Source organism: Phyllostomus discolor, chromosome 13 (assembly GCF_004126475.2).
Source record: "Phyllostomus discolor isolate MPI-MPIP mPhyDis1 chromosome 13, mPhyDis1.pri.v3, whole genome shotgun sequence".
In the NCBI taxonomy this organism is placed as follows: domain Eukaryota; kingdom Metazoa; phylum Chordata; class Mammalia; order Chiroptera; family Phyllostomidae; genus Phyllostomus; species Phyllostomus discolor.
Window position 1 is genome coordinate 51,586,136 of NC_040915.2, and position 109,806 is coordinate 51,695,941.

A 109,806-nucleotide genomic window follows, 5' to 3' on the forward strand; every position below is an offset into this window, starting at 1 on the left:
TCCTAACTCAGCAAGGCTTGCAGGGCCCCTTAAGTTCTTACTCACTCCCTCCCGTCACACCTCCAGCTTTAAGGTGCTGTTTGGGATTCTGGATATAGCAGCCAAATATTTTCTCTGTGGTGATGTCTGTCTGGAAAACTCATCTCCCTCCCAACCAAACTTGTCCCTGACTCACTCATATTTATATGGAGAGAGATGCCCGTGGCTTTGATACCACCTCCTGCAGGAAGCCTTTCCTGGCTGCCTCTCTGAAGTCCAGCCAAATGCCCCTGTGCTCTGCTGCCATAGACCCTCTACTCGCTCTACCCTCGTGCTCATTTTGTGCCAGGCATTGTGCTAAGGTCCCTTGAATTACGGAAGCTGTATTGCATAGTGGTTAAATGTACAAACTCTGAGGCCACACTTTTGGATTTGAAGACCGGCTTGATCACTTAAAGGGCTGTGAAATAGGCAAATGGCATAGCCTCTCCTTGTGCCTCAGTTTCGTCATCTGTAAAATGGGGATAAGAATAGCATCTAGCTCATGGGAGGGTCGTAATGACCAAATGAATACATGAGAAGGGCCCAGTACATAGTAAGTGCTTCATAAATGTTAGCTAACATCTATTAGCCTGTTAAACCCTTGTGATAACTGCAATTCATAGGTGAGGTCTAAGAGATGACTTGACTTGCCCATGAGTCCATAGCTAAGTAGCAGACCTGGGACTTGAACTTGATGCCAAGGTCCAGGCTATACTGCCTCCCTTGTCAAACTCATCACACTGGTTGTAATAGCTGTTTACTTGTCAGTCTCTCCCTCCAGGCTGGGTGTTCCATGAGGGTCACTGCTACCTTGTCACCCCAGCCCAATGACACATTTGAGATTCTAACTGGATGAATTAACGATGCTGTGCAGCTCAGACAAGTTATCCAGAGGACTGAGACAGTGGTCATAACACCCCAGGTTCCCCTGCAGCTTGCATAGAAAAATGCCTCAGTGCCTTCTCCTAGGATGAGTCTCTTGGTGGACAAATAGTCCCTGGTCCGGGAACTAGAGGTGCTCCTAGCTGGGAGAAACCACGGTAGAAGCAGCAGGCTGGACGCGCCAGATAAGCTTTCCCTTAAGCAAGCCCTGTCCTTGGCTATGCAGCCTCCCCCAGTCTTGCTCCAGTACCTCCCCCCTCAGCAGCTGTCCCCGTGTTAAGGTGCCCACCCACCAGCAACCTGCTTCAAGGAAATCAGGCATCAGAGAGAGCCTTAGTGGGTTCAGTGTGAACATAAATATCATCAGCTGCCAGAGAAGATGATATCAAATCCAGGGCTAGCTGGCTGGCTGTGGCCTTGGGGCAGCTCCCTGCACGGAGAGGCCTGATGTCCCGGGAGTCACAGTGGTGGTGGGGGTAGAGGGTGGGGTGCAGCACGGGCCGGGAACTGCCAGCTCAGTGCCCTGAGGCCGCATTTGATGGTTCTGTCCATTCTCAAGGACCCTATGATTTGGAATATTTTTCTTTCTAAACCCACTGAAGTCAGAAATTAAACAGTCGTTCCTTTTCTTGCTAATCTGTGTTCAGAGCATCCAATCAGCATGAACTTGACAGGGTGACCTCTTGGAGTTGGCGTTGCTCTACCCAAAACAAAGTCTTGTGTGGCTGTGAGGTTAAAAGAATTGACTCAAGTCCCAGAATGCCTGGGTCCGTCGCTTGTCCAAAGCTTTGTGACCTTAGGCAACGTCCTGCACATCTGAGTCTCGGGTTCCTCCTATGAAAAGTGGGGAGAATCGTATCCATCTCACAAGAGATAACATGTTATGATTAATGCATTTTTAGTGAGTGCCTACCCTGTGCCAAGTGCTGGGGTGACACCAGGGAACAAAACACAGTCCATGAAGGAAGGCAGGCAATAAACCAATAAATATTTAATATGTCAGATGGTGCTAAGTGCTATGAAGATAAACAAGGCGCAGTGAGGATAAAGTGTCAGGATTGGGGGGAGTGATTTCACTTCAGGATAGTCTAGGAAGGCCTTTCTGGTAATATGACTTCTGAACAGATCCCTGGTTAAAATATGGAAGCAATTCATGGGGAAATCTGGGAGGAAACTCTTCCAGGTAGAGAAATGAACATGTGTCAATGTCCTGAGGCAGGGAAGTGCCTGGAATGTTCAAGGAAAGGCGAGAAGGCCAAGGTAGCTGGAGTGAAGTGGGCGAGGAGATGGGTAGAAGGGGTGATGTCAGAGAGGTGGCAGAGGGCAGGGTGTGCAGGGCCTGGTAGCCCACTGCCAGGGCTTTGGCACTTACTTTGAGGGAGATGGGATCCACTGGAAGATGTTGAGCAGAGGAGGAAGATGATCTGACAGGTTTTAAAGGATTCCTCTGGCTGCCATGTAGAGAATAGACTGTAGGGGGACCAAGTAGCAGGAGGACCAGTTAGGAAGTTGCTGCAATTATCTAGGTGAGAGATAACATCTTGGATTGAATTGGTAGCAGTAGGTGGTAAGAAGTGGTCAGATTCTGGGTGTCTGAAGGGAGAGCTGTCAGGATATGTAGACGGAATGTAACGTGTGATGGGTGTGTGTGTGTGTGTGTGTGTATGATCGAGAGAGAGAGAGAGAGTCAAAGATGACTCCATAATGTTTACCTTAAGGAATGGAGTGGGAATTTACTGAAATGGGGAAGACAATTTGGGCACAAAATAAATGTTCAATAAATATTAGTTATTCTCCGAATTGATGATTTTGGCTTCCTAGGTTGTCTACACTCAGTGACCCAAGGCTTTGCAAACGTTGAGCATACCTGGCAATAACACCAGGGGCATTATGCCTGAGCAGGTACTCTGTGCTGAGCATGATACACACAAGCTTATCCACGTCACCCTGAAGAGCATAAGAAATGAGCATTTATTGCATTTGTGACATATTCTAGGCATTGAGCATTTTTTCATTTCCTCCTGTCTCCACCACTAGCATGTAAGCTGCATGAGAGAGAACTTATAGCTCCTGTGTACTACTGCGCATGCCTGGAACACACTGGGAACATTGGTTAATATTTATCAAATGAAACTTCATTATTATAGATGGAGGGTGAATAACTTCCTAAGGTAGAATAGAGTTTTAATAAATATTTGTTGGATAATAAATATTTGTTGGATATAAAGGAGTGTTACATTTCCATTTTAGAGAAGAGGGAGCAGCGGGTGGCAGAGGAGAGATCTGACTCAGGATTTCCTGATGCCTGATGCTTGCACCCTTTCCATGGCTGCAGTGTAGGGCCTCACCTCATACACCTTCTGGCTGCGTTTGAATAACATGCAAAACCTTAGGCTACTCAGAGAAAGATCTAGTGCTCAGTCAGATTGGGAAGCTCTAGTAACATGATCCTAAATTTTTGTCTTCATAAAATGCATGACCTTAAAGTATTCATTTAATCTAACTTACCCAAGGTCACGCAGGCTAAGGGAAGATAACAAGATGTGAACACACCAGTGTCCCTGTTTGTCTCCCTAATCGGGGGTTCTTGACCTGGGGCACAAGGACTCTTTTGGAGATCTCCAGATGTACTTTACTGCCCTCTTCCCCTCAACGTTGTCTGCTCAATATATGTGCTTAGGAGCAGGTGCATTTTGGGGGGAAAGGGTTTACAACTTTCATCATATTCTTTTTTATAAAGATCTTAGAGAGAGAGGAAGGAAGGGAGAAAAAGAGGGAGAGAAACATCCATTGGTTGCTTCTTGCATGCCAGGGGACCTGGCCTGCAACCCAGGCAGGTGCCTGGACTAGGAATTGAACCAGTGACCTTTTGGTTCACAGGCCAGTGCTCAGTCCACTGAGCCACATCAGCCAGGTCCTTTCGTTATATTCTTAAAGTTTCCTATGATTAAAAAAATATTTACTTTGATCTGCACTGGCTGGCCTGGCTCAGTGGATTGAGCGTAGGTCTGTGAACCAAAGCATCTCGGGTTGTATTCTTAGTCAGGGCACATGCCTGGGTTGTGGACCAGATCCCCAGTAGGGGGCACATGAGAGTCAACCACACATTGATGTTTCTCTCCCTCTCTTTCTCCCTCCCTTCCTCTCTCTTTAAAAATAAATACATTAATTAAACAATTACTTTTATCATGTGTATCTATTTTTTAAACTTTTATTTTTAAAACTGTTTTTAGATGAGTAGGAGAAAAAGGAAGAAATGGGGTGGGCAGACGCCAATTTTCGTTTGCCATTGCTGTTTATTCATTCATTCACTCATTCATTCATTCAGCAAATTTTTGTTGAGTACCTGCTATGTTCCAAGCACCATTCCAGAGTCTGGGAATGCTCCAGTGGGGCAAACTCTTGCATCAGGGTTTATATGTATGCTATCAAGGGAGACAGACAAAATAAGGCTTTTAACAATTATGTCAGGCGCCATGAAAAAAACGAGGGGTCAGAGGACGAGGAGGACGAGGACTGGCATTTTAGATAAGTGTTTGTGCGGTCCACGGACTCCCACAAAGGGGGATGCCAGAGTGCCATCTGTAACCTTTCTTTTGCGCTTAGCTTCAACAAGGTGGGGGCGTAGGGAGGGAGTAGTGCACACAGAAGGTGCAGGGCGCATGCTCCCTTCAGCTCCGGGGGCTCTGAGTTTTTTGACAGGGACCCGGTCTGCGGGGAGGAGAGTGCGCAGGCTTCCCGGGTTAAAAGGCACCGCCCAATAGGAACTTCCTTTGAGGTTGGAGTCCCGCCTCCACAGCTCCTCCTTCTGCTTCCGCTTCCGGCGTTGAGGAGGTCTTGGCCAAAAATGGCGGCGGCGGCTGGGTCCCGGGTTTCTGAGCTGCTAGGTCGTTTCCGGCCACAGCTAGCACGGTCTATGTCAAGTGGTGCCCACGGTGAAGAGGGATCAGGTATTGGGGCTGCGGTCGGTGGGGCGGGCCTCAGTCCAACTGCAGCGAGATGGCGCGGGGCCGTGACCTTGGCTTGAGGCTTAGGGGGAAGGGAATGAGACCCGGGCGGGCCCCCACCGCAGGCTTGAGCCGTCTTGCCACTCCGCAGCTCGCATGTGGAAGGCCCTTACCTACTTCGTTGCGCTCCCCGGGGTGGGAGTGAGCATGCTGAACGTCTTTCTGAAGTCGCATCACGGAGAGCACGAAAGACCCGAGTTTGTCGCCTACCCCCATCTTCGCATCAGGTCCAAGGTATGTCCTTGCATTCTCTTGGAGTGTCCGTTCTCCGTTCATTCCAAATGCCCTTGTTCTTAATTCTCTAAAAGCGTGGTTTCCGGGCGCGTACAATTTCTCATTTAACAATACCAATTTTTATTTTCTCCGGTTCTACGGAACGGAACCTGAGACCGGGGCGGGGCGGGGCATGCCTGTCACTTCTCAGTTTTTTTTTTTAAAGTCTTACAGTAAGTGCCCTTGAGTTTTCCTTTTCCGATTCATAACACCTTCTGCCTTCCGATACTGTTCTAAAACAGCTGTCGGTTTAAAACTTGGAGGTTTGGAAAACTTTCTAAGAGTGGCAAAGTCAGAGGTGGTTCACCTTCCTAGGACCTAGACACCTGGTAGGTACTAGCTGCAGTGAAGAGACTGACACCTTCAATTCTCCTTCAGGCTATATATCTTCTCAACTGTTTTATCCTTTGGCTGTTGATGTAGTTATAACGTCATTGGTTTTCCATTGTTTGCTGTATTCTTAACAAGAGCCTCTTCTGGTTCTTTAATGACTATTACAGCATTTAGTGCAGGTAGTACTGGCCTCATAGAAACTTAGGCTTAGATTCTTAGATTCAGAAAGAATTGGACTCTTTGAGCCCCACTCCCACCCTAGTGCAGTAGCATTAGAAGCCATAAAGCAAGGTTTCTCAACCTCGGTACTATTTGACATTTGGAACTAGATAATTTTTGCAGGGACAGGCTATTCTATTCTATTCTGTCAGTTGTAGCATGTCTAGCAGCATCCTTGACCTCTACACACTAGATGCCAGTAGTACCTCACCCTGCCCCAGATGTGTCTAGATATTGCCCAGAGTCCCTGGAGGGGCAAAATCATCCTAGGTTGGAAACCACTGCCCAAGGGCAGTGCTTTTCAAAGGTAGATGTGAGTATCTTCTCCCCAGTACCAAACCTCTGCCGCTCTGATACAGGCGATTTGAGGATTACACTTTCACAAACATAGCACTGACATACCAGTTACCAGGGAGAGGCTTATGAAAACTAACTTGAGTTTGCTTTTCCTTTTATCTACCTTAAGGGCTCCCTTTTGGAAGTTATAAGAGCTCCCTTAAATTATGGTAAGGCGGAAGTATGCCAGTTAAACAGACTGATTTCCACTTGGTTTTAAGCAGTTCATGGCTGTGCCGGCTCTGAACTGTTTTTGGAATGGCCTAACTGACATCTTCACTCCACAGCCCTTTCCCTGGGGAGATGGTAACCATACTCTGTTCCATAACTCTCACGTGAATCCACTTCCCACCGGCTATGAAGATGAATAGAGAGAACCTGGACCACTGCCCAATGGGGACCACAGCGCTGGTTTGGACCATTACTCTGCACGCGGACCAGAAAAATGTATGGGACCTTAAGCTGACCTTCTTTCCTAATATCAAATGATGACTAAAGTATGCTAATCTTCCATCTCTTTGCTAATAGCAGGAGGTGGCTTAAATAAATAACTTAGTCATGAGCTCAGAGTTGCATTCGTTGGTGGTGTTTTTCCCCTAGAAATGAGCATTGTTATTTGTTTCTGCAACGAAGATCTGTGACTGCTGTTTAGTTTTCAAGTCCAATTCAGGCTTCTGAATAGCAGCACCTCTCCTTGGTCTCTTGTGCCTGCGGTAGGTAAAGCGAAGGGAGTAGAGCTAATCATCAGGATGGGGTCCTGACAGACACTGTGTGGCCAGTAGTTAGTGGTTTTTTTTTAAGGTTTTTATTTATAAACAAGAGGTGTGGGGTTTTTTTTTTTAGATTTTATTTATTTATAAATCAGAGGTTTATAAACAAGAGGGGAAGGGAGGGAGAAAAAGAGGGAGAGAAACATCAATGTGTGGTTGCCGCTCACACACCCCCTACCAGGGACCTGGCCTGCAACCCAGGTATTTGCCCTGACTGGGAATGGAACCAGCAACCCTTTGGTTTTCAGGCCAGTGTACAATCCACTAAGCTGCACCAGCCAGGGTGCGTGGCCAGTGGTTTCATCTGAAAGAGGTATCTGGGGTTCTGGAGAGGAAGTGCTTCCTCTGTACCTCGGCTTTCTCCTATCCCATTCCATCAGCATTTGCTGCAGAATACTCCCTGTAATCAGATCATTTTCTGCCTTAGGGGATTGGAAGGGTCGAAAACCTTTGGGGAAATAAAGGTATTATCTTTGAAGTAGTTGAGATAGTTGGAGGATGAAGTCAAAATAGCAGGAGGAACAATAAACCAAAATTATTCTCCCAGTAGCAGTTACAATAAAAGAACTTCATTGGCTTGGAGCTGATTTTATTCTCAAGGTTCAACCAGATGGTTATGTGGTAAGATTCAAGAAGCTACAAGGTTTTGGTGTTAGCGCATACAGAAAACGGGTACTGTGCAAAAGGGAGACACATTGAAACATAGGGTTGAAAACCATTTACAGTTAAGAAAAAAAGAATGCCTGTTGTGCCTGCCATTTCATGATCTAACCACAGCCTACACGTCCCCCTGGAGCTGCTGTGCTGTGGCCCGTCCGTCTGAGTTCAGGACAGATGTGCTCATCTTCATGCAGCTGGCTGTCTGGCCTCCCTCAGCTGGGTTCCAAACAGTCTTTTATAATCCTTGTAAAATGGACCTTAAACAGTCAAAATATAAATGCAGAATGTTTTGAAGTGACATTAGAGACTGGTTACATTAAACTTGGAGTAGGAATTTGTAAAGAATAACAAAATTGAGGCTTTCTTTAGATCAGGTTTCATACTATTGAACCAAATTAATGAAGATAAACAGTTATGCAACTATGACATCCTAAAGGACGTAAGTGCACCCCTGATGCTGACTTTTTGTGCCGTTACATAAACATTTCAAGATATCCGTGTAGGCTACTGTAGAAATAAACTTTGCAAGTCAGTGAGGTTCGTAATTGTTATGGCATACAGTCTAGCTTAGATAAAGTATAACTTTTTCTTCACCTTTACATTATAAAACAAAACTCCCCCCACTGTATCTGTAGGACATGGTGGGGTAACAGGGAAATAGCTGTTCCATAAAGTGTACCAAGTTCCATGGGGCCAGTAATGACAGAAACTAAATGTTACAGTTTATTTAATCTTCATGATTACAGACATTACAGGGCAGGGTGGGTAAACAAGGCAAATAAAGCAAACTCGTTTTCCTCCTGTTTGACCAGACACAGTATTTTGGCATTTTGATGATACACAGGTTGACTTAATTAATTCATTGACTTAGGTTGAAAAGCTGGCAACAGCAGATCTTTGCAACTTAGGATCTTCCTCCAGCAATCTTAATGGCTGAACTATACTGTGAGCTCTGAAATGGTGTTCCCTCTAACATTCTTGAAGGTTTCATGTCTTGATCTGAAACCTTGACACCTCTTGTTAAGGCAGGGAACTGTTAAAGGCCTCTTGGCTAATCCAGTCCACCAGCAATCTTAACAGTTAACTTACTATATAAAAATAAAACAGCTCCCAAGCATTGACTGAAAGTGCTGTGCTGAGACCCCTTTTCAGAGAATTAGCTCCTAACAGGAAAGAGGCCCTAACCGACTATTTCTGTGAGATGATGACCCCGCCCCCTACAGTGTACCTACTGTCCTTCGAAGCGTAAGTCAGGAGGTCAGGCAACCATGATCATCCCGACAAGTTTATCAGTATTTACATACAAGTATATTTAAAGCTGATCCCAGATGAAGTATTGCAACCATAACCACTCCCCCAGAAGTCATTCAGTTTTAGCGCAGCGAGTTCCTGCAAGGTGCCAGTGCAAGTGAGAAACCGGCCCAAAGTGAAAAGTGATGGTTCGTCATCTTTTACAAGTGAGAGGAAAACATCTAGAAGGAGGGAAACACCCCCCCACACACCAAACTCCTCATTAAATTGATGGCTGTCTTCACAGTCTTAACACAATCCAGAGTGCTCAATTTCCTGATTTGAGCAGTCCATTTTCAAGGTGACTGTCAAGGTCAAGAAGAGCTTTCAGGCTTTTCTCTACCATGGCCCATGAACTCCAGTCCTTCAATGGGGATCTCTTTCTCCTTTATTGCTTTCTGATGAGAGGAGAAAAACATTATAAAGGTCAATATGAAGCTTACTGGCTTTGAGCAAGCCTCACTTCCCGTATGCAGATAGGATAAAGGGCAACAACTGGAGGGAGGAAAGGTAGAAGGAAAAACAGACCAATGAAAGGATAATAACAAAAAATAAAACCATAACGACTGACAGGTCAGAGAGAGGCTACCACCCAGCCTCTCAAACAAAAGTGGAAAAGCGCACCACCGCAAAAATCAAGGCAACTTGATTCTAGCGAACTTGGCCTAGTCACTTCCTGTTTCTGGGCGTGAGCGTTCCATTTTCGAAATACGAACTGTGCCTCCTCTGCAAGTTTAAGATGAACACCAAGTGAACCAAAGAATGTTCCTGTGCTCCGTAAAAAGTAAAGCGCTACAAAACATTTAACTTTGTCATCGGGAGAGACACCAGGCAGCCTTGATGGTGACGGCAGGAGAGAGAACTCCTGCTCCCTGCCACTGGCCTCACTGACGGAACTTTTCTCCACCCTCCCGGTCCCAACCCCCGCAAGATACGAGGCGTGAGGCCGGTGACTCGGCGGAGAACGCGGGGTCCGGGGGTAGGGACGACGGCCGTGGCTCACCTGAACACACTGCTGGTAGCGCTTGAAGAGCTCGGTGCACGGGTCCCCGGAGGTGTCCCCCTTGAGGAACTTCTCGGCAAACCACCGGTTAAAGCACTGATCATACTCGCGCTTCATGTCAGTGCATCCCTCCCCTACGCTGTTCATGGCGGCGACAGCGGCGGCGCACTGATGTCATCATTCTTAGGCAAGTCGCTCGGCTTACGTGCAGCACGCTACGGAGGCCGAGTGGAGGAGAAATGTGGGCGCGGGCTGCGCGGCTGGTCCTTCGGGCCTGGGCGGGCGGGCGCCGAGGCTTCACTTCCAAGGCAGAGCCTCAGGTAAAGGCTGGAAGGTGGGGGTGTCTGCGCGCGTGGTGAAGCGGCTCTGGAGGCGCAGCGGGCCGCCCCCGTGACCCATGACCCACACCCTGTCTCACCCGCCCCCTTCCCCAGGAAAGTGGGCGAGTCACGGCAGAAGTGATCGAACACCTGGAGCGCCTAGCGCTTGTGGACTTCGGCAGCCAAGAGGCCGTGGCACGGCTGGAGACAGCCATCGCCTTTGCCGACCGGCTCCGCGAGGTGGACACGGACGGGGTGGAGCCCATGGAGTCAGTACTGGAGGACAGGTAAACTCGCGGCTGCGGCCCGCGAGCCTTGCCCGAGGCGCCTTCGCAGCCATTGAGGGTGGCGATTAGTGTCTCATTACACAGTGGGAGAAATAGCTTTAGGCGAGATGCAGGAACTTGCCCACGATCACCCCGCGGGTAAGTGGTTTCCCTCTTCCCTCTTCTCATTTATGTGTCCTGTCGCTCTCGTTTACATTTTTCAGGGCCTCCCAGTATAACTAGGAAAAAAACCCGGACTGCTTATCATCCTCCAAGCTTTACCTCACAGGCTCGCTGCCTTCCACTCGGACCTACTGCCTTTATCAGTACAGCCACATCGGCTTCATTGCCGTCTTTCCAACACGCCAAATTAGCCCTTCTCTAGGATGTTTGCACGAGTTATTCCTTTTTTCTTGGACAGTCTGTCTCTGGCAGGTCTTAGTTGATCTCCTCTGAAAGGCCTTCTCTGACCACCCCAAATTCCCTATTCCCCTGCCTTAGCCTGTTGGGTTTTCTTCGGATCTTTTTCTTGACTTATTTTTGATTTGTTGTCTCTTGTTATAAGAATGAGTTCATGTCTGATTTGCTTACTGTTGGATTCCCGTCTCAATTTTTTATTTTTCAAATTTTTAAATGTACATATTTTCTGATCTAGTGGTTCCCTATGGAAATATCTGTGAAAGTGCATCAAGATGTGTGCAAAGTGTCTAGAGCATGTGAATCTGTTCGTAGTAAAAAAACAAACAAAAACCCAGCAACCATCTAAGTGTCCTTAGTGGCTAAATACATCATCATATAATACAATGGACTATTTGGCAGTAGTTAAAAATAATGAAACAAATAACTATATATGCTGATATGGAAAGGTCATTAAAGTATACTTAATAAAAAAACCAAAGTTCAGAACATTGTGTACAGTATCATCAATGCTTTATGTTATCTATTTTACATATGCTGGTGTATGCATTAAATTTTCTTTTGTTCCTTGAAAAGGCATGCAAGAAACCGTTACCAGCAGTTTCAAAGAAAATGGGAATGCAGAAGGAAGTTTTAACGTTTCCTTTTATACCAAGGGCCCAAACACACATGGCTCAGTGCGGGGAGGAGTAACACAAGTGGTGAAGTGTAGAGTAAGGCAGTGAGGGGGGGGCGGGGTCTTTGACAGACTGGCTTGACTACTAAAAGGGCACAGCTTCTACCCACTCCAATTAATTGTTGCGTAGTCTTAACCTATTTTTTTTTAAGAAAATGTTCTTTTCTGAAAAGCAGACTTGTGTGCTGTTTGGCACTGCAGCTTTTTAGTTAGTATGGATATGTAGTCATAAAAATAGGGGTAATCTACAACTTTGTCCTAGACTTTCCCTGATGGAATTTTTTTTAAAAATGAACTAGTTCAGGTGGGAACAAGATTAGTGCCATTAATCAGCGCTAAAGCGGACAGCAGACCCACCTGTAACCGTAAGCTCTGCATAAACTGCTTGCTGGCTTCCTGTTCTGAACTCATCTTTGATTCCTTCAAAGCTTTTGTTTATTTTGTATTTTGATGCTCAGGTCTATAGGGTTTAACTGATTTGCCCAAAGTTACACAGCGGTTCAAAACAGAAATCTGATGTTTCTTCTACCCAAACCCTGTTCAGGTGAGTTTGGCTTAAAGATGAAAGATTCACCGCAGCAGGCAGGGCATCATTTAACCGAGGCCCTGCCCACTCTTCAAGGCAATGCTCTCACTTTCAATTCCTTTAACTCTGCATTCTTTTTTCTTCGAGGTCCTTGTCTTTGCCCACCCACCCCACTCCTCTTTACCCACCCACCCCACTCCTCTTTGCTGCCTTCTTTCTGCGGATTTCAACTGCAGCCTTCTCAGGGCCTGTAGCTCTCATGATTCCCAGTAATGCTGGAATTTTACACGTATTTCGTACATCTATTTGAGTGCTTCTGGATTCTCTGCCTTTCTACGCCCGTTCATCCACCTTCCGGGCAGTGTGTTTGCTATTGCTCATCATGTTCCCAGTACCTGGCACTGAGCAGACACTCAGTAAATGTCCGTTGACTGTTCTTTACTAACATCTTTGGAACAGTGGGGAATAGAAACACAAAAGACAGCATTTCCCAAGTCACCTAAGAGTAAAGAAATGCAACTATTACTCCTAGGAGAGTTTGTGATGATGAAAGGGATTTGGATCTGATAGCTGGAACAGTGACTTGGTATTCAGTGATCTGCAGTCTTGCCATAACTTTGGAAACCAGTTTGACTTATGATTCCATTTCAGAGATGTGACATTAGAAGGACTTTCAAGTTTTGAACATGTTGCCTATCATTTGGTTTTAACTAAAAGCATTACCATGTTTACATGCCAGGCACTAATGTTTATATGCATTAACTCAGTTATCACAACCCTGGAAGGCAAATACTAGTATCTCTTTTATAGATGAAGAAACCCAGGGTCACCGAGGGTCACAAAGGTGTCACAAAGATGTCCTAAAGTTTCACAGGGAGTCAGAGATTTCAAAGTTTGGCACTCAGAGCCTTACTGCTTTACACAAGACATCTAAAGTCCACCCTGGAAAACTTTATCCTCATCTCAAATCCAGAGACTGACTTGGATGACGTCTCTGACTGCAGCCAAATACTTCAATGCTTAGAATGTCCCCCAGAGCCTTCTTTGAATCAAAAACTCTTAGTCAAAATGATTAGCAACAAACTAGAAAAAAATCAGGAGAGAAAAGGCTTGTAGGTGATGGAAGTAAGGTGGTGCCCAGAGTAACGACTCCTGGCAGCCTGAATCCAGGGAAGGGCAGAAACTGCAACAGCAGAGCTGTCCTATCGTCAGCCCAAGGGCCAGCATAGCCACCTTTCCTTCCTCCATGCTGCTGTGCTGCTTTTACATTAAATTGTTTTATTATATTTGCATTTTCCACAGTTACTGGTTTAAATATGTATGACCTTTGGAGGGCAGGGGTTTCTAGTTCACAGTTGGAGCCTTTCTCAATCAGGATTTCTCATCTGAACCAGAACACAGAAAGAGCCAAGTGACTCTCTTCAATCCTCTCAAGGATAGTTCCTAAGTAATATTAGCCCAGATATACAGCTGATTGTAAAAATGGCTTTCCTGCAGTACCTGGACTAAATTCTCTTGTTGAACTTGGACTGAGAAAGATGAGGTGAGGTAGGCATTTAGTCAGTCAGTGATTCACAGACACCTAAAGAGTTTATCAGTTCCTGTTCAGTGTTTTATGCATGATTCCAAGGTCAAGAAAAGTTAAGCGACTTGCCAAGTGAAGGGTCTGCACGGTGTGCCACTCTCAGAGACCCTGGGTTCAGTAGCCTATGATGAAGAAAACAGGGCGGTGTGGGCTTATTCGAGATACAACTTCATCATAAATAGTAATTAGGTGGAAATGTGTGACATTTCAAGGGGCGAATTTTGTTTTTCTGGAAATGTCACACAGGAAACCTGGTAACCAAATGAGTAAATAAATCAGTTGTTATTAGATCAGTTCTTGGTAAGCAGTAGCTTTTAACCTATTGGCGGTAGAGGTCTTCATTAAAATCCCCCAGGGGCCAAGAAAAGTTAGCATCCTTCCAGCCTGTAGGGCCTAGGCAGGTTAAGCATGATTATGGCAAGTTAAGTACCAGTTACACTCTGAATGAGTGGTGGGGACTGAGGCGCATTGGGCTGTACTGCCTCTAAAAAGGGGCAGTGCTGTTCAGCATCCACCTCTTATTGACATTATCGTATCTTTTTTAAACATTTAATCTTCCCAGCAACTCTATGAAGCATTGTACAAATAAGGAAGCTGATGCATGGAGAGGAAAAGTAATTTACACATGGTCGTGGCAGGGTAGTCACTTGGTGAGAGTGTTGTCCTGACACACCAAGGTTCTGGGTTCGATTCCCCATCAGGGCACATACAAGATCAACTGATGAATGCATCAATAAGTGGAAAAACAAATCAGTGTTCCTGTTTCTCTCTCCCTCCTTCTCTAAAATCAATTAAAAAAATTTTAAGTAATTTGCACATATGCCACGTGAAGGTAGCTGTGGCAAAAAACACTCATCGCTGTTGTTTGAATTCAGCTGTGATTCAGGAGCCCACGCCCTTGTCCATTTTGTTTACTGCGCAACAGAAATATAAACTCCAGAAAGTCCAATGGTCACCTTCACAGATATTTATTTTTGTTCTCCAAGTTTTCTTAAATAAACACATAATCCTTGTATGGCTAACAAAAAAACACTAGTACAACCTTCACTTTTTTGGCAAGAAACTTCAGGTCTGGAAACATCAGTTAAGACAGTGCCAGATCCTGGAATGGACTCCAGCTGTCCACTCTTCATGCTATGAGTAAGTGTGTACTGTGTTTAGCCTTAGGCTAAGTGCCACCTGCCACCCCCACGCCCCCACAAAAAACACCCTAGTCCTTTCTTACAACTTAGCCCTCTAGGCAGCCTCTGCCCAGATGTGCATGTCACATCCTTGCCCCTTTGTCCCATTAGGTTTAGCCCTGGGTCTAGGCCTGGCTCAGAGCAGAAAGAGCTTGGCTGCTCCCCTCTCAGAGACTGAACAGACTGCTGCTTTTTCAGCCCAAATATCTGGAAGCAGGCTCAGACCTCCTGTCATGCACTCCTAAACCTTGCAACAGTAGTGAGGCCTCATAGGTATGTTCATCTCCTGTTTGGCCTCACTAGTTTGCCATCTGGATGTTTGAATGGAGCCATTAGGCCAGAATAGTGGGAGATTCCTGAACTGTGTGTGGTACTTCTTGCAAGGGAGGCAACTTTATCTCCACAGGTGGCTGCACTGAAAAAAGCCCTTGTCTTAGAGTACCAGAGCTCAGCACAGATCCCAGTTTTATCTCCGAGGAGCTAGTGCCCTTAAGTCACTTAGAGCCACTCCTGACAAGTTACCTGCCAGTAAGTCCATTTCCCATCCTCCCAAGCCAACGAATTTTTGCCCCTCCTTTAGCAATGACATCACTTATTCTGGGTCCTTCGCTTTACCCAGGCTGTCAGGTGTCCTACCTATTCCCTTGGCAAACTGTGCTTACCTGTTGGACTTAACACACTGTATTTAAATTGCCTTTAGTAACCTATCTCCACCAAAAGCAATTTACCCTTAGTAATTATCCAAAAATATTTAAACATTATCAATCCCAAGGAATAACAGCCACTTACCGCACAGGTTGTTGGGAGAATCTAGACTGCAGACTATAATTTGATCCAGTGTTGACCATAGGTCCTCCACCTTTGAGCAGTGACCGGCACTCAAGAATATGCTGTTCCCTTTTCCTCCCACTCCTGACCCTCTCCACCCATGCCTTAGCAGTCCTGTTCTCCGACAAGGTAACCTTAAGCTTTTGGTTTTGTAGATGTCTTTACTTGAGATCCGACAATGTGGTAGAAGGTAACTGTGCTGAAGAACTACTACAAAACTCCCGTCGAGTTGTGGAGGATTATTTTGTGGCCCCCCCAGGTACGTGTTTCCTAAAGTGGCTTAACAAAATTGTTCCACAGTAAACTAAGAACATAGGAAGAACTGTGAGGCCCAAATCTGCTATGTGAAAGCACTCTGCAAAGTATAAACTGGAATTAAATGAAGGCGGTCAAAAGGTACAAACTTCCAGTTATAAGTAAGTCTTAGAGATGTAATGTACATAATGACTATAGTTAACAATACCGTATTGTATATTTGAAAGTTGCTGAGAGATCTTAGAAGTTCTCACAAGAAAAAAATATGTTATGTGAGATGATAGGTATTAAATAATCTCATTCTGATAACTGGCAATATATACATGTATCAGATCATTATGTGGTACAGCTTACATTTATACAATGTTGTATGTAAACTACATTTTAGTAAATCTAAAAATAACAAACATGTTATTAACGATTTAAAAAAATGTAAAGTGCATATTGGTGCGGCATTAATGGGGTCATGCTCATCTCTAGGGACCAATAGGTAACAAGAATGAACCAACAGAACTAGAATGGGAAGGAGTGTGTTCAGTAGCAAATCTGGAGTTCAACCTGTTCCTAAAGGGGCAGCTGGCATTCACTGCTTCTCATTCAGTGCCAGGCAAGGATGTGAGCCCATTTCCCCAGAGAACGTGGACATCTGGCATTTTGTGTAGTACTTCCCAAATTTTAGGTACTGGCCACCAATTCAAAATTTAAAGAAATAAAAGACCATGCAAATAAAACATACCTGCAAGCCAGATGCATCCTGTGAGCCATCAGTTTGCAGCTTTAAATCTCACTGCAGCTATTTTAAATGGAAGCTTTAAAACAAGTGTAGGCCAAAAATGAAATCCAGAACCTTGGGTGGGTTAAATCATTTTTATCTCCTCTACAGATAAGTGGGTCCTCAGAGCTTCTGCACACCTCTAGATAGGTGGGGATGGGACTAGCCTAAGTACTCAGGTAGAGGTGGCTTTCCAAATGCCAACTTCAAGTTCAGGAGATCCACTCAGAGGAGGACCTTTCTGAGCAGCTTCCAGAAACAAACATCAGCCCTCCAGCTCAGAGGTAACCTCTTTGATCAAGGTCAACCAGTCAAAGGAAAGCTCTGGTTGAAGCAAGGATGGGAAGGAAAGCTAAAAAAATTTGTGATCTCTACTCTTAACTATGCCTCTGATTCACTAAGCCACCTCCATTAACTGTGGAAATAAGATCTCGAAATCCATCTCAGAGCCAGATGGTTGTCACTGTTTCAGCAGACATATCCATTGATCACATGCTATTTCTAAATGGAACCTTCTGTCAGGCTTTGCTGCTTAGAACAAAGTGAGTTCACAGTCACAGTCTTCCTTTCACTCTTGTATGCACACAGATGGTTAATTAACCTGTCTCTGCTCCTTACTGAAAAGTGCATTAATTAGGTTTCACTTGTAATTGTGATTCTTTCAGATACTCATGGCAAGAAAAATAGGATAGTAGCTACACTTATTTCCTTTGCTTATTTTCCATGACAAACCAAGTGATACGTTAGCTCAGTAGAGCCAGTTGGGCAGCAGGCTCAGCTATAACATTCTTTTGCATTATTGTTTCCAAACAGGTAATATCCCTTTGCCAAAGCTGGATGAACAAGAGTCCTTCTCACAGAGCTGAGTAACTGCTCCAGGAAGGGGTATGCTGTGAACACATGGAAGCATGATGGTATTTTGTTATTATGAACACTAAAATTCCCACTTCCTTCAGTAATCTGAAAAAAATTGATGTTTAAGTATTTTTGGTAACTAACTCTTCTGAAGACAGTATTGGGAAAGATTTAGCCAAAACAAGGCAATGAGTTCCTGACACTGAAGGAAGTAAAAGGTATTGTCAACCTCCAAGGAAATGTTTGGTTTGGAAGACATCACCCCCCTTCTGTCCTCCCATGAGACTGTCTACCCAACTGCACTTGAGCGAATTTTTCTGTTTCTATAACTGTTAGACACTGCATCTGATCACACTCGGTGACATCCTGAGCTGTCCTTTTTAGCTATTTTTTCCATCAACCAGAGCAGTATTTTATCTTTACTGAACATACCCGAATCTGTTCCTGGGTACCCACTTTGTTCCAAACCGAAGGCTAACTTTTTGCTAAGGTCTGAAGAGCGTTGAAAGGAGACTATAGCTTTCGAACTCCTGGACCTAGAACCATCCACCATATCACACAGTGATTACATGCAAAAGGGATTATTAGCCGCACTTAGCTTCTCTTTTTAAAAACATAAAAATGGCCCTGGAATAGCTAGCAATCTTTATTGTATATTAAAAATTTGCTGAGGGTAGATCTTAAATATTCTTACCACATATGGGATAGATTATGTTTAAGGCCTTGGTGGTGGTGGTTTCATGGGTGTATACTTAACTCCAAACCCATTAAATTGTATATATTAAATAGTTTTTTTACATGTCAGTCATATGTCAACAAAGTGTTTTTTGTTCTTTTTTAATATAGCCCTAAGCCTAGGACAAAGTAGTTCCCTACCCACCATGATCAATGGATTGCACAGAATCCAAGATGGTACGGGGTGGGGGGAGGTGGTTTTTCGGGTGTTGGTTGTTTTGCTTTTAAGCTCACGTGGCTCACAGAGAATGAAATGGCTGCAGTTCTGGGACTGGGTAAAAAGGTGAAGGGATTAAGTACTAACTGGTAGTTCAAAATAGGGGATGTAAAGTACAGCATAGGGAATCTAGTCAATAATGTTGTCATAACTATGTATGGTGTCAAGTGCATACTGGAAATATTGGAGGGAACACTTTGTAAAGTTTATGATTATTTAACCAGTATGCTTTACCTCCAAAACCAATACAAAATAATATTGAAAGTAAATTGTAATTGAAAAAGAAAACCCATGAGGCAAGGATAAATGAGACAGATTTAGAAAAGTGATAGAACCAGAACTCAGAATATCTTTTCTAACCAAACTGCCAAAGCTGACTTTGGCTAAGAATTTCCCAATGATCTTTATGCTGCTGCCCACTTACAAAAGTCTGTTTTATTCTTCCCACTTCCTGCCCTATCTGCAGTGCTCACCTTTTTTTTTTCCTCTTAAAGGCAGCTTAATTTACGAGCTTGGTCTTGAACTATAAGAGAACCCTGAACTTGCCCTTGGGATGGAAGTTCTCAAACCACCATAAAAGCAACTAACTTATCTACAAGTAAAGTTATCCACTCCTGCTCCTTACCAACTGGGTGTAAGCTGTCACTACAACTCAGTGATATATATTTTTGTATTCAGTGTGCCTGTTCGGTGAAATCTATGAACTTTAATCAAGGACAACCACACATGTCAATTACTAAACGTTTAAAATATATTTCTAAACAGAATGGGCCCACTCAGTCACAGTAACTGCTGATCTCAGAGCAGAGCAACCCACAAAGACATCACTGATTTTTTCCCCCATAATCAGGGGTGAAAAATATACATGTTGTTTCTGAAACAAAACCACAATTTCTGCAGTTGAAAATATTTCACTGCTAATATGGCCCTGGTAGAAATTATGTAGTTTTATTTCCTTAAAAAAAAAATTAAAAAAATTTCCTAAGACACTAAATCATCAATCTGGAATGTAAATTCTGAGCACAAAGCAGCTCAGTTTGCCTAAAAAATAAAGAAAAAGTTCCCATCACCTGTTTCAGTAGGGCCTGAAAGGAGAGAAGTAGTGTGGGGAACCCCTGCTTTGGTACGGAGAGTCACGGCCTCTTGACCCAGACCGAGACCGTGAATAGCCATAGCTGGTGCTTCTCTCTGGATAAACTCGGATGTAGGAAGTTTCACCCTGAAATTCGAACACAAAGAAAAGGGGAAAATAAGACCCAGAAGAATAAAGCTCACCAACACCTAGCACAGCTGTTTATCAGTAATGGTTAAGGGCTGAGCACTCACTGTTTGCCTGGCACGACGTTACCTCATCAAACCCTCACAATTCTAAGAGGTAGGTACTCTTTAATAGCCCATTTCAAGAACGCTCTCCGCTCTGAATGGTGTGGCTTGGTTGGGCACCATTCCACAAACGGAAAGGTCAACAGTTCGATTCTGTCAGGGCACGTGCCTAGGTTGTGGGTTCGGCTTCTAGTCAGGGCATGTGCACAAGGCAACTGATCGATGTTTTACCATATCTGAATTATTGCCACAAATCCCCAGAACCTAAGAATTGAAAAGGACCACAGAGATCATATATATACACACACACACACAAGGTGCAGCGAAAGTAGGTTTACAGCTGTTCCTGTGGAAAAGACAATAGTAAATATACAAGAACACATCTGTGGTTTATGTACTCCTAACTCTAAACCTACTTTTGCCCCACCCTGTATAGTTCAATATCCTGCTGCCTCAAATGCATCTTTCGATGGGCACCTATGGAAAGAGTTAACCTGTATTCAGCACCTCCCAGGTGTCAGAACCTGGGGGTAGATGCTCTAGTTATTTCCATGTTCTTCTTCTTCTTCTTTTTTTTTTGGCAAGTCTTAGAAGACAGTGCTATTATTGTGACTATCTTGCATATGGAGTAACCAGGGTTGAGAGCAGCTCAGCTAAGCAGCAGGAATCATGTGTAGGCTGGCATTTTTCCAGGCCCTTTGCCTTCAGCCAGCACTCTCAGGTCTAAAGATGCTAAAATGAAATAAGCCAGATGCTCTCCCCCTACATGAAGCTAGTAATTGGATTTACCCTGTGGCTCTGCTTTTCAGTGTATCTGACCAAGTGCTATTTTGTTTCTGCTCCAAATTCAAGTCTCAGGGGTGAGTCTAGGCAAAGGCCTTGTTAAGCCATACAGCCACCAAGCAGTAAAATTAGAGAATGTGTGAATCCTTAGAAAAAGAAATAGGCCTAGATATTCATGTCCCCAGACAACCCTAAACCCCAGAGCAAGTCAGGACAGGACAACCAGAAAAAAACAATGTCCAATATGTGGTCTAGTGTGTAGTATCTAATGGTATCAAAGGGAAAGTCAGAATCAGACAGACTTGAGATATCCAGAGCAGCAGATGCCTTCTTAATGGAAGGACATCCAAGAAGGACATCAAGAACTGAGCCCCAAGGATGCGGTGATCAACCACAGGAAAATAACAAGGTGGCTCAGGTTTCAAAAAGGATCCTGCACTACTTTGGGAAAGAAAAGTGAAGTGACGACTCAGCCCCAATAGCAGTACCTAGAAGCGCTGAGATGATGAGGTTGGCTTGCAGAGCCCGCACTAGACCCAGAGGAGGGACAGCCATAATATTTAGGTTCACTGAGAGACACTGCCCGTTACGAAAGGGATTCTATCACAACAGCTCACCACATTAGGACAGATTGCACCAGTGTTCTCTCCAGGTTAGAAATACTATGACTGCAGACTTCTCTCTGCTATGACCCTGCAGGGCTTAGTCATGATGAATTCCCTGGCTCTGTCCACATACGATCTTTAATGATACTGTCAGGTCATCAAATGGAAAATGCATGACCTGTTGGTATTTCTGCTAGGTCAGCTTTAGGTGCAGTGGACTGGGTACGAGCTCTTCAACAGAAGGTGGGGACCCACCTCATGAGAGCGGAATTTGGTGTCATCCAGTTTACGCAGGGCATATTCCATGTCTTCTTTTCTGAGATACTCAACCATCCCCATGCCATCCTTCTGTACATCTGCGTAACAGACGTCCCCAGCTTCTCGCATGTGATCCTTCAGGTCCTGCCAGCTTCCTGAGGGAGGAAGTCCTGGGCATGGAGAACATAAGAGAAGAGGCCACGTCCTTCAGCTGTGTTGACTGCCCTGTTTAGAGCAGCAATACCTAGGGTCCCTTCTCCATCAGTCACTATTAAATCCTGAGGGTCCCCAAATCACACATCTTGACAAGGAACATGAAAGGAGAGAAGAGCACTAAAGTATGTGTAGTAAACCACTTTAAGAAACTAGTCCCCGGCTAATCTTCCAGAACAAGCCTTTCAACACAGCAAGAACTCCATCTCATTACAGGTTTGCATCTCTTAGGAACTCATAGCCTCTCTTTGTCCTTCATAATTAATACCACACTCTCAAGACTTTGAGTTCTTTCTTCCATATGAAATTTATCAGTACCAATGATTTCTTGACTAACTAGGTTCCCAAGACATGGGAATTTGAAACCATCCAATGAAATAACCAAAGTGTAGCAGAAGGTAACAATGCAACAAAAAATCTACAATTTGCTTTTTTGTAGGTGTGATTAACTGACAAACTAGACAAAATACCTCTTAAAAGATCACCAATATTCTCCAATACAGTGGGGGGGGGGGAGGTAAGACTCAGATGCTAAAACTAGTCGGGAGTCATACACCCCTACCTGATGTCATGAAAGGGAAATGTGCTCCTGCTCTCAAAGGCTGTGTTACCGTTCACAGCTCAGGACTGCCGCCATTTCCTAATAGTTTTCTAAGCAGGATTTCAGAGCAGCATGGAGAGAGAAAAAAATATGACATCCTGAAGGAGTGAATAGAGTTCTGGGGTTAAATTAATTACGAAGGGACACAAGATAGGCAGATACTGATAGTATCACTCTTAAGCACCAATGGGAGTCGGCTTTGACTATAATATTCACATCTAAGAAGGTGCCGGGTTCCTCAAGACATTTCACTCCACCAGGGCCCTGAAACACCCCTGAATGTACAGAAGCACCCCAGGTCTTTACCAGTGTTAATATTTCAAAAGATGCATAGCATTTCAGCACTTATCATTTCATCACTTGTCAACGCTAGACATTTTGTTCTACACTCTGTGATACAATCCCTAAGCTGCCAGGTTGTTTTTCTGTTTTTACATATGTCCAAAAACACAAAAACTGGCCTTCTTCGGGATCCAAGTTGTTTAAGGCTGGCTCCTGGAATGTCTTTTCTATCAAGTCAAATACCATGGAACATTCCAAAAGAAAACATCTTTAGAACCATCTTCAGTTAGGGGTTTTTGCCATCATCTTCCCTTTCAACACTAGAAAACTCCTCGCAACTTCATCTGCAAGATACCAGCCTCACTGGCAAAGACAGGCAGGGCTTCGAACTGTCAGTGTGCACAGGCTATAAAAAAGAGAGCCCCATGTATGCTGTGCACTGAAGAACTACCATTTCCTGAACACCAGACTGTACTAAGTATATTCTACATTCATCACCTCATTTGGTTTTTCAAAAGAACATACCTGAAACAAGAACTCGGAAATCAGATCTTCTTGTAGGAGGCCCATTCCTCCCACCACGGGGCCACCCACCGCGACCCCCATAAGTTCTGGGGAACTCCACACGAAGCCGACACTGGCCATAATCATAACCGTTCCTTCCATAAATGGCATCTTCAGCATCTCTGCAAAGAAAAGTTTGGCATTAGTGCTGCTCAGGAGGCTGAATGACTTCCCAGGGCGGGGCATGAGTAACAAGTATCAAAGGGAACCTAGAGTAAAGGAAATAATACAATCTTTGATGTGATACTATTTTGGTCTGAAGACCTTACACAATATTGGAGTTAAGCTTTACAGCTGTCACATACAGGGTTTTCTAGGTATGAAATGATAATGAATGAGTTAACAGATTACTTACAGGAGGACTAATTCAGAAAAAGGCATAAATTAACCAATAACTGCTTTTGCAAGTAAAACAGTGTTTCTCTAACTTTGGTGGACAGTTTCTCAAAATGCACACCACACATTAGTCCTTTAATACTCTCTCTTCTACAAAGCCTAATACCACTGAGTCTATAGAAAGAAAAAACCATTTAAAAAGAAGGCTCAAAACACAAATGCAATTTAAGGTTTTGTGAGACTATAAAACTTCCTCAAGCATATGTTTTCACACATGGTTTGGAGAAGTTGTCAAAACCGCTATCTAGGTACAGTTTCTCAAAAAAAGAGAAAATGTCTTTTAGTCTTTTCTAAGGAGACATAAAAACACCAGCTGATTCTCCAGTACTGGATGGGAGAAAGAACGGCTTGGGGGGACAAGCAGAGCTGGAGATATACTAGTAAAAAAGGCATCATTCAGTTGTCATAGGCACATTCATTTACCAAGATTTAGTTACAGGATTAAAAGCAAGGAGGACCACATCCAGTGGAACCCTGACGATATTTATAGTGCAGTGGGAGAGAGGCAGAGCTGCTAAGGTTTAAAGCAGACTTTGAATAAAAATTGACTTGAGTTCAAATCATCCTTCTGCTCTTCACTAGTAGCTGTGTCTGGGTGAATCAGTCATTTTTTGTATCTCTAAATGTAACTAATGTCTTTCTCCCAAGGTTACTGTTAGGATTAAATAACGTGTGTGCAGTGCTTTGCTTGAAACTTGGAATCGAGTGTATCAAACAATAGCTTTTCTATTATTAAAGAAATGAGGGTCCTGGCTGATGTGCCTCAGTGGACTGAGCGCCTGCGAGCTTAAGGGTCACTGGTTTGATTCTCAGGGTAGAGCACATGCTCGGGGATGCCGCCCAGGTCCCCAGCATGGAGTGTGCAAGAAGCAACCACACACTGACGTTTCTCTCCTCCTCTTTCTCCCTCCTTTCCCCGCTCTCTAAAATTAAATAAATAAATTCTTAAAGAAATGAGGGAAGAGATGACAATATAAATTTGTATTCCAAAAGGGCAGAACAGGGGGTTCAAATCCCACCTTGATCCCTGATCCCTTTTACCAACTCTCCAAACCCTCCGTTTCCTCGTCTGTAAATTGTGATTAACAATACCCACCTCTTTAAAGGCTGAAAATGCTAAAGAATACACAGCATGGTATAAGACACACAGAGACTGCTCAAAAACCACACGGAGAACGTTACTAATAAAAAGAGGTGCAACCTTCTCCAGTTTAGGTGAGAAAATGCCTAGTTCTATTTTTTGAGGTGAATGGCAATCAGCGCCTCAGGGTGTGTCCTGCCTCGCCACCCTCACACGCTCTCCCGGCCCCGTACCACCCCGGCCCCGGACAGACGAGACGCCCCAGGTCCGTCTTAACGGTGAAGCCTGCAGAGAGCCAAGCGCTCCTGAGACAATGCTGGAAAACAGAGATCGGGCTGCAGTGGACCCCGAGTTGAGGAACCAGCACAGCCGGGTGGCTTCTATGAAGCTCCGACCGCAGTTTTGAAAGTTCCTAAGTCTTTTCCGGGGCCGAGCCGACCATGTTTGCAAAGTCACCGAGACCCCTTTGAACCGGTTCAGGGACGGAGAACTTCCAAACCCTCGTGTCCCTTAGCATTTAGGCGTGCATCAGAGGAGAGGAGTGGAATCAGAGACCCCCCCGCTCAGCCAGTTTAGGAGTTTTTCCAACCCCCCGAGCTTTTGCAAGGACAAGGTCCGGGCCTTGCAGGGCGGGGCGCGCGCCGACCGAGATCTGTTCCATCACAGAGACCCCTTTACGACCTCCAAAAGCACCTACAGCCCCGCAGCCTGTGTCCCCCTAGACGGCGCGTTCGAGCGCGGAGCGGGGGACGGGGGGGTGGCGACTGGCCACTCCTGCTCTTCGCCGAGTCTTCTCCCTCTGGTTCAGGGGCCAAGGTCCCCAAGCCTGGGCCGCTTCCCCTTCAGGGTGCCTCTCCAGCCGTAAAATAGAGAATGATCATTCGTTCATTCGTACCATCCCTGAGGCCGATTTAGGCGGGTCTGGGCCCTCGAAAGGCCCAGCTTTTGTGCTTTTAAGTAAACTAAACAGAAAACCCAATAATAATAATAGAGGAAGTGACGCCGGTGCAAGGGACGGCCCGGAGTCTACGGTGAGAGGAGGCCACAGCCTCCACCCGGGGGCGCCGTGAGGGGTCTGTGCTGAGGGGGGAGGGGAGCGCCGGAGGGGGAGGGGGAGTAGGACCAAGGAAGGCGGGGACCGGGGCCGGCGGGCGGGTGGATGGAGCGGGGCCTCACCGGGGGTCCTCGAAACGCACGAAGGCAAAGGGCACGAGGCCGTGCCGGTTCTTGAGCTCGATCTCGCGGATACGGCCGTACTTGTAGAACAGGTCCTCCAAGTCCTTCTCGCGCACGTCTGTAGGAAGGTTCCCCACGTAGATGCGCCCGTCGCCCTCGCCGCCGCGCTCGTCCGCCCAGCCCGACATCCGCACCGCCCGACGCCGCGGGCCCGCCGCAGCCCACGTCGCCGCCGCCGCCGCCGCCGCCTCCTCCTCCTCAGCCGGAGACGCTCCCCCGCAGCGTCCCCGCGGGCTCGGAGGCGCTCAGCCGCACAGCATTATGGGAACGCGGAGCGGAAGCGAAAGGGTCGGAGGACGCCGAAGGAATTCTCTTAAAGGGGACGCGGCTGCGAGGATTGCGCGTGCGCTTGGGCCGTCGCCCCCCGTAGGTGCTGGAGCGTCCCTGGGCCCCAAGAGAGAGGTTGTGGAGTCCAGCTACTTGGGTTTAGTTCCCGAAGGCAATTCACTCAACGGCTGAATGGACTTGGGCATGGGTCTCAGGCTCCCTAGGTGTCAGTTTTGTGCCTCTGTTGCGCCGCCTACCTCACAGACGTTTGTGAGCACTCACTGAAGTGACGAGGGAAGCGCGCAGATTGTGCTGCGCGAGCTGAGCTGTCGTTCGGCGTGCGGGGCTTCCGGGGGAGGGAGTCAGGCCGCAGGCTCACCCCGCTGCACCAGAAAAAGTCTTGGACCGCTGGGCTGGGCGGGGTCATAGCGGCGCTCAGTTCTCAGGTCAGTAGCCCTCTGGACCACCCTGTTCCCATTTTACAACTGGTTAGCACTGAGGGTTTGAGACGGACAAAGATGGATGTAAGAGGGCTGAGATGAGCTCTATAGCTTGGACTTGAAGTTTCATGGGAGATAGGGAGGGAATAAAAGAATCATACGTTTGGCAACTCTCGTTATAGAGTGCTTCCTATGATTTGTGCTTTTAGTCCCTACCAAGGTTGGGGGGATTCCATTGTTACAGGTGAGAAAACGGAGGTCTCCTAGTGGGGACAGGATTAGAACCCGGAGCCTGGCTCACAACCTCTGTGCTGAGTCCTCCAGGAGCTCCGGTAGCCTCCCACCTCGGCGCTTTTCGCATTTACATCCCATAGTGCAGGGATTGAATCTGGGGACTTTACAACAGTGAAGCCTTGTATCAGAAGAATCTTGATCTAAAAAGATTGGTCATACTAAAAATGAAACAAGACAGCAAATATGACTGTTAACTCTAGACGGTAGGTGTAATCACTGTGTTCACAGAACCATTCTTTATACCTTTCTGGATGTTTGAAAATTTTCGCAATAAAACGTAGGGGAAGGGTATATAAAACTTGCTAAAGACAAACTCCGGCCCTGGCTGGTGTGGCTCAATGGACTGAGCACCGGCCTGTGAACCCAGTCGGGTCACATTCCTGGGTTGCAGGCCAGGTCCCTAGTTGGGGGTGTGCAAGAGGCAACCTCACACTGATGTTTCTTTCCCTCCCTTTCTCCATCCCTTCCCCTCTCTCTAAAATTAAACAAATAAAATCCTAAAAACAAACAAATGAAGTCTGTTAGCCTGGCTAGGTGGCTAGTTCAGTTGGTTAAAGCAGCCTCCCAAAACACCAAGTTTGCAGGTTCAGTCCCCGGTCAGGGCACATACAAGAATCAACCAAAGAATGCATGAATAAGTGCAACGACAAACCCATGTCTATCTCCCTTCCTCTCTCTCTCTCTAAAATCAGTAAATTAAAATTTGTTTAAATGGTAAAAAAAAAAAAAAAAAAACCTGTTAATGCTAGCATTAGGGAATAAAACCAAACATGTATTCTGAAGGTAGTTGACTTTAGTTATACCACCTTTTAGTCTTTTTAAATCAAAACAAACAAAAAACTAGACACACAACTACTGAGTGTATCATCTTTTTGGAAGGTAAATCGAATGGCATACATCTGGCCCTGATAATATACACATTTCCCTTGATCCAGGAATTCCACTTGGATTTTATCATGAGGAACTAAGAAATCCTCATAATAAATTACCTGTGTTCATTGTGTCCTGGAGGGGGAGACTTCCCCTACCACTTGAGTTTCTTATGGCTGGACCAATAATGAAACTGATGTTAAGACCAGATTAACAGGAGAAAAACCAGTATTTAATATGTGCACAGGGGAGATCATAATAATGATGCTCCTGGGAATGATGAACCAGCCAGCTTTTGTATTTTCTAAACAGAGAAACAGTAAACTTGTGAAGAAATGACAGGACAAGGGCACTTAGATTTGGATGCTAATTCCTGAGGAAGCTAAACAAAGTTTGGGTTTGGGGAGTACATTGGTGAAGGAGTAACAAGGTTTGTGTATGCAGTTTTGGGCCCTGGATTCCATAACTCTAAAGATACGGTGTTTCCCCTAGTCCCCCTGCAGCAAGGAGGGCACCTTGACAGGGGAAATTTATTCCTGCACTCAAGGAGACAAGGGAGGGTCCATGTGCCCTTCCTGCACTGGCTGCTTGTCAAGTCACTTTATTTTAAAGTAATTAATGTGGGATATTTGGAGGCAGCCAGCCCTGGGCCCCTACCATTGCATTCTTTGAAATTAAAAAAAAAAAATTAAACTCCTAATCCTAAGGGAGTGGTTCAATGCAATAATAATGAATCTTACACAATTACTGAATGATGTTTTGAAAGATATTAAGGTCACGCTAATTTAGTTTTAATTGAAGTGAATTAAAAATGATGTTTTATACATGCACGCACACACGTATATATTCTGAAGGAATCTAGGAAACTGGTTAACACCAGTTGTCTCTAAAGAATGGGATTATGGGAAATTTCACTTTAGATGTCATACATTTCTGTGAAGTTGAAGGTTGTTATTTCAACTACGTTTCATTTTCATATTTTGAAAAACAAAATTTATGAATTATCCAGTTCTGTACAATTATGTGTTGTGTATATATTCATAGCTTGCAATAAGAAAACATGGAAGAGAATAACCTTCCAAATGTGTGGAGATATCTCCTGATGGAAGTGATGTCTATATTTTTATTGTTATTTATGCTTTTCTGCATTCATCAAACTGTCTGTAATTATCAGGTACTACTTTTTTAATTGAAATAAAACAATAAATTATTTTTAAAATAAAAGCGTCAGGACTACCTGTTGTATTCTGGATTGTATAAAGCTTCTACTTGTGAAGACAAGCAGGAAAGAGCCCTGGTCCAGTGTGATCGTGAGTCTAAGCCTTGCAGGTGCCTGTGTATCCTAAAGGCATCCTAACTCCACACGTCTCCTCATTTGGGGGGATATTCACAGCACCTTCTGAGTTCTACCACTCCTACGTTACTGTTGCCAGGAAGGACCAAACAGAAAATGCTATTGGAGACAATTGGGTATTCTTCCTAGGGAGAGAGATACATGGAATCAGCTGGGTGACGTAGTAGGACTCTAGGCAGAAGACTGCTTATGAATAGTCATGATTCAGCTTGTACTGTGCACAGTCTTGCCGTATGCAGTCACCAAAGGGGTTCGTACCTAATCTAGAACATGTTGTGCCCAGATATGGAGATGTGGCAAGTACAGCCTTCCTGATGAGCAGGAACACGGCTAAATGGCTAGGAGGCATTTGTGATCATCCATGGAACCACAAAGGTGGGTTTTGTTCCTATGAGCCCAGGTACTAACCTTTGCAGGTTAGAACACAAACGAAGCCAACATGACTGCTTCGTGCTCAAGGGGCCCATTCTCTGCTAAGACCGCAGACCCTAGGCAGGGGTACCCTTGTGAGCCTTTGCTCATCTGCTTGTTCAGCATCATCAAGTGCATGCTATCATTTAAGCCCCGTATGAGGCCGATGGTGTATGGATAGTCAAGTTGCTATTCAGTCCGTCAGAGCACAGTTGCGACAAGGGTCAGCCTCTGTGAGTCCAGCCAATTCAGCCTTAGAGATTATAAGAAAGGCCTCCAGGAGTCCGAGTTTAGGTTGAGCCCTGGAACACCAGCAGGAGTTAACCATAGGGAAGCAGGGAAGGGCTTTTCAGGCAAAAAGAAGAGCACCAGTATGTATGATCGCCCAGAGAGAAGAGAGCATGGCAGACGAGGGACAGCTTCCACGGCCCTACAGTTTGGCTAGGGCAAGTGTAAGTGGGGAGAAGGACCTGGGCTTCAAGACCTAGGAAACCATGTTATGGAGTTCAGACTCTACTGAGGGCAGTGAGTAGCCATGGAAGGGTTTTAAGGAATTACGTTGGCGTGAGAACTCTGTGGAAGTGATAGGGGAGTTGGGGAGGACACTGAGAGCTGATTTTACCGGAGGGCAGCTGCGGGACCCTAGACGAAAGGAGAAGTGAGTGAGCTGTGTGGCAGTATTGCTGCCATTATGAGGGAGCTTAGGGGAAAAAAGGAGAGATGATTAAGAGGTCAATGCAGGGAGTATTTCTGTTTAATTACAGCATAAAGCCCCTCCTGTGACTTCATAGATTACTTTGTTAAAACTACATTATCCATGAATAGCCCTGGCTGGTGTGGCTCAGTGGGTTCAGTGCCAGCCTTCCAACTGAAAGGTCGCCGGTTTGATTCCCAGTCAGGGCACACGCCTGAGTTGTGGGCCAGGTCCTCTGTTGGGAGCATGAGAGAGGCAGCCTATTGATGTTTCCCTCACACATCCATGTTTCTCTCCCTCTCTTTCTCTCTTGCTTCCCCTCTCTCTAAAAATAAATAAATAAAATCTTTCAAAAAACCCTACGTTATCCATTAATGATTTTAGAGTTGGATTCTATTTGTTCAGGGAAGATAAACAGTGTGTTCAGATTAGCCTAAAGGTGAGTGTAGGTAAGAACAGGAATAGCCCCAGATGGCCCGGGTGCTGGCAGGTTACATGGTAAAGTAACTTAGGAGTGGGTACTGGGGTACTCTAGCTAGGAGACCACTGCCATCGCCCGAGCAAGAGATGCCAGTGACCCAATGCAAGGTGATAAGAGGTCGAGATACTAACGAGAATGGATATCCCGAGAAGATGAAGTCACAGGACTTGGACAAAGATTGGACACGGGGGCAGAGGAAGGAGGGGAAGTCCAGGTTGATTTCCAGGTTCCTGGCATGGGGACCTGGGTGGGCAGTGGTAGCATTCTGAGACGAGGAGCAAAGCAGATGGACATGAGCTGCAGGGGATGGACGGTGATAGTTCGGGCACGTGTGGAGGACATGAGAAGGGAGAATGAGAAGTGGGATGGCTCCAGGCTCTACGTGCCCTCTCCACTGAAGACAGAGATCCAGGCGCGCGACCCAATGATGGTGGATGGGCATTGGAGTTAGTTAGATAAATGGGATGGGACTGTCTTTCCTGCAGAGATGAGCTTTCACTTAAAATAGAAGAGCGTTCAATGAAATTCATCATTCCTAATAGATGATAAGAATGGCATCAATGGGCTCATCCTCAGAATGAAAAGAGAAGCCTTTGACCTTGGCAACCTGTTAAGAGTTAATGCATTTCTCACAGCAAGCCATTTACTCCCTGGTAGGGAGTTGGGCGGTGCCCTATTAAAGAAGTAATAGAACAATTAACAGTGGCGATAAAACATTCTCCAAACCTGCCCATCTGGTTTTCTACCTTTCGCTATGACATCAGTCCCCTCTGGCATCCCAGCAAAAGGATTTCTTCTCTGCCAGTCTCCCTTCATGACCCTGGCCCTTGGGAGCAGTGGGCAGCAGAGGAAGTGATGGGAGTGGACCAGCAGTGGGAAAATGAGTCATCTCGGAGAAACTAGTCCAGGCTGGCAGGGAGAGCCGTGGGCTGGGTCGCCGTGGAATGTGTTCCTGGGCACAGCACCCCGGGAGCTTTCTCTCTGTCCTTTGCCACTATATTTGTGTGATGGGGAAAATAAAGCATCTGCTGGAGAGCTGCATAATAAAGCACTTGCCGTGCAGGGGAGGACAGGGAGCAGCAACAGCAGCAACAGCAGCAGCAGAGTTGGGGGTTTGGAGAGGCTTTGGAATGCGGGTGCGGAGAGCTTTCAGGAGGCAAATGCCATGTGTGGGAGGATGAAGAGAGAAGATGGAAGAGAGAATGCAAGAAGAGTTGCAATGCGTTGTGGATATTATCCCCCCTTGGTGCTTTCTTAAGAGACTGCAGAAAATCTTTAATATTGTTTTACAAATTATGTTTGGATATTGAACTGGTGGTTTGATGTTTGTTTGTTTCTTAATGGGGCCAGACAGGTAGTAACCCAAGGGCCTGGTTTTATGTGAGGTTCATACAAAGCAGCATCCTGAGTTGGTAGCAGCTCTATTGCTCGATTTTTGCCAGCTTGTTCTATTCGGTTGGAATGTAGCTTGTCGTATCAGGGCTGCCTTTTCTTGGATTCATGGGTTTCAGGGGTCAGTGAACCATTGCCTAAGCAACCAGCCCCCACCCCAAGCCTGCAAAGTAGTAGAAGTTGTGAAGTTGGATCCAAAGTATTGCCTGTGAGCGGGAAAGTATTCTGGGAGAAGGCGCATGCCGTGTTACCAACAGAACTTTGGATGATGATGGGAACATTCTATACCTGGGTTCTATGAGGGTTCTTTGCTGCATGTAGCCATTAAAACGCTCCAAATGTGGCCTCTGTAACTGAGAAACTGAACTATTAACTGTAATCAATTAATTTTAATTTAAATAGATAGCTATGACTAATAGCTACCACATAGGACAATGCAGTGCGACATTCTCAAAGGTGTGTGAACCACACCCCCGTGCCCCCCACCACTGAGACTAATCACTTCCCTTTACAGCCCTTTTGTGTTGGCACACAGTAGGCACTTAAAAACACTATTGATTTTATTAACTAGTACTTAAAGAAGAGTTACTCTAGTTCCAGAAAAAGGGAACTGAGGTAGAAAAGGACCCAATGGGCTCCTAAAGTTCACTAAGCCTTGTTTTCTTAAGATTTTATTTATTTATTTATTTATTTTTAGAGAGGGAAGGGAGGGAGGGAGAGAGAGAGAAACATCAATATGCGGTTGCTGGGGGGCGGGGGGGCCATGGCCTGCAACCCAGGCATGTGCCCTGACTGGGAATCGAACCTGCAATGCTTTTGGTTCGCAGCCTGTGCTCAATCCACTGAGCTACGCCAGCCAGGGCCAAGCCTTGTTTTCTAAGCCCCAAATTCCTCGCCCTCAACCCAGCTCTTTTCCCTAAACATTTCCCACTCTGTTGCATACCTTGGAAACTCATTTTACAGCAGAGTAAACCAGAAACACAAGCAAAGGCTTGAAAGGGCGCAAAAAGATTAATGACAGTGCTAATAATGTTTTATGAAAGAGGATGCCTTGATTTGATAGAATCTTAATGTTTTTGGACTCAAGCCAATTTTTTACTAAGCAGATTTTTAATGAACTGTGTTAATATAATTTGGCAATGGTAGCTTAAAAGTAAACATTCCTGCCCTGGCTGGTGTGGCTCTGTGAACTGAGTGCTGGCCTGCAAACCAAAGGGTCGCTGGTTTGATTCCCAGTCAGGGCACATGCCTGGGTTGCTGGCCAGGTCCCCAGTTGGGGGCCCATGAGAGGCAACCACACATTGATGTTTCTCTCCCTCTCTTTCTCCCTCCCTTCCCCTCTGTCTAAAAATAAATAAAATAACATTCCTTAAAAGTAACAAATATATACATGGGAAATATCTGGAGATTTTTTCAAGTTAAAAAACAAAAAACAAAACAGAGAGCCAAGAGGCCTGTAAGCCACACGTCCCCCGTGCTGACACATGCACAGCTACTGAAGTTCCTTCTGTCTGCCGGGGGCTGGCTCTCCCCTTTGGACAGCACATGGGCAGGGCTTCTGTGAATGTCACATTGACAGACATTTCCTGCAGCTAGGCAGCTGGGGACGTTTCTTTTGTTATTCTGTCCTTCTCAAGAGCTGCCGGTTTGTCTCTCCACCGCACACTCCTTGACGGGGCCTGCAGGAGCCGAGGGTTTTTTTTCCCCTCTTGGAATGCTTCCACTCCAGCTCTATGAGCGCAGGGTCTCCTAATTGGCATCTGGGACTTTGGTGGCTTCCCCACTCCTTGTCCACGCAACTTGCGTGCATGCATTCAAGTTTTATTGAGCTGCCGAACGTCTGTCTCAGTGCCAGAGATACAACAGTGCACGGGACCCTGATTCTGCCCTCACACCTTTCACAGGCAACTCGAAAGACAGTTACAACACAGTGAGACACGCGCTACGAGAAATACAGGGTGCTGCTGAATGTCTTAACCGAGACTGGAGTGGAGGAGTGTTTAGGGAAGAATTCCCGGAAGGAGTAGCTTCTAAGCCAAGATCTGAAAAATCAGCTGGCGTCAGCTAGGTAAATGAGGAGAGGAAAAGCAAAGCATTACAGACAGGAGGAAGAGCAAGTGCAAAGAAAGCTGGGAGGGCAGAAGGAAAAGCTTGGTGCTTTGGGGAAGCGAAATAGCTCAGCACAGTGAGGACGTTGGGGTGGGGGGGGAGGGTGTTCTTTCTCACTCTGCAGCCACAGGTGACTTAGCGTTGAGATGCCCTCATGTCAATCAGAGCCTGGCCGGGCTAGATGACACATGTAAGTCCTAAGTATGTCAGCTGCTCAGTGGAAATCAGTATAAGCGTCCTTTACCATACAAATATTTGTTGTACATCCCTGAATAGGATGCTTATAAAGGATGAGATGCTCAGGCAGGGGGGAGGGGAGAGCCTGATGGGAGTACAGCCTCCCAGTCTCCTAGGGGAGCTGTGAATAGCGAAAGGGTGCTTGTTCGGAAGCCAGAAGGAAAGCAGAACAGGACTAAGCAAAAATGCAGTGATCCCGCCCAGGCCTGAGGAAGAAGAGCCACAGGGGATGCTGTGTTCAAAATGCTAGAGTGTTTATTAATAATAACTATGAGTCCACCTAAAACTGGAAAGGACCTCAAGGTCCATCCAGGGGGACCTTGTTACATGGGAAAATGTGCAATTCAGAATGCCACACAGATGTTGTTAAAGAGACCAAGTCCGTGCACACGCAGGCATGAAAAGATCTCCAGACTGTTTCTGGAACGCCTACTGTGTGCACCGTGCTACATGCTAGGGACAAAGCAGTGGAGGAGACAAAGTTTCTGGCCCCCTGGAAAGAACCCCATCTCCACCCCCTTTATTAGCCCTTCAGAATTTGCCTCTACCAGCCTCTCCTTTTCTCTTACTACTCCTCTGTCAGCTTCTCTATAGGAGCTGCTTTGTCTGAAGCCGGTACTAGGTCTTTGCAGGGGCTACTCCTCCTTGGAATGCTGCTTTCTCCTCTCTGCCTCTCCAGCCTTTTGCCTGGCCACACCCTCCTAGGCTTTCAGGTCCGGTTTAGTGCAGAGTTGGTGTTGGGTGGTGCCGAGACCTGTGTGACCCAAGTATAGAACTTTGCTCTTAGTTGTACCTCTGTAGGGCCCAGTTACCCGCTATTGCTCCTTTCATTCCCCCTGCATTTTTGCTGGTTGATTTGCCTAAGCACATTCTAGAACCCCTTCATCAAGTTCTGTGTGGCATCTTGTTGGTATTGTAACCGGAATGGTGTTAAATCTGTACATTTGCATGGGGAATTTTTCATTCTTGCTATATTTGGCCTTCCCATCCAGAAGCTTGGCATCACTTTCCATTTATTCACATATTTTTTTTATTTGTGGCTTATAATTTTTACATTTATTAAAGTCTGTATGTCTAGCAGTATGCTTAATACTCAGTGACTTCCTGTGGTATCTTTAGAAAAAAAAAGATGTTATGTATTTATTTTCAGAGAGAAGGGAAAGGAGTGAAAAAGAAAGGATGAGAAATATTGATTAGTTGCCTCTCCATGCCCCACAACTGGGGACCTGGCCTACAACCCAGGCTTGTGCCCTCCCTGGGAATCAAACCAGTGACCCTTTGGTTCTCAGGCCAGTGTTCAATCCACTGAGCTACACCAGCCAGCTGTAGCTCTCTTTTGATATCATTTCTGACAGTAAAGATGCTGTTTTTCTACACCAGTTTCCAAAACCCACTCAGTGTCCAACAATCTGATTCCGGCACTGCCCAGAGTTCATGCAGACGCCCTCAGGTTAAGAGCTTAGTCCCTCCACAAGACTCACCGTTGCTTGAGACACCGGCCACAAATGAGGTTCTCAGTCTTCCCACACCTCCTCCTGGCTGACTGCAAATTTGGGGGTTCATATAGACTGCATGTTTATGTATTTCCCAAAATGCATATGTTGTCCCAGTTGCCACACTGGCCCCTCTGGCCCATGCTCCTCAGTGACCTTTTGATCATGTGAGCCCCCACCTGTAGTCTTTCAGGGCCAGTGGTAGCCTCAGAATCCTGTGTCTTTTTTTTTTTTTAAGATTTATTTGTGTTTAGAGAGGGAAGGGAGGGAGAAAGAGAGAGAGAGAGAGAGAGCGCGAGCGAGTGAGCAACATCAATGTGCGGTTGCTGGGGGCCGTGGCCTGCAACCCAGGCATGTGCCCTGGCTGGGAATCGAACCTGCGATACTTTGGTTCACAGCCCACGCTCAATCCACTACGCTACGCCAGCCAGGGCAGAATCCTGTGTCTTAACCGGTTCACAGGACCCTGAAGGTCTGGCTGCTGCCCACCCATCCAGGCTCATCTCTCCCATTCCCCCATCACTGTAGTCAAGTTGGCCTTCCTTCAATGACCACCCTTCCCCCAGCCTTCAGGCCTTTGAGCCTGGTATTCCTTTCATCAAAGAAGCTCCATACATTTCTCCTTAGCCTCGGTTCCTGTTCCATTAGATTGCTGCTGAAATGTGACTTCCCAGGAAAGCCTTCCCTGCCTTCTAGGCTAGGGCAGAGCCCTATTAACAGCTCTCATACCAGCCTACTTTCTCTGTCATAGTATTTGTCACAACTGTAATCACATTATCATGTGTATCTTGTTCAATGTCCACCTCCTCCACATGCAAAACGTACTCAATTAGGACAGAAGCCATGTCTGACTTACTCCCTTCATGTCCTTAGTGCCTAGATGGGGATCTTGTATCAAGCAGGTGTTCCATATCTGTTGAAAAAATGAGTAAGTGAGTAAGAGGCAGGGCAGGACTTCTCTGTTTATCATCTAAGTGGCCAAAGCACTTAGGCAGGAAAAATTAAATAAGTAATGGAGTGTCTCTTGGGTCTCTGTACCTAACACCTAGCTCAGGCCCCGACCCACAGTAAAAATTCAGGGGATGTTGCTAGCTGAATAAACATTCCCTCTTCCATCTGTTCGTACTCCTCCCTTGGTGGTGATCTCATTCAGTTTTGTGGCTTTAAATGTCATCTATAAGCTAATGACTCCCCAGGTTATAGCTCTAGCCTGGACCTTATCTCAGAACTCATATATCCAACTGCATATTTGACACCTCCACTTGGAATGCCTAATAGGCACCTCAGACGTAACATGGCCAAAACAACTTTGTGTTTCTGTTTTGGTCAGCATTCTCCCGCCCAACCTATTCTTCTCATTGTTCAGGCTGCAAATCTTGGAGTTATGTTTGACTCCTCTCTTTTCCTCATACCTTGTATTAAAACGTTTAAAAATTTTTTTAATATTTTATTTATGTTTACAGAGGGGAAGGGAGGGAGAAAGAGGGAGAGAAACATCAATGTGTGGTTGCCTCTTGAATGCCCCCTACTGGAGATCTGGCCCACAACCCAGGCATGTGCCCCGACTGTGAATTGAACCAGTGACCCTTTGGTTCACAGGCAACTCAATCCACTGAGCTACACCAGCCAGGGCAATTTTTTTTTTAATTTTTTAAAAATTTATTTTAGGGAAATTAAGGAAAGGAGAGAGAGAAAAAAACATTGATTTGTTGTTCTACTTACTGATGCGTTCATTGGCTGACTCTTATATGTGCCCTGACAGGGAATCAAACCCACCAGCCTGGCATATTGGGACAAGGCTCTAACAAACTGAGTTACCTGGCCAGGGCTTCCTCATATTAAATTAATCAGCAAATCTGTCAGCTTCACCTTCAGAATATATCCAGAATCCAACCACCTCTCTCATCCTACCTCTGCTTGGTCCAAGCCTCCATCACCTTTTGTCTGGATGTCACAAGAGCCTCTACCTGGCCTCTCTGCTCCCACTGGCTTCCCTACCCTCTGTCCTCTACCTGGTAGCCAGGACATCAAATCTTGACTCAAATGGCACCTTTACAGAGAAGCCTTCTCAGAAAACTCTATTTGAAATAAGACCCCTTGCCTGTCACCCTTGGTCTCTTACTCTGTTTTTATCCATTATAATGAGCAGGGTTTGACATTTTTGCGTGTTATCTTTATTCTCCTGATAAAATACAAGTTCCACGAAGAAGGGACTTCCCCTGTTTTGTTCTCTTGAGCATCCCTAATAGAGTTCTGGTCACCAGTTACTGTGTGTGGAGAGGAGCGGGGTTTCTCTCACACCAGAAAGCAATTCCCCAGGCACCAGCTGGGTGTCCTACAATTTCAGCTCAATTCCAACACCCGGAGACAGCATCAGATTTCTTAAGTTAGGGGTTCGGTCCCATCAGACTACCCCACCCACCCCCCTCCAGACTGCAGTCACAAGCTCAGGTTGTTACCTGTACTTCTGACTGAGTGACTGTAAAAATAGAGGTTCCCATGACCCCTTCCTCTGGCTTGGTGAATTTGCTAGAGCGGCTCACAGAACTTAGAGAAGCATTTTACTTACTAGATGACTGGTTTGTTACAACAGGGTGTAACTCGGGAACAGCCCGATGGGAGAGATGCAGAGGGCAAGGTGTGGGGATGGGGACAGGGTGCCGAGCTCCCACGCCCGCTCCCGGTGCGCTGCTTGCCCAGCCCTCCACGTGGTCACTAGCCAGAAGGTCTCTGAACCTGTCCTTTCGGGTTTTTGTGGAGGCTTCACGACATAGGCTCAGTTGACAAAAACACTGGCCACTGGTGGTTGAACCCGATCTCCAGCCCTTCTCCCCTTCCTGGAGACCAGTCCCCCATCCTGAGGTGCCTTCCAAAATCACCTTATTAACACCAGCCCAGTTGTGGTGGGAAGGGGCTGGTTAAAGATAGCAAGACACCTGTCTCACCTTATGACTTTAAAGAGATTTCAGGAACTGAGGGACAAGAGACCAAATATCACGATAAAAGATGTTCCCATTGCTCTTATTGCTCAGCAAATTCCAGAGGTTCGGGGAGCCGTGAGCCAGGAAATGGGACGAAGGCCAAATATATATTTAGTATGATAAGTCACAGTATCACAACCCTCAGCACCCCGAACAGTTCTCTCTCAAAGATCTCTCAGCAATCACGAATGAAACCCCAAGTTCCCGAGACTCAGGTTTTCTCTCAGTCGGTGAGTAAGGACGGAGGGGCCAGAAGTCAGATACCAACTGCCTGTCTCTTTGTCTGGGGCCCTAGAATAATTGAGGTTTAGCTCAGGCCCACTTTTCATATAATGAAAGGGTGACACAGAGGTCACCTAGTGAGTCAGAAGAGGCTCATTGACTCCTAGAGCAGAGTCAGGCCCTGCCTCTTGGTCCAAGCCAGTGCGGGCGGGGGAAGCTTGTTCTGGAATTGTTGGATCTCCCATCCCTCCCTTTGTAGGTAGGCCTGCCTGCCTGGTGTTCTTCCCGTGACGCTGTGAGTTTGGGAACTGCGACATTTGGACTCAGTCCAGGTTACCTAGGGCAGTGGTTCTCAATGACCACCCTCCGGGGACATTTGGCGTTGTCTGAAGACATTTTTAGTTGACAATTGGGCGTGATGTACAATTGGCATCTGGTGAATAGAGGCCAGGGATGCTGTTAAACATCCTCTAATGCACAGGGCAGCCCCCCACGACAATAAACGTTCTGGTTCAAAACGATAGTGCCGAGGTTGAAAAATCCTGGTTTTGGAAAACATGCTAGCATCATTGATTTGTGCCACATTCTAAGTTTTGCACTGTATGTTCTACATGCACCATCTCAATCACCAAACTGTTCCTGAGAAATGAGAACTATGGACAGTACCCCTTGTATGCATGAGGAAACTGAGGCTCAGAGAGGTGGACTCACTGATCTAAAGTCACACACCTTACTAGGGGAGAGTCAGGATGCAGACCCAGGGCTGCCTGGCCCCACCGTCTATACTTTTAGCCTCTGCTCCGGGTTGTCTGCCCACTGAGGGGGATCCACTAGGCCTCTCTGGATGTGCCTGAGTTTCCCTATTGCCCCCCTGGACAGGAGGCTGCACACTGAGCCTTCAGAGGTATCTGTGCACTCAGGTGAGGCTTGGCTACCGGCCAGAAGGGAGATTTTCTTCCCCGAGTTGTCCCTGCTTGTCTGACCTCACTGTCCCTGCACTGCAGTACAGTACTTGGCTCCAAAGCTCAGTTCTCCTGCCAGTCCCAGGCCAGTGCCAGTCCTTCTCCCATCGGAGGAAGCTTCTGTTCAGACCCAGGAGCGCTCTCCCACAGAGCCCCTCCTTTGTGGGAAGAGGCCTTTGAGTCAACTCTAGGGGCTGCATCTCACACTTCCTTTCAGGCAAGGGAGGGCTGGAGCTGCTAGGTTGGTGACAAACTCCTGGTCCAAGAAAGGGCTTGAGGTCCCAGGAAATCTTGAAAAGTGATCGCTGGCCAGGGCAGGGAACAGTGTGATCTTGGGCTGGTGGCAGGGTTGAGGTGGAACAGGCTGTGATCCTTTCTAGCCTGTTTGCGGGAGGGTGCCGCTCCAAGCCCCGCAAGGAATCCCTCAGCCTGCTTATGAACAATCCCAAAGGGCTTTCTTAAGCCCCTGGGAAAACCTGTTTGCTAAAGTACAATGGTAATTTGTCTAGGGAAGCTCAAGACAGTCAAGGACCAATCCAGGGTCAGGTTTGGGAGGAAGCAATACTGAATAATTTTGAAATACCCACCCTTTTTTCCCCATCTATCCATCCATCTACCCAACATATATTTAGGGAGCTCCTGCCAGGGGCCAGGATCCTGAGAGCTCTCAGGGGCACTCATCATCGCTGTCTTTGTCTGGGAGGTAGGGTAACCCGGTTTCCATCCACCATGTGGGACTGTGGAGTCAGACCAGAGTTCAAATCCCAGCTCCATCATTTCCTAGCAGTGGGACTTTAGGCAAGGCACTTCACCTCTCTGAACCTCATTTTCCTTATAGAGTTGTGAGACGTCAGTCAGTGAGGCGATGTGTCCCCAAATCCTGGCACATAGTAAGATGTCAATACATAATAGCAAGAGCTACCATTTTTTGGACTTTTGCTAAGTCCTTAGATGCATTAATTAATATAATCCTGGCCACCAGCTCATAATGAAGGTATTCTCTCCACGAAAACAATCAGGAATCTGCCCCTCTGAGAAGGTAACTAACTTGTAAGAGGTCATACAACTTAGGCTTTTCCCCGGTCTGTCCGATTCCAAAACCCGTACTCTCAGAAATTTTGCCTCTCTCTAATTTTGACTTCCTGTGGGTAGAAGATGTGTGTTTTCAGGCTCAGAGGGGTTTTCTAGCAAATCTAGCAGCTAGGAGTGGGACAGAGTGAGCTGCCCAGACACGTGGTGCTATGGAGCCCCAGATGGGCCAATTCAGTTGGACCTGGTGAAGGGATCTTACATCCATTCTAGGAGTGTGGTTTATTTGAGATCAATTAGTCTGTATCCTTCTTGGGTTTTGAATCCCTCGGTGCATCTGGTGGAAGCTATGGATCCTCTCCCTGGGAAAAGGCCTGTAGGTATTTACACACGGATTGCACTTTACACATGGATTCCAGGGGGCTTGTGGAAGCTTTGGAATCCATCTGTGGACCCCCTTGAAGAGCCCTCCTAAGGGCAGCACTTCCCAAATGTGGGAAACATATCACTCGTGGTGTCCAAGATCAGTTTAGCAATATGAGAACAAATGGTTTTATATTCTAATATTTATATTTTATAGTTACCTTCTGTTTATGACAACTGAGACTGGTTCTCCATTTATGCTGATGATGTAAATTTGCCTTTAAAACTACACTGATTTTAAAAAATAAAGGGAGTTTAATTAGAGGAAAACATTGAATCAATACTTGTAGAGGTAGGGTGCAGGTATGGCAAAAATCATGAGACTGATTTAGAAAATTCTCTGGGGTTTCTACTTGGTAGACTCATCCTGGGTCTCATCTGAACTTTCAGAGGACTCTGGAAATGACCTATTCTGAGGCTCCCTAAATCTGATGGGATGGTTCTGATGAACCAAGAATGCAGTTGAGTCTCCACTTCCTCCCCTTCCTCTGGAATCCCTCTAGTGCCTGTGGTGAGCTGAGTCCTCCCTGCTGCCTATCAGAACTACACCAGGAGCAGTTTTCATGCCGCACTAAGTGCAGGCATGTTGGTGCCGTTCTGCACCAATTCATTTATTTGACATTTGTTCTGCAAACATCATGTGCCAAGTGGCAAACATAGGCCGTGCTCCACTGACTCCCAGAAAGCATGAAATCCTCAGTACAGAAAGATAAGCCAACCTGTCTGATGTGATGGGAAGAGCACACATTTGGACTCAGACCAGGATTCTATAGATCTGGCTCCATAAGTCACTGAGTAATCAAGGGCAGGTCCCTTCCCCTCTGCGTTTTTTTCCAACACCACTTCTGATACTAAGTGGGTTTTTTTTTTCTCTCCCTAACACCAAATACTTATTTTTCAACCAATTCTCCAACATCAGCTGGGTGTCTAACAATTCAACTCAATTCAATTCTGATACTGACTCCCAGAGTTAGGGCAGATCCCACAGGCTAAGGGTTCAGTCCCACAAGACTGTCCACACTTCTGATGCAAAAGGGGTTTCCAGTTACCCTCCATTCGTCCATCTGACTACAAATTTGAGGGTTCCCACAACTTCCTCAGGCTCGATAATTCTCTAGAATGACTCACACGACAGTATTCTACTAGTACAGAGTTATTATAAAGGATACAACTCAGTACCAGCCAAATGAAAGAGATGCATAAGGCAAGGTATTGAAGGTGGGGGTGGCACCCAGGAAGACAGGAGGAAAGGGGTCCCAGGCACAGCTGTTGTGAGGAATCACTGAGTGAATGCAAAACACTTGGTGGTAAGCAACCACTCAATAAACAGCTGCTACTCTTATTACCTCATCCACTTTACTCTCAGCATGTGTGTGTGTGTGTGTGTGTGTGTGTGTGTGTATGAGAAGGAAAGGTCCCCAAGACAGATTCCAGGTTCTGGCATCATCGCTAGATTCCACAGCTCAGAATCACGCGCCCGAGTCATGTAGAAGCGCTAACTCAATCTTGCTCCCTTCTTTCTCAGGAGTGACTCTGTATAGAACTATTTTAACTCCTCAAACCCATAATCTGAGTATTGGAAACATGGACCTGGGAAAAGCCTCTCGAATGCTTAATTTAATTGATATGCATATATTGTACCTGAGGTTGTCATTATTCCCACTTCTTTCTCTTTGGAGTTGTGTGCGTCTGGTCAACTTGTAAAGGGGCTCTGGGTTCTTGAGAGTAGGTGGTCAAGAAGAGAAATGCAGAGGTGTAAACAGAAAGCTCTGGTTAGATGATTAACCTGACGACTTTATGGAAGTTCAAAAACACATTATGGGCATTTAAGGGTTGGTTCAAAACCTTGCTGTGACTCCCGGGACAGTTCCATAAACTGATAGTTATTGGTAAGATTCACTGATTCCTATATGCCACATGTTGTTGAGAGCTTCAAAGGCATTACTCTATTTAATACTCCCAACATGCTTATGATGTATTTCCTTTTCTATTTATCCCCCCTTTGCAGGTAAGAAAACGGAAATTTAAATGAGAGTGCTGGGATTTAAATCCAAAGCCGACCCTGCTCCCTAACCTCCCAAGACCTTGCTTTTTTAACCGCTTAGAGGTTAGGTTAGCCTCTCTAGGTCAGAGGAAGCATCTCTGAGGGATGCCTTTCTAATCATTAGGGCACCTCAGTCTCAGAGATAAATCCTCAAAGAAACTCCCACACAGGAAAGACTGCCTCATCGGAGCAAGATGCCCCACCCTGGGTACACACACCCAAATCTGCCCAAGCGTGCCCCCCCACCCCTTTAAAGGAGGTCTGAATTTCCCAGCAGGAAGACCCAATTCTGGGGGGGGGGGGGGGGGTAATTCCTTAATTCGTAAGGAAACCCTCTCTTATTCCTAAGGAATCTCTCTCCTATATTTCTAAGGAGGACAGGCTACATAATTTGCGGGACCTAAAGCAAAACAACAACAACAAAAAACAAACAAAAAACTGAGGTCCCTTGCTGAAAAATAAAAAATAATTAAAGAATGAGACAGTAGAGCATTAAATCAAGCCCTGAGATTCCCTCTTCTGCGACTGCACTAATCTATTTGCCCAGGTAAACGATCCTGCTTCACAGATTTCCCTTTCAGTGAAGCGATTGGCCAGCTCAGTCAGAATCCGTAAATCCTTCCGATCTGGGGTGGACCCGACTGTGTACCATTCGAGAACAAATCTTGGGACAATGTCGGTAAATTTGGAATCACTTTCCTGGCTTGCGCAGAATCTTCCCTTGCACCCCTCTAGCGGTTCGGTGTTCTAGAGAGCGCGCCCCAGCTCCACCTTCGCGGTGTGTGGGCCTCACCGCGTGCTGCCCATCACCGGGGCAACCGACGCCACGAGCAGTGCATTGTGGTCTGCAACAAAATGCAGGAGAAAGATCCTGCGGGAACCATTGAGCCTATGGACCAATGGGAGAGTCGTAGGTGTTGCATCAAGCCAGTAGGAATGTAGTGTAAGGGCGGGCCCTCAGGAGCAGGGCGGAGTCTAGGCAATAGGCAGCGGTGTCTGGTGTGGTGCTCCTTAGATGCGCCACGGCTTCGGTAGCGACGGCTTCTCCTGCTAGGTGTGAGCTTCGCCAGCCCCTCCCCCAGGAGACCATCGCAGTTGGCCAGCACCTGCTCCACTGTGAGAATCTTGGGGCTCCGGGGGACTTCGCTACCTTGTTTTGTCCCTCCCTGGACTTCTCCCGCTGTTGGGTCTGTGTGGACTGCGCTCCCTGAGAAGTGGTCTGGGGGGCGTCATCCCGGGACGGCGGGGAGCGGGCGAAGGGTAGCTGGCGTTTTGCAGGTGCATCCCGCATCCCAAATCCTCACCCTTTGTCTTTCCCCCCGTCCCCCAGGTAACCATGTGCGACCGAAAGGCGGTGATCAAAAATGCCGATATGTCGGAGGAGATGCAACAGGACTCCGTGGAATGTGCTACTCAGGCGTTGGAGAAATATAACATAGAGAAGGATATTGCGGCGCATATTAAGAAGGTAAAGATGGGGTGCTGGCGGGGGGCTGAGGCTGATGCCTCTCAGCTGGAGCGAGTTGCAACTTAGTTTCCTCTCCGGGATGATGCATCCCTAGAGCGCCTGGTAGAGATCCTTGAGGACACGCAGGGCAGCTCGTGTGTGGAGGTTTCCAGAAAGAACGCAAGTGAATTTTTTGCTCCTCTTGGGAAGACCAGGATCTCGGTGCCCCAAGTTTTTTTTTTTTTTAATTTATTACCCAGCTCTGACGGAGAAAGCGCCACCTAGCAACGGTTTCCAGGATCGGGGAGCAGCGGTTCCCCGTTCTGCACGATTCCTGCGCGGAAGATCCATCTGGGTGTTCGGGAGGGGGGAGTGCGTGGGTGTTTCCAGCCAGGCCGGAGGGAGATGTTGCCAGCCTTCCAGTGGGGAGTTTAGCCGCCAGTTGAGAGAAAGTAGGTGGCAGTGGTAGTTGGGGGGCTAGGATGGGGCCTGGTAAGTGACAGTCTGTAGACAGCTGTCAGAACTGCCAGCTGCTCCAGCTTTTCTGGAAGGGAAGGAAGCTGGCAGCCTAAGCCGTGAGAGGGTTGCAGTGGAGAATGGGAAGATGAAAGACTTTAGATGAAATAGAAGCACCCCTTTTTTGACAAACGCAGCAGTGCATTCCTGTAGCTTGTAAGAATGTTCGCCTCGATTTAAAAGATGTTAACGCTGCATACAATATAAGAGGAGCCAAATCACAGACTTTTAATAATTTTAAAAGATAAGGATTAGCTGTGGCCCCTGTCTACAATGACCTAGTGAAGAAATTAACACGGGCATTCTAGTTGGTCCCCAAGCCTCTCCGAGTGGGGAAAATAGAGGAAAAGCATTTCTGCAGAATATCAGCCTCAAGACAGATGTGAAAAGGAGGGCTATTTAAATTATATTTAAGGATAAAATTTGACCAGGTGGCTGTTAGATTCTGCTCCCAGCATTCTTTTTATAGGTGCATTGGAGTGCCCAGTGTGTCTCCTTAAATTAAAATTTTGATCCACAGTGGTTTATATGCTAATTGAGACTTTGTCCTTTTGGAAGTCTTTTGTTATCAAGGATACTAGAGTGGAGTTAAGGAACGAACTACAGTGGGGTATTCTGGGCTAAAAACCATCTTCTAGGATTTGGGGGGTGCATGACTGACATACAGTAGGACGACTGTTCAGTTCTGTGTTTACACATGAGAACAGGATAAACTAGAATTGTCAATGTCACCTATCAATGAATTATCGTGGAATTACCATGATAACAAAGTGCCCTGTCTTTGAGGCTGCCCTTTCTGCTTTTTACATCCCAGCTCGTTCCCAGCTTAGCTCACACTGCAAGTATGTTTGCATTAATGCACAATGTAGGCGACTTGGAGCTGGGGAACATTCTTTCGTTCTAAGAATCTGCAGATGCTAACGTTCCTCATTTTCACCCCTGCAGGCTCTGCCTATCCAGGAGGCAAACTCTGACCTCTGGTTTAACATTAAAAATCTAGTGTTCTCTTTCTCTCCCCTCCCCCTCTAGGAGTTTGACAAGAAGTACAACCCCACATGGCACTGCATCGTGGGGAGGAACTTCGGTAGTTACGTGACACATGAAACCAAACACTTCATCTACTTCTACCTGGGCCAAGTGGCCATTCTTCTGTTCAAATCTGGTTAAAGTGAACTGCACCACACCCCAGTGATCCATCCAAAAACGAGGATTGCAGCCTAAATTCCAAATACCAGAGACTGAAATCTTCAGCCTTGCTTAAAGGAACACCTTGATCTTGAACCTTTATTGTGTTATTTTGTACAGGGCATTCTCTGTACTCATTTGTTGTGGTTATAAAACAATTAGCAAAACAGCTTACATTTGTATTTATTTTCTATTCCATACCTCTCTGCTCCATGTTCTTCCTCCTCAAAATCCATTCCTTTGCCCTCAAAATAAATCTGTTGAAGAACTTTGTGTTAGTTACAATTTGTTCAACTAATCTCAGGTTGCTGAAGGTGGTCCATAGCCAGTTAGGTTAGTGGGGGTGAGTCCCTGAAGTAAGCTTCTGGGGGATATGGTACACTCACCTCAGTACTCTTAAGTCTGTCATTCTCAACCCATCTGCAACTGTCATGAATGGCAGAAGAAGACTCAGAAGTGCATGGCAGAAATTTCTGGATTAAGACTTACACCTAACCTGGTCAATGCGGTTGTCCTTAAGTGCTCATTAAAAGATGTTGCTGTAGAATGTTCTGGGCGTTAGGCCTCAAGTGGTCGTGGTGATGAATGTGTTTTAGAACTCCTTTAGATTAGCTCTCTATGGCCGTGGAATGGAAATAACACTGAAATGGCAGTCCCTTGCCAGGCCCCAAAAGAGGAAAGGTGGTTTTAAACGGAGAGATGAGCAGCAGCCCTCCACGTGATTCTTAGGAAGTCTTTGCAGGAATTGAAATGTGTGAGCCTGCTGTGCTGTGCTGTGGCTGCAGTCAGAAACCCAATTAACAAATGTGAATTGAGGCTGTCACTAAAAGACCCAATTAAAGCTGGTTAAGTAGTCTTCATTAAAGGTTTCCTGCTATCAATTTTAGGAAGACAAGTCTTTTAAGACAAGTACGGCAGACTTGTCTCACAGGTAGAAAGGAAATACTCCAGAGGCTGAAACAGTCCACAGCCATCTTGGGAAGTTGTGAGAGGGCCTGCTTCCCAGTTACCGTATGCTCAGTATTTCCACGAAGTACGGATTTTTGTTTTAGCTCTTGGCCTTGTGAGCTACAACTAGGATTTCTGAGCAGCCAGGTTACTGCTACCTAGAAGGGGTGGTAGAGTTGATTGATAGGTGATACTCCATCTAAGAGCAGCAGTGGGTCTGTAACATCTTTGGAAGATTGTTTTCCTTCACTGGTACTTGGGGTTTTAGGAGTCCTAGTGAAGTTGAGCTATTTTAGGACCGGGAACATTTTCAATCTGCTCATGTAAATACCAGCAGCTGGACATTGGGGGTTCTGACTTGATTAGGCCCTTATCTACTGCCAGGAAGTGGCAGCTTTTAATTTATTTTTTGATTCAAATGTGAGGAAACCACATTGCTGTGAAGATAAAACTGGGTTGATGGTTTACAAAGTTCCTTCCAGTGCCTGCTCCTTGTTCATGTCAGAGGCCCATAGGCTCCAGCTAGCTGGGAAAAAAAAAAAGTAAGCTGAAGTCTTTCTAAGGTTTAGCATTGTATTAAATGCTCCTGGTTGCTGTCTTTCAGACAGTTGCATATAGATCCCTGTATCTGAACGCTCACCAGGGACAGGGCAAGATCTTACGAGTGAAGGTACATAAATGACCCTACTGTGCTGGGAAAAGAGACGGCATACCAGGAGCCTTTTCAAATAGCTCTGTCCTAAGCTAATCTACAATGAACACACTGCCAGGCAACTGGTTGGCTTCTGCAAGTTCATACTTAGCAAGGCCCCACAAAAACCTTAAGCTCTATCCACATTCAAAACATGCCTCATTTTAACACCAATTACTGTATTAAGCATATAAGAGCCCGAGGACTGGAGGAGGTTAGGCTAAATAGTTTTCAAACTTTTTTGCTGTAAAAGCCTTTCTTCAAATGTGTTCTGACAAAGAAGCTCTTTATATGAGACTTAAACTCGGGAGTCTGCTGGTACAGTTATTCTTTCAAGGAGCTGTTGAGTTGCTTTCTTCACGACAGGCATGGAGGAGGGCACAACAGTGGCTTTGGTAGAAAGAAGAGCACTGAGTGAGTGACGACAAATGCATTTCCCTCAAGAAGAAATAAATCACAAATACCAAACAAACTGTAAACTCATTTAGTGGTTCAACACATGATTCTGGCTGCGATCGTTAGCCCTCTGATGGGCCTTGGCTCTTGGCCTTCAACCAGTCCTAGGGTGCAAGGTTGACTCGGGTACAGTTCGGAAGGTTTCCAGTTCAAATCATTAGATCCCAATGATTCATTGTCCCTCTGGGAGTCAGCACCAGCAGAGAAACTACAAACACGCTTCAAAACCGCCTTAGCGCTGGTTTCACCCACACCACACACTGCACAGCTGGGGAAAAAATAGCAGGAACTGGGCAAAAAAATACAGACACAATAAGACCCCAGGGAGAAGGCCTGAAGCGGTTCCTGACAAAAGGTGAAATAAAGTGACAGCAATTTGTTTCTTCCACTTTGGGAGATTGGTCGTATCAGAAACGAGTCCAAGGCACGTATCCTTAGGAGGGGACGTTCTGTTGCTGGTCTCACCAGCCGGATTCTCCTTCCGCTGCAGCCTCCCGACAGGCTGTGAGTGGTTCCCGCTCCGGGACTGGACAGGGGTTAGAGTTTGAAGCCAGAATGAATGGCCACGATGCCCGACGTTAGACTTTCATACGTCACCTTCTGAAAGCCTGCATCTTCTATCATCTCCTTGAACTCCTCCTACAACACAAAGGGAGACACGGCAAGGGTCACTGGGACTCGGCTTTGGGGCCTTGGTCGGAAGCTACAGAAGTGTTATACCTGACACGGGAACCGTCGAATACTCTCCACAAGGTACTGGTAGGACTTCCAGTCTCCTGCGATCACTTCTCCCAGGACAGGAATGACCTGGAAGCTGTAGAGATCATAAAGCCTAAACGAAAGGGCCAAAGATGAAGGTTAGAACATGCCCCGTGGTAAGAAGCAAGAAGGTCTAAGCCTGGGGTCATAAACTCTAATGCCTATGGGGTCAAGCAAGTACCTAAAACAAGTGAAGTGAGCCAGGTGCAGGAGCAGCAGGGAGTGGTGAGGATGTGGTCACAGGCACGGTTAGGAAGCGCCAGAAAAGTGGAGAAGGGGTACTCACTACTCAGCTCTGGCCACGGCCACGCGGGAATATGGCTTACTCAGGGTTGCCCTAGTACCTGATTTCTCAAGTGAAGCTGGAAATTCAGATTTTTATGTAGACTTCTGATTTTTAAATATGGACATCTAAGTCAACTTTTTAAAATGCCAGGCATCAAACAAAACCTGTGGACAGGCTGCAGCCTCGGGTCGCTGGTTTGAGGCTCTCCTGGCCTGGACGACGTTCTTCAGCAGGGGCTGCCATCTGAGGTGGTGCTACCCCTCGGGGAGTCTGCGAATGAACTATGAGGTTCGTGCTTACTGCTTACTGGCCACTTTCTATCCATGCGGGGACGGGAATCCTTGGCTGAACGAGGAGAATCAAGCCCTGTTAACAATGCCAACCTGGACACAAGGGGATTGTTGACTTGGCTAAACTCCAGGCAGAGAAACCGTCCTCCTGGTTTCAGGACCCGATGGGCTTCCTGCAGGGCCTGAGTGAGAAAAGGCACAAAAGAACGTTCCTCAGCAGACCCACTCAGCTCCGTGAGGCCGAGGCAGCTGCAGCTTCTGTCCCCAGCGGGGGCCATGTGAGGGGCAACCACACCTCTCCCTCTCTTTCTCCCTCCCTTCCCCTCTCTCCAAAAATAAATAAAAATAAAATGTTGGAAAAAAAGTAAAGACATAATAAACTGTGGCTACAGACACAGGACAGGTCACGAAACCCCACTAAAGACCGCTGGAAAGGATATCCCAGCTGGAGCAGGAGAATCAGGTACCCGGAGCCCGTATTACACAAATGAAACTGATGCTTTGAACATTGTCTTCAAGTGCTGTGCACAGAATATTAAAGTAGAAATAAAAGTTGCATCAGATTAAGAGCCAGACGAAGAGCCAGACATCCCCTTTTCTCTGTAGAAAACCATAAATCGACTAGCTGCCTCCTGCCAAAACAATGTTTGAGTGCCTTTTTCTGGGTCAACCTCAGGAATGCCCCCGAGCTTCTGTGAACTCACAGGGTCAGATGGCTTTTTGAGTGAGAGGAAACTGATGAAATATCTAAGCAAGACTGACAGTCTCAGAGATTTAAATACCAACCCAAGCAACTAAGGCTTCTATGGGGATCTGCTCTCTGGTCCTTACCAATTTCGGGACTAGGAATATTGGCAACCTAAAGGACTGAGGCCCCTGACTCTGAAACGGTCATTCCGTTCAAGGGCCGAACCCAGAAAAAAATCTCTCCATCTTCTTTTGTTCTCCGTGGAGCCACTCCGGGAGAACCAACATCCTGAGGTGCAGCCATTCGTACCCGGTCGACGTGTGTTACGTTCCGGATCCCAAAGGCAATGGTGTAAACGTCAAACTTGTCGTCATCAAAGGGCAGTTCTTCAGCATCTCCCAATACCCAAGCGAGTCCTGAAAGAGAAAACTCGTTCTCATCTCCGTCAGGGAAGCTGCCTCTTGCACACCGAGCAAACTGCCAAACCCGAGGAGAGGCGCATGGGGCACCCCTGGACCTGCAGTCAGCCAGGCAGGAGTTGTTGGTCAGCCTGGACACCCCGGTGGCAGCTGGCTTCTAAACTGGGGGCAGTCTTGGGGAGCTGAGCCCGAGAACCTGTGGAAGCTGATGCTGACTTTGGGCAGTTACGTGTCAGAACTGAACTGGACTCTCAGACGCCCAGCTGGTGTAGGAGAACTGGAGAACCGTTTGGTGACAGGCACACATCACACATTGGGTATCAGAGGTGGTGTCAGAAAACACAGACCTGCCTTCTCCCTTGGATTCCTGGCCACTGTCTTCATGGGTGACCCCCAATCCCGAGGACTTGAAGCTGGTGTCCTTGAAGTTTAAGGGAGGTCCTTCACCCAAGGCTCTGAGTGAAACCTGATGCTTGCTTAGCTATGCCCACCTTCGAGCAGGGTGTATTCAACTAAGTGTTTTGTATTGCACTGTGGTCAGGTGCCCAGATCCTGGGGTCAGACCTCCTGGGTTCTAATTCCAGCTTTACCATTCATTATCTGTATAACCATGAAAAAAACTACCCTGCCTCAGTGTCCTCATTTGTAAAATGGAGTTAACAATAGTACCTACTTTAGAGGGCCATTGGACGCACTCTAAGTACAGAATATAGCATCGTTACACTGGTTCTATTGGAGTCGGAGAGAAGCAAAGTGTCTAGACTGCAAGTACGGTCACGTATTCAGAAAAAACCTAAGGAAGCCCCACATCAGAGTGGCTATATCCTCTACGGACCCTGATTCAGCTTTAACATTATTTAATTTGCAGCGAATGATACATAATATACGACTTAGAAGGAAGGTTCTGTAGAGGAAGGCCCATGAAAAGAACCTTTCTGGAAAGCAAACTAGCAGTCTTTAACAAGAACTTTACAAATAAGCCTACCCTTGGACCCAGCTGTTTTGACTTTTAGGAGGACGCCACTGATGACATCACAGCTACTGCTTACAGGACCCTTTGACGGCAGGGTCTGCGTTCCCACTTTACAGCAGCGCCCCCTTGTCCAAGGTTCCACTGTCTGTGGTTTCAGTCATATGTGGTCAACTGTGGTCCAAAAACATGACATGGAAAATTCCAGAAATAAACAATCCACACATTTTAAATCGCTTGCTGTGCCAAGCAAGGAATGTGAGGAAATCTTGGTGTGTCTCATACTGTCCTGCTCTGTCCTGCCCGTGACGTGAATCATCCCTTTGTCCAGGATCTCCACACTGTACATGCTACGCCCCATCAGCCCCTCAGTTGTTGGGAAGGTTGTCCCACTCGTGTTCAAGCAGGCCTTGCTTTACTTAATAACGGCCTCAGAGTGCTGGAGTAGTGGTGACTGCCATTTGGACATGCCAAAGAGGAGCCATAAAGCACTTCTTTTAAGGGAAAAGGGAAAAGTTGTACACTCAATAAGGAAATGAAAGAAAAGTCATATGCTGAGGTGGCTAAGATCCACAGTAAGAACAGATCTCCTATTGGTAAGATTGTGAAGAACAGAAATTTGCCCTGGCTGGTGTGGCTCAGCGGATTGAGCGTCAGAACGAAAAGGTCACAGGTTCGATTCCCAGTCAGATCACATGCCTGGGTTGTGGGCCAGGTCCCCAGTGGGGGGCGTGCAAGAGGCAAGTTGATGTTTTTCTCCCTCTCTTTCTCCCTCCCCTCTCTCTAAAGATAAATAAGTGAAATCTTAAAAAAAAATTCTGGTTTTGCTGTTGCACCTCAAACTGCAACAGTTACAGTCCCCGCGGATGATAAGTACTCAGTTAAGATGGAAAAGGCACTACATTTGTGGGGTGGATGATATGAACAGAAAACATGTTCCAACTGATGGTGACCCGTCGCACCAGAAAGCACTGGGCCTCCAGGAAGACCTCGGCAAGGGGTGTCCTCAAACGCATGACGCCAAACCACTCACTGCAAGTGAGGGGCGGTCACACACAGTCAGGAGGCGGTTTGCACTGTGTCATCTCATGTCACAAGACGAAGGGCGATCACAGAACAGTAAGAAAGTTTGAGAGACCACCTTCACATAACTTCTATTACACTATATTATTATAATTATTTTACTATTAGTTACTGTTGATCTCTCACAGTGCCTAGTTTGTCAGTTAAACTTTGTCATAGGCATGTCTATATAGGAAAAAGCACAGCATGTACATATAGAGTTCGGTGCTATCCAAGGTTTCAGACATCCACTGAGGGTCTTGGTACATATCCTCCACAGATAAGAGGGGACTAGTGTACATATGTTATTTTATCATATCCTCACACCAACTCCATGAGACAGCTGTTACTATCATCCTCATGTTTCAGGGGAGCAAAATTTAGTCTCAAAAAGGTTAAAGTAGCTTGTCCAAGGTCACACAGATGGTTTGGAACTCAGGTAGTTTTATCTCAGAGCCTATGTTTTTCTCTCTCTCTTTTTAAAAGATTTTATTTATTTAGTTTTAGAGAGGGGGAAGGGAGGGAAAAAGAGAGGGAGAGAAACATCGATGTGTGTTGCCTCTCACGTGGCCCCTACCAGGGACCTGCCTGCAACCCAGGCATGTGCCCCGACTGGGAATCTAACTGGCGACCCTTTGGTTCGCAGCCTGTGCCCCATCCACTGAGCTACACCAGCCAGGGCTCTCTCTCTCTCTTTTTAAATATTTTATCTATTTATTTATTTTTAGAGAGAATGGAAGGGAGGAAGAAAGAAAGGAGGAGAAACATCAATGTGTGGTTGCCTCTCATGCACCACCTACTACGGACATTACCTTTCCTGCAACCCAGGAATGTGCACTGACTGGGAATTGAACCCGTGACCCTTTGGTTCACAGGCTATACTGAACCACACCAGCCAGGGCAAAGCCTATATTTTAACAACTATTCTATAGTACCATCTCCTATGAAGTGATTATTATTTTCTCTATTTCACAGATTCAGATCCAGAGAGTTTAAACACTCGTCCAAGGTTATATAGTCAGTAAAAAAAAAAAAAAAAAAACCTAATGAATGCATGTAAAAATATACAAACAAGGATGTCACAATGTTGTTGCTATATTCAATCAATTGGTTGTTGGTTATGTAAATTGGTTATATGATTCATGAAACTTCCATCTGGGTAAATTTCATAAAAAATAATGATTTTAAGAAAATTTTAATGATACAGAAAAATCACATAATGATGAATTAAGGCAGAATACTAAATTCTATATACCTGGTGTTCTCAATTTCACAAAAAGGAAATGATTAGAAAAAAGATAGGAAAGATATGCATTAAAAAAATGAAGACCTGGCTGGTGTAGCTCAGTGGATTGAGTGTGGGCTGCAAACCAAAGGGTTGCTGGTTTGATTCCCATCAGGGCACGTGCCTGGGTCGTGGGCCAGGTCCCCAGTGGGGGTGCACGTGAGAGGCAACCACACATTGATGTGTCTCTCCCTCTCTTTCTCCCTTCCCCTCTCTCTAAAAATAGAATTTGAAAAATCTTTTAAAAAATAAAATAAAATATTGAAGAGTATCTCTAGATGTTGGAATTATGGATAACATTTACTTTATTCATATTTTTCCAAAATTTTGAATTTAGAAATCCAAAATTTCTCTCAAACGTATTCCTTTTTGAACCCATCAAACAATCTAAAGCTACTGACGTCAGAGCTTCCATTTGGGGAGGAAGTGCTACACATAAATGTAAAACCACACCCCCATAACAATGCTACATGTAGAAATGTCTTTACTCACTAACTCTACATTTATTAAATAATTTCTAGGATCCTCCTACTTAGCTGCAACTATTTCTGCACGGTGTTTCTTTGCAAAGGCATTATTACTGAAGATTGATACAGCGAGGAGGAAAGAGAAAGACAGCTGGACCATCTGACATGTACTGGTTCCCACGCAGGTGGATTTGCATTTGCAGTGAGGAGAGCCCGAAGGGGAAGGGCAAGCTAGGCTACGGGAGGGATGATTCCAGAGACCAAACATCACTTATCATTTCTAACTCTGTTCGCCATTCTTTATGGCTGAGTACCAGAGAGAAGGAAACACGTTTTTCAGTAGGAGTGAGGAAACATAGCGCCTTTGTCTGCAAACACTAGTGGCCGTCTGCCTTCTGGTCGCACACAAAAGAGCCCTTCATCTTGGGGGCCAAGCGGGCTGCCCTCGGTGTGGGCAGCTGCTCTCCAAGTGGGCGGAGGAAGAAAGAGAATGGAGCTAGGATACCCACAGACACTCCTGGTGGGGGAGGGAAGGAGGGCAGTGCTGATGCCGACCTGAGGCACTTTGTTTTCTTTGTTGCACTCTTTGTTGCATGCCGGGGCCTCTCATAATGGCCGCCTGCGGGGCCTGGGCAGCATGGGAGAGGGCAGAGCTGGGGCTCTGCAAAGCTGGGTAAACACGGGGCAGCTGCCAGGACCATTACTTCCACTTGAAAAAATGGGGGCAGGGGAAGTAGTACTTCAAAATATTAAAGCAAACAGGCCCTGGCCAGGTAGCTGAGTTGGTCTGAGCATAGGCCAAGGTTTCGGGTTCTATCCCCAGTCAGGGCATATTCAAGAATCAACCAATGAATGCGTAAGTAAGAGAAACAACAAATCAATATCTCTCTCTCCTCCTGCCTTCCTCTCTTTCTCTAGACTCTATATAAGTAATAAATAAATAAATAAATAAATACTAAGCCCTGGCCAGGTAGCTCAACTGGTTAGAGCATCATCCCAATACACCACGGCTGCAGGTTCAATCCCTGGTCAGGGCACATACAAGCAACCAATGAATGCATCAATAAGTGGAACAGCAAATTGATGTTTCTCTCTTTCCATTCTTCTCTCTCTCTAAAATCAAAACATTTTTCAAAAATATTAAAACAAACAGCCAAATGTAAAATGTACATCTTTTTTTTTCTTTTCTCAACCGACTGAGATAAATGCTTCCAAAACGTGCATCTTTAAGCTAGACCACAGGCTGTCCATTTGTGGTTGCAGAGGCTTCCCGGGAGATGCGCAGTCACTCTCCTATCTGCTGTCAAGATTGCTGCGGTTTCGGAGTACAGTAAGTACTCACTTAATATCGGAGATAGGTTCTGGGAAACTACGACTTTAAGTGAAACGATGGATCATGCAACAAGTTCACCACAGGCTCACGGACATACACAAGCGTTGTTCCTACAGCACCTTTCTGGTCACAAAAATATCACCCAACTTCTAAAATAAGACTCAAAACCCTTCTAATATTAAACATCGAAATCAATGTGAGCCTCTAGATACATTTAAGAAAGATTAATAAAAACAAAGCAGATAATGATTTTCCACCCCGATTATTCCAGTTCAAGGCTGCAGGTGGCTGCAGTCTCGCCCAGCAACTCAGGTCAAAAGGTGAATGGGACGCCCCTCCACCACAGGGCACACTCACCCCACTTGGACTGGGGCCATTCACACAGGCCAGCACAGCTCACGTGCACAGCTTTGGGCTGTGGGAGGGAACTGGGGTACCCAGAGAAAACCCACGCAGACACGGGGAAACATGGCGACTCCACACAGATGGTGGGTCTGGCCAGGAATCAAAATTTTTTTCCCCTCATCAATGTTTTAACAAAACGATGTTAACAAAAAATGTTGTTCTAGGGCCTGCTGTACTGTTTACAGGTGTTTCTTCAAGTGTATCAGTTGGGCCTTCTGGGAAACTGGTGCTTGGGTGGAGTGCAAAGGGTTGTTTTGTTTTGGGGCTGGGGGCACCTGGGGAGGACAGACGAAAGCGGGAGCAAGACTGAGTGGGGAAACCTGGCAGACCTTGGTGCGGATCAGATAAAGCCTCAGCCTACCCGACAGGGGGCTCTGGAGCCAAGGCTGCTCTAGAGACCCTCCCGGGAACTGCCCAGGCCCTGGCAGCCTCTTACTGCTCAGCCATCAGCTGGGCGCTGCCAGGAAAGCCTGGCTGGAAAGCTGAGGCAGAACCTGCAGGTGCTAAGAGCTGGGGGCTGTCAGCTAACTACACTCCCAAGGCTGCAGGGCACGCCCCTTCTTTAAGGGCCGCACACCTGCTCAGCTTTCACGTCAATCAAACCGCCCTAGTCCTGGCAGGGCAATGGAGCTGCTCAGGAATAGGACGTTTGGGGCCGCTGGGGTGGGGGTGGGGTGCTAGAAAATGAAAGCAAAACTTCTGTCTCAGGGTCCAGGAGCTGAGATGTACTATTTAAGTCACGTTACTTGAGTAAGATACATAATCTCTTTGGGGCTTTGGTCATATCACCTGTCACGCTGGGCTGACAATCTAATTCTCTGGGTTGCTGAAATAATGTCTGTAAACCACACAAAGTAGATTCACCCTCGCAAATTATCTTCAACTCCTATCTAAGTTTTTAAAAGCAGGAAAATAAAGCACTTCAACGCTCCCCATATGCCATCTCATTCGGTGAACACACCAACACTTCTCTGCATCTACTCGCTGCAGGACTTGCCAGTTTTGTATCCTTGAGCCTGGGCTTTCTGCTTCCCAACCTTCAGCATCTCCTTGTTGATGTCACAGACCATGACGTGGGAGCCGCCCAAGGAATCCTCTTCATTCTGGTACTGTCGGGCGATTTCTTCCCAGGATAGGTTTTGCCGGGCCCTTAACTGCCTCTTCTGCCTTCCCCGATGCTGTGCCTGAACGTAATTAAGGAACCGGAATGCAATGTCACCTGTGCCAAAGGGGGAATGATAAAAAACGTAAACATCAACAAGAACCCAGTGTTTCCTAAATCCAAAGGGGGTGACAAAGGTAGAGAAGTTGTGGAGTGTATGAAAGTGAAGTTTGTACTCATCTCCATAGTAGCTGTTATTTTTTTAACTTCTAGGATTCTTTCAAAAACTTAAAGACTCAATATCTTGCCCTGGCTGGTGTGGCTCAGTGGATTGAGTGCCAGCTTTCGAACCAAGGGGTCTCTGGTTCGATTCCCAGTCAGGGCACGTGTCTGGGTTGACAGTCAGGTCCCCAAGTAGGGGGTGTGTGAGAGGCAAACACACTCTGATGTTTCTCTCCCTTCTTTCTCCCTCCATTCCCCTCTCTCTAAAAAGAAATACATAAAATATTTTTAAAAAATACTATCTCAACATATAGAATAAAACATGAAAGTCACATTCTCTGTCCATACTTTCCCCATATATAACAAGTACTAAAAGCTTAGTGCGTAGCCTTCTAGTCTTTTTCTAATAATTTTTATGAAAGTAACATGAAGGTATAGTTACAAGCGACAACTCTCTCCCCCATCATTTCTCAGCCCCAGTTCAGTTCCCCAGAGACCATCCGGCCCAACTCCTTCGGCTCTTCCTTCTATAAGTCATAACTATTTCTTTACTTACCAAATTTATAATGACATCCTGCCCCCGTCTCGTCTTGCCTCTATCTTCTCCATACATTCATATCACTTCTCATAGATACCTTTGTAACCTCGAGTAACACACTAGTCAATGTTTTTATTTCTTATCCTATCAACTACAGATGGTATCTCTTGACTCCCTTAAACCTTCCATCCTGTGTACTTTCACTCTGCCAAGATTGGTAACAAATTATTGTGACCAGGCAAATACTATACCATTCAGGCCAAGTCAGTGCTTTTCAGAATCACATTTCCTTTCTTCCAATTGTGTTTCCTTGTCTTTGTTTTTCTTACACTATTTGCAAGAAATGCATCCTTGCCCTGGCTGGTGTGGCTCAGTGGATGCAGTGCTGGCCTATGAACTGGGGGGTCACTGGTTTGGTTCCAAGTCGGGGCACATGCCTGGGTTATGGGCCAGGTCCCCAGCTCGGGGTGCATGAGAAACAGTTGGTTGATGTAGCTCTCACGCATCAAAGTTTCTCTCCCTCTTTCTCCCTGTCTTCCCTTCTCTCTAGAAATAAATACATAATGTCTTAAAAAAAAAAGAAATGTGTCCTTACGTTTTTCCAGTCTCTCCATACAATTTGGTATTCTCCAGTCACTTTCTTATGTATTTAAATACATTTATATGTACTTATATGAAACAACTTAAAAATATAAATGGGGGTCATATTATACATTGTTATATGACTTTCTTTTTTCCCCATTTAATATCTTTGAGATTTTTCATTAGTGTTTATAGGTGTTCCTACTTTTCATTCTCTTAAATAGCTACATATTTCATAAAATGGATATGTCTTAATTTAAAGCCATTTCTTTATTGATGGGTAACTAGGTTAGTTCTAATTTTTTAGTATTACTAAAAATAATGCAGTGAGCATATTTATACCTATATCTTTTTAAAATGTCTTTTTAAATATATAGGAATACCTTTTAATTACATTTTTAAAAAAGAGTTTACTAGCCCTGGCTGGCGTAGCTCAGTGGATTGAGCATGGGCTGGGAACCAAAGTGTCCCAGGTTCGATTCCCAGCCAGGGTACATTCCTGGGTTGCAGGCCATAACCCCCAGCAACCGCACATTGATGTTTCTCCATCTCTCTCTCTCTCCCTCTCTCTCTCTCCCTCCCTTCCCTCTCTAAAAATAAAATAAATAAAATCTTTAAAAAATTATTTAAAAAAAAAGAGTTTACTTATCTATTTTTAGAGAGAGGGGAAGGGAAGGAGAAAGAGAGGGAGAGAAACATCAATGTGTGGTTGCCTCTCACGTGCCCCCTACTGGGGACCTGACCCATAACACAGGCATGTGCCCTGACTGGGAATCAAACTGGTGACCCTTTGCTTTACAGAATGACACCCAACCAACAGAGCCATACCAGTCAGGGCAAGTTTTTTGGGTTGGGTTTTTTTTTAGACGATAAGTATTTTAGATTTTGATAAGATTCTGCTAAACTGTTCTCTACTGAGCAAGATTTTTTACTTGCTTTCTAAGATTCCATTTGGGGAGTGGACCACACCAACAAAGGCCTCACATTCATTTCAAACATGGAGGTTATTCTACTATAATTTATTATACCTGATTCTGCTGGTATAATCACATTATTGCATCATATTATACACTATTCTAAAGTAATTTAACAAGTACACTAACCATGTAATATCACTAAGATGCATTTGAGAAGCGCGTGACATGTTTCTCCCCAAATGTCTAGTGCGCACCAGGTAAAAAAGGAGGCATCCCTCCAAGAAAGAAGATGGGTCAAAGGTTAAACAAAAGGCAAAAGTCATTTTCATGAAATGTCACTCGAGCAAAAAACTGGTCTTTTTATTTTATAATTCTGTGCATTTTAGACAAGTGACAGGCACAAAGCTGATATTCTGTGCTTCTGGCTGACATTCAGTTAGAAAGGGAAGAGAAACCCTTTCTGAGAAGCGTATTGATTTTCAGCTACCATCTTCAGGCTAATGGCAGGTGGGGCAGCTCATCCCAATGAGAGACACTAATTTCTGTAAAAGGTGCTCAATGGTACCTGAGGATATGAACGTGGTCATTACCTGTGCCTCCAGCAACATCGAGGAGCTGGGTCCCAGGAAACGGGTGCATTTTCCAGAGTAGCAAATCCTTCCAAATACGATGGATACCAAGGCTCATCATATCATTCATCACATCATAGTTCTTGGCCACACTTTCAAACACCTGATAGACTGCCATGAGAGAAATAGAACACAATTATGTTACTGACAAGATTCACTTGGTGAAATTCCTAAGTGAAAGAGAAGGAAGCTTCTCCCCACCCCCACCCCTGAAATTGCCTGTCTTTCAATGGTAAACTCAAGCCATATGCTTAATGCCCAAATCTACACCTTAATATTGCATCTTTTAAAAAAAGTTTATATTACTTCATGTAAGAAATCAACCTTTCTACTGTCTTAGTTATCTATAGGACCATTACTTTAAAAAAACTGATTTCAGAAAGAGAGGAAGGGGTGAGAGAGAAAGAGAAACATTGATTTGTTGTTCCACCTATTTATGCATTCATTGCTTCTTCTGTGTGCCCTGACTGGGGATCAAACCTGCAACCTTGGCGTATTAGGATGACACCCTCACCAACGTTGCTACCTGGCCAGGGCTTAGAGTCATTACTTCATAATCATGCCATGTACAAACTTGGTACTAAATAAGTTTCTGTTTCTTAGAGGATGGGGGGTGGTGGTGGAAGTTTTTCTAATGATTATTATAATAAAAGGCAATAAAATCCATTAGAAAAACATATGACTAATGGATGGGAAGGCCTCAGCTCACCTCTGCCTGTGTCACTGAGAAAAGCCTCAGGTACAATATGGTGGGCAGGTGAATAGCAAGATGTGAATCAGGGACAAGTTACACTGTAGAGGGTCCTCATGAATCATCATAGGATCAAGGCAGAATGTGGAATCTGGGCTAGCGAGAAAGAGAAGGAATTTACTATTTAAGAAAGTTTAAGGCACAGCCTACATTTAAGTTCTTTGCACCTCAGTTTCTCTGCTCATAAGATGAGAAAATCAGTGGCAGCCCCCTCCCTCCCTGCCCTCAGGCCGAATCAGGTAGTGAAGGGGAGATGCTTTGAGTTCCTCAGATAAAATGTGCTGCGTAAACCCCAAACACTACTGCCCTCTGATGAGTCAGCCGACCCTGGAGCTCCCCTTTAACTTGATCTTGAATGCCTATTCTCAACTCTGGGATCTCCAGGTTTGCTTTTTCCTTTTGGACATCTTTTGGGGAGTTGAGGGGCACTAAGGCTCAACCTACTGAGTATAAGCACCCCTAGCTTCACATGGTTCCAATATGCGTGAATTTTAGTTACTGTAGTTTAGTTAAATAACACCAGTCCCCCCAAATATCATTCAAATACAATGGGATATTAACTGTAATTGCATAAAGTATAAACTTCACTAGTGTTTCTTCAGTTGACAAGTTACTATGTAAATAACAGATATACATCCTGATCAATAACCAGTCATGTCACTTCTTGCAGTTCGTAAATGGCAGGTCACTCACTATATGCCAGTTTTTCAGTTCACCCACAGACAGCAAAGCATGCAGTTTTGTTACCTCCTTATCTCTGCTGTAAACATGGCATTTTACAAGACTGGATAACTAAGAGGAAACTGGCCAACAAAAGTGAGAATGCAGTGAGGACATGAAGAGTGATGATGCTGGAAGTGAAATTTAAATGGAATGTCAATGGAGTTACAGGGGAAATGGCTGACCGTGGGAATGCGGATACTGCTGCCACTTGAGAAAGTAGATACGCAGCCAGAACTGTGAGATGAACTTACGGACATAAATGAGGATGTGATGGTGATGAAAATGGTGAAGATGTCACACATGAAATGATGCCAGCAAAAAATTTCACATTAAAGGAATTCTTGGAGATATTTCATGACAATAAACATGAAAGTATACAATATTAGAAAGTGAAAACTTAGAAAGGAGTATGACAATTTGTGAATGCATAGAGAAGATGCTGACTCCCTATTGTAAACTATAGGATGAGAAGGTCGTAAACACTGTTCAGACACTCTTGGTAAATTTTTTTGCAAAGGAATACAACAAATTAATTTTCAATGTTTCTAATTTTTAACTGGAACTTTAATTTAAGGATTTAAACTTAAATTAGAAAATTCTAAATACATGAATGAAGTTAAAATCTTAAAAATATTAAATTAAGCCTAATTTATAATTAGTGTACTAAAGAAGTATTAACTTTGCTATTTTTTTTCATTTCCCTATACATTTATAACTGACATTCAGAGTTCTTGATGTTCAATAATTTTTAAAGGTCGTGGAATAATTAAAAATTTTCCAGTTGATTATTGAAATCACTGTGCAGGATTTCAGCTTGCCTGGTTATTTTTACCATCCTGCGTCACTTTGTAAAGGGAAGACTCTGCCTGTACTTCAATCTTGGGTCTTAAATCTGGAAGTTGTATTTAGCTCAGCGGGCAACTTGTCCCCCGGCTTGTCACTGTGTGCAATGTTTAGATACTGTAAAGCAAAATACAGTGGTTGGGCATTATTAATATTTTGGAAGCAAACCACCTGATTCAAATGTCAGCTCTACAGCTTACTAGCAATCTTGGGCAAGTGACTTAATATCTGTTTTGACATTTTATTCAGCTATAAAACCAGGCTAATAGTTCCTATTTCACTGGGTTGTATTTATAAGAATTAATATAAAATATTTTAAAGGTTTTAGGCTCTCAATAAATACTCACCATTGTTTTACTTGGCTCCACTTATTATCACTCTACGAGCAGTTATAAAACTCCTAATGTGCATCAGGCACTGAAGAAATAAACATGAATGACCCACTGTCCTAGCCTTCTAGGGATTCACAGTGAAATACATTTAAATTCAATATTCAAAGAGTTACAGTGGAGTTACATTTAGTATGGTTGAGGTGAGAGGTAATACACTGTAGTAATCTTTAAGAGGATGGGAAATTATACTGTAGACTCTTTTTCTTATTTCCTGGGTGGCCATAGGTTAAGCAAAGGAACCTCTCAGAGTCTCACATTATCCATCGGTAAAATGGACATAATACCTTCCCCATTATAAATGGTATATTTGGAGTTTTAAAACTGTTCTTTTTCGCCCTGGCTGGCGTAGCTCGGTGGATTGAGTGCGAGCTGCGAACCAAAGTGTTGCAGGTTTGATTCCCAGTCAGGGCACATGCCTGGGTTGCAGGCCACAGCCCCCAGCAACCGCACATTGATGTTTCTCTCTCTCTCTTTCTCCCTCCCTTCCCTCTCTAAAAATAAATAAATAAAATCTTTTAAAAAAGTCATTCGTTTAAAAAAAACTGTTCTTTTTCTTTTCCATGTCTGTGGCACAGTGCTGGGCTCAAAGAAGCTTCTCAATAATATCTAATATTTACTGAACAATTACAAAGTGTCAGGCATTGTTCAAAACACTTTAAATTTTAATGTATTAAGTAATCTAATCCTCACAAGAACTCTAAGAAAAAGGTTACCATTATTCCTAGTTGGCAAATTGGAAGCTGAGGTACAGAGAAGATACTTTCCTTTTCCCTTTCTAGAAAAAAATGGCTTTTCCTGCCCTGATCGTGTAGGACACGGTTAGAGCATCCTTCCCAAACACCAGGGTTGTGGGTTCATCCCGGGTCAGAGCACATACAAAAATCAACGAATGAACGCCTAAGTGGAAAAACAAATCGATGTTTCTTTCTCTCCCAAATCAATTGGAAAAAAAAAACAACAACAAACAAAAAGACCTATCCTTCTAACAAGAGGTAAAGAACGTGATCTCTGTAGTCAGACCAAACTGGATCAGAATACTGGTTTACTGGTTCCACCACTTACTGTGTTAAATTGGACAAGTTCTTGCTTAACTTTTAAATTTCAATTTCCTCATGTGTAACATTGGGAGAACAATACCCACCATCAAGACGTTGAAATAAAAATTGGAAATGTCTGCACGGCGCCTGGCACATTATGAACACTAAACTGATGGGATTCATGATAATTGCTCTGCTTAATAAGAGGAGGTGTCTAAGCTCTGCACTCACACGGTCAGGCTGGAGGGGACTCCTTGGATGTCAGGAATGCACAAGCTACAGCACCGGAGCTAACGTAACAGGATGGTAAGTTAACCCTTAGTTGGGCAGAAGAAACTAGATCGCAGACGATCAGATCCCACCATCCGCCCACTCGCCCCTTTCACCTTTGCCCCCCTTCTCTTCCTCCGACACAGTCTCAAACCCGAAGTGCGTTTCCGATGCCCGCTTCTCTTGGGACAAGAGCCGCGCACCCAGCGGGCTCCCGGGCCAGGAGCTACGTAGCCCGGGTAGCCCGCAGCTCCGCATCAACCGCGACCACCCACGGCCGCAGTTGCCCCATAGAGCGCAACTCCTGGGGGCCGCCATCTTGACAGTCGGGAGACAGCCGCCAGACAGTACGTCACGTTGTGTCATTAGACGGCCGACGGAGGCCGGCCGGAGACATTAGCCGAACGCGTCCTGAAACCTGATATTAAGGATCTATGCACGGTCTCTGGAACCCGGAGTCTTCCCAAATTGAACACAGAATTCATCAGGAGTGAGTGGACCTTAGAGAGAGCCTCCACTCGCCTCTCAGCGGCCATGTCTGTGAATCTTGCTAACCAGTAGTAGTACCAGTACCAACTTGCAAGATAACGAAAACGGTGAAGAACGGGGATAGGGGAGCGGGGAAGGGGACTGAGGCCAAGAGTGGTAAAAGGCTAAGATTACAGGTTAATTTTCGCCACCTGTGGTGTGCATAAGACTAACCTGGTTTGATCTTTAAAATGCAGATTACCAGGCCCCAAATACCAGAGATGTTGAATCAGTAAATGTGATAACGGATTCTGGGAATCTTTGTTTGACCAAAGTTTTCGGGTGATTCTGACGCAAGGAATCACAGACCATTCTTAAGGAACATACTAGACGACTTTGAAAAATAAACATCGGAAAGAAAGCTCTGGTATCTTAGACAGTCAGAATAAATCACCACTCACATTTCCCCTCCTGTTGTCACGCAGCTGCATTTCTAGCTCCAACTGGAATAGCACGGGTGCTTTACTTCAAACCCAAATTTCCCTGTTGTTTTGTTTTTTAATTTTTAAATGGAAAGGGTAATGTATTGTAGACCAGCTTGCGGAAAAGAGGGTGGAGGTGGTAAGTTTTGCTTGGGTTTCTGTCTCTTTGATTCTTTTTTAAATGCATGTTTTCTGTAAATATTTCACAAGGAGAAAGTGCCAAGGACCCTAAGAAACTATTTTGAAAATGAAAATTTTCTTTCTGGTTTAATGTAGCCTGACAGATGGATGGACACCTACTACTTTCTTTCGGAAAAAACTGCACTGGGATTTCACTTTTCCTGTCTTTTATTTTTACGTAATGGAAGGAATGATTCATTCATGTAATCAGAGTTTTCACATCTTCGTTAAAGGAAATAAACACTCATCAAGGAATCTTGGCATATTGTCCTCATCTAGTCATTCATGAGAACGAACCTTAGGCTTTGAGGCTCTTCCTTCTAAATATCAAATTAAATTTACAATAGCTAGTCTCTCATTTCAGTATGATCTTTGGGGTGGGGGGGACTGGAAATGGTGAACCAAGATAAGGACTGGCAGAGGGCATTTTAAGGAGATTTAAAAGTATGAGAGTAGCCCAGGGCGCAGTTCAGTGGATTGAATGCCAGACTGCAAACCAAAGGGTAGCTGGTTTGATTCCCATTCAGGGCACATGCCTGGATTGCAGGCCAGGTGCCCAGTAGGGGGTGTGTGAGAGACAACCACGCATAGATGCTTTTCTCCATCTCTTTCTCCCTCCCTTTCTCTCTCTTTAAAAATACATAAATCTTTAAAAAGAAAATGAAATTAGTATCTAAGTTCTTTTGTCCCAGTTAAAACGGATAATTTCAAGAAAGTGGCATATATATACTTCTTTTTTAAAAGATTTTATTTATTTTTAGAGAGGGAAGGGAGGGAGAGAGAGAGAGATACATCAATGTGCGGTTGCTGGGGGTCATGGCCTGCAACCCAGACATGTACCCTGACTGGGAATCGAACCTGCGACACTTTGGTTCGCAGCCCGCGCTCAATCCACTGAGCTACACCAGCCAGGGCTATATTTCTTAATGTTTTGTATAACATGTGATGATTAATAAAGAGCCAAAAAGGGCCCAATTATGGGAATTCCAGAATCCTGTCTATTTATTTGTTCATATTTGACTGCTGAAATTCCACTCAGCTCAAGTGACACCACCTCTGGGAAGTCCTCTTTTACCCCTCCCAACTGTTTGTACTTCTTGGAGTTTCTCCTCTGGACAGCACTTTGTGTTAGCTTTATTATAGCCTTTATCACAATCTATCACTGTAGTTTCTTTTTTCTTTTCTTAGTGTGAATGATATAGTATTTAGTCATTTTTGTTTACAACTGGAACTCTAGGAATTCAAAATTAAATCCTTGTCCCTATGCTTCTGATAGACACCAGAAAAGGTTTCAACCTTGTGTTCCCTACTGTTCTGCAGTGTTTTAGCCAAATGAACTTTTATGAGCTGGCTTCCACCCAGTATCGCCATGAGTATCTTGCAATTCTTGGGATATTTTTGCTTATTTTTGTAGGCTTTTTCAAGTGGACTTAGGTAACTCTTGAGCAATAAAGACAATGTGCTACCCACTGAACTTTTTTTTGTTTCAATTCACATGCTAGCTGGACATGGATTTTCTTTTTATTGCTTTGCAATTCATCTCATTTTATTTTATTTTTGATTTAATCTTTATTGTATTTTTTCTCCCATGGACTTGGAGTTTCTGGAAAGATTTTGGGTGAGTAATGGAAACAAAGATTATAATAATTTTCTGACTACCACCAACTTCAATTTCCTTGGCAGCCTTTATATTCAACTCCCTTAGCTGGGCCTTGCGGTCCAAGTTCATTTCCAGCTCCAGGAGAACCTGAGAGATCCCAGATTCCAATTGGTCCGTTGGGCTTCACCATCTTTAGGCTTGAACTCAATATGGCTTTTTCCTTGGTGAGTGCCAGCCTACCCGCTGTCTTAACTAACTTAGGAAACTAGAAGTATATTAAAAGCCTCAATTTTTTTTAAAGATTTTATTTATTTATTTTTAGAGAGGGAAGGGAGGGAGGGAGAGAGAGAGAGAGAAACATCAATGTGCGGTTGCTGGGGGTTATGGCCTGCAACCCAGGAATGTACCCTGGCTGGGAATCGAACCTGGGACACTTTGGTTCCCAGCCCATGCTCAATCCACTGAGCTACGCCAGCCAGGGCTAAAAGCCTCAATTTTAATGTAGTTTGGCATTTGTGCTCAGCACAGTGCCTGGCATATAACAGGTTTCTAACTAAAGTTAGTCTGAGAAGAATTATTTGTTGATCTCTTTTAACAGTGTGTATAAGATCCTTTGAATTTCAAACTGCTGTGGTTGAAAGGCATCATTTATAATTTTACAAAGTAAGGATGGATGTGATGCAATTGCAAAATACATATGTGATTTTCTTTCTTAGTTTCCATATCTGTAAAATGGGGAACTGCTTATCTCATAGTTGAGGTAATAACTTATCTCAAGGTAGTTGAGAACATAACTTACTATGTGATTGTGGGTAAATGATCTAAGCTTTTAAAGGCCGTTTCCTTGTCTTTAAATTTGAGTTATTGTGAGGATTAAGTGTGGTATAAACTTACAAACTGCACAGCATAGTGCCTGCTAATAAGCACTGAATGACAACTACTATTAATGAACTGAAATATTAACAACGACTTATATTAATAAATGACTTACAATGAAGTGAAGTATTGTATGAGGAAGTGTTGTAAAGTGATATTAAATGTAAGGTTTTGCGGTTATTGTTACTATTATAGTTATTAGGGGATAGAATAAGAGCCATGAATAACTTGAGCCATGAGTAAATTGATATTAATTCTAGTACAAGAATTATACATTAAACAATGAATTAATAAAAGAATTCCACAGGTATTCCAATATTTGGGTTGGTTATTAGTAGTAGTATTTATTATTATACATTACTAGCGTGCTATTAAGACCTGGACTACAAGTCCCATCATGCCGCACGCCCTCACATACTGAGGGGGGGGAATATTAGTAGACCCGGATGAGGGCCGAAAACCACACTTCCCAGAGTGCTTCACTTCCACATCTCCACCTTATATAGTCCATCCGGGTTCTTCGAGATGCTGTTTGGCGACTCGTCGCCATTCCAGGAGCTTCTCGGCCTCGGCCCAGAGGCGAGTGTCGGTCGCTGTGTCGGAGACACCGGTCCCCGACACCGAGACAACCAGCCCTCTCCCTTGCCCCGCGGCGGGAGAGCGTGTCCGTCCGGCCGGCCGGCGGGGCTCGCGCACCCACCCTCGCCTCCCAGTTCCCCGCAGCCTCCGCCCCGCCAGGCCCGGCCCGGACTTCCGAGCCCCGGCCTCCTTCTCCGTCTCGGTCACTGCCGCCAGCGGGCTTGACCGCCCCGCCCGCCGCTTCTCTTCCCAATTTGAGAAGCCGAGTAAGGAAACAAGGAAAAATGTCGCCATGAAGGCCGAGAACCGCTGCCGCCGCCGACCCCCGCCGGCCCCGAACGCCATGAGCCTGGGTCCCCGCCGCGCCCGCTCCGCTCCGACCGCTGCCGCCGCCGCCGCCGAGGCCCCAGTTGATGCCGCAGAGCTCCCCCAACGCCGCCGCCACCGCCTCCGACATGGACAAGAACAGCGGCTCCAGCAGCTCCTCCGCCTCTTCGGGCAGCAGCAAAGGGCAACAGCCGCCCCGCTCCGCCTCGGCTGGGCCGGCTGGCGAGTCTAAACCCAAAAGCGGTAAGGGCGGGCTACGGTGGCCGTGGGCGCGGGTTGGGTCCTCGCTCTCTCGTCTCCTGGGGCACACCTGGAGACAAGCTCCGCTTTCTGCTAGGGTTCCTATTTTTCTTCTCTTTTCCATGGTTCCCATTACTTAGGGTTAACTCTCAATGAGCCTTGAACTGCGTGGTTTACGTAAATTTTTGCGCTAATACTCGAAACAGCTTCTGAAGTAGGTGTTATTGTTCCCATTTTGCAGATAAGGAAACTGAGGTTCAGAAAAGCTGAGGTCGCCTAGCTGGTATGTGCCTCACAACAGGCCTTAACACCTAGTTGTCTGACTCATCAGTCCACGCTCCTAATAACAAAGTTGTTCTACCCTATAATGTTGATTTAGCATGGGGTAGTGTTCAAGTTTAAACAGGGGAGGGTGGGGCCCAAAGACTCTTCAGACTCAAATCTCAATAATCTGGCCCCAGAGCCATCTCTGTTGAAGAGGGCTCGTCTTTGAAAAGCTTTGTTCAGTGTGGAGTAGTTTTTAAAAAGTACAGGCTGTGGATTCAGTCTTTTTAGGTTTGCCAGACCTGGAATGAGTGCCTGAGTTTGTAAAGGTGGAGGTAATGAGAATTAAGTGAATTTAGAAGACGAATGAAGGAAGGGCTTAGGAGAGTACCTGACAGCTCTCATGCACGGAATCTGCCTCTCGCCTATTTCCCTGTGTAAGGCTCCAGTTGTGTCCTTTTCCAGGGAAGATTTTGTCGTTTCTGTTGTCATGCCACTCAGTGATAAATTATGATCATGATGATGATAACCGCTACCATTTACTGAGGGTTTACCGTGTGTGAGGTTTTGGACCAGGCTTTTACCTCTGTTGTGGATACTCCAGTCGCCAATGTGTCCAAAAGGTGGAATTTTCATCTAAAGGAGGAACAAGTTGAGAGGCCAGGAGTTCAGGAGGTGGCAGGTCTGGAGTTGTAATTTCTGCTCTTTTGTATTGCGATTATAGTATTAGCAGTGGTAGGAAAATGTTTTCAGTGGATTGGGAAAGTGTGTTAGAGAGGGGAACATTTGGAGTCCAGTTATTTGAAAGTTTTTAGGATTAAAAACTGCCAAGGCTGACTTGAGTTCAGATTTTACCTGCCGGATATGGCAAACTTGTTTACTAGGGGTGTGGAGGACTTCTAGAGACTGCTTACGGACCTCCGGTGGAGACCAGTTGCCAAGAAGCAAGTGCTTTAAATATGTGAGCAGGGATTAGTGGACTCTCTGGCCACGTCAGGGAGTGTCACGTAGACTTTTGTACTTGTGTAGCTTTGTCACAGATCCCTTTAGAGATAAAGGGTAGGCAGTCCTTCTGGCCAGTGTTGGAACTGGTTTGGAGTGGTCTGACCATATTTCAGTGTAGATAACTTTACTTTTGCACACTATTCCCAGATGTAAGGTTAAAGATTGTGATTCTCCAGCTATCTGAATTCTCAACTAATTTTTCTGGGGCTCCTCTTCAAGCTGTTAACATAAAATCACGAGTTAGCTGCCATAAATGCCTTAAAGTCTATTCTTTAGTGAGGCAGTAGGTGAAAGTTTGCAACAAGCTGAACACAGTAAAACAACAGCAAAACTAAGGTACTTGAGGCATTTTACTCACTGTTCCTGACTTTAAATATTGCCCCACAGAACGATGTAGAATTCTGTTGTGTGACCAGAGCAAATATTTGTCAGTGTTAATACTTCAGATGTGTATAGAATAAATACTAATTGTTGGGTTTGTTTGACTAAAGAGATTTTTTGTTTTTTATTTTTTAACAAATACTAAGAACTCTTAAAATAGTTGTTCATCTTCTTAATTGAAAGCTTCTGAGGAAGAAAATAAAGCCCCATGTAAAGGACTTCTTCCTAGGTTATATGAAATGCACAAGTGTGCCTGCCCTGTGGTATCTTAGTTTTTGTTTGGTGTGTTTGTTAGAAAGCTTGGCCATAGTTGCCATTACCAGTGCGCACTTTTCTGACTACTGCCAAAAGGAAGGTTTGTAGCTAAATACAGAAGGTCTTCATTCATAATCCACTGCTTACATTTAGCCACAAATTCAAAGGAAGAGTAGGAAGAGATTAAATTGGTTTAGGACATTCTGGGTATTGGCCATTGTTAAGGTTGAATTGAAAGGTAGTATGTGCTGCCTTCAGAACGCTAACAAAGCTCAGCCCTTGCTGTCACAACGGGAGCGTTCAGGACCCCTTCTCCAGTGGCTGCAACAAAAGGGCAGACTCATACCCAGAGTAATTCCTTAGAAAGGTTTCTCAAAAGCTGGCTGAACTTTAGATGTACTTGATTCTGTTGGAAATTGTTGAAAGGATCTCTTGAGTTTCAGAGTATTGAGTTGAGGAACCGGAGGGGCAAGTTGAAAAGACATAACTTGCCTTTCTTTTGTCAAAGTAACAAGAACAAGAGTTTTTCAATTTCTAGCTATGGCTGGTGTGGCTCAGTGGATTGAGTGCCAGCCTATGAACCAAGGGGTCACCAGTTCAATTCCCAGTCAGGGTACATGCCTGGGTTTAGGGCCAGGTCCCCAGTAGGGGGCATGCTAGAGGCAATCACACATTGATGTTTCTCCCTCTCTGTCTCTCTCCCTTCTCCTCTCTAAAAATAATAAATAAAATCTTTTTTAAAAAAGAGTTTTCAATTTCTTAATATTTAACTTTCTTTGCCTCTCCATACCCTATTGTATGTAAAGAAAGAACCTCTGGTTTCTACTCCCTAAACCATGTGGTCATCTACTTCCTAGTTAACATGATTAATGTACTGGAGTCTTTGTTGCTGTGGCTGGTTTGTTTGCTCTTCGTGCACACAGGAAATAGGTAAATTTGGCTACCGGGATTTATTTAATCTTTCTGGTCAGAGTGGCATACCACAGTTTCTTTGTGTTGGCTAATTGCTTGAAACATTGTTTTTTTATTTCCTTTTTTAGATTTTATTTATTTATTTTTTAGGCAGAGGGGAAGGGAGGGAGAAAGGGAGAGAAACATCAGTGTGTGGTTGCCTCTCAAGCTCCACACACCAGGGAATCCTGGCCTGCAGTCCGGGCATGTGCCCTGACTGGGAATGAAACCAGCGACCCTCTGCTTCACAGTCTGGCGTTCAGTCTACTGAGCCATACCAGCCAGGGCTGTTTTATTTAATTATTTTTTAAAAGATTTTATTTATTTACTTTTAGAGAGAGGAAGAGAGGGAGAAAGAGAGAGGAAGAAAAACATCATGTGAGAGATACTCCTCTTGCATTCCCCCAACTGGGGACCTGGTCCGAAACCCAGGTATGCGCCCGTACTAGGGAACCAGCGACCTTTGTGTTCACAGGCCAGTGGTCAGTCCACTGAGCCACACCAGCCAGGGCTAATTGCTTCAAACATTTTATATAACATTCCTTTTCTTGAATATATTCCAACAGCATTATTCTTTGTTCTTTTTTAAAAGATTTTATTTATTTATTTTTAGAGAGAGGGGAAGGGAGGGAGAAAGAGGGAGAGAAACATCAATGTGTGGTTGCCTCTCACATGTCCCCCACTGGGGACCTGGCCAGCAACCCAGCCATGTGCCCTGACCGGGAAACGAACCAGTGACCCTTTGCTTTGCAGGCCGGCTCTCAATCCACTGAGCCACACCAGGCAGGGCTAATTGCTTCCAACGTTTTATATAACATTCCCTTTCTTGGATATATTCCAACAGCATTGTTCTGATAGAATTAAGATGTAGTTCTAAGATGTTTAACAGTGAATATCCCAGGAATCTCAGAGGTTTGGGAAACATCATTTGGAAGCAATGAAAATAAAAAGGCGAGCCCTGGCTGGCATAGCTCAGTGCATTGAGCACGGGCTGGGAACCAAAGTGTCCCAGGTTCGATTCCCAGCCAGGGTACATTCCTGGGTTGCAGGCCATAACCCCCAGCAACCGCACATTGATGTCTCTCTCTCTCTCCCTCCTTCCCTTCCCTCCCTAAAAATAAATAAATAAAATCTTAAAAAAAAATTTAAAAAAATAAAATAAAAAGGCAAGAGAAACTAGGCAGTTTCTTTGCAAACAACCGACCCTGGATGGGAAGCAGGCTCTTGCCCCATCCCCCTGGGTGGAAAGTGGTACTGCCATGGAGGTTAGGGGAAGGTCAGGTATTATTAAGTAGTTATTTTGAGGTTGTTGATATGAAGCACTGTCCGACACTTCCTTTTATTCCGGTACCAGAAGCCAGGTTACAAGTGATAATCTTGATGAGTTCCTCTGAGTGGTAAATGGACCTGGAGGTTTTGATGGTTTTGAAAATTGAGTTGACTCAAAGCTGTCAATAAAAAACACTTAGAGAGGTTATAAGAATTTCCTGGCCTATTGGCTGGAGTCCTTGCTTTATATATGGCTTTGTTGGAAATCTAGTGGGTGATCTTGACAGGAATGATTTAGATTTATTACAAATAGGCCTTCAAATAATAATGGCAATTGTGTGCGAATCACTGTGGTAGGCATTTCACAGAAGTTTCCTCTTAATCCTGATGACCCTGCTAGGAGGGAGGGTAGAGCATTAGCCCTATTTTACAAGCAAGAAAACCAAAGCTCAGAGGGGTTAGGTGATTTGTCCAAGTGAATTCTTAAGTTCTAGGCAATATTTATAAATGTACTTTGTATAATTTTACTTAGCAAGCAGCTAACTTACTGGCACATATATCATTCCTGATAGCACCTCTCTCTTCCTTTCATTCAGAATTACTAATTTCAGCTGGATTCAATTTGTTGTCAGTTCATTCTGTAATAAGGCCACATATTGCCCCTCCGGATGTGCTTGTCAACCACTCTGGACGATGGGTAAGCAACTTGTGATTACAGCATGAATCAGCAGCAGAAACTTCCGGGCTGATCTTCTGACCTCTAGGCTCTGCCACCTGTCAGCACTAGAGCTGGAAGTACTGATGATGCCAAATTATTTAATAGAAAAATTTATGGCCTTTAATTTGGTAATGGGAGGGAAGAGACTGAGATATGCTTACTGTTACTTGGTAGAGACTGTTCTGCTAGGGAAATGTGGAGTAACAGACACTGGATTAGGTTCTCAAGTCTCTTGTTGATTCTGGGATCTTGAGTTCTGGATTTGAGCCATTTAGGTAACTGGTGGTCTTGTGCCTTTTGGAGTATGTCTTGATAGTAGTTCTTGGCACTTAGTTGTTCTCAGCTCCGGCCATGCATTAGAATTTCCCAAGGACCTTTTTCAAAAATAGGGATAGATGGGGCCCTTCCCTAGTGATTCTTTTGGTCTGGGGTGGGCCCTGGGGCCCTGACATCCGCAGCTTTAAAAGTCTCTGCAAGTGATTCTGTTGTGCAGCCAGGATTTAGAAACCACCTCTTTGAAATTTAAAATTTTCAACAGCATATACCTCTAGGAATTATACTTTTTTGCCTGCTTTCCAAAATTTAAATCAGATCATTTCATTGCTATCCCCTGTAAGAAAAAGGAGGACAAATTTTACCCCTAAGTTATTTACATGTATATCCTGGCAAGTTGTCTATAAAAAACATTTCAAAAACAGTACTCTAAATTTTATCTCTGGGTCCCAGGGCTGACTGTATCTTAAATCTTTAGCTGCCTGTTGCCTGGGTGTAAGAGATAAGAGACAATTTCTCGCTTTATTTTTTAATAATAAATTTTTTAAAGAAATTGATTTCAGAGAGAGAGAGAAAGGGAGAGGGAGAGAGAAACTTTGGTTTGTTCCACTTTTTTATGCATTCATTGGTTGATTCTTGTATGTGCCCTGATTGGGGATCAAACCTTCAACCTTGGCATATGGGGACAACACTCACTCTCTAACCAACTGAGCTACCTGGCCAGGGTCCAACCTCTTACTTTTTTTTTTTTTTAAGGTTTTATTTATTTTTAGAGAGACAGGAATGGGGGGAGGCAGAGAGGGAGAGAAACATCTTTGCAAGAGATGTTGATAGGTTGCCTCTTACCTCTTGCAGACCCCCGACCCCCGACTAGGGGACCTACTTGGTCCATGTGCCCTGACTGGGAGTCGTACCTGCTACCTTTTGGTTTGCAGGCCAGCGCTCAATCCACTGAGCCACACCAACCAGGGCCAACCTCTCACTTTAGATACCTGACTTTATACCTTTAGGTAAGTGGAAGACAAGGTGAGGGAATTGATTTTAGCAACTAAAATCATAAATCCATATGTGGTCAGTTGTTGTAATCTATTTTAGAAATAGCACTTCTCTGTTCATCGGAAAGAGTCCTGTAAGCATTATGAAACTGTTTCCTTGCCAGTGTTGTAATAGTGACTAAAATGAAAACAGCCCTCTAGATGCTGAGTTCCAGCTTGCTTTCTTGAGCCCTCAAGGTGTAGAATCTGGCTTTACCTAAACCTGTGCAAACTATTAGGTGCTTGTCTTAAAAGCATCAGGGTCAAATGTGGGATCATCTGAAACTGTCTTGGGTAATGAGTTTTGGGGAGTGTGTGGTTTCTGTACATTCTTCTTCTCTTCATAACACCTCATTTGTTCTCATGGTAAAGTCAGCTGAGGTTCTGTGTCCCCCTGAATATTCTGTGTATTTGAAGTCTTAGGGTAAACAGATTCCATGGGTTGAGGGCAAGGCAAAATTTGTATGAGATCTGAAGCCTTACTTTCTAATGGTTACCACTGATGCCATAACTATCCCTAACTGAAGAAGTTGGTAAAAGTCTGTTTCATAAAGTCTAACTTCAGATTAGACTCAGGTCACTTTCCCTAACCGATATTTAAAGGTATAATCAGTAGGAGTGGAGCTGGCCGAGCAGTGTTTCAGTGACCGTCCGTTCTCCGTGTGCATTGCTGCGCTCTCCCGTGGCCAACAGCCGGTCTCGTAGGCTGTGCTGCGGTTAGTTTGGAGAGGGTGGCATGCCCTGCGTCTATCCGTCTATCCCGTGTTGCTGACACAGACTGAGTAGGAGGCGATTGTTGTCAGAATTTGGAGTGTGTTAATCAGCTCACATTTCCTTTCCTTTGAAGACATGCTTCAGCTTGGATTTATTTAGTCTGCTATAAAATAAGTTGGTCACCTTGTCTAGAAATAATTTTTCTAGGTACTTAATAGTTTTTAATTAGCCAAATAATAAGGATACATAACAATAATTCTGTATACTGAAGTCAGACTCTTAGAGAGTGAGGCTAGAGTATAGGAACCCCTTAGAAGCTCATCTAAGTGATTCCTATGAACTGGTAAAAGTGGGTAGTTCCATTTCCCAAAGGTGATTGTCGTTAACAGCCTGCTGTGTTGCTTTTCCAGACATTAATATGCCTATTAATTACATACTCACAATGTTAAGTAGGATTAAGCTATGTATTTTGTGGGAATTTTTAAAAAATTCTTAATAAATTTTAAGTTTTTATTTAAAAATATTTTAAAAATATATTTTATTGGTTATGCTATACAGTTGTCCCATTTTCCCCCCTTCACTCCCCTCTGCCCTGCATACCCCCTCTCACCCACATTCCCCCCCCTATAGTTCATGTCCATGGGTCATACATATATCATATTTTTGGACTATAAGATGCACATCCTGGGGGAAATTTTTATATATATATATTTTTTAAACTGAGAGGTTGCTTCTCAATTTTAAACATTTTTAAAAAGATTTTATTTATTAATTTTTTTAGAGGGGAAGGGAAGGAGAAAAGAGAGAAACATCAATGTGTAGTTACCTCTTAAGTGCTCCCTACTGGGGCTGTGGCTTGCAACCCAGGCGTGTGCCCTGACTGGGAATCAAACCTCGACCCTTTGGTTCGTAGCCTGCGCTCAATCCACTGAGCTACACCAGCCAGGACAAATTTTTATATTTCTGAGGCTCATGCTGGAATCTTCTTGACTTTGTAAACCACCACTCCCTTCAAGTTTGAGGGTGAAGTTTTTGCTTTAAAGCCGTTGAATTAGTATCCAGACTTGATTTGGTCAGATTTCCATGTTGAAATAAGACAACATGCAGTGAGTAAAAGGACAAGAAAGTTAGTAAATTAGTCTTTTTTTCATCTAAAGACTTACTTGGAGACCTCTTTTACCTTCAATTATTTAGTTGTGAATGGTTCTCCAGATAGGTTTTATTTTGCCTTTTTTAAAGCTGGTAAACTTTGGCACATTAAATATGTATGGCGAGTGTTCTTTGTTTAGTTCAGGACGAAATAATCCGTGCACTTCAGCTTCCCAGTAGAAAAGTGGGGGAAAGAATACAAACAAGTTCTTTACACAAAATCCAAATGGTCAACAGACTGAAAAAGTGTGTATTGCTAGTCATCAGAGAAATTAAAATTTAAAACAAGTTATTTTGATGATTCTGTTTAACAAAGTTTATTTAACTCAGTATTGTTGACAATGTAATGAATTAGACATTCTTATAGTGTCATTAGAATATAAATAAATTGGTATAATGGTTCCAGAAAGCAACTTGTGGGTGTGTAAAAGGCTTTAATTTAATGATTGTACTTGATGTGCTAATTCCACTTTGAGAATTTGACATAGTTATACTCATGGGCCTCTGAGTAAAGAGGCTTTCAACACTGTATTACACTAGTACGAAAATTCAAAGCCACCTAAATGTACGATAGAGGATTGGTTATATTATTCCATAAGTATGTGGTAGACAGCAGTGCAGCCGTTAATCATACTTTGGAAGACTGTGGATGCATGAAAGTGTTCATTGGGTCATAGGTAGAAGACAGTGATCTTGTATACTTGTCGTTTTGTGGAAGATGTGTAGCACGTGGATAAAATGGAAAGTAAAAGGAAATTAAACATTGGCTATAGGTCGGTATTCTGTAAGTACTAGCAAGGGTAGATTATTCTTCTGGATTTCAAAACTTAACATGCATTCTTGCAATTGGAGAAGAAAAGCTAGAAATATTTTTTAAAAAGGTATTACTCATGCTATTTAATATACTATTAGAGCTCAGCTTCTTTTGTCAATTTAATAGCTTTTCAGTTTGACCTCTAGAAAATATGTAAGTATTGTTTTGCTTTTATGCCTCTCGAATATATCTGCTAGGGCCTAGGCCAAGCTATTGCAGTATAGAATCTAGCAGTGTTTTAGTAATTTAAGGAGAAAATGCCTTCTGTCCTGCATCCAGGTAAAGTACTTTTTCCTAATATGCATTGGCTATTTCTTTCTCTATCAGAATGTCTGAATGGACTTTTACAAGAGCAATGGTAAAGCTCTGTGAAACAAAAATGTGAACTGTGACTCTGTGATTTGATCTATATAGTATTCCTCCTGAGAGGGGGGCCCTTTTGGTTTCATCATTGAGAAAAAAACCCAAAAATACCACCTTACTGTGTGACATCTTGAAGAAAACACTGATGTTCTGGCCCAAACTCAGCATTCTTGGAGGTTGTAGAAGGGGCCATTTACCAGCCCCCTCCCTCCCTTCTTTAGAATTTAGGCAGTAAAGTTAAAAGGAGTTTATCAGTGAAGCAGTGAAACAGAGTGGCTACTCCACAGGCGGAGCATCTCCTCTTTACCCTTTTTTTAAACACGATTTTGTTGGCAAGTGGAGAGCAATTGGCCGAGTATATATATATATATATATATATATATACATATATACATATACATATATATAATTTCTCAACTAATTCTTTTGTGTTTCTTGCTTTCAGATGGAAAGAACTCAAATGGATCCAAGCGTTTTAATCGCAAACGAGAACCTTCCTGCCCCAAAAATGAAAATTTTAGCAACCAGTCCCGTCGCTCCAATTCACAGAAAAGCAAAACTTTTAATAAGATGCCTCCTCAGAGGGGCGGCGGCAGCAGCAAACTCTTTAGCTCTTCTTTTAATGGTGGAAGACGAGATGAGGTATGGGACTTCAGAAATGTTCTTTCTAGAGAATAAGCATGAAGTCTGATTCTGTGCTGGCACCCCCCCCCCCAAGTTTATCAGTAGTTGGGGAGGGTGGAGGGGGAGCGAGAGGTGGAATTGTAAATAACCAAAGCAACCTTGAGTAGTTGAGGATTAACTAGGTTTGAAAATTTCCTTGAAGGAAGAAGATACAATCATGAATTGTGAGAAATTATAGCAAATGTGGGATTCCTTAATTTGTATACTTTTATTATCACTCTTGAATTGCAGGTTCTCCTTGGAATATTTAGGTAATAAAATGACATTAATTAATGAAATTTGCCATATAGTATCTAGCAAAATGTAAAATGCCATATTTTTAGTCATAGGTTCTCTGATTTTAGGAGTTTCTTAGATAACCTTCTGTAAGGGCTTCATATTTGCAAAATTTAGTGAACCTCCTCAATGCCAGCACTAAGGGACTGCTTAAATAAGTTACCCCGATGTTCGAATCTTCGACACGCTGTAACCTTTGGAGATAGAACAGGGCTGATTTAGTAGGTGCCCTCATGGAAGAATTTGTTCATTAGCCAGAAGTTCACTCTTTGCCTGCTGTGCACCACATACCATTTAGGAGTCTGGAATATAACACTGAGTGGAACACTGTCTTTCAGGTGCTTAGTTTGGGGAGACATTAAATAAACCATTGTATAATAAAGCGGATGGTAAGTGCTTACCGAATTAAAAAAAAAAAGTTGACCAAGAGGTAAAGGAACAGAGTGACCAGGAGTACGGTGGTAGAAGGTGGCTGAGGAAAGCTGCTCTGAGGAGGTGGGTTTTGGTTAGATGCTGAGTGAAGCAGGGAGCACACCATGCAGTTTGGGGGAAGAGGGCCTTAACAAGTGCAAGGGAACAGAGGTGGTACTTTTTGGCGGGGAGGGGGTGTTTGAGGTAAAGCAAGAAGCTACGGTGGGTGGAGGAGAAGTAGGCAGTGAAGCCAGATAATGGGAAAGAGGTCAGATCTCATGGGCTTTGGCTTTTGTTCAGAGAGATGGGAAGCTGTTGTGGGGTTTAAGATGAGAAGCAAGGTAATCCAACTTGGAGTTTTTGTTTGTTTTTTGCCTTAAGCTGCTTCGGTGGTGTGGTGACAAGAATGTGTTGATCAGGCATAGATTTAGGAAGAATGGGAGGGAGAAAAGAAGAAGTGGCAAATTCATACAGCACTTTCTCGTGGCTTTGCTCTAAAGGGAAGCAGAGAGGTTGAGGCAGTAGCTTGAAGGGAATGTGAGGCCAAGAGAGCTTTTAAGGTTGGAGAAATTACAGCATATCCCTTGTAACGGGGTGGTGCTGGTGGGAGGGAAAGTGCGATGCAGAGCAAAGGGGGAGTACTGCTGGGAAGGTGTCCCGAGTTCCCAAGGAGTGGGGATTGGCGCACAGGTATAGGGTCTGGCTTAGGTTGGAGCGTTGCCGGCTCATCCACAGTAAAAAGAGGAAGGCAGAGTTCTGGTAGGAGGATATAGGAGTTCTTTACTGATTGTTCTTATTGTATCGGTGAAGTAGATAGGCAAGGTGAGCTGAGAGAGGAGGTTTGGAAGCCTGAAAATGGAGTTGTCTGAGTTACTGGGGGAATTAATGCAGCACAGAGTGTGATGGGATTGTATTAGACTGCTAGGCAGCATAAGGAGCTGCTTTAGGGAGGCTGGTCGCTGTGATGTGCCTGTGTACTTTCTTTAAAAAAAGTTTTTAAAATATTTATTAAAAATTAACATTTTTAAAATTTATCGATATTAGCAAGAAAGAGAAACATTGATTCATTAGTTATTTACATGCTAATTGGTTGATTCTTGTATGTTCCCTGACTGGGGCTCAAAACCACATCTTTGGTGTATTATTGGGACAACGCTCCAACCAACAGAGCTACCTGGCCAGGACTGCTTGTGTTCCTTAACCATGTTGAACTGCTCTGGTGCTGGTGTGGAATAGGTGGAGAGCTGGGCTAATCAGGGGAAGGTTTTTGCCGGGTGAGCGCAACTGATGGGAAGGAGGCACTGGACCATTCGATCTCAGGCAAATGAGGAAAGTAAGTTTGGGGTGTTGGAACGCTGGCTCGAAGATCCCAGTGAAGAATTGTTAGAATCAGGACTAGGAACAAGGGAACAAGGTTGAGAAAGGAGTGAATTGCTGGTTGGATGTAGGGGGTTCAAATTTAAGATGGTAGAAGAGGTATAGTTGTTACCAGAGTGGTCTAGACTGTGTAACAGTGTTGTTTGATAGAAATACAAGTCACACGTACAATTTAAAATTTTCTAGTTGCCACAGTGTGAGATAGCATTTTAGCTATATTGGGTTAAATATATTGAAATTAATTTCACCAGAGTTTCTTTACTTCTATAGCTAAAATGCTATCTCACAGTGTGGCGCTGGTCACATTTGAAGCACTCAGCAGCCACATCTGTCTGGTAGTGACTGCCATGGGATAGCGTACCCCTAGACAGTATGCCCATGGGAGGGCACAGGGCAAGCTGATTGGGGGATGGGAGGTCAAGGAACAGAGAGGTTAGTGGGTCAGAGGGATAATCAGGGAGAGGGACAGTGGGCCAGCTACGATTATAAGGTGAAGATAGGAGGTGGAGAATGCGGAGAATTTTGTTGAGTGAGCACAAGCTGTTACCTAAGTTTTGGCCATTGGGAGTGGAAAACCTGGCTAGGGGTTAGCAGAGCCATATGGAAATGAGAATCTAAGGGGTGAGAGATAAGGGATGAGCGATCTCCTAAGATCTATTGTTAAAATAAAAGGAAATTGCCTAACTGTATGGTATGTATTTAATTACAAATGTTATATACTATGATTCTGTATACATAGAATGTATACATAGAATCCCCCTGGTATAGTAGGTATCTTTTGCCCTTTTATACCCTTTAGATTTTTTTATCACATGTGCAAGTGCTGCCTACTAATCTCTGAATTTGATTAAGCAGCAAAAGCCTTAAATTTGCATTTTCTTTGACCCAGTAATTTCTACTATACATTTAAAAGAAATAACTGTAGGTGCCCAAATATTTATCCAAAAGTGTGTTTATCGCAGCATTATTGTGTTACATGGTGGAAGAGGTATGCACAATCTGTCCTACACTAGGGCCTTCTAGTATTCCCTTATAATGGTATATAGCCCTTTGAAGTGACTGTATACTAATATTTAGTGACATAGGAAAGTGCTTATGATATTAAGTAGGAAAGTGGACTTAGAAAATGCACTAGCTGACTTATAGCAGGTATCTGTACCACTTCAATTTGGGAATATTAAGAGGACTGAAAAATCCCCCAAATGATTTTGTCTTTGTATGCAGAATTTTCTCATGTTGTTTCTTGCCCCATTCTAAACTATCTCTGGGTCTGCTGATTGGGTTTATTTCTGGACGCAGAGCTAGTCTGCCCACATGTTCTAATTCTGTCAGTTTTAATTAACAATGAAGAGCAGTGAGTTTAGAGAGGAGGTCTCCGACAGGATCCTGAGGCCTGTTGCAGGTAGCGGCTGCCTGCAAGCCACCTCCAGGGTGTAGTCCACAGACTTGCTTTTGCCAAAAACAAACCAGAGAAACAAGTAGGTAACAAGCATGAGGGTGGAGGAGTCCTATGGCACTGTTGAAAGTTAAATCCAGTAAGTAAATCTTCGTGTTTCAATATAGTTAGGGGTGTTTATTTTGTCATTTTATGGTTAATTGCCACTTAGCAGGGCAGACTAAACAGCTTAAGTAATTGTATGTTTTCCCCCGCTCCACTTCCTTCTAGATCTTGGGTAGACTCTTGCATTACCACCTCCTGGAAAGATTGTGTACTTCAAGCTTGTGTTTTATTTAAGTCATAGAATCAGGGGTTGCGCTGGTTTTTGCTGTAAATCAGTAAGTTTCATCCTAATTGAAATATTCTGATTCATTTTCATGTTCTGTAGGTAGCAGAGGCTCAACGGGCAGAGTTTAGCCCTGCCCAGTTCTCTGGTCCAAAGAAGATCAACCTGAACCACTTGCTGAATTTCACTTTTGAACCCCGTGGCCAGACGGGTCACTCTGAAGGCAGTGGACATGGCAGCTGGGGAAAAAGGAACAAGTGGGGGCATAAGCCTTTCAACAAGGAGCTCTTTTTACAGGCCAAGTGAGTGTGGCTCCCCCTAGGAGGAGAGGGACACTGAGCCCCTGGGCAGTGGTGCTGAGAAGAAACGTCCTCTACGCTGCTGTGGGAGCTTGGCGGGGGCGGGGGTTGTTTAGAGTTCTCCCACACACACACCTCCCCATCCCCCACCGTTTTCTCTTTTTCTTTTGGCTACTGTTGAAAACCCATTTTCCAAGTGAATGTTCCTGGAGCTTAAAAGAATATAATGCTTAAATAAATAAATAAGTGCTAAGATTAAATAATGCTTTAGTATCATGATGAGGTAGGTAGTAAAAGTGTTACTTCAGAATTGGACCCAGGTTTGAATCTTGTTTTGACCTTTGATCTTGCGCAGTTGACCTAACCATGTTGAGTTTCAGCTTCTCCTCTATACAGGAGGAAAGATTACTTAAGGGAGAATTGAATGACAAATTGGAGTGCTTGGCATACATTTGCTCAAATACTGATTCCCTTTTTCTCTTTTTGTGGTGTTAGTTACAATGCAAGATTTAACCTTCGATCTAGACTGGAGTAACCATTTAATATTTTATGTAAATTGGTACTCAAACGATTGAATGAGGACAGCCTTTTCTACTGCCTCGAAGCTGGTGTGTCCAGGGTTTCTGGGGGTGAGGGAGCAAATGTGGCCACCTGCTGGTTGGTGGAGCCCCAGTCTGGGTTCATGTTAGTTCAAGGGAGGCCTGTAGGTGGCTTGAAAGCAGAGAAAAAACAAAGTTCATGGGTTTAGAGTCCTACGTGCTGAGTCTTTGGAATCCCTCCAGAGCCCCAGGGCTCAGTGCTTCACAAATCATGGCTGCTAATGGCCTGCATTTGATTTCCAAGTGAGGAGATTAATTTCTGCTGAGGGCCTGTTGGTGGATTCTGACAGTCTTCCTTTTCCTTGTCCTCCTCCCTGTTTCCAGCTGCCAATTTGTGGTGTCTGAAGACCAAGACTACACAGTTCATTTTGCTGATCCCGATACCTTAGTCAATTGGGACTTTGTGGAACAAGTGGTGAGTAGCTTAGCTAAGCTGTAACCTGTTAATGGAAGAGAGAACTAAAGAACGGGACTGTGGTGACACAGCAGCTCTTGGCTGTGTTCACTGCCGATACCCTCTTCTGCACGGCCTTACAGAGATCAGCCCCGGTTTGTTTCTCTTGGAGTTCATTTTGTGCTGTCTGTTGGCTCAGACTTGCAAGACTGGGGAGTTGGAGGGCTCTGAGCCAAAGGTGTAAAAGCAGTCCTAGCTACTGCCTTCCTTCACCTGGGAAGAAGTAACCAGGGGAATACGTGAGAGGCTCTGGTTTCCCCCCGACCCAGGGTGGACGCATTACATGGACATTGCTTCATTGGTAGCCATCTGTAGTAGTCATCATCAAACCGGGCCTCAGCCTTGTGGCTTGTGAATGAGCCACATAGATGTACTTCTCTCCACGCCACTGCTGTATTTGGTTTCTATTGAAGTCCTGAGGTCTGGGTATCCCCTTGCCACTCCTAAGTTATGTGATGTAAAATATCTTTCAAAATGTTAGGCCTCAAAGCCTGAACTCCTGTTACTGTACAAATTCTTTTTTTTTCTTTTTTTAAGATTTTATTTATTTTCAGAGAAAGGAAGGAGGGGGGAATGTCCATTGCCTACCTCTCTCGCATGCTCCCAACTGGGGACTTGGCCTGCAACCCAGCATGTGTCCCGGCTGGGAGTCAAACTGGTGACCCTTCAGTTCACAGGCTGGCACTTAATGCACTAAGCCATACCAGCCAAGGTCAAATTCATAAAATCATCTGAGAATGCCATAAAGCCTATGAAACTTAAGTTTTTATATGTATTGGTTTAAATAAATACAGAGCTATATGAAGTGGAAGTCTCATTGACTCCTCTATTGGAAATTACTGGTACATTACTTTTAGGCTCTTTTTATGCCTTTTACATATGTATTTTTACATATAAATATTTTTTGTAAATGGGATCATTTGTTGATTTCTGTCATTTTTTTTCCTTTGCAATAGAACCCCCCCCCCAAACACCTGTTTAGGTAGTTTTATTATATTAAACCATTATGTTTTCCTTAATGATTTGCTTAGAATGCTACTGTACTCTAAAACGTGCATTGTTGAACAATTGAAGAAGGTGTGTTAAATAGAGATGTATGGGGATGGGAGAGGAGAGGCTTTAACTTGGGCAGTCCCTAGTCAATTCTGAAAGCAGTGTGACTTGTGGTTGCGTTTTGTTTCAGCGTATTTGTAGCCATGAAGTGCCATCTTGCCCAATATGCCTATATCCACCTACTGCAGCCAAGATAACCCGCTGTGGACACATCTTCTGCTGGGCATGCATCCTGCACTATCTTTCACTGAGTGAGAAGACCTGGAGTAAATGTCCCATCTGCTACAGTTCTGTGCATAAGAAGGATCTCAAGAGGTAAGGTGGAGATTTTGACTAGATTAAACATCGGTCTGCTAACTCCTTGTCCTGCTACATCTAAATGTCCATGTTACAGCGTTGTTGCCACAGAGTCTCGTCAGTATGTTGTTGGTGATACCATTACGATGCAGCTGATGAAGAGGGAGAAAGGGGTGTTGGTGGCCTTGCCTAAATCCAAATGGATGAATATAGACCATCCTTTTCATCTAGGAGGTGAGTTCAGTTAATTTTGGAGGCAAATAACCCTGGATACACCCTTTAAGGCTAGTGGATGTCTTTCTACTGTGGAGAATTTAGCCTTTGGGCATGCAGTTTCTAGCATTTCCAAATTAGTCATAGGACTCTAGTAGGTTAGGGTGGAGTTTGCAGAGAGTGGCTTAACTCTTGGTTTCAAGTTTGGTTCAGTTATATATATTTTAATTTTTCATTCTACAAGGCTTTGCTGAATAGTACGTGGCACTGCGCCCAGTCTTGGGGATTCCAGTCAGCCATTCCTGGCACCTGTCATCGAGAAACTCAGTGGTGTAATAGAAGAGACAGACTGGTAGCCAGGCAGTTTGGGTTTAGGGTATAGAGTGTGATAAGTGCTCATGGTGGGGAAAGGGAAAGGGGTTGTATTTCCTGTAGAAGTGAGCGAGCATTGCATTAAAGTGGCATTTCAGTTTCTGGGCAAAAGAGATTTCTCAATAAATGTTACATTGAAACAGTTGGTGACTCATGGAAAAAAGAATGAAAGTAGATTCCTATCTCCTCCTGTTCATAAAAATCAATTTCTAATGGATTGAAGAAGTAAATGTTAAAGATACCCACAACTTTTAAACCTTTAAAAGAAAATGTAGGACAATATCTTTATAAATCCTCACACATAGCCCTGGCTGGTGTGGCTCAGTGAATAGAGTGCCGGCCCGTGAGCCGACGGGTTTCCAGTTGGAGCTAGTCAGTGCACATGCCGGCACTGGGTGTGTGTGAGAGGCGCCTGATCGATGTAGCTCTCACACGTTGCTGTTTCTCTCTCTCTCTTCCCCTCTCTAAAAGTAAATAAATAAAATCTCTAAAAAATGAATAAATAAATAAATCAGTCCTTAGGTATAGATGGGTTTTTGAACCAGGCTGAAACCATAGATGCTGTAAAAGAAAAGATTGAGGAATGGGGGGAGGGCAAAGAGGAGAAAGGGAGTCAAATATTTGAGAGAAGGAGGCTAGACTTCAGGTGGTGAGCACACAATAGAGTATACAGATGTCAGATTAATAATGTGTGTGTGAAATTTATAAAATGTTATTAACCAATGTTACGTGAATAAAGTTAATAAAAAAGAAAAGATTGATAAGTTTGTAATCTGACAAAATTCCTTAAAGTTCACAGGTGATAAATATGGATGAAAATTCACACATTTAAAATTAAAGATTAATGTCCAGAAAGTACAGGTGTTCTATAAAGTAGATTAACAAACTAGTACAAGAATGGACTAAGCGTGTGACCAAACTTTTCCCAGAAAAGGATATTGGAATAACCTCCAAATATCTACAAGGAGAATGTGTAAGGATTTTTTTAAATCATGAAATTGGCAATAAACTAAATGTTCCTCAAGGAACTTACATATTAGAGTATACAGTACTGTGGAACACTATATAGAAAGTAAAAATGATAAGTCTCTGTATTAATACTTTTTTTTAAAGATTTTATTTCTTTTTAGAGGGGAACGGAAGTAGAGAGTGAGAGAAACATCAGTGTGTGGTTGCCTCTCCAGTGCCACCCACTGGGGACCTGGCCCACAACCCAGGCATGTGTCCTGACTGGGAATCAAACTGGTGACCTTTGGTTCACAGGCTGGCTTATGATCCACTGAGCCACACCATCCACAGCTGTGTGTTAATATTTCGATAGATTTTAAGACATCAAATGAAAATAAACTATATAACAAACTTTACAGTTGGTTATTTTTGGAAAAGATTTGAAGGATACATACTCAGATTTGTAAATGGTTTTCTCTGGGCAGGTACTAGGATAGAAAGGGTAAAACAAAGGGCATCTCAAAAGATAACAATGTTTTAAACTTTTTTTTAAAAGATTTTATTCATTTCTAGAGAGAGAGGAAGGGAGGGAGAAAAACAGGAGCGAAAACATCGCTGTGTGAGAGAAACATCATTCAGTTGCCTCTCCCACGCCCTCAATCAGGGACCTGGCCCACAACCCAGGCGTGTGCCCTGACTGGGAATTGACCTGGCGACCTTTTGGTCTGCAGGCCAGTGCTCAACCTGCTGAGCCACACCAGCTAGGGCTAAACTTCTTAAAAAGTGCTGAAAATATAGCGAAGGGAAGAAAAGGTAATATAATTATTCATGATCCTTTAACCCAGAGATACCCCAGAAGTTTACCCTAGTCTGGCGTCTGGTTTTTTTCCCATGTACTGTCCGCAGACTTCTCTTTAATGACTACACCATCATGTTGTGAGCCATTTCTTTGTTATTGCACTGGTTGGTTACAGCTTTTTTTTTTCTTTTTCTTTTTTTGACATTATAGATAATACTGCAATCATTGAATATCAGTTGACTAAATTTTGACTGCATCTTTGGGTTTCTTAGGATAGATTCCTGATCTGATGGGGTCAAAATTATAAACCTTGTATTAAGGTCATTGTTAAATTATTTTTAGGAAATTATGCTAAACTGCTTCACTTTAGAAAAACTGTATATGAAAGTTTTTTGTGGCCTCATGGTTGTGAGCTTTGAGTGTTGTGCTTTTGTGACCTTGCCGGCTCTCCTCCGGTAGATGAGCTGCACGGCCAGTACTCCAAGCTGCTGCTGGCCTCCAAGGAGCAGGTGCTGCACCGGGTGATCGAGGAAGAGAAAAGAGCGCTGGAACAGCAGCTGGCAGAGGAGAAGCACAGTCCCGAGTCCTGCTTTATCGAGGCAGCCATCCAGGAGCTCAAGGTGAGGCGATGCCCTGGAAACGGGCCGGGATGGAGGGGGTAAGCCACTTCAGCCCCGCATGGAGGTAATAAGCATGAAGTAACTAAAAAGGCAGATTTGCTGTGGGCTTTGGTGATGGAAGAGAAGGGCTGACCTAGTGGATTTGAAGCACTCTGGAACAAAATGACCTTATAGCTCACTGAGACACTGAAGTTTCTTAGGTTAGCTTTGTTCACAGTTAAGCAAAGTATGCTTTTTGTTTTCTAGGAAAACACTTGGATATATTTTTAGAGATGTTTTATTTGAGGGACCTTGTGGAGAAAGTATCACGGCCTATCCAGCAGGCCCTAGCAATATCTGCTGAGGATTTTGGAGCAGCAAGAATTACCCAAAAAAAGAATTCCCTATGTCTCGTAACCTCTACATCAGGGATTCTTAAGCTTTAACAAGCATCAAAATCACTGGTTGTTGGGCTCTACCCTGAAAGATTGTTTCACTAGGTACTGTACTTAAATTTACCTCGCTTAAGCTTCATGTCTTGGTAAGATAAATATAACTATCACCTTTCCCAGACAAGGAGATGGAATCATGGGTTAGGTAATTTGCTTGTAAGACACCTAACTGATAAGAGATGGATGTGGTACCTGAATTTCTGTCTCTCTGACTTCTAAGTCTTCTAGGGCAGGGTCCTGTGTGTTTAATTTTTATTTTCTTTATACAGTGCAGAACATTCGTTCAAATGCATTTCAGGCAGAAGAAGAACTGTAGAAGTAGAGCTGTCTGCGGTCAGGTGGATGGGGTTGGCCAAACCCCACCTACTTCTGCTCTGGGACACTGTCTCAGCATAGTTTGTAAAGACTAGTTCTGTGTTCTTGGATTTCTGTTCAGGATGCTTTTGTGTAGGGTTGTTATTGTCAGAGACTCTAAACAGAATACCATTCTGCTTGAGTACCAGATGCTTTTTGCTTCCCATTTACCTTAAAGATAGAGGATTTTAAGTGCTTAAAGTCTTCCCATTGGATCTGTTGCCTTTTAATTTTTATTCCTGTTGAGAGAGGCTATTGAAAGCCCTTTGCCTTCAAATTTAAGGGTGTTTCTGGAAACTGAGCTTGCTTCTGTCTTGTCTCTGGTGGTCTAGACTCGGGAAGAAGCTCTCTCAGGATTGGCTGAAAGCAGAGGGGACGTCACTGGTGTCGTGGCTACTCTGGAACAACTGGTGCTGATGGCTCCCTTGTCGAAGGAGTCCGTTTTTCAACCCAGGAAGGTTAGTGTGTCCCTTTTTCAGACCAAATGGCTGTGGTCCCTCAGATGCCACTGTTGAGCTGGTAGGCACTATATGAGATCTGAACTTTTTGGAAGAGGAGACTATGAGTATTTCCTGTGTGCTTTTTATTTCTTTCCCCGGGGATGTTAAATCAGTAAATTTGACAGCTAAGATAAATATCCAGAGAGCCTGGTTTCTATACCTACCTTTGCCACATGTATTTTCTGTTGACCTAGCATTTGTCCCAACAGGGAGTCCTAGAGTATCTCTCTGCTTTTGATGAAGAAACCACCGAAGTCTCTTCTCTGGTCTCCTCTCGTCCTCTTGGTCTCCCTCTGGTAGAGGAAGAGGAAGCGGTGTCTGAACCGGAGCCTGAGGGCTTTTCAGAGGCCTGTGATGACTCGAAGTTAGCAAATGACAATCTTGGAGAGGGGACCATTTGTACTGAGTCTAACCAGCAGGAACCCATCACCAGTTCAGACTTCACACACCTGAGCAGCTCTCCTTGTTACTACTTTTACCAAGGTGAGGGGCCCTGAGAAGGAGGGCTGGGTTGCCACGGAGATGTTTCAGAGAAATGGCCTCATTCTCTAAGCAGAAGGAGGTATCACCACTAGGCCCTGGGTGCGTGGGTGTCTCGTGCCTTTTAGCTTGGGAGGGAAAGGCAGGCCCAGCTACAAGGAGGGCCCCATCTTGAGGACAGGCGAGGCCTGTTGTGTGATAGAGCCACTTGTCTTCAGCGGAGGACGGGCAGTACATGTTCCTGCACCCTGTGAACGTGCGCTGCCTCGTGCGGGAGTACGGCAGCCTGGAGCAGAGCCCCGAGAAGATCTCAGCAACGGTGGTGGAGATCGCTGGGTACTCCATGTCTGAGGTAAGGCCTTCCTTTAGAGGTGGAGCATTAGCCTAATGCCTCTGAGTTGGGCCTAGTCAGCCCAAGTTCACAAACCTTTGGGGCCTTTAGTTTTTGTATTTTTAAATATGTTATTGTCAGTGATGGTGGCCATGAAATTTTTAAAAATTAAATGCTGGGATTCTGTTACATCAGCCACCCTGCTTTGTGCTTCATAGGTAATTACTGTGGTTTGGGAATATAGGTGACTCCTGCTTTCATTCCAGATGAGTTGGTTTCTCTTTCTCTGTATTGCTTGGGAGAAACGTCCAAGAAAACAAAAGTCCTTGGAGGTTTTTTTAAGAGCTTAGATACCGATGAATTAATTGCCTGATGATTTACATGTATAAAATTTTGCCCTTTGGGAGTTATCCCTGTATTGATCTGAAATTTGTTGTAAGCCTGGACTTCTCAGTACTAAGCTTTCCATAAAACTTGCTGACAAAGAAAAATTTAAACTTAAATTGGTGGGCTTCATTTTGTGCTGTTTTAAGCCAACCTTTGTACAATAGGCAAATCCACTTTATGTGTCTACCTAGTTGTCATTAATTCTTTCTGTGGTTCTCAGATTTTTGCCAACAAATAACTCTTTATTTTCCTTATTCTCACCCTTCAGTCATGGACCCCAGAAAATCCGAAATAGTTGAGCAGCGTTAGGTCATTTATTGCCAGGCTCAATTCATTCATTTGCAGCACAAACCAAAAAAAAAAAAAAACCACATTTGGTTGCCGAGTCTACCTTACCGTAGCTTAATTGACACTTTTTGTTTGGCTTTTCAAAATGATGACAACTTGAGCTCTGCTTTTCGAGCTCCAGTGCATCTGTGAGTGTAAGTGGACTGTTGGCTGTCCGGGGTGGGAGTCTCTGCCCATAGAGCAAGGCCTGGACTTAGTTGAGTGTTGGTCCCCTTTCCGCTGTAGGACGTTCGACAGCGTCACAGATATCTCTCTCACTTGCCACTCACCTGTGAGTTTAGCATCTGCGAACTGGCTCTGCAGCCTCCTCTTGTCTCTAAGGAAACCCTGGAGATATTCTCAGGTAAGAATGCAGTGGCTTTGCTTGGATTTAGAGTGGAGTACAGGAATTCTTGTGACTAGACCCCTAGGGTGGGAGGAGTTGAGGAGCTACCACTCCTTATGGGTCTCCTCATGCGTCTCAGAACCTCTTGATATAGTTTATCAAGTCCATCTGGGGCCACCCAGGTGGCCTTAGCTACTAGTCAACTGGGAGGAGGAAATGGCCAGGTTGTCCTGGGTCAGTCTCCTCATAACTTGACCAACCCACAGATGACATTGAGAAGAGGAAGCGTCAGCGCCAGAAGAAGGCTCGGGAGGAGCGCCGTCGAGAGCGTAGAATTGAGATGGAAGAGAACAAGAAACAGGGCAAGTGTAAGTTCAAGAACTCTCATTTTGAACTAGTACAGCTGTGCATCATTGTACAGAGTCTCAGTGCCTGAGGCCAGGAGTCAGACAGCTTGGGTTCATATCCAAGTTTGCCACTGGTTTTCTTCAATTACTTCTTGATTGATTTTAGAGGGAGAGAGAGAAACATCAATTCCTTGTTCCACCTATTTATGCATTCATTGATTCTTGTATGTGCTGTGACCGGGGATCAGACCCACAACCTTCGTGTATCGGGATGACTTCTTACCAACCGAGCTACCCAGCCAGGGCTTCTTTCTCTTCTGTGAAAGAGTACCTCTTTCATAGACTTAATTTGGATCGAAGTGCATGGCACACAGTAAGGAGTAAGATGAAGTTAATCCTTGGCTTAGTTGGTGCAAAAACCTGGTGGGGGAGAGAATTAGAGATCTGAATGCTGGGGTGAATTGTCCCACGTGCTCTCGGGATGGATCGTTAAATGTCACCTTTATTTTCTAAGGTGACAGTTGTAAATTAGGGTTTTCAAGCTTCTTGTCTACATCCTTCTCCCCTGGGGGAGTTATACTGGCTGTCCTCAACTGTTTGAAAAAGATTTGAGGAAATCTGTAAATGGGCCTACCATTCTCATCTTTTCTTTGCAGACCCAGAAGTCCACATACCCCTAGAGAATCTACAGCAGTTTCCTGCCTTCAATTCCTATGCTTGTTCCTCCGATTCTGCTTTGGGTCACACCAGCACTGAGGGCCATGGGGCTTTCTCCATTTCTCCTCTTAGCAGAAGTCCGGGTTCCCAAGCAGGTAAATAAAGATGGGATGTAAAGAATGAAGCTGGCCACTAGCCACAGACCTTAAAGCAAAGTCCTAGTGTGTGAATTTACAACACTGACGTGTTCAGCATGGTGGGGTCTTTAGGTGACTAGCCTTATTTTGGGTAGTGTATTTCTGAAGTATGTCAGATTCTTGCCATTTGATTCACTTTGACCATTGGTTGTACTGAGTACTTGATGCCTTAGCCTCTAAAATCCTCAAAGCAGCTCATGTGGCAGGGTAGTTACATAGAGACTTCCCCCTGTGACCCTGCTGTTTTATTTCTAGTTTCTGCCTTTGAGATACTCCCCCTGTATGCTTAAGCATGTTTGTATGTGTCTCCTTGTTGTAGCGTTGTGTACAATAGGTGGTGGGGGGCGGGGAGAGAAATGGTCTACAAAGCCTTCTGGTAGGTAAATGACTAAATTATAGTGTTTATGCTTTGAAATACTTTACATCTATTGAAGAAGGAAATAGCTCTCTTCATGAACTAATGGGTAGACCTTTAAGATAAAAGGAAGTTGTAGAACAACAAAACATGATACCATTTATGGGTTTAAAGAAACACTGCACCAAAAAAGCATTTCATTATGGGTTTGTATATATAAATGTATAGAAGAATATTGGGATGATTATGTCCCAGACTGGTAATGGTGCTACACCCCGGTGAGTGAGACCACAGTTGAGAGGTTGTTCAGAGGCCTTTAGTCTTTTAAAGATACTGTTTTCTCATATAGAGAGAAGGTATTACAGTGTTACGAAATTAAACACTTGAGAAAGAGTTGCTATAATTTTAGATATCATTTCTGCTCTTCATCCATCTAACAGATACTGTGATACTTAAATTTATTTCTGTCAGGTATTTTAAACAAAATGTCCAAGATCAGAATTGAAAACTCTCGGTTACCCTTGTGATCACATGCCTGCCTGTCGTGATTAGGAACCTGGGGCTAAGGCAGGGCTTTGGTTAGTGGCAGGGACTGGGACTAGAACCTGGATCTTGAGGGCTGCACGACCACGATGCTCTGAAGAGCGTGTTTAACTGAAAAGAGAGCTGCCGTACAAAGAAGCACGGAGCACATCAGCCACATCACTCGTGATGTAAAAACTGTGTTTCACACACTAGCTTTTCTGAAGCTATGGGCCTTAGTGTAGTGTATTCACGCGAGAGCAGTCGGGTGGTCCTAGGAACAGAAGTACTAAACCGCCCTGGCTGGCGCTGGAGGGGCCTGCTTGTAGTACAGTGAGTGTGCTTCTCCCTCCCAGTCGTGGTCAAGACAGTGGGCAGACTTGATCTATGGGAAACGTAAGGTCAGAAAGGACGGGGAGGACTATTCCCTAGGGAGTATGAGGAAAAGCTTGCATCTTCATTCTGGATTTTGTTGATGTGTGTGTTTTGGGTTTTAACTGAATATTCCCAAGCCATAGACATCTGGTGGCTGGAACACAAAGGCTGACATGATTCAATTTTTTATGTCTTTCACTTGGAGCTTTCTCATCCATCTAAAACCAGATTGTAATAGTCCAAACCTAGGTCCTGAGAGCCAGCCAATGTGGAAAGTGCTTTTCTTACTGTGGGACTAGATTCTGGCTTCAGTGTTACTGTGAACACTACACTTCCATGTGGTGATCACTGGTGTGAATAATAGGCCACATTCTTAGCTTTTTGAGAACATGGCAGAGTTGAATTTGGATCAAGGTTTGCTTTTTGAGGTGAGCCTGGTAATTGTCCACACCTGATTCAGGGTTCCCGTTTCGTTGGAACTTGACTCATATAATCGGGTCTCTGGTTCCCTTCCAGACTTCCTGCTGACCCCTGTGTCACCCGCCGCCAGTCAGGGCAGCCCTTCGTTCTGCATCGGGAGTCTGGAAGAAGACTCTCCTTTCCCTTCTTTCGCCCAGGTAAATCCTTTGGTGGTGGAACAGCCCGAGGGTATTTACATGACCTCTGCTGCTTGTTCTTTCTGGAAATTCCTGTTGGAGAAGGGGAGGCTTACAGGTGAATGTTTCACGATTCTGATGATCATGCAAGGCTTTTTTCAGAGGGGGGCTCACAGCTTTAGTCTCAGATGTTACCACTGTAGACGCACTGAGAAGGTGGGGAGGCCAAGAGTAGCTGAGGGAGAATCAGAGTTCTCACTTTTTAACAAATCATTAGATTTCTTTTTTCCGCCTTTCTCACTTTGGCAGATGCTGAGAGTTGGAAAAGCAAAAGCGGAGGTGTGGCCCAAAATGGCTCCAACAAAAGGTGAGGATGTCCCTCCTGGGAAAGGGGGGTTTGGGCCCCTTTCAGAAAGTGTAGGTTTCTAGAGTTGTTTCTGGACTTGTAACCCTGGTATTTTTTAGATGAAAACAGCTTAGTCCCTCCTGCCACTGTGGACAGTGATGGAGAGAGTGATAACTCGGATCGTGTTCCTGTGCCCAGTTTCCAAAATTCCTTCAGCCAAGCGATTGAAGCGGCCTTCATGAAACTGGACACGCCAGCTGCTGCAGACGCCCTCTCCGGTAAAGGCAGAGCCGGGTGCCACCGACGTCCGGCGGCAGGCCTCGCGGCCAGTGCTCCTCCCTGAGCCTCTAGGCCCCCGTTTTAGTGTCAGCTAACCTTCCATTTGGCGTGTCGTGTAGGAACTTTCTGCCACCTCAGGTTAATCCTTGAGGCTTGAATGTGCAATTCTGAGGAACTCGCTATCCCCACCCCCCAAGATACAGTAGTAGGGGGTGGATTTTGGAATCCTGAGTTGGTAAAGGGTGGCTAATAGATGCAGAAATTGGGCTCAGAGCCCACCCCGAGCCAGTGGTATTCGAGATAAGAATAACACTGACATTTATGGTGTGCTCCTGTGTGTGCCCGGCACGTGCTCATTTCATTCTCCCACTAGCCGTATCAGATGGGCGTTACTCTCATGTCACACATGAGGAGGAAACAGAGGTCTGGGGAGATGGAGTAGGTGACTTGCCCAAAGACAAACACCTAGAGTATGCAAGGACTGGTATGTGGGTGGAGCTATTCTGATCCCAGGGCCCGCACTCCTAGCTCCCACTCTAACTCTCAGGAATGAAAGCTGCCCCAGGAACAAGGGGACGGCATGCTAAGCTAAGCTCTCTTTGTTTCCATTTAGAAGAGAAAGGAGGAAAGAAAAGAAAAAAACAGAAACAGAAGCTTCTGTTCAGCACCTCAGTCGTCCACACCAAGTGACACTACTGGCCCAGGCTACCTTCTCCATTTGGTTTTCTTTTTTCTGTGCTTTTGTTTTGCTGCTGTAATTTTTAAGTATTTGAGTTTGAACAGATTAGCTCTGGGTGGGGGGAGGGGGTTTCCACAACATGAGGGGAACCAAGATTTTAAATACAGTGTATTTTCCAGCTTCCCATCTTTACACCAAAAATAAAGTATTGACACTCACAAGAGATCTCTTCCTGCCAAGGTTGTTAGTTTGTTGCCAGGTTAGTCTTTTTGACCCATGTGTACTTAGTTCTTCACAACGCCAGATGAACTTGCGTCCCTTCAACATCCCTCGGAGCAGCCCAAGCCCGTGTTGGGGAGCGCTGCTCTGCTCTGGCATCAGGGCGTCGTGGTTTCCGCACACCTAGCAGTGTGTCTTTTAAAAATAGTTGAATCTTTTCTGTGTGTTCAGTTCTCTTAAATAAACAGGGATGGGAATAACATGGATGTAGGGCACCCTGCTCTGACTGCAGTCCTCCATCCGACGTGTGGGACCAGACCTGGGTTGCACTTGCGTGTGTGATGGAGGGTTTTGTCTCTTGCATGTGGCTACTGTTTGGCAAGGGAAGTTGTAACTGTCACTGAGGAAGCCTTGGGACCTGCCAACCTTGAAATCAAACTTCTTTCAAATGACAGTAGCCTGAGTTGTGGGAACAGGAGTCCAGCACACCTGGAGGCAGGGCAGGTTTGAAAGCATTGGGCTTGCCCACTGCCTCCCTGTTGTCTAGAGTAGTCTTATGCTTTGGTTTGAGCTAAATTTGAGTGATGTGAATTCTTTTGCTGCTTAATAAAGTAACCTCTAGGTGTTAATAGGATGTGAAGGCAAACAATCGAAATAAATTACCTGCACAAGCAATGTGAGCTTTTTGTTTTATTAAAGTTCAATTCAGGTCAGCTAGACCTACTTATCAAATAGGTTAAAGTAACAACTGCTGTGAGCTTGAGCAGTTCTGCTCTCACGCAGTAATGTCTTTGCTAGTGTCAAGTCTGAATAAAAAGGGTTCACGAGCTGGGCTTAGCTGTGTGGGTGGGGCTGTGTGGGGGAGGGGGGGCTCCGCCATCCACCACAGATGAGAATAAGTCTACCAAGACATGATCTGCTTGGGAGGAAAGGTGGCCGATCTTTCAAAGGCAAAGGGTCAGGAGCCTGTTCCTCAATGGGCTTTTATGGGGTTCATTTACAGAAGAATTCAGGCAAAGCTCATTAATCACTTCCGGGCAGTAAGGATCAAGCAATAGATAACAAAGAACTCTGAAGGCCTGTTTTGAGTCAGGGTCAGATAGCTAAAGAGCTGTAAAACTTTGAGGAACAAACTTCTTGCCTGGACCCTTATCATTTAATTGAGGGCATTTTAAACAAAGCAGGTTTCACAGGATTTTACATATTCTTTCTTAGGCCTGATTGCCCGGGGAACCGCCCTTTCCAGCACAGGGCTGCACCACCCTCTGTGGTTGTTTCAGGCTTAGGTGGAGCAAGGGAAGTAAGGCAGCCAAGAGATTAGGAGATTTTCTCGCAGACAATGAGGACTCAAGCTATGTCAAAGCCGAGGGGCGAGGGTCCATCACCCCCTTTTGCTGTAGCCCCCAGAGTCCTCCCTTGGGGGCCTCCCACATGATCATGCCTGTCTTAGGTTATTCTCCCCTTGGGGAATCTTACCCGTCATTGGCTAACCGACCAAGCATTGGGGGCCAGCTATGAAGTAAAAGAAGCAGAAGCAATGCTCCTGCCAGGGAGATAAGCTTTTGTCTCCTTGGTGGCTCACGGTTCAAGGTCACTCTCAGCCTTAGCCTTGGCAGGGGTTACAGCTTCTGAAACAGGCACGGTGGTTCCCAACACTTTAACCTGTCATTCTATTTTTTAATATATATTCATTTTTAGAGAATTTGTATTTACACAGAGGGGGAGGGAGGGAGGAAGAGAAACATCAATGTGTGGTTGCCTCTCTGGTGCCCCCCAGTAAGGACCTGGTCCACAAGGCACGTGCCCTGACTGGGAATCAAACCGGTGACCTTTTGGTTTGCTGGCTGGCGCTCAATCCACCGAGCCACACCATCCAAGGCTAACTTGTCATTCTTAAAAGGAAGCAGTTTAAAAATCCCAGTTCAGGAACTCTGTGGGGATGAGGGTGTTCCAGCCTGAGATGAGAGGTCACACTGAAGCAAAAGTCAAAACATCTATCAGATGTGTCAAGGACTTCAAGTGGCATCCAATTTGTTATGGAGAACGCGGGTCCTAGAAAGGTGGAAGACCCTGCTGCCTCCCAGAACATCCTGCTCCAACCAGTGGGCCCTGAGGCTTGGGCACCGCACAGCCTGCACAGGTTCACTCCATTGCTTCAGCCACCTCATCACCACCGTCTGAAAGTTCCTCCTCGCCCGATTCTCTGTCTAGTAAACAGCTTTTTGTGACAGACTTCTGGATAGCTTCCCGCTCTCCTGGAGAAAAGCAGACAGCATGGATGAAAGGTGTTTTTGAGTGTGACCCCTTACTCAGCCAGAATAAGGCTGAGTCCCCTTGCTCAGTGGACACTGGGCTGGTGTTGCTCACCTTCATCAGTGCAGTTCTGCAACAAGATCAACAGCTGTCTCCTGTTGTACTGAATCAGGAACTTCTGACACGTTCTAATTGTACCTGGCACAGGAAAGCTTTGTGGTCAACAGCTTGTTCTCGGCAGGAGAGGAAGACCCACCCCGCAGTCATGAGTTCGCTCTGAACCTGTTACCTATTGAAAATCAGCCATACCGGATGCACGCCTACCTCCCACATGTAGGGTGTTGAGAAAACACGGGTAACGGTGTCCTTTGTTCTCCAAGTGTGTGATGAAGGGGAGAGCTGACCACACCAGCTGGTAGAAGTCCTTTCGGCATCGAAGGAGCACTACTCCAGTATAGGCATTGAGGTATCGCACTACAGCAGGGAAAAGAATTCACTTTGGAAAACTGGAGATTCTCAGAAGCAAGTTAAAAATCTTAGGGCAACAGAGCCTACTATGTGCCAGAGGCTGTTCAAGGCAGTGGCACTTGAGACACAGTAAAAACACTCCTGAAGGAAACATTTTAGGACAGACCATTTATGAAAGGGGGTTGGAGAATATTGAGTGCCTTGCACACTGCTCAGAACTGGTGAGTGAATTCAGAATTTTAGATTTAGTTTTCAAGAGAGGAAGGGAGGGAGAAAGATGGAGAGAGACATCAGTCTGTTGCCTCTCGCTTGCACCTAAGTGGGGACCTGGCCAGCAACCCAGCCATGTGCCCTGACTGGGAATCAAACCGGTGACTCTTTGGTTTGCAGGCTGGCGCTCAATCCACTGAGCCACACCAGCCAGGGCTCAGATTTTTCTTTAAATGTTCCAATTCACTGATTTGTTAGCTCAATAGACAGGGAGTGGGGAGGTGGAGATCCATCTTTCTCAGAAAAAAACCCTTGGCTGAAAAATGGTTCTGTGGCTAGATTCTGTAGGTTCTTGTAGCAACTGACATAGAATTGTGCCTAAGTGCGTGTAATTCCCCAGTATCCCATGTGGAGCACATGGTGGGTAAAAGGGAGTGAATTTAGATTTGTACGGCTCTCAGGAGGGCCCTCTTCTTCCCCCTCTACAATTGTGTCTTCTGTACTTTACAGGCTCTATTAAGGGCTTTTCAGGGTTCTGTTGAGTATTTTTTTTCTTCCCATGTGAATATAACCAGTCACCCAACTTAAAAGTAACTCTGCTACCCTCATTTGTTTCTGACCATCCTATTAAATTTAGTCTCAATCCCGAATATACACGTCAAGTAGTTACAGGGGACTCCTACCCACAGTTCCATTGCCTTCCGCAGCTCTCTGCCTAACTTTGGACTCGTCCAGAACTGGGCTCTGGACCCCAGGAGCCTAAGGAGGACCACATCGTACAGACAGGGATGGTTCATCAGGCTTGGCAGCTCCAGGGGTCGTTTGAGCCCTTTCTCTCTCCCTCTTCCAGCCCCTAATCTCTCCAAGGCCTCCCGCTTCCCTCCCCCCCACCCCCGGTCGTCCCTGTTCCCCAGCACCCACGCACCCGCAAAGCCTATGGAGCAGGCGGCTGCACCGAAAGTCCCGTGTACGCGAGCAATCGTGTCCCGCACAAGGCCGCACAGCGCTCGGTCATCCAGACTCAGGCGGCAGCGGGGGTCGTCAGACACCACTTCGCAGAGTAGGTACCTGCGGCAGGCGAGAGGGAGGTGAACGCAGGGCCTGGGCAGTGGGACAGGAAGGGTACTGAGGGTACGCTTACCTGTGCTTGAACCGCACCATGGCGACTTCCGCCCCTGGCTTTTCTGCCTGCAACTGTAGTCTTCGCAGTCTTGCAGCCACTCAGAGAGGGATGCCGGATAGGAAGGCGGAGCCATAATGCTGAGAGGCTGAGTCCAGGGTCAGTCTCCTTCAAGCCCCTCCTCCATTTGCCTTGGCAGAGCGCAAGCGTACTGCTGAGTTCCAAGCTTCTTTGGTTGTCTCCCTGTGGTACTCCGCATTGGAGCAGCTTGAGGCTGTGCTGGGTACTTCTCCTCCACGCCCGAGTTTGCAATACTGCGTAGGATGCAGCTGCTGCTTGTGCGTCCTTCGGGAGGTTTACTTTCTATAACATTGCAATAGTTATGTATGCACTTGTATTCTCTCCCTAAAGCTGGGCGATGGAATTCTTGTATTTACAGGCCAGGGACTGACCCATGCAAATCAAACCCTTTCAGATTAGGGCCCGGTTTACTTTTTCCCATACAGCTAAGCATGTTATTACAGTTGGGGCTTTTCAGCAACCTTACGGAGGCGGGAGTGTTGTCTCGGGTTTTTTGTTTGTTTGTTTTTGGTCGTTATATTTTCCAGTTTTTAAAAAGCACAAAGAGGCAAATAAAAATAAATTATACCCCCATCACTGGTTGAGAGAGAATAATTTATCATATGGTGTATTTTTCCCCGTTATTTCTCCCGTGTGCCAGTGGTTCTCCAAGTGCGATGCAGGGACCGCGGGGTTTTCCAAAACTCTAAAGTCAAAATTACTTTCATGACAACAGTAAGATCTTATTAGCCTTTTTTACTCTCTCACATTGGACAGTCAAGTTTTCCAGAGAGTACATGACATGCTCTGATATCACTCTAACAGCTAATGCAATTGTGTATTGTGTTTTAAATATTTGTTTTAATATCCATGGTAAGTGTCTATATATCCCACAAAAATAAATGTTCTTTGGGATCCTCAATAATCTGAATGCAGAGGGGTCCTGAAACAATGAAAACAGTTTGAGATGAGAACTGCTGCCCTATGTATTATGTTTTTCTTTTCTTTTCTTTTTAAGAATAGAATCGTACTATTTAGTACTCTTTTTTGCTGCTTGAAAAACTGTACGTTATTGAGATAGCATACGTGAAGTGCATATAAGTGTACAACTCAATGAATTTTAACATATGTATGGACTTGTGTAACCACTGCCCAGATTAAGAGAGCATTTCCAGCAACCAAGAAGGGTCCCATGCTTTCTTCCCAGTCCAAATTCTTTCCAGAAATAGCCTCTATTCTGACTTCTATTATGAAAGATCAGTTTCACCTGTTCTTGAACTTTCGGTAAATACCCAACAGCGTGTGTGTGGGGGGGGGGGGGCTGTCTCCTTTCACCAACATAATGTCTGTAAAATTCTCCTTGTTTGACCATTTTTATGTCAAACGTTCAGCGACATTATCTCTCAGCTACACAGTATTGTTTGCATTCTTTGGATGTACCACTGTTAAACTGGTCAATATTTCCATGATGGATGTTTATATTAGTTCCAGATTTTCTTGTCATACCCAGCACTTCGATGCGCACCCTTGTGACTAGGTCTTCATACCTATGCCTGACTATTAGTGGAATTGTCAAGGACTTGGCTGGCCCTGTGAGGTCCATAAAGGGAAGCAGGTTTCACAACTGATTATTTGCAAGATCTGAAATGAGTCCTCAATTTTCCCATCTCATCTTTCACCACCTTAGGGGAGGGATTCTGAGGAAGGAAGAGGGGCATGAGGGGAAGCAAAAGAGCAGTGGCCCTGCTGAGAGAACAGGGTCTGCTTTTTCTTTTCACTCAAGAACAACCTCATTATCTTAAAAAAAAAAAAAAGTAAAGTCTCGCCAGCGTCCCCTTTTCACCAGCAGGGGGCGTAGGAGGCCTGTAGTGCGTAGAGAAAGACGGCCCCAGTTCTCCCTTCTCCCTCGCTTCCTTAAAATAATGCCCCTAATACTTCCTAGCTTTCAACTCACTTCACCTCAACATTTTATGGGAAGCAGTTGGGGCTCAGATCAAATTCACATTCAGTAAGATGCAGGAGAATTCTAACCCAAAGCCATCTGTCTCCAGGGTCCTTGCTCTTAGCCACAGGCTGATGTCCTGTGCAGGCTTCTCTTGTCCACTTCGTGTAAAATGGAGAGACGTGGGTTCAAATCCCCTCTTCGTCACTATGCAGTCACATGCTGTCGGGGGGATTAAATCTTGTCTGTAGATCTCAGTTTCCTCATCTGTGCAGTAAGAAAATAATGGTTCCGCCCTCCGTGGGTGCATGTAAGATTTAAACGAGTTAACGTGGGCAAAACGCCTGGCACAGTAAGTAAACTCTGTTTTGTTATTTTATTTCTCTAGCATAGGGTTTGCAAAATATATGTTTTTACAATTTATTTTTTTATCGTATTGTTCCATTACCATTAGTCCACCTTATATACACCCCTCTCCCCGCCTCCCCTGTAATCCCCGCGCGTTGTCCCCGTCCCTGAGTGCTTTTCAAACTCTGTTTCCAATGAATGATCTACTCCTCCCCCCAAGGCCCAGCTCCTGGAAGGGAGCTCCCTCGGGAGGACCTGGAACCCCCTCCTCTGACCAAGCTGGGCCTCCTGCCGGCCCCACGAGGACCAGGATACCGGCGTGAGCCCCGCGGGTCCCGCGGCCGAGGCGGGCGGCGCCGGCGGCGCAGCCGGCTCCCTGCGGTAATTAGCCAGTGCCGGCTACGGCTCCGCCAGCCTCTAATTACACGTCTCCTAATGAGGCCGGCGGCTGTTTGCAATCACCCGGTTCCCGCCGCGCCGCGCGGGAGGCCGCGGGGGAATCCGCCCAGGAGGCGTGGAGGGCGGCGGCCTCCTCCCGGCAGCGACATCCGCTCGGCGGTGACCGCTGTGTGCCCCCGCCGTGCGCGTTCCCGGAGCGCCGGGCGGCCGCGGGCGGTCAGTCCCCTCGGTCCTCGCCCCGCCGCGCCGCAGAGCCGTCATTAGCCGCGGTTCCCAGGTGAGTAAAGGGACTGAGACTGGGAGAGGAGAACTCACACAGGCACCAGCGCACGCAGGAAGAGGCTAATAGTGATCTCTGTGCCCCCGAGCCTGTGCTCTGAACCGAGTCAGGTGCTGCCTGGATCCCTGGGGTCTACTACTCGCTGTCGCTGTCGCTGCTCCTGGGACACTCGGAGCAAGGTCCCACACCGGGTAAAGGGGAGAGGAGGGAGGGGAGCTCAGGAAACCGCCCTTGAACGCTTCCGCTTCTCCCCATCTGAGGGTTCCCACGCTCAATTTGTGCTTTTGGATCAGACACGAAACCGGCGATTAATTCTGGCAAGGCCTTTAAAACTTACTTGAAACCATAAATCACACAACCCATTTCACAGACCAGGAAATCTGGAACATTCCCTAAGGAGGTGGTTGGGGCAACTACGAAAATGCTCCGGTAAGATAGGGGTGGGAAGCTACACCTGTTAACCTTGTTCCCGGGCCTTCAGGGGAGGGGGTGGGGTTCCAGAGTAGCTGGCTTTATTCTTCATCTTTATCTTAACGGGCTACCTTTTGTTAGGCTCCTACTACGTACCAGGCAGTGAACACTAAGCACTTCATGTGTCTGACTTCATTCCGTCCTCACATCGACCCCATGAGGGCAGGGCTCAGGGAGGGAAATGACTTGCCCAAGGTCACCCAGTCCTTTTAGTCTGCGGAAGACCTTCTGCCTCACCCCAAAACCTGTGCTCTTAACTCCATGCTGTCTACCTCTTCTAGGATCTGGGACCTAGAAGGATGTTCAGAGAAGGCAAACCCAACTGGGGTGCCATTCCGAGGTGCCTTTGGCCTCTGTGGGGTCCCTGCCAGATCCTGGATGCTGCCGTGGTGGATGGTGGCCGAGGGAAATTGTGTCTGCTGTAGCATTTTGTTAAGCAGCTGCTGCTCATTAGGGGCTCCTGCTCTTCTAATCCAATCAACCAGTTCCCTGTAAAGCCTTTATGGGGACAATCTGGCTAAAATTAAACCCTGCATCTCCTGGCCAGGGGCCTGGGGAGCTGCCATCTCCTCCAGGTTGCTGGGGCAGACACAGCCCTCCCTGGACCTCAGAGCCAGAACGTCACCTCTCGCTCCTCTCTCCTCCCTCCTCCTCCCTGCTCTGCGGACCTCTTTCCCCTTCCCTCGCCTGCTGTGACAATGTGCTCATCCAAAAATTAATTGAAATTACAAGGGTACTACTGTTTGACCCAGCCATTTCTCTGCCAGGAATTTGTCCCGCAGAGATGCTTGCATTTGTGCCAAGTGACAGGTGAACAGGACGTGTCTGGCAGCATTGTCTGCCAGAGCGAAAGGCAGCTAGCTTCGCATAGCTCATCAGCTGCAGAGCCGGGACGTGGACCAGGCAGTCCATGCCCTTTACCAGCATCCCGTACAGCTTCTGTGGCTCTTACGTGCTTGGGAAATTTTCGACAGGTGGCACAAAAGCTGTTGATGGTGGTTACCTCTGGTGAGTGGAGATATGCGTGTGACATAGGAGGGGGAACTCATTTTTACTGTGCCCCCTCTTGAACTATTTTATTTTTACCATGTGCGTATGTTAGTTTCATCATTTGGAGGAGTTACTGAGCCCCGCCCCCCAAACTCTGTTTATTAGTAATCCTTGCCTCTGGCCTACACGTGGGTACCGCCATTATTCCCAGTTTACAGGCGAGGAGGCTGTGCCCGCGCAGGTGGTCTAGCCAGGCCACAAGGTCAGGAATGGCACAGAGGGGCTGGCTCTCAAGCCGGTGTTCGTGCCTCTAACGTATATTATCATCCTGCGCTGGGAAGGTTCAGAGGAACGTGGTTACAGCAGGGACTCGGGAGCCAGTTTGCCTGGGTTCAAGCTCTAATTTAGCTACTTACCAGCGTGTGACCTGGGGCAAGTCACTAAGCGAGCTTCAGTCTCCTCGAGGACCAAACGACTTCGCTCCAGGTCAAGTGCTTACAACGGGGCCTGTCCCCACCTGAGTGCTCAAGATCCACAGCATCGTCCTGACCCTTGTCTTCCCCAATTTCAGGCTCAGAGCGAGTCCTTCTCCCAGCTGGTGGGTCCAGCTGTGGCTGTTCCAGTTTTCTCCCTCAGGGGCAAAAGCCCAGCTCCCCTGTGCTCCAGCCTCCAGCAGAAGTCCTTTGGATTCAGTTCTCCTGGGTCATCTCAGCGTGGTGGTGGTGGTGGTGACCAGAACTGACCACATCACCGGAACCGGAAAGAGGGGCAGAGCCACGGGGCTGGCGTGGCCCAGATCCAGAGCGAGGCTGCGATGGGCGGCCTCCCAGTTCGGGATGTACCCAGCGCCTTCCCACCGCTCATGCCTGAAGGGAGAAGGGGCTCAAAATAGCTGTTGCTTCCCCAGCACGGCGCTAGGCCAGGGACAGGAATAGACATCTGGGGGTGGCCGTCTCAGCTTCCTTCAGGAGCCCTGAGGAGGGGGCTGGGAATAGCTAGAGGCCAGACTCCCCCCCACCGGCATGGGGGGATTAGTGCAGCTGTCAGTATGCATTGACTTACCCGTGATGGTCCAGCCTGCAGAAAGTGTCGCCTCCGCTGTGGCTGGCTGGTCGGCAGGGCACTGGCACTGGCCAGCTACCAGCCGGGGTCTGGATTCTTTGACCAACCGGAAGTGCCTTCCAACACTGGCTCCTACAATCCTCTCAGTACGTGGGGAAACTGAGGCCCAGAGAGATGCTCATGTGCTTGAGATCATGAAGCTGGCTAGAAGCCAAGCAAACAGGAGAGGCGGGCCTCAGGGCTTTGAGAGGCAGTATGGCGTGGTGGAGATGGGGTTCAAGGACTCAGACTGCCTGGGCTCCCATCCAGCCTCTACTGCTTATGATCTGTGTGGTTTCAGGCCTCAGTTTCATTACCTGTGAAATGGGCACAATCACAGTACCCACCTCCTTTACTGGGTTGTGAAGATTGAATGAGCTGATGCCATAGTTGAGTGCTAGGATGATTATTCTATTCATTACCAGACTTCTCCCTCGTTCCTTGCTGAGGCATTGGCCAAACACCTGCCATGCGCCAGCCACAGGGCTAGGCCTGCATCAGCGTAGCTCACAGTGTGGCGGGAAGAGACCAGCTGGCATTGCAGGGAGCCCGCTCTGGACCAGCTACTGTACTAAGCATCTTTACCTGCGTATATCATTTATTCCTTACGACAGCCTATGCAGAGCCATTACTGTGCCCTGTTTTACAGATGAAAGGAGTGACGCTCAAGAGGGTCCCACAGCCAGGAGCCAGGATTTGAAACCCGGGCTGCCTGCCCGTGTAGCTTCTGCAAGGAACCACCGCGTGACACTGTCATCTTTCTGGGGAGATGGACAAGGCATTCCGCCAGTGCAGTCCAGGGGTTGGGTGGGAAGAGCTGGGCACGTGGAGGAGGGCTCCACATTCCCAGCCTTGGCATTTATTACCCTGGCCCCCACACACCAGTCCCATGGCAGATGTGAGGTGGCCCCCAGCCCACAGCACCAAATTCCCATCTCCACTCCTCTGGGTTTCTTTGGGTGTCAACTATGGGCTAGGCCTGTGCTAGGCTCTGAGGACACGGAGAAGACTTCATCCCTGCCCTAATTCCCCACAGTGTGGTGAGAGAGACAGGTTTCTAAAGTGGCGAAAGCAATTCAGGGGCAGCTGCTGTGAGGAGGGAAAGCATGGGGGCAAGAGGATGCCCGGAGGAAGTACCCAACTTAGCGTGGAAAGTCAGGGAAGGCTTCCTAGAGGTGGTGATGTCTGCACTGAGGCCTAAAGGAGAGTTAGCTGGGAGAAGAGAGAGGTGGTAGGGAAGACATGGAGGCATAGCTTGTGCTAAGAGGAAGTGCTGAGTTCCAGGGACTGTGAGTAGCAGGGGCTAGAGGTGTGCGTGAGGGGCGCGGGGGCTGCAGGGACAGACAGGGACAGATCACCCAGGGTCACGATGCCCACACTAAGACGCTTGGATACTATCCAGAGGGCCGAGAGAATGAGATCAGGCGCTGGAAGACTCAGGCGAGGATAAACCTCGGAAGAAACGGGCAGTTCTGTGAAGTTTTTCGAGGTGGAATTGGATATGTATTGCTGCATACTAAATGACTCCAAAACTTTGTGGCTTAAAGCGATTTAGTTTTCATGATTCTGTCAAGTGACGAGCCAGTTCTGTCTCCTGTGGTGTCAGCTGGGGGCGCTGGGCTGGCTGCGAGTTTCCAAAATGGCTTCACCCACACGGCTGGCGGTCGGTGCCAGCTAGAAGCTTAGCTGAGGCATGCCTGGGGGACCTCAGTTCACCTCCCTGGGGCCTCTCCTGGGGCTGGGGCTCCTCACAGCGTAGCAGCTGGCTTCCAGGAGCAGAAGCTGATGGGCTTTATGATTAAAGCCTGGGCTCAGAAGTCCCAGAACATCACTTGTGTGTTGCATCCTAATGGTCAAAGCTGTCTGTCCCCAGACCAGCCTGATGGGCAGGGGTGGGGGGGTAGGGGGGCAGGTAGGTAGTAAATGTTCTCTCTTCGATGATGCTGCTGAGCATATTATTATATGTACATCTGAGTGGCATTTAGTGCATTCGTGATATAGTGTGACCAACACTTCTTCTTATTTTTAACTTTTTGACATTTTAAAAAAGATTTTATTTATTTCTTTTTAGAGAGGGGAGGGGAGGGAGAAAGGGAGGGAGGCATTGATGTATGAGAGAAACATTGATCAGTTGCCTCTCACGCGCCCCCAACCGGGGAACTGGCCCAGAACTCAGGCGTGTGTCCTGCCAGGGAATCAAACCAGGAATCAAACCAGAATGGAACCAGCAACCTTTCGGTTGGTGGGACGACGTCCAACCCACTGAGCCACACCAGTCAGGGCCTATTTTCAACTTTTTTTATCACCTCATAGAAACACTCTATACCAGCCCTGGCTGGGTAGCTCAGTTGGTTAGAGAGTTGTCCAGATACACCAAGGTTGTAGGTTTGATCCCCGGCCAGGGCACATACAGGAGGCAACTGGCGAATGCGTAAATGAGTGAAACAAATTGATGTTTCTCTTTCTCTCTCTTTCTCAAATCAATCAAAAATTTTTTTTAAAAAAAAAGAACACTTCATACCTATTATGCCATTCCTTCCCATTCCCTCTCTCCCCAGCCACTGGTAACCTGCTTCCTGTGTCTGTAGATTTGCCTGTTCTGGATATTTCATATAAAAGGACTCACACACTAAACGACCTTTTTGTGCCTGTCTTCTTTCACTTAGCGTCATGTTGTCAAGGTTCATCCAAGTCGTTCCACGTGTCAGTTCTTTATTTCTCTTTATGGCTGCACAGTGTTCCGTTGCAGGGACAGCCCACGACTGCTTTATGCATCTATTTGTTGATAGATGTTTGAGTGGTCTCCACCTTCCAACTATTATGAATAGTGCCGCTGTGAACTTGGTAAATAAGTATGTGTGTGAGTCCCTGTTTTCAATCCCTTTGAACATATATACCCAGGAACGGAACTGCTGGGTCACAGAGTAGCTCTATGTTTAACTTTTTCAGGGACCACCAAACCGCTTCCCATAGAGTCTATGCTGTTTTACACTCCCAGCCAGCATTGTGCAAGGGTTCCTACTTCACTACAGTCTCGTCAACACTTTAAGTTTTTTAAAAAAATTGAAGCCATCCTAGTAGATGTGAGGTGTTTGCTTTGCATTTGCTTAACTACCAATGGTGTTGAAAATATGTTCATGTGCTTTCTGGCCATTTGTGTATCTTCTTTGCTCATCACTTAGTTGGGGTGTTTGCCCCTCTGTGTTAAGTTGTAAGAGATCCTTATGTATTCTGGCTACTAGATCAGATAGACAGGGTTTGGCCAAAGTAGGGTTACCATTTTCCATATGGAAAGTAATACAATAATTAATCAGTAATAATACAGTAGTGAAGTCTGTGTCTTACGTACTCACAACTGTAAACCTGCATGATTTACAAATGTTCCTCCCATTGTACGGGCTATCTTTTCCCTTTCTTGATAATGTCATTGGTGCACAAGTTTTTACATTTCATGAGATTGCATTGATCTATCTTGCGTTTTGTTGCTTGTGCTTTTGGTGTCGAATCCGAGAATCCATGGCCAAATCTAAGGTCACAAGATTTACCCTTATGTTTTCTTCTAATTGCTCCATGGTTTTAACTCTTACTTTTAGGTCACCAATCCACTGAGTTAATTTCAATATACAGAGTGAGTATGGGTCCAACTTCTTTTTGTATGTGGTTGAGCTCCACCTCTTGAGCGG

At 45.3% G+C, this 109,806-nt stretch overlaps 8 protein-coding genes and 1 pseudogene across 10 annotated transcripts; 4 read left to right on the forward strand and 5 right to left on the reverse strand.

Moving 5' to 3' along the window:
- Window positions 1-4,695: 4,695 nt before the first annotated feature.
- Window positions 4,696-6,640, forward strand: LOC114509536 (cytochrome c oxidase subunit 6A1, mitochondrial). Its single transcript, XM_028527875.2, has 3 exons — window positions 4,696-4,853; window positions 5,002-5,144; window positions 6,359-6,640. The coding sequence occupies exons 1-3, from the start codon at window positions 4,751-4,753 to the stop codon at window positions 6,440-6,442; spliced, it is 330 nt and encodes a 109-aa protein (XP_028383676.1). The 5' UTR covers window positions 4,696-4,750; the 3' UTR covers window positions 6,443-6,640.
- A 773-nt stretch (window positions 6,641-7,413) lies between these two features.
- Window positions 7,414-9,965, reverse strand: TRIAP1 (TP53 regulated inhibitor of apoptosis 1). The gene is made up of 2 exons (XM_028528452.2): window positions 9,795-9,965; window positions 7,414-9,189 (listed from the first exon to the last, which is right to left on the reverse strand). The coding sequence occupies exons 1-2, from the start codon at window positions 9,939-9,941 to the stop codon at window positions 9,106-9,108; spliced, it is 231 nt and encodes a 76-aa protein (XP_028384253.1). The 5' UTR covers window positions 9,942-9,965; the 3' UTR covers window positions 7,414-9,105.
- A 44-nt stretch (window positions 9,966-10,009) lies between these two features.
- On the forward strand, window positions 10,010-18,108 carry GATC (glutamyl-tRNA amidotransferase subunit C). The gene is made up of 4 exons (XM_028528451.2): window positions 10,010-10,114; window positions 10,229-10,401; window positions 15,749-15,852; window positions 17,434-18,108. The coding sequence occupies exons 1-4, from the start codon at window positions 10,034-10,036 to the stop codon at window positions 17,484-17,486; spliced, it is 411 nt and encodes a 136-aa protein (XP_028384252.1). The 5' UTR covers window positions 10,010-10,033; the 3' UTR covers window positions 17,487-18,108.
- Window positions 18,109-18,918: 810 nt separating this feature from the next.
- SRSF9 (serine and arginine rich splicing factor 9) lies at window positions 18,919-26,027 on the reverse strand. Its single transcript, XM_028528099.2, has 4 exons — window positions 25,710-26,027; window positions 23,018-23,178; window positions 21,394-21,566; window positions 18,919-19,646 (listed from the first exon to the last, which is right to left on the reverse strand). The coding sequence occupies exons 1-4, from the start codon at window positions 25,895-25,897 to the stop codon at window positions 19,503-19,505; spliced, it is 666 nt and encodes a 221-aa protein (XP_028383900.1). The 5' UTR covers window positions 25,898-26,027; the 3' UTR covers window positions 18,919-19,502.
- Window positions 26,028-30,331: 4,304 nt separating this feature from the next.
- DYNLL1 (dynein light chain LC8-type 1) lies at window positions 30,332-46,889 on the forward strand. 2 transcript variants are annotated; one of them, XM_036013959.1, is made up of 3 exons: window positions 30,332-30,336; window positions 44,803-44,940; window positions 46,465-46,888. In XM_036013959.1, the coding sequence occupies exons 2-3, from the start codon at window positions 44,809-44,811 to the stop codon at window positions 46,600-46,602; spliced, it is 270 nt and encodes an 89-aa protein (XP_035869852.1). In that variant the 5' UTR covers window positions 30,332-30,336; window positions 44,803-44,808; the 3' UTR covers window positions 46,603-46,888. The 2 variants fall into 2 exon arrangements, with proteins under 2 accessions (XP_035869852.1, XP_028383687.1); XM_028527886.2 differs by lacking the exon at window positions 30,332-30,336 and adding an exon at window positions 44,430-44,588 and having other exon boundaries at window positions 46,465-46,889.
- Window positions 46,890-46,898: 9 nt separating this feature from the next.
- COQ5 (coenzyme Q5, methyltransferase) lies at window positions 46,899-65,039 on the reverse strand. Of its 2 annotated transcripts, XM_028527884.2 has the most exons (7): window positions 64,802-65,037; window positions 60,631-60,780; window positions 57,677-57,898; window positions 51,048-51,154; window positions 50,144-50,232; window positions 49,436-49,547; window positions 46,899-49,354 (listed from the first exon to the last, which is right to left on the reverse strand). In XM_028527884.2, the coding sequence occupies exons 1-7, from the start codon at window positions 65,001-65,003 to the stop codon at window positions 49,253-49,255; spliced, it is 984 nt and encodes a 327-aa protein (XP_028383685.1). In that variant the 5' UTR covers window positions 65,004-65,037; the 3' UTR covers window positions 46,899-49,252. The 2 variants fall into 2 exon arrangements, with proteins under 2 accessions (XP_028383685.1, XP_035869851.1); XM_036013958.1 differs by lacking the exon at window positions 46,899-49,354 and having other exon boundaries at window positions 49,433-49,547; window positions 50,068-50,232; window positions 64,802-65,039.
- A 1,697-nt stretch (window positions 65,040-66,736) lies between these two features.
- On the reverse strand, window positions 66,737-69,215 carry LOC114509387 (annotated as a pseudogene).
- Window positions 69,216-69,246: 31 nt separating this feature from the next.
- Window positions 69,247-96,487, forward strand: RNF10 (ring finger protein 10). The gene is made up of 17 exons (XM_028527136.2): window positions 69,247-69,440; window positions 79,073-79,269; window positions 83,202-83,401; window positions 84,322-84,412; window positions 85,635-85,819; window positions 85,899-86,035; window positions 88,593-88,753; window positions 89,871-89,996; window positions 90,248-90,521; window positions 90,737-90,870; window positions 91,810-91,927; window positions 92,176-92,277; window positions 92,913-93,068; window positions 94,879-94,979; window positions 95,268-95,325; window positions 95,424-95,582; window positions 96,197-96,487. Exons 1-17 carry the CDS (start codon window positions 69,284-69,286, stop codon window positions 96,271-96,273), a joined length of 2,433 nt encoding a protein of 810 aa, XP_028382937.1. The 5' UTR covers window positions 69,247-69,283; the 3' UTR covers window positions 96,274-96,487.
- Window positions 96,488-97,156: 669 nt separating this feature from the next.
- Window positions 97,157-100,733, reverse strand: POP5 (POP5 homolog, ribonuclease P/MRP subunit). The gene is made up of 6 exons (XM_036014399.1): window positions 100,554-100,733; window positions 100,338-100,480; window positions 99,059-99,208; window positions 98,849-98,932; window positions 98,136-98,736; window positions 97,157-97,319 (listed from the first exon to the last, which is right to left on the reverse strand). The coding sequence occupies exons 1-5, from the start codon at window positions 100,571-100,573 to the stop codon at window positions 98,624-98,626; spliced, it is 510 nt and encodes a 169-aa protein (XP_035870292.1). The 5' UTR covers window positions 100,574-100,733; the 3' UTR covers window positions 97,157-97,319; window positions 98,136-98,623.
- Between the last annotated feature and the right edge of the window lie 9,073 nt (window positions 100,734-109,806).

Coding starts and splice junctions, on each gene's coding strand:
- SRSF9 (XM_028528099.2), bottom strand. CDS start 25,897: ATGTCGGGCTGGGCGGACGAGCGCGGCGGCGAGGGCGACGGGCGCATC. Junction 21,567..23,017: donor TTTCCGAGTTCTTGTTTCAG/GTATGTTCTTTT, acceptor CTCCATGCCCAG/GACTTCCTCCCTCAGGAAGC. Junction 19,647..21,393: donor CCAAATTCCGCTCTCATGAG/GTGGGTCCCCAC, acceptor TTCGAATTTCAG/GGTGAAACTTCCTACATCCG.
- GATC (XM_028528451.2), top strand. CDS start 10,034: ATGTGGGCGCGGGCTGCGCGGCTGGTCCTTCGGGCCTGGGCGGGCGGG. Junction 10,402..15,748: donor GAGTCAGTACTGGAGGACAG/GTAAACTCGCGG, acceptor TTGGTTTTGTAG/ATGTCTTTACTTGAGATCCG. Junction 15,853..17,433: donor TTATTTTGTGGCCCCCCCAG/GTACGTGTTTCC, acceptor GTTTCCAAACAG/GTAATATCCCTTTGCCAAAG.
- DYNLL1 (XM_036013959.1), top strand. CDS start 44,809: ATGTGCGACCGAAAGGCGGTGATCAAAAATGCCGATATGTCGGAGGAG. Junction 44,941..46,464: donor TTGCGGCGCATATTAAGAAG/GTAAAGATGGGG, acceptor CTCCCCCTCTAG/GAGTTTGACAAGAAGTACAA.
- RNF10 (XM_028527136.2), top strand. CDS start 69,284: ATGCCGCAGAGCTCCCCCAACGCCGCCGCCACCGCCTCCGACATGGAC. Junction 83,402..84,321: donor GAGCTCTTTTTACAGGCCAA/GTGAGTGTGGCT, acceptor CCCTGTTTCCAG/CTGCCAATTTGTGGTGTCTG. Junction 95,326..95,423: donor CAAAATGGCTCCAACAAAAG/GTGAGGATGTCC, acceptor GGTATTTTTTAG/ATGAAAACAGCTTAGTCCCT.
- TRIAP1 (XM_028528452.2), bottom strand. CDS start 9,941: ATGAACAGCGTAGGGGAGGGATGCACTGACATGAAGCGCGAGTATGAT. Junction 9,190..9,794: donor GCTACCAGCAGTGTGTTCAG/GTGAGCCACGGC, acceptor TCCTCTCATCAG/AAAGCAATAAAGGAGAAAGA.
- LOC114509536 (XM_028527875.2), top strand. CDS start 4,751: ATGGCGGCGGCGGCTGGGTCCCGGGTTTCTGAGCTGCTAGGTCGTTTC. Junction 4,854..5,001: donor CCACGGTGAAGAGGGATCAG/GTATTGGGGCTG, acceptor GCCACTCCGCAG/CTCGCATGTGGAAGGCCCTT. Junction 5,145..6,358: donor ATCTTCGCATCAGGTCCAAG/GTATGTCCTTGC, acceptor TTCACTCCACAG/CCCTTTCCCTGGGGAGATGG.
- COQ5 (XM_028527884.2), bottom strand. CDS start 65,003: ATGGCGGCCCCCAGGAGTTGCGCTCTATGGGGCAACTGCGGCCGTGGG. Junction 60,781..64,801: donor GGAAGAGAAGGGGGGCAAAG/GTGAAAGGGGCG, acceptor CTCTCATGGCAG/TCTATCAGGTGTTTGAAAGT. Junction 50,233..51,047: donor ACGTAACACACGTCGACCGG/GTACGAATGGCT, acceptor TTTCTCACTCAG/GCCCTGCAGGAAGCCCATCG.
- POP5 (XM_036014399.1), bottom strand. CDS start 100,573: ATGGTGCGGTTCAAGCACAG. Junction 100,481..100,553: donor ATGGTGCGGTTCAAGCACAG/GTAAGCGTACCC, acceptor CGCCTGCCGCAG/GTACCTACTCTGCGAAGTGG. Junction 98,933..99,058: donor CAACACCCTACATGTGGGAG/GTAGGCGTGCAT, acceptor TTCCTGTGCCAG/GTACAATTAGAACGTGTCAG.